This window comes from Callithrix jacchus, chromosome X, assembly GCF_049354715.1.
Source record: "Callithrix jacchus isolate 240 chromosome X, calJac240_pri, whole genome shotgun sequence".
Lineage (NCBI taxonomy): Eukaryota > Metazoa > Chordata > Mammalia > Primates > Cebidae > Callithrix > Callithrix jacchus.
Genome location: NC_133524.1, coordinates 49,441,051 through 49,568,372, shown reverse-complemented (window position 1 = coordinate 49,568,372; position 127,322 = coordinate 49,441,051). Strand labels below are relative to the sequence as shown.

The window sequence follows — 127,322 nt, the reverse complement described above, 5'->3', positions numbered from 1 at the left end:
GTCACCACGTCCAGCCAAGGGTTCTCTTTTAAAAGGTAGGGGGAGGCCAGGCATAGTGACTCAGACCTGTAATCTCAGCACTTTGGGAGGCTGAGGCAGGTGGATCACCTGAGGTCAGGAGTTTGAGACCAGTCTAGCCAACATGGCGAAAGCTTGTCTCCCTAAAAATACAAAAACTAGCCAGGCATGGTGGTGTGCACCTGTAATCTGACCTGTTCGGGAGGCTAAGGCAGGAGAATTGTTTTAACCCAGGAAGTGGAGGTTGCAGTGAGCAGAGATATTGCCACCGCACTCCAGCCTGTACGACAGAGTGAGACTCCATCTCAAAATAGACAAATACACAAAATTTGAAAAAAAAAAAAAAAGGTGGGGGGGAATGTCAGAGGCATGTAAACCAGAGCAACTCCATCTTGAATAGGGGCTGGGTAAAATGAGGCTGAGACCTACTCGGCTACATTCCCAGACAGTTAAGGCATTCTAAGTCACAGGATGAGATAGAATTCAGCACAAGATACAGGTCATAAAAACCTTGCTGATGAAACAGGTTGCAGTAAGGAAGCCAGCTAAAACCCACTAAAACCAAGATGGCCACGAGAGTAACCTCTGGTAGTCCACACTGCTACACTCCCACCAGCAGCTTGACAATTTACAAATGCCATGACAATGTCAGGAAGTTACCCTATATGGTCTAACAAGCGGAGGCATGACTAATCCACGCGTTATTTAGTATATCATCAAGAAATAACCAGAACAATACAAAATACATAATTACAGGCATGAGCCACCGGCCAAGCCATTTTATTTTATTACAGCAGCTTATGCCTGTAATCCCAGCACTTTGGGAAGCCGAGGTGGACAGATTACCTGAGATCGGGAGTTCAAGACCAGCCTGGCCAACATAGTGAAACCCTGTCTCTACTAAAAATACAAAAATTATCCGAGCATGGTGGCACATGCCATTAGTCCCAGCTACTGGGGAGGCTGAGGCAGGAAAATCACTTGAACCCAGGAGGCGGAGGTTGTGGTGAGCCGAGATTGTGCCACTCCACTCCAGCCTGAGTGACAAGAGTGAAACTCTGTCTCTAAACAAATAAACAAACAACAACAAAAATACTTGATAAATAGTTCACTGTTATTACTTTATTTTTATTTTTTAATTAAAAAAATTAAGACAGGGTTTCACCATGTTAGTCAGGCTGGTCTTGAACTCCCGACTTCAGGTGATCTGCCTGCCTTGGCATCCAAAGTGCTTGGATTACAGGTGTGAGCCACCACGCCCGGCTTACTTCCTTTTTATTAAAAAAAACTATTTTGTGGCCAGGAGCTGTGGTTCACACCTGTAATCCCAGCACTTTGGGAGGCCGAGGAGGGTGGAACACCTGGGGTCAGGAAGTCAGGAGACTAACCTGACCCATATGGAGAAACCCTGTCTCTACTAAAAATACAAAATTAGCCGGGCGTGGTGGCATATGCCTGTAATCCCAGCTACTCGGGAGGCTGAGGCAGGAGAATCGCTTGAACCTGGGAGCCGGAGGTTGCAGTGAGCAGAGATCCAGCCATTGCATTCAAGCCTGGGTGACTAGATCAAAACTTCGTCTCAAAAAAAAAAAACAACCCTATTTTGTACTACTTATCTTTCCCCAAATTTGTCTGGAAACCTGGCACATAATTGTCTACTGTTTATAATTATTGATTTTCATATATATTTTTTTGAGACAGAGTCTCACTCTCTTGCCCAGGCTGGAGTGCAATGGTGTAATCTTGGCTCACTGAAACCTCTACCTCCCGGGTTCAAGCGATTCTCCTGCCTTAGCCTCCCAAATAGCTGGGATTACAGGCACCCACCATCATGTCTGGCTAATTTTTTGTATTTTTGTAGAGATGGGTTTCACCATGTTGGTCAGGCTGGTCTCGAACTCCTGACCCCAGATGACTCACCTGTCTCAGTCTCCCAAAGTGCTGGGATTACAGGCATGAGCCACCTTGCCTGGCCTAGTTTTTGTATTTTTAGCAGAGACGGGGTTTCTCCATGTTGGCCAGCCTGGTCTGAAACTCCTGACTTCAAGTGATCCACTCACCTCTGCCTCCCAAAGTGCTGGGATTACAGGTGTGAGCCACTGCACCCAGCCTGTAATTATTGATTTTCAAATTTTTGATTGTGTAAATTGTTATGCACACCTATTTTCTTGTTACATGTCAAAATGCATATGGATCTACTCTTCTATTTACTGTAATTAAATACTGTATTAATGAAAAATAAATATTTAAAATTTATACTAAAAAACTGTTTAGGGCTGGGTGCGGTGGCTCATGCCTGTAATCTTAGCACTTTGGGAGGCTGGGGCTGGTGGATCATGAAGTCAGGAGTTTGAGACCAGCCTGGCCAACATGGTGAAACCCCATCTGTACTAAAGATACGTAAAGATACGAAAAATTAGCTGGGCGTGGTGGTGGACGCCTGTAATCCTAGCTACTTGGGAGGCTGAGGCAGAAGAATTGCTTGAATCCGGAGGCAGAAGTTGCAATGAGCCGAGATCACACCATTGCACTCCAGCCTGGGCGACAGGGCAAGACTCCATCTCAAATAAAACAAAAAAACTTTAGACAAAGTATGACATATGACACATGCACATGTAGTCCCAGCACTCCGGAGGCTGAGGTGGGAGGATCACCTGAATCCAGGAGGTTGAAGCTTTAGCGAGCCATGTTTGTGCCACTGCACTCCAGCCTGGGCAATGGAGAAACAAAGCAAGATACTATCTCTAAAAACAAAAAGCTGGAATGGCTATACTCGGACAAAATAGACTTTAAAAATGGTGATGTTACCAAACATAAAGGGACGTGTCATAACAATAAAAAGATGAATTCATCAGGAAGGCATAACATCATAAATGTGTAAGATGTCTAATAACAGGATTTCACAATACATGACACAACCCCCAACAGAAACATAGGGAGAAATAGACAAGTCCACAATCATGACTGGAGATTTTAACATCCTGTGTCCAGTAGTTGATGGAACTATTAGATAAACAAAGCATTCTGGAGATTTCTACTTTCTTTTCTTTCTTTTTTCTTTTTTTCTTGAGATGGAGTCTTGCTCTGTCAACCCAGGCTGGAGTGCAATGGCGCAATCTCCACTCACCACAATCTCTGCCTCCTGGCTTCAAACTATTCTCCAGCCTCAGCCTCCCAAGTAGCTGGGATTACAGGTGTACCCCACCACGCCCAGCTAATTTTTTTTTTTTTTTTTGTATTTTTAGTAGAAACGGGCTTTCACCATGTTGGCGTGTCTGGTCTCGAACTCCTGACCTCGTGATCTGCCCACCTTGGCCTCCCAAAGTGCTGGGATTACAGGTGTGAGCCACCATGCCCAGCCTAACTTTCAACCAAGAAGGAAAAATGGGGATGGAATTTAACCTCCCGCCCTGAACAAATAAAAATCCAGACGAATAAAATGGAACAAATCTCAAGATATTAGACATCAGGTTAGCCAGGTGTGGTGGATAATTTGGAAGCCTCAGCTATTTGGAAGGCTGAGACGGGAGGATCGCTTGAGCCCAGGAGGTCAAGACTGCAGCGATCCATGATTGCACCACTCCACTCCAGCCTGGGTGAGAACGAGATCCTGTCTCAAAAAATATATATATATATTGGACATCAGACAATGAAGGACAGTGATCCCTGAGAGATGGGAAACAAACAAGGTAAGCATGATGGTTGCCCAGTTTACTGCCTGGAGATGGAGAGGGCCAACTCAGGATGAACCCTGAAAATACACTAAGTGAAATATGCCAGACACAGGACAAATATTGAATGATTCTACTTATATGTGGTATTTAGAGCAGGCAAATTACTAGAGACGGAAAGTGGAATAGAGGTTACCAGGGTCTTGGGGGTTGGGGAGAGTGGGGAGTTATTGCTTAACGGGTACAGAGTTTCTGCCTGGGGTGATGAAAAAGTTCTGGAAATAGACAGTGGTGCTTGTTATACAACATTGTGAATGTACTGAATGCTCCTGAGCTGTACATTTGCAGATCGCAAAAATGATAAATTTTATGTCATGCCAATTTTACCACAATTTTAACCAAGGATAAAGGATAATAACATAAACAAATTTATGCCAATAATTCTCACAACAAATTCCTTGCAAAACACAAATACCAATGTCCACTCACAAAGAAATAGATAACTTGAATAGCCCTATATATATATTAAATAAATTGAATTTGTAGTAAAACATATTCCCATGAAGGAAATTCCAGGCCCAGATAGCTTTCTTGGGGAATTCTACCACAAATATATATACATATGAAATAAATAATATCAATTCTACACAAACTCTTCCAGAAAAGAGGAGGGGATACTTTCCCCTCTTTTATAAAGCTAGCGATAACTCTGATACAAAACCAGAGAAAGTCATTTAAAAAAGAAAACTATATGTAACTATCCTTCATGAACACAGGTGCAAAAGTTAACATTTTAGTAAATCTTATTGTTGCAAGCAGTTAATTCAAGGACATGCAAGGAAGAAAAAAAGTTTTGTTGTTGCTTTTCTTTTCTTTTCTTTTTTTTTTTTTTTTGAGGAGTCTCACTCTATCGCCAGGCTGGAGTGCAGTGGCTTGATCTTGGCTCACTGCAACCTCTGCCTCCCAGGTTCAAGCCATTCTCCTGCCTCAGCCTCCCGAGTAGCTGGGACTACAGGCTCATGCCAACACACCCAGTTTATTTCTGTATTTTTAGTAGAGACGGGGTTTCGCCTTGTTGGCTAGGATGGTCTCGATCTCTTGACCTCATGATCTGCCCGCCTTGGCCTCCCAAAGTGCTGGGATTACAGGTGTGAGCCACCTTGCCCAGCTCATTTTAGTAAATAAAATCCAACAATATATACAAAAGAAAATACAGGCCAGGCGCGGTGGTGTCCAACATGGTGAAACCCTGTCTCTACTAAAAATACAAAAATTAGCTGGGTTTGGTGGCAGGCGCCTGTAATCCGAGCTACTTGGGTGACTGAGGCAGGACTATCTCTTGAACCTGGGAGGCAGAGTTTGCAGTGAGCTGAGATCACTTCACTGCACTCTAGCCTGGGCGACAGATGGAGACTCTATCTAAAAAATAAATTAAATTAAATCTAAAAGTAAATTAAGAACATATATTAAAATGATTCTTGGGCCCAGTGCAGGGGCTCATGCCTGTAATCCCAGCACTTTGGGAAGCTGAGGCGGGCAAATCACCTGAGATCAGGAGTTTGAGACCAGCCTGACCTACATGGAGAAACCCTGTCTCTACTAAAAATACAAAAATAGCCAGGCGTGGTGGTGCATAACTGTAATCCCAGCTACTCGGGAGGCAGAGGCAGAGGCAGAGGCAGGAGAATCGCTTGAATGTGGGAGGTGGAGGTTGCAGTGAGCCGAGATTGCACTATTGCACTCCAGCCTAGGCAACAAGAGTGAAACTCCGTCTCAAAAAAAAAGAAAAGAGAATGGATAAACAAATTGTGGTCTATTCATACGTTGGATTTGTTTTGTTTTGGTTTGTTTTCCAAACAGAGTTTTCCCTCTGTCACTCAGGCTGGAGTGCAGTGGGGAGATCTCGGCTCACTACAACCTCCACAGTTAGAGTTCAAGCGATTCTCCTGCCTCAGACTCCCGAGTAGCTGGGATTACAGGCGTGTACCACCATTGCTGGCTAATTTTTGTATTTTTAGCAGAGATGTGGTTTCACTATGCTGGCCAGGCTGGTCTTGAACTCCTGACCTCAGGTGATCCACCGGTCTCGGCCTCCTAAAGTGCTGGGATTATAGGCGTGAGCCACTGAGCCTGCTCGGCTCATACTATGGAATTTTACTCATCGATAAAAATTTAAAAAAATATTTATACACAAAACAACTTGGATGAATCTCAAAAGCATTATGCTGAGTGGAAAAAAATCCAGACAGAAAATAATACATCCTCTCCCGTTCTATTTGCATGAAGCTGAAAGACAAATACAATCCAGGTAACAGGAAGCCAATCACTGGTTACCTGAGGTAGGGGGTGGGGTTTGGGATAGGGTACAAAGGAACCAATGCTCCCTATCTTGTTTGTGTTGGTGGTTACGAGGTTGTATACGTTAGCCAAAGCTCACTAAATTGTACCCTTAAAAATTCGTGCATTTATACATATAGACAGATTGATAGTGTTATCTTTTAATAAAGTTAATTAAATCAAGAAAGGAAAAAAGGAGTCCTGGCTGCTTCTTTGTGTGCGCGTGCGTGTGTGTGTGTAGACAGTGTCTCGCTCTACCCCCTGGCTGGAGTGTCGTGGCGCGATCTCACCTCACTGCAACCTCCGCCTGGCAGGTTCAAGCAATTCTCCTGTCTCAGCCTTCGGAGTAGCTGGGATTACAGGCCCCCGCCACCACGCCAGGCTAATTTTTGCATTTTTAGTGGAGACATGGTTTCGCCTTGTTGGCCAGGCTGATCTAGAACTCCTAGACCTCAAGTGATCCGCCTGCCTCGGACTCCAAAAGGCTAGGATTACAGGCGTGAGCCACTGCGCCCGGCCTTGGCTAGCTACACTGAGATACCATTTCTTACTCTCAGATCGGTGAGGATTATAGTGGATTCTAATACTTAATTGAATGATCCTGATGTTTCACCACCCTGGTTTGTTTTTGTTTTGTTTTTATGAAGCTTTTTCGTTTGATTCACTGTCATTCTTTCCACTCCGCTGTTTTTAACTTATTGGTGGCTAAGTCCTTTACCTAATGTGACCAACAGCATCACGATAACAAAATCAGTGTCGAATCTTAAAAAAAAAAAAAAAAGCCAAAGGCTTTACAAGAGGTGGGATTCCCCTTTGGGGTCGCCCGGAGGAGGGCGGGAACAAGACCTGAGCGAATCTTCCGCTTTCATTTCTATGGTTATTAAGTTACCCATTCTCATTAAAGGAATAACGCGGAAGGGTTATTTTCTGTCGGCAAAGACTTCCCTAGCGACGAGTCCACTCATGAGACGGGGATGTCATAATGTCATACCACAATGGATGGCCTAGAAGAGTCCAAAAGCAAATCAGATGACTTACATTCTAGTATAACGTTATATTACAATTCACCTGACCCGTCGGTTTCGTTCTTTTCTCTGCGTCTCCAAAATGCTGTCCTTCAGAATTACGTTCTACCCCCTCCATTCCTGGCCAGTGGTTTGGTCCGACCTTAATACTGACAGGCGGCACGAGCTGCGTCTGCGCAGAAAGCTGGCGGGGGGGGTGGGGGGAGGAACATGGCGCAAGCTCTGTCTGAGGAGGAGTTTCAGCGGATGCAGGTGCCGCTCGCGGTGGGAAAGACCACCCGGCTAGGCGACCGGGGGCGGGGTAGAGAGAGGTCGTGTCACCAGCTCTGAGAAGGGGTTGGTTGGGATGGACTCTGAGTTTAGGGGGTGGGTCTGGAGAAGGTAAACTGAGGCTCGGAGTTGTGAGACTATTGGATTCCGAGATATTCTGGGGCTTTGAAGGTTGGACTCTGTTAGCATTGTGGGTGGGGGAGAGCGCCCTTGAGTAGGCGATACCTTACTCAGACCTGGAGGGGACGAGACTTTTGGGCTTGTGCAGGGGACACCGTCCGTCGGCGTGTGATGATAATGGGCTTTGAGGGAAGGAGATCCTGAGAAGGCGAAACCATTTTGTCTGGAGAGGAAGGAAGCGGGTGTTGGGTCGTTTACGTCACAGACGGGGGAGCCCTTGAGAGGGCAGAACCATTAGTGGGTGGGAGGTGGTAAGTTTTTGGGAGATACCACTGTGCCCGGGGGTTGAGGAAAGACCCCAGTTGTTGCCATTGTTCCTGGGAGGTGGAGATCCTATGCCATTGGTGGTTGGTAGTGCATCCTAAGAGGGGGCGGCACCATTGGATGATTAAGGGTGATCCCATTAGGCCTGGGGTGAAGAAGTCCATGAATGGGTAATACCATTATTAGGCCTGGGGTGAAGAAGTCCATGAATGGGTAATACCATTAATCCCATTAATTGGGGGAAGGACTAGAGGAGGTAAAAGAGTGATAGCTTGTACTACAAGGAGGGGAGATAACTGGGCTTTGGGGACGTACCTCCATTTGATTCTTTTGAGGTGACTCTGAGATGTGATGAAAGGCCATAGCATTGCACTATGAATGGGCCCTTGTCAAGAGGGTTCCTCACTGGGGGACTCTGAACAGGGTCCTGCATGAAGAGGGGAGGAACTCTGAGGGAGGACAAGTAATCCCATTGGTCCTTGAATGAGGGAAACCAGCTGTCCCTGTGTGAGGGACACTGAGAGTGGAAGGCTGAGTTGATTGGCCCATGAATAGGGAAGACCACTGTCATCTGAAGGGGATTCTAAGTCATTCTAAGAGTCATCCAACTGGCCCACCCAAGGCCTTGTAGAGGTGTACTCTGAAGGGTGTAGGGCCATTCATGTTGGATGATGACTGGGGAGCTCTTGAGGGGAGTCGGGGTACCCTTGAATGAGGAACATTGATCGCACTGGGCCATGTATTGGGGAGAACTACTAGGCTTTGTTGGGAAAGGAGTCTTAAGGGATACAAAGGATATTCCAACTGGACCAGGACTTGGAGAGACAGATCACTGGGTCCTCAGGAGGACAGGAGCAGAAAAGATTCTATGAAGGCCAACCCCTCTGACCTTGAGCAGACTACCACAGGATAGGGAGTGGAGGCTGGTGCCGTGGCAGGGAGGGAAAAATCCTGGTAGGGGAAGGAATGGTGAGTTCCTTACTGGGAAGGAACCAGCCTCAGGGCCCTGTAGGGGTGATAGGGAGGAGGATGCTGTTTGGAATGGCCCATACTTCACTTAATTCTTTTTTTTTTTTTTTTTTGAGATGGAGTCTCACTTTGTCACCCAGGCTGGAGTGCAGTGACACAGTCTCAGCTCACTGCAACTTCCACCTCCCAGATTCAAGCAATTCTCCTATCTCAGCCTCCCAAGTAGCTGGGATTACAGGCGCGTGTAACATGCCCAGCTAATTTATTTGTATTTTTTTAGTAGAGACAGGGTTTCACCATGTTGACCAGGATGGTGTTGAACTCCTGACCTCAAGTGGTCTGCCCACTTCGGCCTCCGAAAGTGCTGAGATCACAGGTGTGAACCACTGTGCCCAGCACTTTACCTTAATTCTTTTTTTTTTTTTTTTTTTTGATACGGAGTCTCACTCTGTTACTCAGGCTGGAGTGCAGCGGTGCAATCTCAGCTCACTGCAACCTCTGCCTCCCGGGTTCAGGCTATTCTCCTGCCTCAGCCTCCCAAGTAGCTGGAACTACAGGTGCATGCTACCACACTTAGCTAATTTTTTTATATTTTTAGTAGAGACAGGGTTTCACCATATTGGCTAATCTGGTCTTGAACTCCTGACCTTGTGATCCACACACCTCGGCCTCCCAAAGTGCTGGGATTACAGGCGTGAGCCACCGCGCCCAGCTCTCCCTTAATTCTTGAAAGGGGCCTGGATGTATTTTGAGAGACTTGGAGGTCGGGGGGGGGGACCCTGGAAAGTCCCCTGAGTCAATGAAAGTTGGACAGGAGAATACTAGACCCTCTTCTCTTGGGAAAGAGGGAAGAAGACAGGCCTCTACCCGCTGCCTTCAGGGGCTTCCAAGTCTGGCCAGGAAGACGGACAACTCCCCTGATAGTGTGTGTTCAGTGTGTGGAGAGGTCAGCCAGGATGAGGAGGAGGAACTTTATCCTGTGGGCATGGAGAGCCAGGGAACTCACACAAGCAAGAACCTAACTGGGGCAGTGCTCTAGGATTGCCTGAGTGCAGTATGGATTGTAGTGTGAGATGGAGGTGGGAGCCTGGCTGGGGTTATAAGTAGAGCTGGAAAAGGTGGGCCAGGGTCTGAGGGCCTGGAAGCTCACTTTGGGTACAGCTCATACAGGTCTTAAGGAGTAGCTAAAGAGACATATGGAGGGCATAAGGTCTGTGGGGCTTAGGAGCTTGGTTCCCTCATGGTGGGGGTAGGGGTGCTTTCCTGACCAAGTCTTTTCCCTTCCTGCTTCCCGCAAAGGCTCAGCTCCTAGAACTCCGGACAAACAACTACCAGCTTTCAGATGAACTACGCAAGAATGGTGTTGGTGAGCCAAGAGGGCCTTATTAGATGGGGGTGGCTTTGGGGCATGGAGTCTGAGGTTTTCCCTCAAAGACCTGGCAGGAAGCCCTTTCAGTTCCTTGCCACTGGCTGAGGCTGAGATTCCCTGCTTTCCCGACACCAGAACTTGCCAGTCTTCGACAGAAGGTCGCCTACTTGGATAAGGAGTTCAGCAAAGCTCAGAAGGTACCTCCCTCCACCCACCCATCCACCCTTGCTTCTACCTATCTGACTCATTCATCCCTCCAGTGAGCAGCTGCAGTGAACCAGACCTAATGTTGCATGCTGTTTTCATGTAGTCATTTAAAGAATTCTCATGGAATTCTCTTTAGTTTGCTAATTTCATCTAATCCTGCATAGTTTATTGATTAATTTTAATTTACTTTTAATTCATTTCTAATTTCAGTTACTCATTCTCATTCACTGACTTTTAATTAAATATTCAAATCTATCAGTAAATCTGCCTCGAATCTGCCTACTGTCCTCCACTCACACTCCTGGCTTGTGCTTCTACTTCCCATCCCTGTCCTGGTCCAGTTGGGAAAGTGACAGCAAACTCACCTCTCAGATCCTCTAAAGATGAGAGATGAGATAGAATATAACCTATTGTGGCCCCTCAAGACATTCAAGGTTCTCCTTTGTCACTGCTCTGTCCCCATACCTAGCACAATGTTAATATATAATATGTGCTCAATAAATATTTGTTAAATGAACGAATACAGAATGCAGAAAATCTGGCAGTCAGGAAGCTGTGCTTCTCTTTGGTAGAATGCTGATTCCCCTAAGCTGGCAATGCTCTTGGCTGCCTAGCAGGGGAGTGACAGTTTCCACACTGTATGGGAGAGACCCACAGAGACAAGTATGGACAAATGTAGCAATGAAGCCACAGTTTCTGAGCCTGGAGATCCAGCCCACAAATGGTTAAATACCATCTCCCCCATCCCCCTACCAGCCTCAAGAGCTTCCAAGAAAGGATGATTTCTGTGTGCTGGGGCCCCAGGGCAGGACTTGCATTCATTCGCTCACTCGGGCACTCATTCCGTCATTCCTTTGGGCTCCAAATTGTCACATATGTTCTGTGGTTGAAGATGCTCCCATCCTGCAACCTCTATCATCATTGTCCTCCCAAAACGCTTGGCATGATTGTCTCCATACCCTAGTAAGGCCGTCCATCTCTGTTCACTTTAGCTCTCTTCTACCCACCCCCACTTTAGGCACTGAGCAAGAGCAAGAAAGCTCAGGTAAGGGGATCCCTGGTGGGTGAGTGTGAAGGGAGACTGTGTCTTGGTGGGCTATCTGTGTATGCTGAGCTTTTCTTGTACTGGCCTTTCTTTCTCTGTGTGCCCTTATGTCTGCTACTATCTCACTGCCATGTGTTGCTGTATCTGTCCTTGTTTCCCTGTATTTGTCTCTAACTCTGTGTCTCTTTCCTTCTCTCTTTCTCTCTCTATCCTTTTCTCTGCATCTCTTTCTGTCTCTGTCTCTGTCTTCTTGTTCCTGTCTCTCTGACTCGTTTCTCTTCCCAATCTTCTCTTTGTCTCTCCCCCACCTGTCTCTGTGGTTTCTCTTTTTTCTGCTTTCTCTCTCTGACTCTTTGTTTCTCCCCCACCATTCCTCTCTCTTCCTAACTCATTTATTTTCCTGACCCCTCCTCTTCTCCCTGCTCTGTTCTTTCCCTGTTGATTTCTGTTTGTTCCTCTCTCCATCTTTTTCACTCTCTCCCTCCCAATCCCTCTCCCCTTTTCTATCTCTCCCCCCCGTTTCCCCATCTCTACCTCCTTGCTCCCCCTATCATCTTCTCATTTTTTCCTCTGCTCTCTTCCTCCCTGTACTTCCTTTTCTCTACCTTCCCATGTCTTTTTCTCTCCATCCCTGTCTCTCACTTTTTTTTTTTTGAGACGGAGTTTCACTCTCATTACCCAGGCTGGAGTGCAATGGCGCGATCTCGGCTCACCGCAGCCTCCACCTCCTGGGTTCAGGCAATTCTCCTGCCTCAGCCTCCCGAGTAGCTGGGATTACAGGCACGCACCACCATGCCCAGCTAATTTTTTGTATTTTTAGTAGCGATGGGGTTTCGCCATGTTGACCAGGATGGTCTCGATCTCTTGACCTTGTGATCCACCCGCTTCGGCCTCCCAAAGTGCTGGGATTACAGGCATGAGCCACCGCGCCTGGCCCACCTGTCTCTCATTTTCTCTCTCCCTGTGTCTCTCTCTCCTATCTCACCTCATTCTCTGTACCCTATGTCCTCCCCTAACCATGTCATTTTCTCCCTCTCTCTGTTTCTTTGCCCTGCCTCCCCATCCTTCCTGCCCTTGCTGGAGTCCTGGCCCTTGTCTGCCACTGCAGGAAGTTGAGGTACTGCTGAGTGAAAATGAGATGCTGCAGGCAAAGCTGCACAGCCAGGAGGAGGACTTCCGTTTGCAGAACAGCACGCTAATGGCCGAGTTCAGCAAGGTGCTGGTGTCTGGGATAGTCAAAGGGGAAATGAGGGGTAGGGTCCATCTGGGCTGAAACATAACATCTGCAGAGTGATTGGACAGGGTCTGGCCCTGGAGCACTGTCCGTGGTGCTGAAACAGGTCCTGGATTGCTGCTGGGGGGCAGTAATTTGACAGATGGAGCCACTCACTGTGCTGGGATTAGAAGGCTTTGAGCCCTGAGGTCAGCTGGTTCCTGGCTAAGTCACTCCTTTTATTTGAGCCTCAAGTCTCCATGTGCATAACGTGGGGTTGATGCTATGGAGCTCCAAGGTACTGGCGGCGGGGGGGGTTAGGTAAAGTTCTTATGCTTAATATAGAATGGAAAAGTGTTCAAGCTTCTTCCCTTTTCTCTTCCTTTTCTTCATCTGACATAAGACTGACGTTCTACCTCTTCCAGATAATTCATCCTGGATCTACTAATTATGTCTCTCCACTGATTTTAGTGTCCTGGCTGTTTCTAAATCTACAGGGCAGTTGGAGGCATTGTCTTTTGCTCCCTCATCTATCTTCTGTAAACAGTTAATAATTGTTTATGTTGGCTGGCGTGGTGGCTCATGCCTGTAATCCCAGTACTTTGGGAGGCTGAGGCGGGCGAATCACAAGGTCAGGAGTTCAAGACCAGCCTGGCTAACATAGTGAAACCCCATCTCTACTAAAAAATAAAAAAGTAAAAATTCTCCAGGCATGGTGGCATGTGCCTGTAATCCCAGCTACTCAGAAGGCTAAAGCAGAAGAATCGCATGAACCTGGAGGTGGAGGTTACAGTGAGCTGAGATAGCACCACTGTACTCCAGCTTGGGGAACAGAGTGAGACTTCATCTCAAAAAAAAAAATGTCTATGTTTTTAGTATGTTTTAAGGAAAAAAGTCTCATGGCAGCAAAAATGGTATTTCTAAGGCTCCATCTGAGAATATAGTGCCTATGACCTTAAAAATACAAAACCGAGGCTGGGCGTAGTAGCTCATGCCTGTATTAATCCCAGCAGTCTGGGAGGCTGAGGTGGGCAGATCATAAGGTCAAGAGATCAAGACCATCCTGGCCAACATGGTGAAACCCTATCTCTTAAAAAATAAAAAAATTAGCTGGGCATGGTGGCACACGCCTGTAGTCCCAACAACTACTCAGGAGGCTGAGGCAGGAGAATCACTCGAACCCAGGAGGCAGAGGTTGCCGTGAGCCGAGATCATGCCACTACACTCCAGCCTGGTGACAGAGCAAGACTCTGTCTCAAAAAAAACACAAAACCTGAAAATAACCTTTAAGCAGGTACAATACCAGGAAAGGCACTTGAGCAAGTAGTGGTTACCAGCAGGACTCTGGAACCAGAAGGCCTAGATTAAAATCTTGGCTCTATGTTTTACTAACTGTAATCTTGAGCAAGACACTTAACTTGCCTGGTTCTTGGTTCCCAAATGTCAAATAGAAGTCATGATAATAACAGTACCTGCTTCATCACAGGGATTTTGTGAGGATTAAATGAATAAATGTATGTAAATCACTTAGAACAGAGCCTTGCACATAGTATCAGTTATGGAAGCATTAGCTATAATATTATCCTTCTATTAACTCATTTTCCCTCTAAAATATTTGACTTTTTAAAAGTTTATTTTTCTGCAACATTTATTTTTTAAAGGAATGGATTTTGAGAGAAAACAACATAGTACAGAAGTATGGAATAGAAAGTAAATACAAATGTAGGTTATTTTGCTAATTGTTTTATAACCGCAACAAGCTAGTTCAGAGAATCCCCTGTACAAAACACAGAGGTTCAAACATCAAGGTGTTCCCTTAGCAAGGCTGAAAATTTCAGTCTCTGGTATTTGAAATTTAGGCTGCAGTCCTTGTTTTTGGATGGATCACTGGGTGTGTGGCACAGTCCATGCTTTTTTTTTTTTTTTAACAATATCCCTTCTTATATGTATCAAAACTCATACTGAACAATGAGTTCTGGGTTACAAAAGAGGATTTATTTTTTGCACCTATCCATGCTTTTTTCTTTTTTTTAATGAGACAGAGTCTCACTCTGTTACCCAGGCTGGAGTACAATGGCCTGATCTCAGCTCACTGCAACCTCTGCCTCCCAGGTTCAAGTGATTCTCCTGCCTCAGCCTCCTGAGTACCTGGGATTACAGGTGCATACCACCATGCCCAGCTAATTTTTATAATTTTAGTAGAGACAAGGTTTCACCATGTTGGCCAGTCTGGTCTCAAACTCCTGACCTCAGGTGACCTGCCCGCCTTGGCCTCCCAAAGTGCTGGGATTACAGGCATGAACCACCATGCCTGGCATACTTTTTAAAAGTTTTATATCCACCCTGTGGCCCTCCTCTGCCTTAGCCTCTACCACCTCTTATTTGCTGTTTCTACAGCTGCCTCCCTGGTCTCTTCACTTGTAGTTTCTTCTACTTAGTTCACACCACAGAGGCTATTCTGACCAGCAGATCTTATGACATCACTCCTTTACATAATATATTCCAGTGCCCCCTGTCCTGCTCCTAGTTCAGAGCCCCTGGTATTCACATAACTGCTGGTCTCACCAACTGACTCCTCACTACTTCCTGCCTCCAGCCTCCATGGTATCATGATTCTTGCAGAGTGAGGCAGGGGCAGACATTCTTCCATATATCCGGCTTGTTTCCCTGCACCTGTCCTGGGCTGGCACTGGAGCAGTTGTAGGGACTTCCTACATACTCCCTTTCCTCCTCCCACTCCTCCCAGGAACTGGAAGTGCTTGCAGAGAGACCTGTGTTAAACCTGCCACCATCCCTTATTCACCACGACATTTCAGCTCAATTGTTCCTTCAACAAATAGTTACTGAGTACCCACCACATGCTTTATGTTCTGGAAATCCAGTTGTAAGCAGCGCAGAATGATCTCCACTCTTGGGTAGCTTACATTCTGGGGGTGGGATGGGAGAAAGATAACAGTAAACAAATAATACTAGTAGTGATAGCTGACATTTATATGGTGTTCTGCGTGCCAAGTCCTGTTTGAAGTACTCTACATGATTCACTCATTTAATCTTTGAAACAAGCCTATGAGATATTATTGGTGTCCCTATTTGACAGATGAGGAAAACTGAGTTCCATGGAGATTAAGTAACTTGTCACACAGCTAGTAAATGACAGAGTAGAGATTCACATTCAAGCAGTTTGGTTTCAGAATCTGTGCTTATAACCCTACGTTACAAAAGAAAATTGTGATTAGTACTAGGTAAAAAAGAAATGAACAGAGTGCTGTGACAGAGAGTACTGGAATTTTCTGTGTTGAGGGATACTACTTAAAAGGCAACATCTGAGCAGAGCATTGAAGGATGCAAAGAACCCAGTTACGTGAATAACTGGATAAAAGAATTGGTGTTCTGGGTAGAAAATATTGCAGGCAGACCGGGCGTGGTGGCTCACACCTGTAATCCCAGCACTTTGGGAGGCCAAGGCAGGTGGATCACCTGAGGTCAGGAGTTCGAGACCAGCTTGGCCAACATGGTGAAACCTCATCTCTACTAAGAATACAAAAATTAGCCAGGCATGGTAGCGCATGCCTCTAGTCCCAGCTACTCAGGAGGCTGAGGCAGGAGAATCGCTTGAACCCAGGAGGCGGAGGTTGCAGTGAGCGGAAATTACACCACTGTACTCCAGCCTGGGTGACGGAGCGAGACTCCATCTCAAAAAAAGAAAATATTGCAGACAATAAAATAAACATTCTCTGTAGGCCTCGATATTCTCATCTGAAAGGGGGACAAGGGATTTTTTTCAGGACTGCTTTGAGAAGTATACTTTAGCAGGAGTTGGGCAGGGGGTTGGCTTAGTTTTATTGGCAGGGGGTTGGCTTAGTTTTATTGGCATTGTATGCCTCTCCAAGGCTAACGGCTGGAAGTGCAGGAGCTGTCATCAGTTGTTGGCCCTGGAAATGCCCTGCAAGCTCTTTGTGGTCCCTAGGATGAGAGGGAGCTGTCTCCAGGCCTAGGATCCAGGACACAGAGCCCTCCACAGAAGAAGGGTGGCAGTAAAGCTGTCTGTAGCACTGACAACTTCCAGAGGAGCCTGAGGTCTTGGATTGCATCTCTGAGGTTGGAAGTAGGAAGGGGAAAATTGTTCTTGGTGTCCTTATGCTTGGTATGCTCTTGGTATCCTCTGACTCTGCCACTTAAAAGGGGTGTAGACCAGGCATGTTGGCTCACACCTGTAGTCCCAGGACTTTGGGAGGCTGAGGCGGGCAGATTATGAGGTCAGGAGATTGAAACTGTCCTGGCTAACACGGTGAAACCCTGTATCTACTAAAAAAAAAATACAAAAAATTAACCGAGTGTGGTGGCAAGGGTCTGTAGTCCCAGCTACTAGGGAGGCTGAGGCAGGAGATTCGCTTGAACCCAGGAGGCAAAGGTTGCAGCGAGCCAAGATGGCACCACTGCACTCCAGCCTGGGTGACAGAGCAAGACTCTGTCTCAAAAACAAAAAAAAGATGTGTGAATTTGAAATTGTTTAACATCTCTGTGCCCCAATGTCCTTATTTGTAAAGTGGGAGGGCACCTACATCATAGGGTCATGATGGGAATTAAGTTAATTGTAAAGTGCATGGACAAATGCTATGTAGGTTTCAGCAAATACTGTTCTGATTCTCTGCTTTTTTGCCCCTTTTCTTCCTCTGTTCAGCTCTGCAGCCAGATGGAACAGCTGGAGCGAGAGAACCAGCAACTGAAGGAGGGGGCTGCAGGAGCAGGGGTTGCCCAAGCTGGGCCCATCGTGGACGGGGAGCTGCTGAGGCTACAGGCTGAAAACACAGCCTTGCAGAAGAATGTGGCAGGTACATAGAGGCCCTCCTGGGGATGTGGAGACCCTGGGGCTTGAGTAGGGCAAGGAAGGCTGTCATCCTCTCAGTGTAGGGAGAAGAGCTTCAGAGTTAGGGTTGGCCCATGCACTTTGTGACTTTGGACAAGCCATTTTGCCTCTCTGAGCCAAAGTCTTGTCATCTACACAGTGCATGTAGTGATGTCTTGCCAGCCAGAAGATTGTAGTAGTGATAAAAGTGGTATCATTCCGCATTAGTTCGGTGTCTGCTACCTAGCAAATGTTACAGATTAGCAGCTTGAATGTCAAAAAGGAGATATTTGCTAAGTGGAGAAAGTGAATGGAGTGTTGGGAAAATTCTGAGCCCAGATTGTAAGTGGGGTTTGGGATGAAAGCTGAAAGAAAGCTTGATAGAGTGTGGGAGCATGTGGTGTGTGGACCTTTCGAGAGCAGCTGGGACTTCGGTGGTGGTAGGAGCTGGTTCCATGACCAGGAGGGAGACTTAATAGAATGTGGGTGGGAATTGGGAGGCTCTAGGAGGGATTCAGCTGTAAGTCAAGGGTGGCACATGGTGGACATGGTCTTAAAAGATTATGGGTGGGACTTGAAGGATTGAGAATGGGGGTTTGTGAATCCAGCTTGGGCTAATTTAATAGTAAACAGGATCTTAGTGGTTGGTAGGGCTTAAAAGATTTGTAAGAGGCTGGGCACAGTGGCTTATACCTGTAATCCCAGCACTCTGTGAGGCTGAGGCAGAAGGATCTCGAGGCTAGGAGTTTAAGACCAGTCTGGGCAATATAGCAGGACCTTATCTGTACTAAAAATAAAAAAATTGACTGGGCCCAGTGGCTCACACCTGTAATCCCAGCACTTTGGGAGGCTGAGGTGGTAGGATCACCTGAGGTTGGTGGTTTGAGACCAGCCTAACCAACGTGGAGAAACCCTGTCTCTACTAAAAATACAAAAGTACCCGGGCATGGTGGCACATGCCCATAATCCCAACTACTTTAGAGGCTAAGGCAGGAGAATCGCTTAAACCTGGGTGGCAGAGGTTGCAGTGAGCCGAGATCATGCCATTGCACTCCAGTCTGGGCAACAAGAGTAAAACTCCGTCTCAAAAAAATAATAAAAATTTAAAAATTAGGCCAGGCGTGGTGGCTAATACCTGTAATCCTAGCACTTTGAGAGGCTGAGGTAGGCAGCTCACCTGAGGTCAGGAGTTCAAGACCAGCCCAGCCAACATGGTGAAACCCTGTTTCTATTAAAAATAGAATAATTAGCCAGGCATGGTGGCACATGCCTGTGATTCCAGCTACTTGGGAAGCTGAGGCAGGAGACTGCTTGAACCAAGGAGGCAGAGGTTGCAGTGAGCAGAGTTTGCACCACTATACTGCAGCCTAGGTGACAGAGGGAGACTCTGTCTCATAAATAAATAAATAAATAAACAATAAGAATTTTTTTTATTTATTTATTTTGAGGTGGAGTTTTGCTCTTGTTACCCAGGCTGGAGTGCAATGGCGCGATCTCGGCTCACCAGAACCTCCATCTCCTGGGTTCAAGCAATTCTCCTGCCTCAGCCTCCCAAGTAGCTGGGACTACAGGCGTGCGCCACCATGCCCAGCTAATTTTTGTATTTTTAGTAGAGACGGGGTTTCACCATGTTGACCAGGATGGTCTCGATCTTTTGACCTCATGATCCACCTGTCTCAGCCTCCCAAAGCGCTGGGATTATAGGTGTGAGCCACTGTGCCCGGCCTTCATAAATAATAAAATTTAAAAATCAGCCAGGCATGGTGGTGTGCACTTGTAGTCCCAGCTACTTGGGAGGCTGAGATGGGAGGATTGCTTGAGCCCAGGAGTTGGAGGCTGCAGTGAGCTATGATTGCACCAGTGCACACCAGCCTGGGCAACAGAGCAAGACTATCTAGGGAAAAAGATTTTTTGGGGGAGGCTGAGGCGGGAGGATTGCTTGAGCTCAGGAGTTCAAGACCAGCCTCAGCAGTGTAGTGAGACCTCGTCTCTGCAAAACAATAAAAAAATTAGCCCAGCGTGGTGGCACATACCTGTGGTCCCAGCTACTTGGGAGGCTGAGGTGGGAGAATCACTTGAACCCAGGAGGTCAAGGCTACAGTGAACCATGATCACTCTACTGCACTCCAGCCTGGGTGACAGAACAAGTCCCTGTCAAAAAAAAAAAAATTGTAAGAGGTGTGGCTAGGGCTGAACCTTTATCTTTTAGGCATGTGGTCACTTGGCACAGGGTCTCTGCCACCTGAGGGGTTTAATGCCAGTTCTCCCTCTATTCGAGGTATGGCAAGAGACTTCAGAGACCACCTCATCCATCATGTATTCCTATTTTACTTACCAGCCCTGCAGGAACGCTATGGGAAAGAAGCCGGGAAGTCCTCAGCTGTCAGTGAGGGCCAGGGGGACTCCCCAGGGGGCCCTGCCCCCACCATCCTGGCCCCCATGCCACTGGCAGAGGTGGAGCTGAAATGGGAAATGGAGAAAGAGGAGAAGAGATTGCTCTGGGAGCAGCTGCAAGGCTTAGAGGTGAATCTGGGTCCGCTGGAGCTGGGATGCCAGAGGCAAAGCAGATGTTCTACCTCTGCCTATGGTCCCACAGAGATGTCTGTGACATTGCCATCTTGTGGGCTGATGGGGTAAGGGAAGCAGAAGAGCAGGGGAAGACCTCTCCCCTGTCCTTGCTGACAACAACCCTCCCATTCCTCATCCGTCCCTGCAGAGCTCAAAGCAGGCCGAAACATCCAGGCTGCAGGAAGAACTTGCTAAGGTGGGGCTGCTTGGCTCTTTCCTATTCTACTCCCAATCTGCTGGCTCTTTCCCATTCCACTGTCAATCTGACAGGGCAGAAGGGGCATTATACCCCATCAAAGCCTCAGTTTCATCATTTGTGAAATGGAGAGACTCACACCTATGTCTCAAAGTTACTTTCAATATGGAATGGGCTAATGTGGTCCCACTGTATCTTGTGCATGACAGGTTTCATCCCATCCATCTCCTCTCAACTTTGCCCATTCACTCACTCATTCATTCATGCAAGCATTTACAGACTCTTGGCTCTTATCTTAGGACCTGACGACCCAGTGATGAGGCAGCCAGTCATGACCCCACTTTCCAAGCCTCTCAGCCTAGCCATTCTATAACATGGCCATTGGCCACTATTTTGGGAGCATAAACACTAGGCTTTGGAGCCTGAAGGATCTGGCTGGAGGTAATTGTTGTTGCTGACCAGCTAGGCAATCAAATTACTTAATCTTTCTGAGACTCAGTTTCCTCATTTGTAAAACTGGTACTACTCACTTCTCACGGCTACTTTGAGGATTCCACAAGATAACATAAGTAAATCCTGGCTTCCAAAAAGGACTTAATAAGAAGTGTCTGTATTTATTAAGTTTATATTTGTCTTTATATTGTTCTCAGTGTTATCTCTTGTCTGTACTCCTCTCCCCAGCTCTCGGAGAAACTGAAAAAGAAACAAGAAAGGTGAATTACTTTTTTCCCAGGGGGTATTGAGGGCCAAGGGAGGAATTGACTTATGGAACTGACCCATCTATATCTGTTTTTCTGTGCCTAGTTTTTGCCGTCTGCAGACAGAAAAGGAGACGCTATTTAATGACAGCAGGTAACTGCCAGATTCGTGGGCATTGGTGGACAATGGGGACAGTGCCCAATGAAGACTACAGGGGAAGAGCTAGGAGACTGGACCTCAAGCCATGCTCACCGCATCCCCTCCCCATCATCCCTAGGAACAAGATTGAGGAATTACAACAACGGAAAGAAGCTGATCTCAAAGCTCAGTTGGCTCGAACTCAGAAGCTGCAGCAGGAACTTGAAGCTGCCAATCAGGTGATAGGGGCTGAGTTCTGAGATCAGAACTACCCCCTGGGGTAGGGGCCAGGACTGGGAGCCTAGAGAGGTCTGAGGTCCATGGAGGCTGGTTGGGGAGTCTGAGATTTCCTGTGTTGGAAATCAGTGCTAGGCACCCCCGCCCAGGAGCTATGAAAATGTGAACTGGAGAGACCTAGGAATTGTTATAGGAGTATTCATGAATGTAAGATCTCAGGGGGCTAAGGACTTAGGGGGCTGTGTGCTATAAGTCTGTATAAATCTGAAACTCCTGGAGGTTCGAGACCACAGTCTGGATAAATCTGTGGTCACTGGGGCCTAGGACCAGGCATTGTGGTAAGTCAGAACTCCCTAGGCACTGGGTGACTTTGAGACCTTTAGGGGCTGGGATATCAGTAAATTTGGGACTCCCAAGGGGTGAGGACATGGCTGGGTAGATATATGACTTTCAAGGCTGAGACAGTTGGGGCTGAAGGCTGAGTGTATTTGAGACCCTCAGGATTTGGGCACTGGCTTGGGCCTAAGACCACCTAGGAAGTAGGATTATATGGGCTAGGTGGTCCTGAGATCCTTGGGGGCTGTGAACAAAAAGCTGGTCAGTCTGAGACCTCCACGGGCTGGAGCAAAAGTCTAGGTGGGTCTGAGGCTCCTGAGGACTGGGGACTGGATGACTAAAGCCTCTGGATTTCCTTCTAGAAGAGGTGAGTCTGAAGTTCCTTAGAATGGAGGATATGGTGGCTTGTGGTTCTGAAGACCATAGAAATTGGGAACATGGGATCTGAGACAGGAGTCTGGATAAAGCTGAGACCCCCCTGGTTAGCTGGGTCTGAAGATCCCAAGAGACTAGGGAGCAGAGTGACAGGTGGAAGGGTCAGTCTGAGAGTTCACCAGGACCTGGAAACTAGGAGGTTGTGAGTTTGAGACCTCTAGGATCTGGGACTGTGAGTTTGGGTGGATCTCATTTGGGAGGTAGGGATGTGGGAGATGAGTGTGTCTGAAACCCCTGGTGGTTGGGATTGGGAGACTGGATGAAGCTGTCATCCTTGTGTGCTGACTACATCTGAGATCCATGGGGCTGACTGTGTCAGAATCCCGGGGCTCCCAAGCTTGAATCTGGGCGAGTATGAGATCTCTTATGGATGGGAGCTGAGTGAGTTTGAACGGTGCAGGAGCTAGGGCTAGGAGCCTAGGTGCGTCTGAGATCTTGGAGGCTGGGATAGAGGGATTGACTCTTTCTGAGGCCCTGAGGGTAGTGACCTGGAGTCTGGGTGAACTTGAGATCCCTGCTGGCTGGGTAGTCTGAGACCCACAGGTGCTGGGAACATGATTTTGGGTGGTCAAAGAGGGAGTCTGTATGGTTATTTGTACACCAGGGGAGGCTGATGTGTAAAATGGGCTCCCCTGGTCTCCACAGAGCTTGGCAGAGCTGAGAGATCAGCGGCAGGGGGAGCGCCTGGAACATGCGGCAGCTTTGCGGGCCTTACAAGATCAGGTATGCTGTACTGGGTGGGCTCAGGGAGGTGGGGTTCAGGATGGGGCAGCCTGAGTGGGTACTACCTAGGCAGGCAAGGTCCCAGGGGTCTTGCTTCCCCCAAACCTTCGTGTGTGTGTGTGTGTGTGTGTGTGTGTGTGTGTGTGTGTCCGTGTCCTTACTTAGCTGTGGGTAGGTCCTGTCCCCCTGTTTTGGACCCGCTCTCACCTGCTGTGGGCGTGGGACCAGGTATCCATCCAGAGTGCAGATGCACAGGAACAAGTGGAAGGGCTTTTGGCCGAGAACAATGCCTTGAGGACTAGCCTGGCTGCCCTGGAGCAGGTAAAGGATGCCTGGGGGCCCTTGCGGATCCCTCTCTGGTTCCCCCATCTCCATCTGCTTCTGGTCCACATCAGGGTAGGGTGGTCTGGCCCCATGCTGTTCTGTCTTTGTTTCTGTTGCTCCTTTTTGTTGGCGTCTAGCCCTTTTCTCTCTGGCCATCCATCCCTACTTTTTTGTTTTAACTTTAAAAAATTTTATTGGCCAAGCATGGTGGCTCATGCCTATAATCCCAGCACTTTGGGAGGTGGAGGTGGGCAGATCACCTGAGGTCAGGAGTTCAAGACCAGCATGGCCAACATGGCGAAACCCTGTCTCTACTAAAAATACAAAAGTTAGGCCAGGTGCAGTGGCTCACGCATGTAATCCCAGCACTTTGCGAGGCCAAGGCGGGCAAATCACAAGGTCAGGAGTTCGAGACCAGCCTGGCCAAAATGGTAAAACCCCATCTCTACTAAAAATACAAAAAAATTAGCTGGGCATGGTGGCACATGCCTGTAATCCCAGCTACTCGGGAGGCTGAGGCAGGAGAATTGCTTAAACCTGGGAGGTGGAGGTTGCAGTAAGCCGAGATTGAGCCACTGTACTCCAGCCTGGGTAACAGAGCAAGAGTCCGTCTCAAAAAAAATACAAAAATTAGCCGAGTGTGGTGGTGCCTGTAATCTAAGCTACTTGGGAGGCTGAGGTAGGAGAATCGCTTGAACCTGGGAGGCGGAGGCTGCAGTGAGCCGAGATGGCACCACTGCATTCCAGCCTGGGCGACAGAGCAAAACTCTGTCTCAAAAAAAAGAAAAAAAAATTTATTTTGTAGAGGCAGGGTCTCACTATGTTGCTCAGACTGGCTCAAACTTCTAAACTCAAGCTATCTTCCCACCTTGGCCTCCCAAAGTGCTAGGATTACAGGCATGAGCCACGGTGCCCAGCCTATCTGCCTTTCTTGCATTCTAGCTTCTCTCTAGTAAAGTGCATAAAGTGCATTAATCGTAAGTGTACACCCAGTGAATCCTCTCTTCCTTTCTCCCTCTCTCTCCCTCCCCCTGTCGCTGTCACTCTTTACTCTCTCTCTCTCTCTCTTTCTCACCCCACTGCTGCCATAGCCAACACCCAGATCAAGGAATAAAGCACTTTTAGTACCCCAGAAGGTCCCCTTTACCCTTTCACAGTCAGTGCTTCCCCAGAAGTAACTATTATTCTGATCTCTAGCAACAAAGATTCATTTTGCTTGTTCTTTAACCATATAAATGGAATCAGCTGCTCTTTGTCTCTGACTTCTTTCTGGCAGCATTATGTAAGTTTATCCATATGCAGCACAGGTCTGTTCTCTTATTGTTGTGTGATATTCCATTGGATGGAATACCACATTTACCCGTTCTCTTCATTGTTTTTCTGTTTGAGATTTCCTCTCTCTTCCTGGTTCTCTTCCCACCTCCCTCCCTGTTTCCCTGGATCTGGGAGGCTCATACCCTGTGCCTGGCCCCTGGGGTCCCTTTCACTCTACTTCTCATCACCACTGCTTTCTCCAGATCCAAACAGCAAAGACCCAAGAACTGAATATGCTCCGGGAACAGACCACTGGGATGGCAGCTGAGTTGCAGCAGCGGCAGGCTGAGTACGAGGACCTTATGGGACAGAAAGATGACCTTAACTCCCAGCTCCAGGTAACACCTTTGGCTCTGGCCTGTCTCCTCCTGGTTCCCTAAGTAATGGCCCAGTGAAGTCCTCAATAAGGTGGAATAGGAAGACTAGAATTAGAAGGACCTAGGTTCCAGTCTGGCTCCTTATTAGTACCTGTGTGTCCTGGGACAAGTCATTTCACTTCTCTGAAACTGAGCCTCTTCCGTTAGTTAGGATATCCATTCTTTTTTTTTTTTTAAGACATAGTCTTGCTCTGTCGCCCAGGCTGGAGTGCAGTGGTGTGATCTCAGTTCACTGCAATCTCCGCCTCCTGGGTTCGAGTGATTTTCCTGGCTCAGCTTCCCAAGTAGCTGGGATTACAGGCACCTGCCACCATGCCCTGCTAAGTTTGTATTTTTAGTAGAGATGGAGTTTCACCATGTTGGTCAGGCTGATCTCCAACTCCTGACCTCAGGTGATCCACCTGCCTCAGCCTCCCAAAGGATATCCATTCTGATTCCATAATAGAAACCAAAATAATAGTGGATTAAATAAGATAGAAATTTAGTTCTCTCTTGTTAAAAATCCAGGTAGGTTGTTCAGGGATGGAGTGATGGCTTTCCAGTTATCAGTGACCCAGGTCCTTTCTCCATTGCTGTTCCTCTACCTTCAACACAAGACTTTTATCTTAGCATCCAAGATGGTTGCTGAAGCTCCCCAACCATCATGTTTGCAATTTATTGGGAAGGAAGGAGGAAAGGAGGCAGGGAAGAGCGTGCCCCTTTCCTTTAAGAGTATAACCTAAATTACATTCACCGTATACAGGAATAAATCACATGGCCACACCTAACTGTGAGGGAGGAGGGGAAATATCTGCTAGACAACTGTATGCCCAACTATAAATTTTATTGCTAAGGAAGTAAGGGAAAATGAATACTGGGGAACAAGTAGCAGTCTCTGCTATATTTCGGATCCAGAAATTGAGATCACAATACCAACTTTACCAGGGAGAAGGGAGATGGTCTATTAGATGGTCCTGGGTGACTAGCACCTGCTAGGTGCTCTTTATCAAACTCATCCCCTTCGTGTCTGCATTAGGAGTCATTACGGGCCAATAGTCGGCTGCTGGAACAACTTCAAGAAATAGGGCAGGAGAAGGAGCAGTTGACCCAAGAACTACAGGAGGCTCGGAAGGTAGGGTAACATGAAGGTTTAGCAGGGAGGATGAGGGGTAGGAATTGGCTCAGTCGATGAGCCATGGGAGGATGGGGGTAGGTGATATAGCCAAAATATGTGGGGATATGAGGGAAAGGAAAATTGACTGGTTTGTGGTTGACCAGTTTCTTGGCCAAATCCATGAGAGTGGGAGGGGAAAGAAAGAAGTGACAAGTTCCATAAGGATAGGTGAGTACCTTAGCCAGTTCAACAGGGATGGGAGGGAGTAGAGTTTGGCTAGTTCCTTGGTCATGGGAAGAAGATGGGAGGTCTTTTCTTGGTGTTATGGAAGGAAGTTGACTGCCATCCTCCTGGCCCCCAGAGTGCTGAGAAGCGGAAGGCCATGCTGGATGAGCTGGCAATGGAGACGCTGCAAGAGAAGTCCCAGCACAAGGAAGAGCTGGGAGCAGTCCGTCTACGGCATGAGAAGGAGGTACTGGGAGTGCGTGCCCGCTATGAACGTGAGCTCCGAGAGCTGCATGAAGACAAGAAGCGTCAGGAGGAGGAACTCCGTGGGCAGATCCGGGAGGAGAAGGTGGGTGGGTAGATGACAATGCCTTTCCTCCTCTGAAACCACAGCATTGCTGATAGACCAGTGTGTAGTGTGTGTGAGGTGCCTACTCCTCTGCTTGCCTGGCCCATGACAGTCTGCCCCATCCCAGGCCCGGACACGGGAGCTAGAGACTCTCCAGCAGACAGTGGAAGAACTTCAAGCTCAGGTACACTCCATGGATGGAGCCAAGGGCTGGTTTGAACGGCGCCTGAAGGAAGCCGAGGTGAGTTGGTGATGCCTGGTCCTCACCATGACTGGAGCCCTCATGTCAAACCATAGAAGCAGGAGTAGTCAGGCCCTGGAACTTTCTGAGATGTTCTGAGCTTAGGGATATCCTCATAGTCCTCTGACTCAATAGCAGCCCTCTGGACTGGATCAGGGGATGGCCATCAGATAGGACATACTGTCACATGTTCAAGGCTGCCCTGCCTTTGTGCAAATTTCAAAAGGCACTTCTTTCTCCTGAAACAGTACTTCTGTCAGGAAATTAATGCAATACACTGATGTTATTTGAACAAGAACCTGCTGGGTGTGGTGGCTCATGCCCGTAATCCCAGCACTTTGGGAGGCCGAGGTGGGCAGATCACTTGAAGTCAGGAGTTGGAGACCAGCCTGGCGAACATGTTGAAACCCCGTCTCTACTAAAAATACAAAAATTAGCCAGGTGTTATGGCTGGCACCTGTAATCCCAGCTACTCAGGAGGCTGAGGCAGAAGAATCACTTGAACCCAGGAGGCAGAGGTTACATGAGCTGAGATTGTGCCACTGCACTCCAGCTTGGGTGACAGAGTGAGACTGTCTCAGAAAAAGAACTTTTGTTGCCATTTTCTGGAAATCTTTTTTTTTTTTTTTTGAGACGGAGTCTCGCTCTGTCATCCAGGCTGGAGTGCAGTGGTGCCGTGTCAGCTCACTGCAACTTCCGCCTCCCGGGTTCAAGTGATTCTCCTGCCTCAGCCTCCTGAGTAGCTGGGACTATAGGCACGTGTCACCATACCCAGCTAATTTTTTGTATTTTTAGTAGAGACGGGGTTTTACTGTGTTAGCCAGGTTGGTCTTGATCTGACCTTGTGATCCGTCTGCCTTGGCCTCCCAAAGTGCTGGGATTACAGGCATGAGCTACCTCGCCTGGTCCATTTTCTGGAAATCTTATAATACATTGAAAGGAATTGTCATGTAGCAGTGGAAAGCACAGGTGGGAGCCAGTTGTTTGTCTAGATTTAAATCCTGGCTGGGCTGCTTCCTAGCTGTGTGACCTTGGGCAAGTTATCTTACCTCTCTGTGGCCTGTTTTCATCAATGGTAGAAAGAGGATAACAATAATATCTACCATCTAGGTATTATGGGAGAATTATAGAAAATGAGTAGTAAGTGCTGTGTTATGTTTTGTTAAATAAGAGAAAATGGTAATGGAAATCTAGGTCAACCATGTGAATGGTGCAGACCTAGATGTGAACTTCTGCATACTGCCTAAGGGCGTGTGGGGTTCCCCACAGGAAGGGTCATTTCTGCATACCTCTGGACCCCCATTGCAGTCCCTCATACCCCTAACGGGGATGATGTCTTCTGGGAGGCTGTGGCGAGACCTGGGACTTGTCTTGTAGGAATCCCTGCAGCAGCAGCAGCAGGAACAAGAGGAAGCCCTCAAGCAGTGTCGGGAGCAGCATGCTGCCGAGCTGAAGGTGCCTCTCGCATGATGGTGTTCCTCTCTCCAGATAGTGACGGGCCCCTTGGGAGGACAGAGGCTTCTCTAGCCGAGACCTGAGCTGCTTTCTGCTTTGCAGGGCAAGGAGGAGGAACTACAGGATGTTCGGGATCAGCTCCAGCAGGCCCAGGAGGAGCGGGACTGCCACCTGAAGACCATTAGCAGCCTGAAGCAGGTCAGCAAACCCTGTACAGCCCCAGACACACCCCTGATCCTCTGTGTGCATCAGGGCAGGGGGGGAGCATGCTGCAGGCAACTCTTCCAGCACCCACCAGCCATGCTTGCTTTCTCCCACAGGAGGTGAAGGACACAGTGGATGGGCAGAGGATCCTGGAGAAGAAGGGCAGTGCTGCGGTAAGACAGAGGGATGCCCAAGCATGGCTCCCTCCTACCAGTAGCCTCCTCCTATAGGCCCACTGGGCCTCAGTCCTAATCTTACCCCCTACCCCAAAGCTCAAGGACCTCAAGCGGCAGCTGCATCTGGAGCGGAAACGGGCAGACAAGCTGCAGGAGCGGCTGCAGGACATCCTCACTAACAGCAAGAGCCGCTCAGGTGAGGGACCAGGACAGGAAGAGGAGGCTGAGGCAGAGGGGAGGCAGGGCCTGGGCCTGCAGGCTGCAGGTCAGTCCTGCATCTTCCTCGGTTGTGCTTTCCTGCTTCTGTCGCTCTAGAACTTCATCTGTCTTTTACCTTTTCTTTGTCTCTCCTCTGATTCTTTCTCTGCATTCTCTGTTTATTTCTTTCTGTCTCTTTTTTGCTGTATCTTCTCTGTTTCTGTCTCTGCCTCTTTCTCATTTTGTTCTTTCTCTTTCCTCTATATTTGCCTTTATCTCCTTACCTACTTTCTCCAGTTTTCTCCTTTTTTCCTCCCCTCTTTCTTTTCTCTGTTCCTTTATCTCTTCGTACTGTTCTATCTCTGTCTCATTTTTCTTTCTTCTGTTTGTCTGTTTATATCCCTGTCTCCTCACTGTATGTACTATACACACTCCCACACCTCACTTGGTGTTTCTAAATCTGTTGTATGTAATCTCTCATTCTATAAATCTCCAAACTCAAGTCCAGGGTCCCTGATATCAAACTCCCTGAGTCCCTGCCCTCCAGAAGCCCCCAGTTGAGCTAGGGAGACAGACTTACAGTCAGCAACACTGTGGTGTTTTCATTATACAGCTAATCCAATCTGTTATTTCTGCCACTTCAAGCAGAAGACACACACACACAACTTGAGTTGCTTCAGCCTTTTTTTAGACAGGGATGGCCTATAAATACATTTAAGTAAGTAAAATGCAATCATGGCTCTGGTGTATCTCTGAGATCACAGATTCAGAGAAAACTTGGTCCCTTGTTCCCCCAGTCGGGATGATCCCCAACTCAGCCACCCCACCCTTGCTGGATATCCTTGAGGGCGTGTTGTCATCCCCCTCCCTGACACCCAGAAACAGCTACATGAGCAGCTGCACAAGCTCTGTGCCTGTGCTTTAAGTGATGTGGCAAAACAGATGTATCTCTCACCAAATCAATTTTTCTCTGAGGCACTCAGTCTCCTGAAGTAACCTTTCTTTATAAAGGAGGAGTTCTGTTTCTGTTTTATTACAGATGAATGTAAAAATCTTGGGAAAGGGTTCAATTGTATACCATACATTGACCTTGTCCATTAGATGAGGTGCATGGTTAACGAGATTTAGGTGCATGGTTACGAGAGCCTGCCTGCATCTTTTGTCTCTCTGTCGCTGTCTCTGCTCTGGCTCGTTTCTTTCTCCAGGTTCTCTCTCTCTGTTAGTTTCTGTCATTTGCTCTGGCGTTTTCTCTCTGCAAGTGGCTGTGCCCTGTGCTTTCTCTAGTTGTCTTCCTTTCTCTGAGCCCTATGTCTGAGTGTGTCTGTTTGCCACTTGAGGCCCACGTGTACCCACATTGCTATGTTTCTCCTTGCTCTTCCATTTTCTCTCTCTTTTTGTATGTGTTTCTCCAGAAAGGCAGCCCTTTTTTTCTTTTCTTTTCTTTTTTTTTTTTTGAGACAGTGCAATGGTGTCATCTCAGCTCACTGCAACCTCTGCCTCCCGGGTTCAAGTGATTCTCCTGCCTCAGCCTCCCAAGTAGCTGGGATTACAGGTGTGCACCACCACACCCAGCTAATTTTTGTATTTTTAGTAGAGATGGGTTTTTACCATGTTGGCCAGGCTGTTCTCGAACTCCTGACCTCCAGTGATCCACCCGTCTTGACCTCCCAAAGTGCTGGGATTACCCTGCGCCTGGCCTCAGCTCTTTTTTCTGTCTCTGTCTCTCCCTGTCCTGCCATCCGCTTCTGCCTTTCCCCATGCCTAGGTGTCTCTCCATCTCTGTCAAATCTATTTCTGCTGCTTCCTACTGGTTGCTACCCTGGGACTCAGGGGGATTGGGACTCAAGTTTCTCTTCCCTCCACCACCCAGGCCTTGAGGAGCTGGTTCTCTCAGAGATGAACTCACCAAGCCGGACTCAGACAGGGGACAGCAGTAGCATCTCCTCCTTCAGCTACCGGGAGATCTTGCGAGAAAAGGAGAGCTCAGCTGTTCCAGCCAGGGTAAGGGGCAAGGAAGAACCTACAGCCCCAGCTTCTCCCAACCTAAAAATCTGAGAACCCCTCTCCTTTTCTCCTTACCTAAAACCATCTCCTACTTTGGGGCGCAGCACACATATTTTCTTGTCAACTTCTCCTCAAGCCCACCAAATTGGATTCAGATTGTTAAATGGGGGACAGGCCAATCATTCATATTCATTCTCTCTCTCTCTCTCTCTCTCTCTCTCTCTTTCTCTGTTTCGTCATCTGTGGGCTAATTTCCCCTTCACTATAGTATAATTTTTTTAAAACCACAAATGATGAAATGATGCGGGGTGTGGTAGCTCACACCTGTAATCCCAGCACTTAGGGAGGCCAAGGTGAGTATATCATGAGGTCAGGAGTTCGGGACCAGTCTGACCAACATGGTGAAACCCCATCTCTACTAAAAATAAAAAAAAAAAACTAGCCAGTTGTGGTGGGGGCCTGTAATCCGAACTACTTAGGAGGCTGAGACAGGAGAATCACTTGAACCTGGGAGGTAGAGGTTGCAGTAAGCCAGGATCGCACTACCGCGCTCCAGCCTGGGCATAGAGTGAAACTCCATCTTAAAACACACACACAAATGAGCAAGTTTTTTTTTTTTTTAAGAGACGTGGTCTCGTTATGTTGCACAGGCTGGAGTGCAGTATTCACAGGCGTGATCCCACTACTGATCAGCACAGGAGTTTTGACCTGCCCTGTTTCCAACCTGGGCTGGTTCACCCCTCCTTAGGCAACCTGATGTTCCCCGCTCCCGGGAGGTCACTGTATTGATGCCAAACTTAGTGGGGACACCTTATTGGCATAGTGCACTACAGCCCAGAAGTTCTGGGCTCAAGAGATTCTCCCACCTCATCCTCCTGAGTAGCTGGGACTACAGGCATGTGCCACTGCGCCCAGCCAGCAAAGATTTTTTAAAACCTTAAATGTCTGACTGGGTGTGGTGGCTCATGCCTATAATCTTAGCACTTTGGGAGGCCAAGGTGGGTGGATCACTTGAGCTCAGGAATTCAAGACCAGCCTGAGAAACATGGTCAAAACCCAACTCTTAAAAAAACAAAAACCGCCGGGCATGGTGGCTCACGCCTGTAATCCAAGCACTTTGGAGGACAAGGCGGGCAGATCACCTGAAGTCGGGAGTTCAAGACCAGCCTGACCAACATGGTGAAACCCCCATCTTAAAAAATAAATAAATAATAAAAACAAAAACCAAAAAACCTTAATGTAAAAAAAAAAATATTTTCAACATCCAGAAGTCACCATTGTAAATTCTTAGTTCAGGACCAGGCTCACGCCTGTAATCCCAGCACTTTGGGAGGCTGAGGCGGGCAGATCACTTTAGGTCACGAGTTTGAGAACAGCCTGGCCAATATAGGGAAACCTTGTCTCTATTAAAACGCAAAAATTAGCTGGGCATGGTGGTGCATGCCTGTAATCCCAGCTACTCGGGAGGCTGAGACAAGGGAATCACTCGAACCTGGGAGTTGGAGGTTGCAGTGAGCCAAGATCACACCACTGCACTCCAGCTTGGGTGACAGAGTGTGACTCCATCTCTAAATAAATAAATAAAATAAATTCTTGCTGGGTGCTGTGGCTCACGCCTGTAATCCCAGCACTTTGGGAGGCCGAGGTGGGTGGATCACAAGGTCAGGAGATCAAGACCATCCTGGCTAACATGGTAAAACCCCGTCTCTACTAAAAATACAAAAAAAAAAATTAGCCGGGCGCGGTGGCATACACATGTAGTCCCAGCTACTCGGGAGGCTGAGGCAGGAGAATCACTTGAACCTGGGAGGCAGGGGTTGCAGTGAGCTGAAATCGTGCCACTGCACTCCAGCCTGGGTGACAGAGCGAGACTTCGTCTCAAAAAAGGAAATAAATAAATAAATTCTTAGTTTATACTCTTCCAGAATTCTCTCTCTTTTTAAAACCTAGATATGATTAACCTGTTTTTATTCAACTGTTGTCTCTACCTTCCCAATTAGATAAATTTTCAAGTCATCAGCTGGGTACGGTGGCTCACGCCTGTAATCCCAGCACTTCTGGGAGGTGGAGGTGGGCAGATCACTTGAGGTCAGGAGTTCAAGACTAGCCTAGCTAACATGGTGAAACACCGTCTCTACTAAAAATACAAAAATTAGCTGGGCATGGTGGCACATGCCTGTAATTCCAGCTACTCGGGAGGCTGAGGCAGGAGAATCACTTGAACCTGGGAAGTGGAGGTTGCAGTAAGCCAAGATTGCACCACTGCACCGCAGTCTGGGCATCAAGAGCAAAACTCTGTCTCCAAAAAACAAAAAAAATTCATGTCATCTAATACTTCGATTTAATCAGATTTCTCTAGTTTGCCCCAGAATGCCCTTTCTTGCTGGTTTTGTGAAAACTAGCATTCAGATTCAGAGCACATGTTACATCTGGTTGTTTTATGGCCCTTAAATCTCTTCAGTGTGATCCCTTTTTTCCTGAGACCAACTTGTTGAAGAGGCCAGCCCAGTCACCGCACAGGAAGTATGCTACCTTTTGGGTTTTTCTGCTGGCTTCCTGATAGTATGATTTAGCATGACCCTTTCTCTTCCAGTTTTCCTGTCAGCTGGAAGTTAGATCTCATGTGCTTTGCGATCTTCCTTTAATCCTCTCCATAAGGCTCTGATGTTGTTACTCTCTACCTCTGTTTAGGCAGAGGGGAAAACAGTCTGAGGGTACTAAGATGGACCTACAGTCCCAGTTTCAGGGTCTATGTTCTCTCACCTACCTCTGGCCTGGTTCTCCTCCCCAGTACCTGACACTTGTCTGGGGTGGGTGGTGCTAAGCCTGGGGCTAGCCTCTCCCCTTCTCTTTCCTGCAGTCCTTATCCAGCAGCCCTCAGGCCCAGCCCCCTCGGCCAGCAGAGCTGTCAGATGAGGAAGTGGCTGAGCTCTTTCAGCGGCTGGCAGAGACACAGCAGGAGAAATGGATGCTGGAAGAGAAGGTGCTGCCTGCCCGCCCGCCTGCCCATCCTCACTTGAAGTGCCCTTGGGGGTGTGGGATAGGGCTGGGGCCGCCTCATGTGTGAACATGTACAGTAGAGAGGTCTCAAGCGGACTGGGCCATCCTGCAGGTGAAGCACCTAGAGGTGAGCAGTGCCTCCATGGCAGAGGACCTCTGCCGGAAGAGTGCCATCATCGAGACCTACGTCATGGACAGCCGGATCGGTCAGTGCCCCCTCCCCACCCTTAGCCCTGGTCCAGCCTTCACCTGGCCTTCCCTCTCCCTTCTGTGCCTTGGCTTCTCTTCTCTCCTCTTGGAACTCAGAGAAGCTACTGACAAGACCATGACCTCTGGAGGAAAGAACAGGAAAGCGCTGTCTCTTGCTCTCGCCTCCTCCCTCTTCTGTCTGTCATCTCTCCACTCTCATTCTCCAGTGTGTCTCTCTGTCTGCTTTCTCCTTTCCTCTCCCTATGCCTCATCTTCCTCTCCCCTTCTCTCCCTTCTCTCTTCCTGTTTCTTTTTCACCCACCTCCTTCATCTTGTCTTGCTGTCTATATTGTTCTATCTCCATACATTTTCTTTCTCTGTATCTTCATTGCTTGTGCTTCTTTCTTTCAAACCTTCTCCTTCACAGATTTTTCTTTATTAATCAGAATCATACCAACCAATATGTGCCGAGGGCTTTCTGTGTGCTCTGTGCTTCACATGCAGTCATGTGCATCTTTCCAGTCCATGAGTTATCCTCATCTCTCAGGGCCGCACAGCTAGTGAGTGACAGAGCTAGGTTTCCTATGTCAAAGCCTCTGCCCTACATGGCGTGGCTTTTCCTGCTCCCTTCTCCCCTAGTATTTGTCTCGCTCTTTTCTCCTCTGGCTCCGCCTGGCTCTCCTCTGGCTCGGCCGAGGGGGTGGTTTTCAGCCTGGGCCCTTGCAGATGTGTCTGTGGCAGCAGGCCACACAGACCGAAGCGGGCTGGGCAGCGTCCTGAGAGACCTTGTGAAGCCAGGCGACGAGAACCTTCGGGAGATGAACAAGAAGCTGCAGAACATGCTGGAGGAACAGCTCACCAAGAATATGCACTTGCACAAGGCGAGTGTGGCCTGCCAGCCTACCCATCTGTTCACCTAGCCGCCTGCCTACCCAGCCACACAGCCCCTGGGTCATCACCCACCCACCCAGCCTGTCCTCCCAGCTATCCTCCTACCCACTCAACTACCCCATCATGCTCTCATCTTCCACCCTCTCATCAACTTACCCATTTGTTCCTTCCATGTACCCGCTCATCCATTTATCTACACATTCACCCAGCCATTTGCCCATCTGTCCATCTACCCAACCTACAACTAATTCATCTCATTGTCTACCTCATGTCCTGCCACCCATTTCCTGACAGATCATTCTCTTATCTACTCATCAGTTGCCCCTTATGTTACCTTTCACCCACCCAGTGGCCTCCCTGCCTACCTGTTGATCTCCATCTGTCCTCTGGACAATTCATTTGTTCGCCTATTTGCCTACGATAGATCCCCCATGGGTCCACGTACCCATCTTTTTGCCCAACCTGTCACCCAAAGACTTACCCCATCTCTGAGAGTCAGAAAGGAGTCAGATCCAGCTCCTGCCTTTGAGAAGTAAGTGCACACTTAGTAGAAGAGCAGGTGGCCAGAGTGGTGGTGTATCCTGCAGCAGCACCATGCCGCAAGAGGTGCCACACTCCCATATCTGTAGCTCCCCACCCATCTTCATGACTTTTGAGCCCAGCCCACTGCTGGTGGCACTGTGAGCTTCTCCAAGTACCTTCCTATCTCAGGCCAGACACAGCTGAGCATTGATTAATGAAGGGGTATGAAGGAAATCACAGATGATACCCTAGGTTTGGCAAGGGAGCAGCCTGTCCCGTTCTCTGACCCCTGATGGTTCATTTGTTTCTTAGGACATGGAAGTTCTGTCCCAGGAAATTGTGCGGCTCAGCAAGGAGTGCGTGGGGTCTCCTGACCCAGACCTAGAGCCAGGAGAAACCAGCTAAAGACCTGCAGGCTGTACCCACACCCTCCCCTTCCTACCCGCTAGGATGCCATTCCCTTGGGCTGTGGTGGGAAAATGAGGGCTGGAGCCAAAATCATATAGGTTAGGAGACTGGACATTAAAGGGGCTAGAGGCCTGACGGTTAGTGTTAATTACCCTGTCTTAGGGCAGAAGCCACTGGGAAGTGGAGATCCTGAGAGAAGAGGCAGGGATTTCTCCTCCTTGGTCCTGGCTCCCAAGGGCTTCTGCCTTCATCTCTGCATGAGCTCTCCTTCCCAGAGACCAACTCTTTTTTTATTTTATTTTATTTTTTAATTTATGTCTGGAGCCTGGCTACTCTGCATTTGGGATTGGGGATGTTGGGTGGGTGTGTGGTCCATGTTCAGCGTTCTTGCAACACGTGCGTGTGTGTATGTAAAGGCTGTGCAGCTAAAATACCATCTGGCCAGACGGGCCCACCCACTTACTGTCTGGTCTCGTTCTTTTCAACCAGGAGGGATGTGCTGGGATTGGGGAGGTTCACACCATTGGAATAGGGAGGGAGGTCTCTGGCTGCAACATTACTCTCTTTTCCCTACCCTTATCCAGCCTGTCTCCATTTACTGCTGACCAACCCCTCAAACTGAGTGGAGCTGAAATACCTGCAGATATGTACATGGGTAGACATGTATGGGATTGTGGGTGTAGATGAGTAGACAGATGGGAGGATGGATAAGTGATTAGATGGACTGATGGATGAATATGTGGACGGTTGCATGGACTGATGATGGATAGGTTGAAAAATAAATGATAGACGTATGTATGTATGGATGGATGGATGGGTGGTTGGATGAATAAATGGATAGATAGATTGGTAGGTGGATAAAGGATGGATAGTGGAGATGTAAATGCACAGGTAGATAATAGGTCTGTGGACAAATGGATGGTGGATGAATTAGGTAGATAGGTGAATGGATGGGTTTACGGACAGGTTGGGAGTAAATGGACCAATGGATAGGGGAATGGATGGATGGGTAGATGAGCTAATGAATGGAAAAGGTAAAGAGTAGGAGAAGAAATGATGAGTGGAGCTATGTATGAACAGAGGTGGGCAGAGGATGTCACCCTGCATGTGTTCTGGGTGGACAGAGATGGGTGGAGGATGGATACATACAGATAGGTTGGTGAATAGTTAGGTGGATGGGGTGAACTTACAAATGGATGAATGAGTGGGTGGGTGGATTAACAACTAAGTGGACAGATGGGTGGGTGGAGAGATGGATAGAGTAATTGGTTGTGTGGGTGGGAGAATGGGTGGATAGGTGGGTGGAGGGATGGATGTAGAGACGGACAAATCAGGAGTGTGCCAAGTGAGCAAATGGAAGATTACATGAGTGGGTAAATTGGATGGAAGGCTAGGCCTGGCCCTGTGATACGATGCCCCCATCATCACACGCCTTTAAGGTTAAGCATCCCTGGTGCTGTGTCCTGTGCCATCACCTTTCACATTGTGTAATGCTCCAAATGACGCTATCAAGTTAGGATAACACTCTCCATCTTACAACTGAGGAAACAATACAAGTCACTTGCTCAAGGATGCAGCAAGTCAGTGGCAAAGCTGGAGTTCGAACCCACTGATAGCCAGCCAGAGGCACTCCATAATCAGTGCTCCTGCCATCCAGAAGCAGAGCCCTCTAGTGGAGGAGGTGTGATTTGAGGCCACTGGATGTGGACAGATAAGGGAGACCCCCCCCTCGGAGTGGGGCCTGCCTGGGAGATGACTTGGTAGGGGCATGGGACCTGGATTGCCCCCTCTACATTCCCTTTACCCTCATTGCATATCTAAAAACAGGAAGTTGCGTGCTCCAGTCCCACAGCCGAAATCTTAGAGCAGGGGCTCTAACCAATGCTGCGTCCCTCAAGGGGCAGCTTTGGAGACTTGGCCATCTGGAGAAACACTCCCCAGCAATTACCCCCGGTTCTCCTGCCCTTCCACAGTCTGGGGGGCAGGGAGGGGACAGCGCTGCATCATTCCCTGTGGCACTCCGCTCTGGGGCCATTAACAGACGCCTCCCCATCGATCGGATCTGCTAAGTGCTGCTGATTCAGGCGAGTGGGGGTGGGGGCCCCTGGGGGCAGAGGGGGTAGGAGCTGGGCAGGAAGAAAGGGGAGTCCAGGAAGGAGGTGGGGAGAATTGGCAAAGTTCCCTGCCACCCCCATTTTCCAGATGACGCGACTGAGGCCCAACCAGCTTTGTAGGAGGCGGAGTCTCCCCAGGGTCCCTCTCTGGCTGTCCTAGGGGAGGGGGCTCGGGGAGCCACGAGGCCCCTCCCTGCCTCTCTCTTCATCTCCCGGCAAGCTTGGAGGGGCGGGGAGAGAGAGCCAGAGGAGGAGGAGAACTCAGGCAGCTCTGCAGAGGGTGCCAGGAGCTCGGGTGTTTGGTACCCCCAGCCCCACCGCTGTTGCTACTGCTGCAGCAGGGACACAGGTGAGGACAGCCCGAGAAGGGGGGGGAGGGGGACCACCACTAGCGCTGTCCTCATCCTTTCCTGGTCCAGCCCCCACACCCTAGCTCATCCTGGGATAGCCCCCAGGGGTCCCACTGGACCTTGTCCTTCCCAGGCCTCCTTCCGGGGACCCCGAGCCCTCCCCCTGCCTATGCCACCACCTTCTCTCCTACGCCTGGCTGTGGTTGCTTCTCTTCCTTCTGCTGCCGCTGCTGCTACTGCCACTGCCCGGCACGCACCGCCAGCCCCTCGGGGTGTGGTTTCCCCAGACCTGCCCCCAACAGTGGTTCCCAGCCTTCTCCCAGCCTCCCCTGCCAGTTTCCTGCAAAGCCCAGGAGCACCCCCTCACTGGAGACACACCCAACTACCTTACAACATCCCACCCCCTCTTACTCCCATTTTGGGGTACCCCCCTTCCTCTTACTTAGTCTTTATAGATCCCCTGGATGCTCTGGGACTGTGCCCAACTTCCTAACATTTGAGTCCTAGTCCCTTGGAATTCCCCAGGCCCCTTTTTCCTCCCTGTAGAACTCCTGAGAGTGTCGACCAGGCTTTCTTGGCCCCTCTAGATACCCACCTCCCCCAGATAACTCTCAGCCTCCCAAAAAATAACCCAGCCCCCGTCTAACTCTTCAGATAATGCCTTCCCCTCTCCAGCCCTACTAGGAGGCCCTGGCCTCTCCTTTGTTCCCCAGAACTCCTGTAGAGTACAGACACCCTCCCCGGGTTATTCTTGGCAGCTCTAGGCACTCCCAAGACACCTTTCAGCCTCTTTACAACCTCCTGGCTCCACACCCACCCCTCGAGATGTACCAGCTCCCTTTCCAGATCCATGAGGGGGCTCCAGCTGTCTTATGCTTCCCCTAGAAGTCTTGAGGGTGCGGACAACCCTCATCACCTGTCTCAGCCCCTCTAGAACCCCCACTTCCAGGCACTCTCAGCCTCTTTCAAGCACCTCAGGTCCCATTTCTATCCCTCTGGATGCCCCAGTCTCTTCTCCAGCCTTGCAAAGGAGTTCCAGGCCCTTCTGCCTTCCCTGAGACTCTTGAGAGTGTAGACAACTCCCCACGTGTGTCTTGGCCCCTCTAGACGCCCCTAGATACCTCCTAGGCACAGGCTGACTCCCTTAGAATCATCTCAGTGTCTCTAAACCGTTCCTCAGCTCCTTCTTGGCCCCATCCCCACACCCTTTTACTGCTCTTCTCCACATCCTCAAGTCCCTTCTCAGTCCCTCAGGACATTGCCCAGGCCCTTCCTAGGCCCTGTAAATGTCCCCCAAGCTCCTGCCCATCTCTCTAGTTCTTCCTTCTGGTTACTCTTGGCCTCTCTAGACACCCCCAGTTTCCTTGTTCAGGTGGCTCAAGGCATCTCCAAGCCCCCACCATCCTGGAGACAGCCACATTCTCCTAAACACCACCCCCGCTAAGTCTCCCTGGGCTTGGGGAGTGGCACGATGGCGGCAGGCCTGGCCACGTGGCTGCCTTTTGCTCGGGCGGCGGCGGTGGGCTGGCTGCCCCTGGCCCAGCAGCCCCTGCCCCCAGCCCCGGGGGTAAAGGCATCTCGAGGAGATGAGGTTCTGGTGGTGAATGTGAGTGGACGGCGCTTTGAGACTTGGAAGAATACGCTGGACCGCTACCCAGATACCTTGCTGGGCAGCTCAGAGAAGGAATTCTTCTATGATGCTGACTCAGGCGAGTACTTCTTTGATCGCGACCCGGACATGTTCCGCCACGTGCTGAACTTTTACCGAACAGGACGGCTCCACTGCCCACGACAGGAGTGCATCCAGGCCTTCGATGAAGAACTGGCCTTCTATGGCCTGGTCCCCGAGTTAGTCGGTGACTGCTGCCTTGAAGAGTATCGGGACCGAAAGAAGGAGAACGCTGAGCGCCTGGCAGAGGACGAGGAGGCTGAGCAGACCGGGGATGGCCCAGCCCTGCCAGCAGGCAGCTCCCTGCGACAGCGACTGTGGCGGGCCTTTGAGAATCCACACACGAGCACTGCAGCCCTCGTTTTCTACTATGTGACCGGCTTCTTCATCGCCGTGTCGGTCATCGCCAATGTGGTAGAGACCATCCCATGCCGCAGCTCTGCACGCAGGTCCTCGAGGGAACAGCCCTGTGGTGAACGCTTCCCGCAGGCCTTTTTCTGCATGGACACAGCCTGTGTACTCATATTCACAGGTGAATACCTCCTGCGGCTGTTTGCCGCCCCCAGCCGTTGCCGCTTCCTGCGGAGTGTCATGAGCCTCATCGACGTGGTGGCCATCCTGCCCTACTACATTGGGCTTTTGGTGCCCAAGAACGACGACGTGTCAGGCGCCTTTGTCACCCTGCGTGTGTTCCGAGTGTTCCGCATCTTCAAGTTCTCCAGGCACTCACAGGGCTTGAGGATTCTGGGCTATACACTTAAGAGCTGTGCCTCTGAGCTGGGCTTTCTCCTCTTTTCCCTAACCATGGCCATCATCATCTTTGCCACTGTTATGTTTTATGCCGAGAAGGGCACAAATAAGACCAACTTTACAAGCATACCTGCAGCCTTCTGGTATACCATTGTCACCATGACCACACTTGGGTGAGTGCAAACTCTGTGTTGGGGGCTGCCCAATCAATTACACTCACCCTTTCTGCAAAATTAGGAAGTTTAAAGGAATGATCTCTTTCTTTTCTTTTCTTTTCTTTTTTTTTTTTTTTTTTGAGACAGAGGTTTATTCTGTCACCCAGGCCAGAGTGCAGTGGCAAGATCTCAGCTCACTGCAACCTGTGCCTCCCAGGTTCAAGTGATTCTCCTGCCTCAGACTCCCAAGTAGCTCGGATTACAGATACATGCCACCACGCCCAGAAAATTTTTGTATTTTTGGTAGAGATGGGGTTTCACCATGTTGGCCAGGCTGGTCTGCAACTCCTGACCTCAGGTGATCCACCCACCTTGGCCTCTCAAAAGTGCTGGGATTACAGGCGTGAGCCACAGTGCCCAGCCTCTTTCTCATTTTGGGCTTCAGTTTGCTCATCTGTATAAACTGAGGGAGCTTGACTTATTCTTCAGATCCCTCCCAGCTCTGACAATGCCTTAATTTTCTAGGTCAGGAGACTTGGGTTCAAGGATTATCTTAGCCGCTGTCTTTCTGTTGATGTCGTTTTCTCGTGGCCTCAGTTTTCTCCTCTGTAAAATGGGAAATGCTGATCCCTTTATCATCTAGAGAGGATTCAATGGCATCACAGTTGTGAAAGTTCTCTGAATGTTTCTGGTGCAGGATACATAGGTGTTGGCTTTCTGGCACCTCTTTTTCTGTTTTGGGGACCCATGTCTCCCAACCTTCTAGAATTGTCTGCTGTGTGGGACACTACTTCTGTGCCTTTGTGATTCCCAGATGTTTCCCAGAACAAGATGTTTTCAGCATTTTTTTTTTGTTGATCCCTGCAGAAGAAACGGTTGGGATAAAAAGTATCAAATGGAATCATCAAACTCATGAGCTTTCTAAAGATATTGTCTAGGGCAGATGCTGTGATCCTTCTCTAAGTTTCCATCACTGGGATTGAGTATACAGTTGGTACTCAGTATTCATTGAAGGAATGACTGAATGAATTGGGTTTGCTCAGTGCCTTCATAGAAGTACAAAAAAAATTGATTTGGGGTTTCTAAAGAGTAGACTTTAATTCTGGTTGGAGGCCCAGGATCAGACCGACAGACAAATACTGAGTCCTTACAGTGGGCTGGAACTGAGTATTTTGATGGCTTTTACTCTATTCAAGTCCTCACAACAACTCTGTGAGGGTGGATGGCTCCTTATGTCTCATAGTTGAGGACACGGTCTGAGATGACACATCACAGAGCGAGCATGGCCAAGTTGGAGAGACTTTTGAGCAGAGTCCTGCATGCTTGAAATGAGTCAAAATACAGAAATAAGGAACAGCCATCCTAGGGCACAGCCCAAGAAAGGGCTTAGAGGCTGAAGACTGCAGAGGCTGTGTTTCTGTGGAGGAGTTCTGATTGGTTCTGCAATCAGAACAAAAGTATGCAGTGTGATCTTTGGCGAGTCAGTTACAGAACGTCCCTGATCTTCAGGGGAGCTCTCTGTGAACAAATTAGTAAGGCTGACTCTGCTCTATCTCTATGGGAGGTGGGTGACATGGAGAAAGGCAGGGGGGTTTCAAGGCTCCTCCCTGTTTTGTCATATGTGGACAGTTATCAAGGATTCCCCTATAGGGGAATGAGAAGGGGTCCTACCGAGACCAGGTAAGACAGAAGCAGCCAAAACCAACAGAACATTCCTCCCAGGACTTGAAGCCCTTCGGCTCGCCTGTGGTGCTGGGACTGTCTCTCCAGGAGGCTGTGTTTACTGCCTGTGAATTCTTCATGCTCCCCTCTGCTTGGTTTTCATAGATTTCCAGCTGACTCAGGTGCTTGGTATATAGCTTGGACAGGGGCAGCAGATGGTAGGGGCTGAGGGCCAGGCCCATTTCTCATTTGGCCCCTCAACATTTTACAGAGCAAGAAACCAAAGCACTCAGAAGGTTTGAGTGCCTGACCAGGGTCACAGAGCTAGTCTGGGTTAGATGGGGTGGAGTGGGGGACTGAGAAGTAGGTGGGCACTTTTCCTGACCTTGACCTACCTCCCCTCACTCCAGCTATGGAGACATGGTGCCCAGCACCATTGCTGGCAAGATTTTCGGGTCCATCTGCTCACTCAGTGGCGTCTTGGTCATTGCCCTGCCTGTGCCAGTCATTGTGTCCAACTTTAGCCGCATCTACCACCAGAACCAGCGGGCTGACAAGCGCAGAGCACAGCAGGTAACCACATTTCCCATCTGAGCACCTCCTACTGTCCGCACCCCAAGCCAGTCTACTTTGGGGCTTACCTCCTGACCCTTTATCTCCTCTCTCTGCAGAAGGTGCGCTTGGCAAGGATCCGATTGGCAAAGAGTGGTACCACTAATGCCTTCCTGCAGTACAAGCAGAATGGGGGCCTTGAGGTGGGTTGGGGTCTAGACTGGGGTTAGGGTGAGCCATGACAGCGGGAGAAGGATGCTGCCCTTACCACTCTGCTCCATCCACTCCAGGACAGTGGCAGTGGTGAGGAACAGGCTGTGTGTGTCAGGAACCGTTCTGCTTTCGAACAGCAACATCACCACCTGCTGCACTGTCTGGAGAAGACAACGGTAAGGCCTAATGTGAGGTGGTATAGCAGAATATAGGGGGGTCCCTCCATGGCCATGCCAGCTCTCTCCCTTGGATGGGAGGCTCACTACAAATTGTGGAAATCACACAGAGCTTCCTGGAAGAGGCTACAGGAGAGCCAAGCCTTGAAGGATGGGCAAGGGAAGGGAAAAGAGCAATTTCCAGAAAGGAGAAAACAGTCTGAGCAAAGGCTTGAGGGTGAGATCAGCTCCCATGGGATGCCCCATGACTCTGCCTCCCTTCTGCCCACAGTGCTATGAGTTCACAGACGAGCTTACCTTCAGTGAAGCCCTGGGAGCTGTCTCACTGGGTGGCCGCACCAGCCGCAGCACCTCTGTGTCTTCCCAGCCAACGGGGCCCGGCAGCCTGCTGTCTTCTTGCTGCCCTCGCAGGGCCAAACGCCGTGCCATCCGCCTTGCCAACTCCACTGCCTCAGTCAGCCGTGGCAGCATGCAGGAGCTGGACATGCTGGCAGGGCTGCACAGGAGCCCTGCCCCTCAGAGGTAAGCAGCCCTCCTACCTGCTAGCCATACCTGGGGAAGCTCAGAGCTTGCACCAGTGGTTTTGAGATTTCATGATTCCAGGCCTAGCAAGTTATACTCGAACCCAAACCCCTCCATGCTGGGAGCTTGGGTTTATCTTGTCTGGAACTCATTCTTCATCTATTTTTTTGTTTTGTTTTGAGACGGAGTCTCAGTCACCCAGACTGGAGTGCAATGGTGTGATCTCAGCTCACTGCAGCTTCCACCTCCTGGGTTCAAGTGATTCTCTCACCTTAGTCTCCCAAGTAGCTAGGATTACAGGCATGTGCCACCATGCCTGGCTAATTTTTTGTATTTAGTAGAGACGGGGTTTTGCCATGTTGGTCAGGCTGAAGACCAACTCCTGATCTCAGGTGATCCACCTGCCTTGGCCTCCCAAAGTGCTGGGTTTACAGGCGTAAGCCATCGTGCCCAGCCTAAAATAACTTTTTAAGAGACTTCCATCTTCTCCACCCTTGTCCACAGCCGCTCAAGCCTCAATGCCAAGCCCCATGACAGCCTTGACCTGAACTGTGACAGCCGGGACTTCGTGGCTGCCATTATCAGTATCCCTACCCCTCCTGCCAACACCCCAGATGAGAGCCAACCTTCCTCCCCTGGCGGTGGCGGCAGGGCCAGCAGCACCCTCAGGAACTCCAGCCTGGGTACCCCTTGCCTCTTCCCCGAAACTGTCAAGATCTCATCCCTGTGAGGGGTAGGCCTGCCCATTCAGAGGGCCCTCTTCATTTCTGGGGACTCCTTTCCAAAGCCATATTTTTGGGAGGCAGAGAGGGGCAGGCTTGGGGACCCCTTCTGCCCCCCACTGAGAACTATGCAATGGAGTTTTGTGAAATGGTCCACATGGTGGGGAAGTAGCCAGGGAATGGGAAACTTCCCCCCATCCCAGACATTTTTCCTGGTGGGAGCTGAAGCACTGGGCTTCCACAGGCTCCTGGCCTCCTAGCCCCAGCACTCTGGGAATGGCCCCTCTCTCCCAGCTGGACTCCTGCATGCTCCTCCCCTCAGGCTCTCAAATGAAGGTAAAGCTTTGATCCAACATCTGAGCTCTGGCCTAAGAAGGAGAGTTGAGATTTCCTTCTCCCTCCAGCTGGGATATGGAGCTTTGGAGGTTCAGAGAAGAGAACCCTCACCTTTGATCTTGCCTCTAAGCGAGGTCCTCACCCTCCATCTAGCCCAACAATTCCAAGATTCCGAAGCTTGGAATGCAAACACAGGCTTCATGGGCTATGGCCTCTGCAGTGACCTGCCATCCCCAGGCCTTGCCTGAGGGGTCAGGCTTCCTCTCCCAACACACATTCAGATAGCACAAACTTCACCATCCCCTTCCCTGGCTGCTGGAAATGGGACCCTGCAACACTATCCTCTGCTGGGCCCACAGCAAACTCTAGCAATAGCAGCTGCTGCCGTGTCATTATGCAAAGCCTCTGACCAGTTTGCTGCAGCATTTACATCTGCCCTGATCAGGGGGCCACCTCTAACTACTCTTCCTCCTCTCTTCTCTGGTTTGCTTCCTTCCTGGGGTGGGCTGGAGTCTGGACTGGCTGAGATAAGAGCCTGGCAGCCAGCAAGAGCTGGGCGGTGTTTGGAGATCATGGGCTGATTCCATGTTCTTGGGCAAGAGTCCAGAAGCATTGGGGGCTCAGGCCTGGGATGTTCCTGAACTTGGGAGTTACAGGAGACAGGAGGAACTTCTTGATCTCCTCCTCCTCTCTTACAATTCCTTTTCACATACTCCTTTCTTCTCTCTCAAGTCACCTTCCAGAACTCTGCTCTCAGGCTGAAATCTGGTATCATCTCAGGTTCCCTGTCCCCAGCACTGTCCCCATGGAGCTGGCGGCTGACAAAGATGTAGTTTCCATCAGTCAATAAAACCTGAGAGGAGAGATGAGGACTGAGTATCTCCTGGCTCTGTGGGTTTGGGGGCTGGGTTGGGCTGGAGGGGTTGAAAACACTCTGATTTTGATCCCTTTTAGCTAGGAGAAGGGTTGGTATGGGTCAAGGTATGGGAGATGGATGGTTGGTGATATATTCTGGAAGATGGGAATCCAGGAGTAATGGAAGAACGTGGTTTGAAGAGTCCATCTACAGTCAGTGAGGAAGGCCAGGGAGTCCTGAGACATTCCTCCTTGTATATCATCTGCTCCAGTCTCCTCATTCACAGATGGGGAAACTGAGGCCCAGAGAAACACATAAGTTGGTTAGAGGAGACTTAAACCCAGGCTTCCTGACAGCAAACAACTCTGAATGTAACCCTAATAAAAGCATCTCTTGGTTTGGTAAATTTCCCTTCCTTGTGGGCACCCCCTACATTCTCTCTTCTGGGCTACTGGCTATACCAGGTTAGTGTGTGGCTGAGTTCTGTAGAGCACTGAGCAGACAGACCATGGATTCAGGTTGACCTGGGTTTCAATCCCTGGGTGAGAGAATCATTTACCTTCTCTTGCATAGGTTGCTAATCTGTGAAACAGGGATAATTTATTTAGTCACCAAATATTTATTAACTTCCATCATGTGCCAGCCCTAGGGATACAAAGATGGGCAAAGTAGACATTGTCTCTGATGTAGAGTTGAGCATGGAAGGCAGACAATTAAGTCATTACAACATGGTGTGGCAGAACTAAGATCCCTGTGTTATGGAAGCATGCAGATGGCAGGAGAACCTAACCTGGCCAACACACAAGGAATGAGTTGGAGTTAGCCAGGCAGCAAATGAAAGGATGCAATGTTCTAGACAGAGAGAACAGCATGTGCAATGACCTGGAGGTTAGAGAGTGAGCTCAGGCCTTCAGGGAACTGAAAGTAGTTCAGTCCAGCTAGGGAGGAGAGTGCGAGGCTGTGAGGAGAGGAAGGATGGAGAGGTAGGCCAGATAACAAAAGGCTTTGGAAGCTATGACGCAAATTTTGAACTTCATCCTAAGGACAGTGGGGACCTCTAAAGGCTCTTAAACAGAAAAGTCATAATGAAGTTTGTTTCAGAAGGATCATTCTGTTTGTGAAGAGTGGATATAAACAGTCCTGGAAGGAAGAAAAGTAGGGAGGAGGCTTTCATAGTAGTCCAGGTGGTAGGTGACAGTGGCTTGGACCAGAGTAGTGGCAGTAGAATTGGAGAATCTAGAGATTTGGGAGGTAGAATTGGCAGGATTTGGGATTAACAGGCATGTGGGAATTGAGGAAGAGGGAGCAGTCAAGGTTGACCCCCAGGTTATGGCTTGAGCAGTGGCTGGATGGGAGTACTATTCCCTGGTAAAGGGAACATCAAAGCTTTTAGCACTCAGTGCTAGGTACATAGTAAGTACTTGGTGAAAGGTAGCCATGATTACTATCATGAGTTCAGTTTTAGATGTGTAATGAGTAGAATATATGGGGCTGGAGTGAGATGATCATGAGAAGATTCAATATGATAATGTGCATAGGTATTTGGCACAGAGCCCTGAACACAACAGGCTCGGTAAACATGAAAGTCCCCTCCTCCCATTAAGTCTCATGAGCAGAAAACACTACTAGAGCCCATTTATTACTTAATGCCTTTCAGGGAAGAACTTCAACTAGGGTTAATATCTGAAGGGAATCAAAGCCCTATTCAAAACAGCTTTCCCATGGTCTCTTTCAGTCGACCTGTTGTATGGTTTGTCTCCTAAGACTGGAAGTGAACTCTTAATACCTTCTTGGTTCATCAGCTCATCTGAACCCCATAACCATTCCCTGAGATAGTATGGGCAGGCATTATCATTCCCGTTTTAAATATGGGTAATCCCAAAAGCAACACAATGAGTTCCTCAAGGTCTTAGTTGGTGATGGTCCATCTGTGCCCGGAACTGAGATCTTTCTGGCTCCAAAGCCTGGGGTCCTTCCACTGTACCACCATGCAGACTACTTTATTAAACACGTTCTATGTGGTGGGCACAGCACCAGGCCCTTTACAAGCATTAATCTCTGATCCTCAGATTGGAATTATCATTGCCAATTTATTATAGAGTGGAAATTGAGGATGGGTGCTCGCTTCCCAGCACATATACTAAAATTAGAACGATAGAGAAGATTAGCATGGCACCATTTGAAAGGATGACACGCGAATTTGTGAAGCGTTCCATTAAAAAAGTAAACAACAGGCCGGTGCGGTGGCTCACGCCTGTAATCCCAGCACTTTGGGAGGCCAAGGCAGGCGGATCAGGAGGTCAGGAGATCGAGACCATTCTGGCCAACATGGTGAAACTCCGTCTCTACTAAAATACAAAAAATTAGTCAGGTGTGGTGGTGTGCACCTGTAGTCTAAGCTACTCGGGAGGCTGAGGCAGGGGGATCCCTTGAACCCGGGAGGCGGAGGTTGCAGTGAGCGGAGATCGCACCACTGCACTCCAGCCTGGCGACAGAGAAAGACTCCGACTCAAAAAAAAAAAAAAGTAAACAACAACAATTGAGGACGGAGTGGATGCTAAATGACTTGCCAAAGATCACTCAGACAAGAAGGGCAGAGCTAGGATTAGTGTGTAGCTCTCCAGCCACTCAATAGCAGGGATTTTTGCCAACCCCATTGCGAGACGCTGACTGGTGACAGAGGTGGTTCATAAACCTCGATCGACCCAGGCAAACTTAGTTTTAGAAAAAGGCTAGGCTTGGCCAGGCACGGTGACTCATGCCTGTAATCCCAGCACTCTGGGAAGCTGAGGCGGGAGGATCCTTTGAGCCCAGGAGCTGTAGATCAGCCTGGCAACGTAGCGAGACTTTGTCCCTACAAAAAAAGTGAAAAAATAAATTAGCCGGGCGTGGTGGTGTGCACCTGTGGTCCCAGCTATTCGGGAGGCTGAGGCGGGAGAATCGCTTGAACCTGGGAGTTGGAGTCTACAGTGAGCTATGATCGCGCCACTGCATTCCAGCCTGGGCGACAGAGTGAGACCCTCGTCTCAATTAGGAAACAATTAAAAATAAAAAGGCTGGGCCGCTCCTGCGCACTAGCCATAGGGGCGGGGAGGTCACCGCGAGGGCGAGAGTGCTGTGTCGCCAGAGAAGGCGTGTCTGTTTCCCAAACAACCACTGTCCCCACGGTGCCTGTCGGTCCCAAGGTTGGTCGGTATGACGGGAGTGACGGCGTCTCTTAACCAATCACCGCAGAACTTAAGCTGTTGCTGGGGTGAAGCGGTGTCCACCTCCCCCGGAAGGGTATTTGCAGGGGGGTAATATCGGAAGTGACGCTCGAGAGGAATGCTGTGCTCTGGACTGTTGATGTTTTCCTGTCAGTCCGGCTGACAGCGTTCAAGTTGGAAGCCTGGAGGGGAGGCGTTTTTCCTTTCGTAGGTGAAACAGGCCACGCTGTCCGTCCACAGTTACGACGCCTGCAAGTGAGAGCTTCGGGGAGAAAAGTAAAGAGCAAGACGGGACCGACAGCAAGAAAGGCTGGGAACGAGGGTGTCGACTTTGACTGAAATTTGAGACGGAGGGCACCGGAGGGCAAGCACTCGCCTCTGATTGGCCCGTGGGCGTCGTCGGGGACCCACGCAGCTGCTCAATTGGTTGGTGTTAGCAATTGTTGTGGCAGCGGCGACGATTTTGCCCACGTACTTCGAGCGAGGGGCGGGGCTGTGCCCTGGCACGCGTGCGCAGCGCCCCGGGGCCCCACCCGGTAGTGCAAGAACCTGCGAGGGGGCGGAGTGAAGAGGTGCTTGTTTTGGTTCTGTCTCCTTTGAAGCAGAAGGCCAGAACGAGCGTAGCAATAAACTTGCTGGACTTGGAGAGAAGGCTACGACAAATTCGCCGCACTGCCTTCATCTTGGACTTCACATCCGGGTTCTCCCGGCGTGACCCGCGCGCCGTCGCCGCCACTGTCGCCGCCGCCACTGCCACCGCCGCCGCCGCCGCCGCCGCGGGTTCTCGGACCGGTGCCGCGATCTCTTTATCCGGGTCTCGCCGTTCCCGTCGTGCTTCGCGCACTACACTAGCCCCCTCATCCGGGTTCTCTCCCGGCGTGCTCTGCGCCGGGTTTGCTGGGGGGCACTCGGCGGTGAAGCCATGACTATACTCCCCAAAAAGAAGCCGCCGCCTCCCGACGCCGACCCTGCCAACGAGCCGCCGCCGCCCGGGCCGCTGCCCCCGGCGCCGCGGCGCGGCGGGGGTGTGGGCGTGGGCGGCGGCGGCACGGGCGTGGGCGGCGGCGATCGCGACCGTGACTCCGGCGTGGTGGGGGCCCGTCCTCGAGCTTCGCCACCGCCTCAAGGCCCGCTACCAGGACCACCGGGCGCTCTTCACCGCTGGGCACTGGCCGTGCCGCCTGGTGCAGTGGCGGGCCCTCGGCCACAACAGGCTTCTCCACCTCCTTGCGGGGGCCCAGGTGGGCCCGGCGGCGGGCCCGGTGACGCGCTGGGCGCAGCGGCGGCGGGTGTGGGTGCCGCGGGCGTGGTGGTGGGTGTGGGTGGTGCCGTAGGCGTGGGCGGCTGCTGCTCTGGGCCTGGCCACAGCAAGCGGCGACGTCAAGCTCCCGGGGTTGGCGCAGTTGGCGGGGGTAGTCCCGAGCGTGAGGAGGTCGGCGCAGGCTACAACAGTGAGGACGAGTATGAGGCTGCTGCAGCACGCATCGAGGCTATGGATCCTGCCACTGTCGAGCAGGTAAGAGCTGTGGGGTGATGGGTGGGCGGCTACGGTAGATGGGACCCCCACACTGTGAAGGTACCCGAAGGCTGTTTGAGATCTCCCCAAGGGATCTAGGCCTTTTCACTGGGCCTGACAGTCTTCTCTCGTGGTAGAGGTGTGAGACACCTTCTTTCCCCCCGTCTAGGGATTTGGGGCTAGAGGCCTACGGTGAAGTGGCAGACTTCCAAAGAGGACCTCGTAGAGATCCGAGGCCTCTTTTAGGGTCTGTAGTCGTCATTCCAGTTCCTGGGACCTCATCTTGTAGGGCCAATAGGTGGGAATTCTCCAAGAGACACAGGTAGGATCGAGCCCCTCTTGAACAGGAGTCTCAGGTTTCCCAAGAGACCTAGGTCTGTGTTCAGTGGCTTAAGAGCTCTTTTTCTCTGGGATAGAAGTTTGAGATTAGCCCTCTAGGGAAATCAAATAAAGTAGAGACCCCAGAGATGGGGTATGAACATCCCCAAGGAACCTAAGCCCCTTCAAGAGTCTGAGACACTCTGCATATAGGACAACCGTCTCCGCTTTGCTGGGTAATAGAACACAGGACCACTGAATAGCCAGACCTGAGACCTCAAGGGTCCTAACTCTGTCTTCAGGGGCCTGAGAATTCCTCTTCTAGAATCAAGGTCCTGATAAACACATAACGCCCTCTTTAAGGAGAGGGGTCTTCTAAGCTTTTTCCAGAGATATAAAACTTTTTGCAGGAAGATGATTCCCTTGCCCTTGGGGTCAGGGGCCAAAACCAACACCCAAGGACCGGCAGCTTTACTTGAGTACATGAGACTCATCCTCTTTCTGAGTGACAAAGGTCTTCATTTTCTATCAGTGGCCTGCAACCTACCTCTTTGGAGACAAGGGCCAGAACCTCTCTTCAGAATATTAAGCTCCCTGTAAGAAGAGATGGGCCCTCAAAGCCCCCACCTCCCACCAAGGGCCTGAAGCTTCTTCAGGAGAATGAGACTCAGAGGGTTGGATCCTAGGGCCTAAGATCTACCTTCTTACAGACTGAGGTGTTTTTTTTTTTTTTTTTTTTGAGACAGGGTTTCACCATATTGGTCAGGCTGGTCACGAATTCCTGACCTCAGGTGATCCACCCGCCTCAGCCTCCCAAAGTGCTGGGATTACAGGCGTGAGCCACTGCATCTGGCCCTGGACTGAGGTTTTTAGGGACTGAGTCTGAGGCCTCTTCAGGGGCCTGGTGCCCCGCTGCAGAGGTGAAGTCTTTAGGAGACCCTTCTTGAGACTGGTATCTGAGTGGTTTTGGGGGTCTCAGACTCCCCACTCCACAAGGATATGTGACCCTTTTACCTCAGTTATAAGGGACTGAAACATACCTTGGGGATACAATATCCCATCTTCTCTCTGTGACAGTAGTTTGAGGCCCTTCCCCCTTGGGCCTAAGCTTCTTGTCAGAGACACACGACCCATGTCTTGAGAACTTGAGCCTGAGACGACTACTCAGGGGACATGGGCAACATAGAATCCCAGAGATGATGTCTGGGGCCTCCCTATGGATCTCTGCCTACCTTTAAGGGCCTGAGAGCCACTCTACCAAGGACTCTTGAGTTTTCCTTCAGGGACAGGAGATTCGTACATACCCTGGTGACTTCTGTTTCTAGAGGTAAGGTCTGAGCTTCCTTCTCAAGAAACTTGAGATGTACCCCTGAGAAACAGGAGGACTCCTCCCCCAGACCTGACCCCTGAGACCCTTTCCTTGGGGCATGGATAAAGGATCCCTGTGGAACAGGGTCCTGAGTCTACCCCCAGGGTTTGAATCCTACCTCAGGTGTGCGAAGGCCTGTTCCTCTCCTTAGGAGCTGATTTCTAAAACTGCCCTGAGGGTACTGTCACCTCACCTCAGACAACGTACAGACACCCCAGTCATAGGGGTCATTTAGGGACATAAGATTTCCTCCCTCGGGGACTTTGGGCCTCAGATTCCAACTCCCCTTGGGGATATGAATAGGGTAGGATTCTGAGGAAAAGAGTCTGGGGCCGAGCTTTTGCTCTGGGACAAGAGATCCTTTGCCTTAGGGACAGGGGCCTGGCTCCCACTTGGGCATGAGGCTCTCCTCCTACCACACTAGGCAATCCTTTCTGTCCAGGGAGAGAAATGTAAGGTCATCCTCTCCCATTGGACAGATGGACCTGGATGCTCTTCAGGGTCATATGAACCCCATATTCTGAACCCCCTTGTGGCCAGGGCCAAGAGGGTCCTCCTACTTTCTGTGAGAAGATTGTCCCGTCCTCAAGACATGGAGTGTGGAGCCTCCCCTCTGAAACCAGAAGTGATTCTGAGTCTCTCCCTGACCCAGTTATGCTTGCTTCTCACCTCTAGGTCATGTAATAAGTTCTGAACTGCTTTTGACAAGCTTTTTTCTTTCCAGAGACAGGAAAGGGGTTTGGGACATTGCCACTCAAGAAACTCTCCTCCCACATTCCTTTTCCCTTTGGCTCAGGTAAATCTGTAATTCACAGGGGCCCCAAGCCTTGTCTGGAGCCCCTTGTTCTTGTTCCCTTCCTCCCATCATTCTAGCACTATAAGCCATCTGTACTCAAGGGTCAGGACCAGTTATTTCTTCTCTCTCTGGTCAGATAGTTTCTCTCCTCCCACAGAAGCAGGGAGTGATACATCACTGGTCTCAGGGACAGAGGAAGAACATCCTGTGCTGGCATGATAACTCAAAAACACCTCCTTACTCCCCCTCCCTTGAGATATATCCCTGGTTCCAGGTACAAAGAAAAAACATCTTGTGCTGCCATTGTAACTCAGAAACACCACCTTATGCCCCTTGCAGTCCCTCCCTTATACTTGTCTTCACAAGAACATAGGAGTAAGCTGGGCATAGTGCTGTGTGCCTGTAGTCCCAGCTAGTTGAGAGGCTGAAGCAAGAGGATCACTTGAGCCCTGGAGTTCAAGACCTGCTTGGGCAACATAGCGAGACTTCATCTTTATTTAAAAAAACAAACAAAAAAAGGCTGGGCGTGGTGGCTCATGCTTGTAATCCCAGCACTTTGAGTGGCAAGTGGATCATTTGAGGTCAGGAGTTCAAGACTAGCCTGGCCATCATAGTGAAACCCTGTCTCTACTAAAAATACAAAAATTTGCTGGGTGTGGTGGCATGCACCTGTAGTTCCAGCTACTTGGGAGGCTGAGGCAGGACAGTCGCTTGAACCTGGGAGGTGGAGGTTGCAGTGAACCAGGATCATGCCACTGCGCTCCAGCCTGAGTGACAGAGTGAGAATCTGTCTCAAAAAAAGAAAAAAAAAATCACATTCTATGGGCTCATGAAACCTGCCCTTCCCAATGACAGAGAAGAGGCTTTCTGTCCCTGTGCTTCTTGGGACAAAGATGATCTTCTCCCTTTCTCACCTGGTCCAACTGGAGAACTTTTGGGGATGAGAAGAGGGAACATTCCTCCTACCACTGCAGTATTGGTCCTAAGGGCTGTTTGTAGCCTGGAGATGAGTTGGATCCCTTGGAAAGAGAGGGAGTTGTTGAGAGGGAGTCTGGATGGTGATCCTGGTCCTGGTTCTGACTACTTGGGCTTCCTCATTGTCCTGATTTCTCTGAATGTATCTCTACTCCCTTTAGGAGTCTTTTTGGTACCCTGGGGTCCAGGTGCTGGGTGGGTGGTGGTGATAAGGGTTACCAGGCATGGTTGCCTTGCTGAGAGCCTGCTCTATGAAAAGGTCAGCCTGTAAGCATCCTGAGTTTGGAGATCCCACAAAGAGCTCTTTGAGAAGGGGCATATGAACTGAGGTGGTAGAAGAAGCTGAGCGTGGTACCATAGTTGTTGCCTGGGTTCCAACTCTGGGTCTTTCAGGGCTTTGCTGGGTGCACCAGGGTAGGTTCTACCTATGCTCTCTGGGCCTCAGTTTCCTTACTGGTCAAGCAGGATGCTGGTGAGGTGTTGTTTAGCTTTGGGATTTTAGGGAACTCAGTCCAAAGCTCTCTGGACCTGGAGGTGATAAAGAATGATGGATGTCTCTTGAGGAGGAACTGGGTTTCTCCCCTCTCTTCCTGGCTCCTCTGTTCCCTATCAGCCATCCAAGCTTGGTGGGCAGGACAAGCAGCCTGTTTCGTATGAGGCTCAGGGTTGAAGAATAGCCATTTTTTGTGGGCAGCCGTGTTGTAGTGAACAAGCTCGGTGGGATTTCCTGTCCGGAGGCCTGTTGGATAATGGTGTAGAAAGGTAGAGTTGTGTGTGGAGTTTGGGCTTTCGGAGCAAGGCAAGCTTTGAGCCATCATCCCTCAATTCTTTCATCACCTTCCAGACCTCAGTGTCTCCTCCTTACCTACTTTATAGCTTTAGGCAAACTACTTCCCCCCTTAGCTGCCTTTTTTGCAGAAGTTCATTCATGTCCAGGTGTGAGTATGTGACCTTGCTCACCTTGGACCTTGGTGGGTTCTTCGTCTTGGCCAGAATGGACAGTTTGCCCCAGGGTCATCTTGATTCTTCCTAGACGACTTTGTCCACTCCTAGTAACCTATCTTTGGTAGCAGAAGCCCTTCATTTGGCATCTAGGAACCTGCTGATTTCTTGGGCTCTTCTTACCCCACCTGGAATTGGGTAGCTAGCTGGTAGGGAAGCAGGAAAGGGTCGCTGCCCAGGCAACGTGGATGTAAGTCCTGATTCTGCAGTAAGTTTTTTTGTGGTCTTCAGGCAGTTCCCTTTTCTGGGTCTTGGTTTCTCCCTCCATGAAATGGGTAGTGGTGATGAGGGAGGTTAGACTCACTGCTCTGAAGTAAGTTGTAGTCTTTTCTTTAATTCCCTGCTGCCACTCCCCTCACCTTACCTGCAAGTTTTAAGTGGGACCTCTTGACCTTTGGGGGTTGTGCTAGAACATTTCAAGCAGTGTTCAGCATCCTCCTTGGCTGATGCTGAGCCCTTGGATGTGTTTCTTTTAACAACTTTAATGAGATGTAATTCAATTACCATACCATTTACCTATTTAAAGTGTACGATTTAGTGGCTTTTAGTATATTCACAGATCTGTGACTACAGTCAATTTTACATTTTCATCACCTTAAAGAGAAATCCTGCACTCCTTAGCTATCATCCTCCAATTTCCTTATCCCCTTCTTGCCTCTGGCAACCACTAATTTACTTTATGGCTTGATTGATTTGTCTATTCTGGATGTTTTATGTAAATGGAATAATATGCAGTTATTTGTTACTTGTTTTTTTTCAGTTAGCATAGTATGTTCGAGGCTTATCCACGTTGTAGCATGTATCAGTACTTCATTCCTTTCTACTGCTGAATAGCAGGATAACAGGATCTTGGTTTTTGTTTTGCCTTTTTTTTTTTTTTTTTTGAGACAGAGTCTCGGTTTGCCACCCAGGCTGGAGTGCAGCAGCTTGATCTCGGCTCACTACAACCTCTGCCTCCCGGGTTCAAGTGATTCTCCTGCCTGAGCCTCCCAAGTAGCTGGGATTACAGGCCTCTGACACCACGCCCGGCTAATTTTTGTATATTTAGTAGAGATGGGGTTTCACCATGTTGACAAAGCTGGTCTTGAACTCCTGACCTCAGGTGATCCATCCTCCTCGACCTCCCAAAGTTCTGGGATTACAGGTGTGAGCCACCATGCCTGGGCAATCTTGGGGTTTTTTAATTCCCCTCCCCTCAGTGGCCTAGCCAAAGGTTGGGGCCTTGCTCTTCTTCCCTTCTGCCCTGGAGGGGTTGTGTTGGTCCTTAGAGCTCAGTGTGTCTGTGTTTCTCTTTGGATGGGTTGCCTGTGTTTTGTCCATGGAGCCAGGCTAGTGTTCCTGGGTGCTTTGCTGGAGGGGGTGGTCTTGGCACCAGGGCTGCTGAGACAGAACTGTGAATCCCAGAATACTAAATACCTCTTGGCCATGGGCTCTGGGAAGACATCTGTCCATGAGCTGCCACTGCTGCTGCCATCTTTTTTCCCCTCCCCACTTCAGTAGCAGCTCATCCATCCATAGGCAGAGTCAGTAGTTTCCCAGGCTGAGCGGGGAGATTCCAGGGCCCTGCTGCCTTAATTCTAACCTCTCACCCTGGAGGATACTAGGTAGGTGGATCCTGAAGAGTGGGATCCATGCCATGTTGTCTCACAGCCGTGAGGCCCTAGGGCTCAGACACCAAGGAGTGCTACCAATGGGGGTGTGTTTCCTGTGGCTGCTGTGATATTACCACAGACTGGGCGGTTTAAAACAACAGAAGTTGGCTGGGTACGGTGGCTTACCCCTGTAATCCCAGCAGTTTGGGAGGCCAAGGCGGGTGGATCATGAAGTCAGGTGTTCAAGACCAACCTGGCCAAGATGGTGAAACCCCCATCTCTACTAAAAACACAAAAATTAGCCAGACATGGTGACAGCGCCTATAATCCCAGCTGCTTGGGAGGCTGAGGCAGAGAATTGCTTGAATCCGGGAGGCGGAGTTTGCAGTGAGCCAAGATCCTGCCACTGTACTCCAGCCTGGGCAACAGAGTGAGACTCCATCTCAAAAACAGACAAACAAAAAATACAAAAGAATTTTATTCTCTCACAGTTCTTGAGGCCATAAGTCCAAAATTAGTTACACTATATCCAAATCAAAATGTTGCCAGGACCATACTCCTGGAAGCTCTCAAGGAGAATTCAGACCTTTTCTAGCCTCTCACGGCTGCCAGCATTCCTTGGTTTATGTTATGGCTGCATCATTCTAATCTCTGCCTCCATCTTCAGCATCGCCTTCTCTGTATATGTGGTTTCCTCTTCTGTTCTTATTAAATTTCTCTCTGTCTCTCTTTTATAAGGATACTTGTAATTGCATTTACTTCCTACCTGATACTCCAAGATAACCCCCCATCTCCAGATTTAATAATGTAAGTTAATTACATCTGCAAACACCTCCCCTTCCCCTTTCCCTTCCCCTTCTTCTCCTTCTTCCCTTTCCTTCCCCTCTTCTGACAGGGTCTTACTCTGTCACCTAGGCTGGAGTGCAATGGCGCAGGCTTGGTTCACTGCAACCTCCACTTCCTGGAATCAAGTGATCCTCTAGCCTCAGCCTCCCAAGTAGCTGGGACCACAGGTGCGAGCCACCACGCCCGGCTAATTTTTTATTTTTGTTTGTTTTTGAGACGGGGTCTCGCTCTGTCGCCCAGGCTGGAGTGCCATGGTGTGACCTTGGCTCACTGCAACTTCCACCTCCCAGGTTACAGCAATTCTCCTGCCTCAACCTCCTGAGTAGCTGGAATTACAGGCGCCTACTACCACGCCTGGCTAATTTTTGTGTTATTAGTACATATGGGGTTTCACCATGTTGGCCAGGCTGGTCTCGAACTCCTGACCACAAATGATCCACCTGCCTCAGCCTCCCAAAGTGCTGGGATTACAGGCGTGAGCCACTGCGCCTGGCCTGTATTTTTTGTAGAGATGAGATTTAGCCATGTTGCCCAAGCTGATCTTGAACTCCTAAGCTCAAAGCAATCTGTCTGCCTTGGCCTCCCAAAGTGCTGGGATTACAGGCATGAGCCACCACACCTGGCCCTACGTTTTCATTATAAGGTAGCATTTACATGTTCCAGGGGTGTTAGGGTTTGATATCTTTGCGTGGCTATTAATCAGCCTACTACAGAGGCTTTTTTCCCATCCAAGGAAGGGAAAGGAACTCATTAAATGGTCTCTTCCCTTCAAATATTAGAGGGGAAGCCCTTAATATTTGAGTCTGCCCAGCATCCCTATTATTGGGAGGCTTGGTGTCCCCATTCACAGATTGGAAAACTGTGGCTCAAAGCAGTTCATCACATGGCTAATAATTGGTGGAGCTAGATTGGAACCCAAGTCAGTTGAGTTCCACAGCCTGCTCCAACTTTACTTGGGCCTTTAGACCACTAGGTGACAGAATCTTGCCTCAGCTCCTGGGATCCTCTGGTGTTAGAGAGCTTTACTCAGCCTTTTTGTGGAGGCTCAGAGATAGGGAGGGACTTTCCCACAGGCTTTGCAATGGGTTTACAAGGTTCACAGCCTGGACTTGACCTCCTCAGGCAAGGGCACTGTTGGAGCTTAAACTTATCTATGGCTGAGCTACCTCCTACCCCTAACTCCTACCAGCCCTTCCTAAGCAACGTTTTACCCCCAAAGGGAGAAAGAGAAAGGCCAGAGCCCAAACTCTTCAGGCTGCTGATGCCAAAGCCAGTGGGTGGCTAGCAGTCCAGCCTCTAGATCCAGGCCTGGATGCCAATTTGACTGGCCCAGGACCCAAACCCTGCTGTACAAGGGGCCTACTTGGGTCTCTTTAATTTTTAGAGACAAACAAGGATATTTCATGAGTGGACTGCAAGATATGTCCTTCATGCTGTGGCTTGTGGGAGCCTTCCCTGTTGTCTCTACACTAGACTTTGCTGGTATCCAAACTCCAGCTCCTTTCTCTTTCTGCCTTTATTTTTGTTTTTTATTTTTTTGAGACAGTCTTGCTCTGTTGCTTAGCCTGGCTGGAGTGCAATGGCACAATCTCAGCTCACTGCAACCTCCACCTCCCAGGTTCAAGTGATTCTCCTGCCTCAGCCTCCCGAAGAACTGGGATTACAGGCACACGTCACCACGCCCAGCTGATTTTTTGTATTTTTAGTAGAGATGGGGTTTCGCCGTGTTGGCCAGGCTGGTCTCAAACTCCTGACCTCAGGTGATCCACCCACCTTAGCCTCCCAAAGTGCTGGGATTACAGGCATGAGCCATCACGCCCAGCCTCCTTTCTGCCTTTGTAAAGTGTGGGTAATGTTTCCTGCCACCTGGGCTGTGGTCAGGACAATTAAATGAGATCACTGTTGGCATCTGGCATGGGGTAGGTATTCAGCTAATATGAGTTCATCTTCCTGGCCCTCCCTGCTTACCTACCTAGTACTACCCAGAACTTTAGCTCTACTGAATTCATAGCTGGGCTCCGGGCATCCCTGGTGCTTTGTGGCAGAAGCGACTTCATTTCTCATCCAGTTAACAAGCATTTTTGGAGGTCTTGGTGTTTTAATGCTTTGCTCAGGTTGCACCTCCTCTCAGGTGCTCACCTAAATGTCTGGGTCAGGTCTCTGTTTCTTTTCTTTTCTTTCTTTCTTTCTTTTTTTGAGACAGCCTCACTCTCACCCACCCTGACTAGAGTGCAGTGGCATGATCCTGGCTCACTGCAACCTCTGCCTTCCAGGTTCAAGCGATTCTTCTGTCTCAGCCTCCTTAATAGCTGGGATTACAGGTGTTCACCACCACACCCAGCTAATTTTTTATTGTATTTTTTAGTAGAAACAGGATTTCACCATGTTGGCCAGGCTGGTCTTGAACTCCTGACCTCAAGTGATCCACCTGCCTCAACCTCCCAAACAGCTGGGATTACAGGCATGAGCCACCACACCAGGCCCCTCTTTCTGTTTCACAACACCTGGTATTCACCTTTTTCACAGCCCTATTCATACCTTGTGGTTACCAGATTCCCTGCCTCTCTGCTAAGTAGTTTGTGAACTTATCAAGAGTAGAGACTAAATCTGATTCATTTCACTGTCCTCACTGCCCAGCCCAGGATTGATCATAGTAGCCACCTGGTAAGTCTTTCTTGGCTGGATAATAGGAACCCCTCTCCTGTTTGATCTCCTTTTCTCTTTTTTCCGCCCCCTCTCCACAGGCAGGAATTTGTTATGTTCCCTTATTTTTTAAGAACCTTTTGTTCTGTCAGGTTTGGGACTATAGTTATGGTTGCAGCATCCCTGCTGGAGACCCCTGGCTGGGGCAGGCCCATGACTCTGGGAGATGACTAACCCTGTGGGGCCAGGATGGACTTAGGGATAACTGGCTGGAGTGTGTTAATCCACAGGCTTGGGGGCAAGGAGGGGCACTTGGACCACTGGAATGTTGTGTACAAACAGGAGTCTTTGTGCTGCCCATAGAAGCTCATTAAGGGCTTGCAGGTGCCTCTGTCATCTTTAGAAATCTAGCCACATCTTCCTGGGGTATGGGCCCTGATGATAGGGCTGACTGGATATTCCCTTGTCACCTCTTCATCCCTCCAGTCCAGCTACTCAGAAGGACTTTCTGAGGGTTTCTCAGTTGTACATAATCTCCGTGCTGATCTCCTCCCCTTCTGTGATTGGCAACAACCTTCCCCAGTATATGGTACGTTATTTAAAAATAATCTTGGCCTGGCGCGGTGGCTGACGCCTGTAATCCCAGCACTTTGGGAGGCTGAGGCGGGTGGATCACGAGGTCAAGAGATCGAGACCATCCTGGTTAACATGGTGAAACCCCGTCTCTACTAAAAATACAAAAATTAGCTGGGTATGGTGGCGCGTGCCTGTAATCCCAGCTACTTGGGAGGGTGAGGCAGAAGAATTGCTTGACCCAGAAGGCGGAGGTTGCGGTGAGCCGAGATCGTTCCATTGCACTCCAGTCTGGGTAACAACAGCGAAACTCCGTCTCAAAAAATAATAATAATCTTTAGGTCCTGAAACTCGTCTGAACCTGTTGACAGCTCTGTCCAGTAGATCAACATATCCCCCATTCCATAGGAAACAGACTGATAGCGGGCAGCAATTTGACAAAGCTGGGGTTGGAACCCAAAGCTCTTTGCTTCCGAACCTTGTGCTTACAACTTTGCCAGAGATGCCTCTCCTCTGGCTTTCCTAGGGGATGGGTTCCACCCCTTGCCTGAGCTGGGGAAAAATAGCCTTATGGATAGGTGGGCCCCTATAACTGGTTTCTGTTAGCCTGGATTGTATAAATCCCTGGGTAGTGCTGTGTCCCCAGGGAGCAGGCTTGGGATCCTGTAGTTTGCAGCCCTGTTGCTGGGTCAGGCTGGCTGCTTCTGGTAGCCAGCAGAGGGCGTGAGGGACCCAGAAAAGGTTGGTCTGTTGCTTCTGGTTTGGTTTGTTTTGAAATGAAAATTATGTTTTAAGAGGTTATGTGGTCTTTTTTTTTTTAATTCAAAAAATATATATTTATACAGGTTTATTTAACTTGAACCTTTGCGGTGCCAGATGTGCTTTGGAATTTAGGAAAGATTCAGAATCTCTAACACTCACTTAGTGTATATACTTTGCATTATATACACCTCCAGCAGGGTCTGAGGCAGTACCTCATAATCAAACACCTGAATATTTTCTGCATTGAAATATTTGAATATTCACCCCAAGTGGGATAGATTCTTGTCAGTTCTAGTCGGGTTATGATGCCAAATGAGTTAGATAAAGACTTTTGATTTTCAAAGCTTTTTGGGTTTAGTATACCTTTTTAAAAGGGAAATGGGCCAGGTGCAGTGGCTCATGCCTATAATCCCAGCATTTTGGAAGGCCGTGGTGGGTGGATCATGAGGTCAGTAGATCAAGACCATCTTGGCTAACATGGTGAAACCCCATCTCTACTAAAAATACAAAAAATTAGCTGGGCATGGTGGCACGCACCTGTAGTCCCCGCTACTCAGGAGGCTGAGGCAGGAGAATCGCTTGAACTTGGGAGGTGGAGGTTGCAGTGAGCCAAGATCACGCCACTCTACTCAGGCCTGGGCGACAGAGGGAGACTCCGTCTCAAAAAAAGGGAAAGTGAGATAAAATTGCTGATAACACCAGCACTTAGGGATAATATTTTGCTGTCTAGTCTTCCCAATTTTGTGTACGTGTGTTTGTATACATACATAAGTATATATGTGTATAAATGTGTGTGTATATATATCTGTTAAATGTGTTTAGTTACAGATGAGAGCATTATTTGCAGACTTGTGACTTATACAGTATATCTTGGAATCCTCTAACTCTTTGTCAGATTCAGGATCTAGGCTCTTGCCAGTCACTTCCTCTTCAACATCTTTCCTAGATGAAACTCCTTGAGGTAGAGCCACATTCTCCACCCAGACACTTGCTGGATCTGAGTATCTGGCTGTCTGGTGGAATGTGGCTCCCTGGGCCAGGCCCTTCAGGATCAGCAGAAGTGAGAAGGCAGATGGGGCCACTGTTCTCAGATTACTTGGGACCCTTTTGGAAGCAAGTCTTAGGTTCACCCAGCAACTGATTCCCTAAAAGAGTCTCCTACTTCACATTCATGGAGTGGTCAAACAGGGCTGAGAACTTTACTTTGCCCAGCATCCTCTCTGTCAATGATCTGGTCCTCTCAGGAGCTTAAGGTTGGGGCTGTGGGGAGGGAGTACAGGTCTTCCCTGTTGCTGACTCCCACCTCTTCCCTCCAGCAGGAGCACTGGTTTGAAAAGGCCCTACGGGACAAGAAGGGCTTCATCATCAAGCAGATGAAGGAGGATGGCGCCTGTCTCTTCCGGGCTGTAGGTGAGTCTCTGCCTTAGTCCTTAAGGGCCTAGGGCTGCCCCTAAGCAGTGTCCCAGTTATCAGGAATAGCCCCTGAGACAGGGTTGAGGCAGTTAGCTAATCTTTTAGGGACTCTAGACTCCACCCTCAAGTTGATATGTGACCTCTAGCTGTGGGTCTTGAGACATTGTAGTGGTGGAGGATTAATACTAATAGTAGCAAGAATAGTGATAAAGAAAATAACATCCTTTGGGACACATTGGTCTGTCAGGTGCTACAGGAAACCTCTTTGATTCCCCACTAAACTAGGTGAGTGTAGGGACTATTGTTGCTTCCATTTGTCAGAAGAGAAAAGTGGCTCAGAGATGCGGGGGTGACTTTTCTGGAGTAAAATAAGTAGTAGAGTTGGGATTCAGTGTCTGGGTTACATTAGTCTGAGGCCCATGCTCTTAACCATAGCACACTGCTGTTACCCTGGGCTGTAGGACCGCTAGGTTTATACCCAGATCCCATCTCTGGTGTGTTGTGAGTCTCTGTTCCTCAATCTGTGTGTATGGGGGCTATGAAACTAGATCTCCACAAATTTCTTATATAAATTTTTTTCAACTTATACGAAAGAAAAAGGATGAACCCTCATCCTTCTTCAAAATAGTCAACACATGGCCAGCCTTATTTCATCACTATCCCACCCACTCTTTCTCACTACCCTAAAACAAGAGTATTTTAAAGCAAAACCCTGACATTGGATCATTTCATTCATAAATATTTCTGTATGTTTCTCTGACAGATACAGACTTTTTTCTTTTTAACATAATCAAAATGCCATTACTGCACCTAACAGAATTAATAATGCCTTAATACTGTCTGTTATCCAGTCTGAGCTGGATCTTTGAGGCCATTTTGGCTCTGAATCTGTGACCCAATAGGTAGTTGTGAGGTCATGTGCTAGGGTGAAGGGGAAGCTGGGAGTATGACCTTATCCTGCCTTTGATGCTCTGATATCTACCAAGGACAAGTACCCTCTGATAGGAGCTTTGAGCTAGGAGTCAGAAGACCTACCTTCTAGTTCTGGCCCTGACTCATAACTGCTGTGACACTTGGCCTTGGTTTTCCCATCTGTGAAATGGTGTTGATTCTCAGTGCCTCTTTGAGTTCCTTCTTGGTCTGCTGTTCTCTCTGTCTGTGGGTACCTCCATGTCTACTGGTTGGCGGGACTGTTTCAGGCTCCATCTCTGGCTGCGCCACTGATTCTCAGTATGACCTTAGGCAAGCAGCTCTTCTTTCTGAGCTTGTTTCCTCATCTATAAAATGGGGCTAAAAGACCCTCATGCTGTAACGATTTAATGAAGTTGCTTTGGTAAATCCCTTTAGTGCCTGACACATATAGCAGACCCTCAAGGAACAGTAGCATTTGTAAAACCCAGATGCCATTTTCAGTGGTGCCTCAGAGTCACATGTGTTTGTTGAAAGGGTGGAGTGGGTGATCTCCTCTCTATTCTGCCAAGCAGAAGAGGCCCAGGCAATGGGCTCTGTTGGACTGGGAAAAAACTCACCCATCCTACACCTCTGGCTCAAGTCGCTATTCTCCCTGGGATGTTTCCCAGAGGAAGAGCTGGGTTTGGGGGCATCTTAGACAAAAGGAAGGCAAACGAAAAATAGATGGGGGCCTGTTAGGTGCTAGGCCCTGTGTCGAGACCTCAGGCTGGATGTGGAGTAAGCGGGGCTGCTGGTGCAGTTAGGATCAGAGAATGCAGCAGGCATCTGAGTCTTGGGCAGTCATTGAGGGTAGGCCTTGGGGCTGGCTAGTGAGGACCTGGCTTGTGTAGTAACTCATATCAAGAGCAGTGTGTGTGTGTGTGTGTGTTTGTGTATCTAACTGTTCTCCCCAAATACCCCCGACCCTTCCTCCCACTGGGGCCTTCAGTAAGGGGCCTCCACTTACAGGAAGAGCTGACCACGGCAGGTTGAAGGTCTTTCCTTATCGGCACTATGACTACACATTTCCCCTGACTGGGCTGCCTTTGGCTTTTCTCTGTAAAACCTCAGAAGTCTGTGGCCTCTCCCCAGAAGTACATGGCCCCTGGTCTCTAGACCTTATCTGGAGGTTTCCCTGGTGCAGAGTGCATAGTACATGTGCCTGGGAAGGGGACTTTGTCCCCGGGCTTTTCGCTGCCCCCCGTTTCCAGCCTAGCCTGGATGGAGACAGATGGCAGTCAGCTTAGGCTGTAGTGTGAAGCCCTACAGGCTGACTTCCTGCCCTGTGTTGAATAGTAGAAGGAACATGTAGCAGAGTTGGAGTTGGGGGGGGTGTTGCAAATGTAGAAGGCACTGTTTCCTTGACCCCTGCTGTGTGCCAGGCATTCAGCTGGGTGCTTCAGGCTCACTTGCAAAACTTGGATATTTATCCCATGAGACAGGTGAAAAGATTGAAGCATAGAAAGGGAAATGACATGCTCAGAGCCATTAGCCAGAGCTGGCCTGGGAACCCAGAGGTGTCCAAAGGACACATTTGTTGTTGTTGTTGGTTGTTGTTTTGAGACAGAGTTTCACTCTTTTTGCCCAGGCTGGGGTGCAGTGGTATAATCTCGGCGCACTGCAGCCTCTGCCTCCTGAGTTCAAGTGATTCTTCTGCCTCACTCCTGAGTAGTTGGGATTACAGTCTTGTGCTACCATACCGGGCTAATTTTTGTATTTTAGTAGAGATGGGGGTTTCACCATGTTGGTCAGGCTGGTCTCAAACTCCTGACCCTCATGACCTACCCGCCTTGGCTTCCCCAAGTGCTGGGATTACAGGCATGAGCCACTGTGCCCTGCCAGGACACATTCTTTTCATGATCCTAGGATCCTTAGCTTCTTAGCTTGGTTGTCAACTGGCAGATGACCTTGGCTGTGTTCCTTGACTTCTCCGGGCCTTACCTCCTCCAAGTAGGAGCATGTGGCCCTCTATGGTTGGGAGTCTTGAGGCAGGTGGCTTTCTGCTTTCTGTTCCCCTGGATTATCTTCCTTTTTTTTGAGACAGAGTCTTGCTCTGTCACCTAGGCTGGTGCAGTGGCACGATCTCAGCTCACTGCAGCCTCCACCTGCCAGGTTCAAGCAATTCTGTCTCAGCCTCCCGAGTAGCTGAGATTACAGGTGTGTGCCACCATGCCTGGCTAGTTTTTTTGTATTTTTAGTAGAGAGTAGAGATGGGGTTTTATCATATTGGCTAGGTTGGTCTCAAACTCCTGACTCATGATCCTCCTGCCTCGGCCTCCCAAAGTGCTGGGATTACAGGCGTGAACTACCACACCCAGCCCATCCCCTGGATTATCTTCCTGTAGGGTCCTACCATTTGCTTTAGAGACATCTGAGAACTGCCTACTCCCCAGGTAGCTGCCTGTCTGCCATTGGTTCCCCTGAGGGAACCAATATGCATTGGCTGCACTCAGTTCTCTCCCACCTCCTCTTATTGGGGATTCATGAGCATAGGAACCTGAGCCTCAGAGGTAGCCTCAGTGGAGTGGCCCACCCTGTCCCTGCTATGCTCAGATAACCTCCTCTTGGAAACATGACTCTGCATCTCTCCCTTGCTCCCTCCCTCCATGTGGCTTTGACTCAGCAAAAACCTCTAACCCTGACAGGGTCCTGGTGCTAGCTTCTGTGGGCAAAGTGGAGGCCACATGGTTGTTTCTACATGGGCCATGGGGGAGCAGCAAGGTCTGTGCATGTTACCAGGATGAGGCCCAGAAACATTAGCTAGGCCCACTCCTCTGGGCCTTTTGGTCTTGGAACATGGACCGTTAGCACTAGGAGGGATGGATCTGAGATTAGTTTTGACTGTTTTATAAATGGGGAAACAGGCCTTAAGAAAGCCAAGACCCTACCCTATCTAGGTTATACAACCAGTGTCAGAACATTGGTATTTGAGGTTGAACCAGGCCACAGAAGGAAGAAGATTCCCATGGGCCATTTCCTGTACACCAGTTTCTTTCAGCCTCTCTCCCCGCTGTATCCTTCAGTTTTTCTCATCCTTGCAGTGAGAATTCTTAAGCAGAGGAGCACACATATCAGGGACCAGGCTATCCAGGGGGATGAGTTCTCCTGTCTCTCCCACTGAGGGTATGCCAGTTGTGGTAGTTGGGACCACAGACCAGGTCACACCACAGCTGCTTGACAAGCAGGTGAGACCTTTGTCCTGGCTCATATCCTCAGGAGATTTGTTCTCAGTGGGACCAGGGTTCTCACTGGACTAGGAGGGTGGTGTGGAGCAGACCACGTCCCTGTCTCCCTCTGTGGCTGTATGTACATGTTTGTGTGGTTTGTTTTTAGGTTCCCTGTAGGTACCAAGGTTCCTTTTTTGCCCTTAGTGGAACTTGCTATGACTCTTCTGGCAGGTAAGCAGCTATTTGGGGAGTAGGCAGTTCTCAGCTGTCTCTAAAGCAAATGGTAGGACCCTATAGAAAGAAAATTCAGGCTCCCATGTCTTGCTTCTTCACATAAATCTGGGTATATACTGGTTACATTACATTGGTTACATAAGGACTTCTCCCAGACAGCAGAGGAGAGAGGTTGAGGCTAGTCTGTTAGAGCTCTTAGGGTTATTTCCCCTGCCCTTCACCTACCCTGCCAGAGGCTAGGAAAGAGGTTGGTGGGATAGGGGATTCCTCAGTTTTTAGAGCCTCACATCTTCAGTCTTTCCTGGTTAGAGGCAAGGGCATCTGCTCATTGAATGTGATAGTTCTCTGTTGTGGGATTTGTTGGGTGAGCATTTAGCTTCAGCGAGCATCTTTGGCAGGCTCTGCTGGGTATATATACACATGTGCATTTCTACATCGTCTATGTGTCCAGAAAAAGGAAAGAAGTGGGGTGCATATGGGGAGGGTAAGGTTGGCCTCTGTGGCCCTAGGGAGAGTTACAGCCCCTGATATCTATAATCTCTGCCCATTCCCATGCCTTTCCTGGGTTCTAGCTGATTCCTGCTTGTACTGGTGTGGAAACTGAGGTACACAGGATCAGGTTCTGCCCCAGGGAGTAAGGTGACTAAGATGGTAGCTAGACTGGGGTAAGGGTGGTAATATCACCTGGGGCCAGCAGCTACCTTTGAGAGTGTGGCCTCACCTTCACCCGCCCTAGATGTGTGATTCCAGGTCAGCTTTGCCACATTTCTGTGTCCCCTGTGTAAAGTCAGAGTGTTTTGGTAAGAATAGAATGAGTTTGAGTGTGAAAAGTCTTTGATAGAACCAATTGTAGTATTGTACTGAGGATTTCTGAGCCCTGTTGGAGATGGGAACAGAGGTAGAATGGTGGGGGACCCCTTTCCAGCTGGCCTCTGGGAGGGGAGAACAGGTGCAGATTGCCCGCAAGTGCAGCGTCAGCAAGAGGAGGAGTTTCAGTTTCTATCAAAACAAGTTCTCTGAATTCCCCTTCCTCTGCAGGTCATCCCCCCAACTTCAGACCCCTCCAAAGGGAAGTCTAGCCTGCCCCCAGCCCTGTGTGCCAGCCTTCTGGGAAGAGGAGGGCTTTCTGGAGGACAGAGGTGGAACTAGGAAAGTCAGAGAAACGAATTCTTTTTTTTTTTTTTTTGAGACAGAGTTTCGCTGTTGTAGCCCAGGCTGGAGTGCAGTGGCACCATCTTGGCTCACTGCAACCTCTTCCTCCTGGGTTCAAGTGATTCTCCTGCCTCAGCCTCCCAAATAGCTGGGATTATAGGTGTCTGCCACCATGCCTGGCTAAGTTTTTATATTTTTAGTAGAGATTGGATTTTACCATGTTGGCTAATCTGGTCTCGAACTCCTGACCTCAGGTTATCCACCTGCCTTGGCCTCCCAAAGTGCTGGGATTACAGGCATGAGCCACCACACCTGGCCAAAAAGGAATACTTGTTGAGTAGAGAAATCCTTCTATTCTCCTTGTTGTGGGGAGTACTATTGCTGTTTTCCTTGGTTTGGAGATGCATATTTTTCTTCTACATTAACGATTCCAAACTTAGGGTGTACCTTATAATCAGTGTGGTGTGTTTTCCCCCCTCAAAAGCTGTGATTAAATACATGTTATACCATATCACCTAACAGTGACATCATAGGTTTGAGGAGAAAAGGTGGTATTTTACATTTTACAGATAAGTCGAGAAGTGTCATAACTTGTCCATACTTTAAGACCCTGTTTTATGAAGCCTGTATTGTTAATTTGATATTAATTTGACTGCTGAAGTTTAAACTAAAGGCTCAGAGGTAGACTTGTGGACCTTTGGTTTCAGTAAAGATAGAGAGCCGGGAGAGGACATGCAGCCTAAGCTCTGCATTTGAGGCTTTCCTCTGGCTGAGGAATTGCAACAGAAATGAGGAGAAGGGCTTTATAAGTGGTTCTGGCAAGATTCTGGCTGACTTGTGAGTAACTAGCAATATGAAGGAATCTTTGTCCTCCTGATAAATGGTGCTCCTGTTTCTTGACCACCTACTGTGCCTTAGGTGCTTCGCAGACCTCCTGTGTAGTTTTGACAATACCCAGCAAATGGAAGGGGAGTTACTGTCTCTACCTTATGCCTGAGGACATTTCAGCTCAGAGAGGTTAAAGGCCTTATCCATTGCCACACAGCTAGGAGGCAGCAGAGCCTTTCTACCAGGCAAAGGGGTCAGTGGTAGAGAAATGGGACCCTCAGGGTTTTCCCCAGCTCTCTTCCCTGTTCCACGGTGTCCTCTCTTTCCCCCATTTTCCTGCATCTGTCATCTAGCTCTTGAAGATAGAACTCCCAGGCCTGGAAATGACAATTGACCTTTCCATAGAGATAGGTTTTCTCCAACACCTCAGCCTATCTCTCTGAGCCTGGCCAGTCAACCCCTATTTAACCCCTTCACTCTCATCTTTATTCCTGTTTACTGCAGCTGCTGACAGCACTGCCTCCCAGCACCCCAAGCCCAGCCTACAGAAATAGCTCCTCAAGCAGCTCACTGTGCGGGCTCTGTGGTTCTGGCTTCTAAGAAAGGCAGCAGCAGGGGGCCCCCAGCCTGTGCACAGGACATGTGACTTGCTGGAAATGCCGCTGAGGGGGCAGGGAAGAGTGTGGCCGCAGAACCCACATCCTTGTTTACATTGGTGAAGGGGCTACCCCTTCCCGCCTTCACAACCTCCACACCCCCTTACTCTTCAGGTCTCTTTGCCTCCAAGAGGACTGGAGGACCAGAGACAACTGGGCCCTATTTTCTGTCTCAGAATAGCCTTTCTCACAGAGCCCTCCAGAGTAGGAAGGGGAAGGCAGGGAAGGCATTCTTCTGACAGTTCTTCACAAAGGTAGACTGACAGGGAAGAACTCAGGAGTGTTCCCATATGACCTGATCCTAGCCCAGTGCCCTAAGGGAGATCCCATCAGAGCAGTGGTCCTCTGGGGAAACAAAGGGAAATTCCCTAAACCAGTGGAAATCAGACTCGCATGATCTTCAGACCCACTTTAATTTCACAGGGAGAAGAGCTCCCTGGCTTACCCAGCCTATCCATTTGCTCAATAAACTTTTCCTGATTTCCTTTACTGTATCGGGCCCTGAGCTGGGGGTGGACTTTGGTGTGAACTGCCCTTTGCCTTCAGTGGGAGCCCAGTGTGGTCGGACAGAAGTCTATGCACGCCTTTGATAAATCTAGTGATAGAGGTGTCCTGGGTAGTGGGAAACTGTATTAAAGAACATGTTGGGCCAGGCGCGGTGGCTCACACCTATAATCCAGGCACTTTGGGAATCTGAGACGAGAGGATCGCTTGAGCCCAGGCGATCGAGGCTGCAGTGAACTATGATCATGCCACTGCACTCCAGCCTGGGCAACAGAGCGAGACCTTGTCTCAAATAAATAAATAAATAAAGAACACATTGGTGTTTGAGAAGTAGGCAGCTGACGAGGATGGAAGGAGCGTCCTGAAGAGAAGGAACGGCATGTGTGAAGATCCTCAAGCGAAGCAGAGGGAGTGTGTTTCCTTCTCGCCTTAGTTTGACCAAATCTCACGACGCCTGGACTATTCGGGCCACAGGCTGCCCATCCTGAGTTAAGCTAAAGTTAGTTGCATGTGTGTCTTATCTCTTTTACTAGACTGTGTGCTCCCCGAAGGTAGGGGCAGGATTTTACTCACCTCTGTCACCTTCACAGTATCCCATATTCAGGCCTCCCTATGAAGAAAGGAATTCTGATTTACTGTGTGCCTACTCTGTCCCAAGCCCAGTGGTAGTCATTTTATACCCATTATCTCAATTAAGCCTCACAAAAGGCCTACCATGTTGTTATCCCTCTTTTTGTGTGTGTGTGTGTGAGACAGTCTCACTCACTCTGTCGCCCACGCTAGAGTGCAGTGGCACGGTCTCAGCTCACTGCAACCTCTGCATCCTGGGTTCAAGCGATTCTTCTGCCTTAGCTTCCCAAGTAGCTGGGATTACAGGTGCCTAACCCCACACCCAGCTAATTTTTGTATTTTTAATAGAGACGGGATTTCACCATGTTGGCCAGGCTGGTCTCGGACTCCTGACCTCAAGTGATCTGCCTGCCTCGGCCTCCCAAAGTGCTGGGATTAAGGTGTGCGCCACTGCACCCAGCCTATTAACCCTCTTGTTCCCATTTTACAGATGAGGCATATGAGGCTCAGAACACTTGGGTCATTTGCCTCTGGTCACTCAGCTCTCTAGTATCTGGCAGAACTGGGCTTAGAGCCCATTTTGTTTTTTCCTTTCCTTTTTTTTTCAACCTATGAAGGCTGTGCTGACTCGTGGGAGTCAGGAAAACTGAATTCCAGAGTTGATTCTGTCACAAACTGAGTCTTTGTGACCTTGGACAAACTACAAACTCCCCCTGAACCTCAGTTTCCTCATGTGGAAAGTGAAAGAGGGGGTGTGGGAATCAATAGCGTTTGAGGCCAACCTATGGAACTTAAAATGTTCTTGATTTCTCTGAGTGGCCACGTGTATCCTAGACAAAGTCATGTGCCCAAGAGGCCTGTGGCCGTGTTACTCTCACCTGCACTCTCTTGTTCTTCAAGTCTGGCCCTGCCTGCCTAATTTTTCCGTGACCCCGTTCTAGCCTACAAGGGCAAGAACGCTCCAGGCCTTGGGGTAGAAAAGGGAGTTTCCCTGGTTCCCCAGCTCCTTCTCCCCAAAGGATGTTCTGTGATTCAGAACTCTTCTCTGGCATCTCTGACCCCAAAGTGCTGCTTTCTTCTGTCCCCACAGCTGACCAGGTGTATGGAGACCAGGACATGCATGAGGTTGTGCGAAAGCATTGCATGGACTATTTGGTGAGAACTTAGGGAGGCCTTGGGGCAAGGGCAGGGTGGGAGGATTTCTTCTCCACATTGACCTTGACCTTCCAATCTATTCTGCAGATGAAGAATGCCGACTACTTCTCCAACTATGTCACAGAGGACTTTACCACCTACATTAACCGGAAGCGGAAAAACAATTGCCATGGCAACCACATTGAGATGCAGGCCATGGCAGAGATGTACAACCGTCCTGTGGAAGTGTACCAGTACAGCACAGGTACTTCTGCAGTGGGTAGGTGAGGGACTAATAGTGCCTCGTTCGAGCCTGCCCAACCTGGCCTGCTGTGGATGCTCCCTCCTTCTCTTTCTCTGCAGACCCTATCAACACATTCCATGGGATACATCAAAATGAGGATGAACCTATCCGTGTCAGCTACCATCGGAATATCCACTATAATTCGGTGGTGAATCCTAACAAGGCCACCATTGGTGTGGGGCTGGGCCTGCCATCATTCAAACCAGGGGTGAGTGAGTCCCTTGCCTAGAATGGCTGCTGGATATAGAGGTCAGAAACCTCTCTTGGAGTCTCTTTTGCCCCAACTCACAAAAATAATCTGTCTCCTCTCTGGGTCTCCCTGAGGTCTCACCCTTATAAAAAAGTAGGGAGTTACTCAAGGAGATCTCTCAGGGCTTATTCTTTGGTCTTGGTTTACCTGTCTGAGCTGGCTTACCTATCTTTTGTGCCTGTTGAGGGCTGGCATTTTAGGATATGGAGTCCTATTTGGGAGCAGTGAGCCAGGGTTTGGTCGGGGCATCTTGGCATGGATCTTCCTCCTGGGATCATGGTGGTTACAGATAGCTGTGGTCACAGAGACAAGGGGTACAGGCCTGGCCCCACCACTGACTCGCTGTGTGACCTAGGCAGATTCTACAGGTATTCCAGGCTGACAGCTTGGCTGATACAGAAAGCGCCTCCCACTGGGCCTGGGACCTACTAGGTGTTCAGAAGGTGGCAGTGCATTTTCCCAACACACACTGATAGATACTCATTCATTTCTCTGTCTCTCTCTTTCTCTCTCATAGTCGTCAGCTGGGGATTTTGATATCTTCTATTCAGGTTTCACTTCTACAAACACAAAGTACTCCTTCATTTTCGGAAACACATACCCTAACACCAACACACCCTCCAGCATAGGATTCTTTTTTGTTTTGTTTTTAAATAAACTTAATTTTAGAGCAGCTTTAGATTTATAGAATTATTGCAAAGAGGCCAGGTACGGTGGCTCACGTCTGTTTGTAATCACAGCACTTTGTGAGGGTGAGGCAGGCAGATCACCTGAGGTCAGAAGTTCAAGATCAGCCTGGCTAACATGGTGAAACCCTGTCTCTACTAAAAATACAAAAATTGGCTGGGTGTGGCAGCAGGTGCCTGTAATCCCAGCTACTGGAGAGGCTGAGGCAGGAGAATCGCTTGAACTTGGGAGGCGGAGGTTGCAGTGAGCCGAGATTGTGCCACCGCACTCCAGACTGGGCAACAGAACGAGACTCTGTCTCGAAAAAAAAAAAAAAAATTATTGCAAACATATTCCAGAATTCCGATATGCCCCACTTAAGATTAATGTATTAGCATAGTACCTTTGTCATAGTTGATGAACCAATATTGACATATTATTAACTAAAGACCATACCTGACTCAGATTACCTCAGTTTTTCCCTAATGACTTATCTGTTCCAGGATCCCATCCAGGATGCCATTTTATGTTTTGTAGTTGTTTCTCCGTTATCTCCTCTTGGCTGTGACAGTTTCTCAGAATTTTCTTATTTTTGTTTTCAATCTGTTTACTGATTCTAGTTTTGCCTTTTCTGGAATGTCATATAATTGGAAATGTACAGTATGTAGCTTTTTCAGACTGGCTGTTTTCATTTAACACTATATATTTAAAATTCATCTGTGATTTGTCCTGGTTTAAAGGCTCCTTTTCTTTTTTGGTGGGCAGGTGGGGAGACAAGGTCTCACTCTGTCAACCAGGCTGGAGTGTAGTGGGGCAATCTAGGCTCACTGTAGCTAGGCTGTGCTTCCCAGGTTTAAGCAAGCCTCTCACTTCAGCCTCCCGAGTAGCTGGGAGACTGCAGGCACTCGCCACCATGCCCAGCTGGTGTTTTTAAAAAATTTTTTTGTAGAGACAAGGTCTCACTTATAATGGCGAGGCTGGCCTTGAACTCTTGGGCTCAAGTGATCCTCCTGCCTTGGCCTCTCAAAGTTCTGGAATTACAGGCATGAGCCACTGCACCCCGTTTCCTCTTTTTCTTTCTTCCAAAATGTGAATATTTTGGCTGGGCATGGGGGCTCACGCCAGTAATCTCAACACTTTGGGAGGCCAAGGTGGGAGGATCACCTAAGGTCAGGAGTTTGAGACCAGCCTGGCCAACATGGTGAAGCCCTGTCTCTACTAAAAATACAAAAAAAGTAGCCGGGCATGGTAGCACATGCTTGTAATCCCAGCTACTTGGGAGGCTAAGGCAGGAAAATCACTTGAACCTAGGAGGCGGAGGTAGTAAGCTGAGATTGCATCCCTGCACTCCAACCTGGGCGACAGAGCAAGACTCTGTCTCAGAAAAAAAAAAATGTTTTACGTTTTTTATTTAATAGACTTAATTGTTTAGAGCAGTTTTAGATTTACGAAACAATTGAGGAGATAGTATAGAATTCACACATATCCTCCTCCTCCCAAACACAGTTCTGCTGTTATTAACACCTCAGATGATTATGGTACATGTGTTACAATGTGCAAACCAAATATGAATATATTATTAACTGAAGTATGCATGCCTCCTTAGGCCTCCTTATCTGTGACAGTTTCTCAGTTTTGTTTTAATGACCTTGACAGTTTTAAGGAGTACTGATCAAATATTGTGTAGGAAACGTCTCTTTTGGACTTTTTCTCATGATTAAACTAGGGTTGTGGGTTTTAGAGGGGAAGAGCACAGAGATTAAGTGCCATTCTCATTACATCACTTCAAGGGTGTATACTATCAGTGTCATTTATGCCCATTGGTGTTATCCTTGATCACCTGGCAGAAGGAGTGTTTGTTAGGTTTCTCCACTTAAGGTTACTCTTTCCCACCTTTTCCAAACTGTACTGCCTGGAAGGAAGTCACTGTGTGCAGCCCACACCCAAGAAATGGTCATGCCCATCCCCTTGAAGTTTTTACAAAGATTATTTGAAATTCCTCTTCAAGGGAGCTGTCTCTCGTCTTTAATTCATCCTTAATTTATGAATTTTTCCAGTCATTTATTCATATCAATATGGTCTTTGTTTTTTTTGAGATGGAGTTTTGCTCTTGTTGCCCAGGCTGGAGTGCAATGGCAAGATCTCGGCTCACCGAAACCTCCACCTCCCTGGTTCAAGTGATTCTCCTGCTTCACCCTCCAAAGTAGCTGAGAATTACAGGCATGTACCACCACACCCAGCTATTTTTTTGTATTTTTAGTAGAGATGGGGTTTCACCATGTTGGTCAGGCTGGTCTCGAACTCCTGACCTTAGGTGATCCAGTCGCCTCGGCCTACTTGGGAGGCTGAGGGAGGAGAATCACTTGAACCAGGAGGTGGAGGTTGCAGTGAGCTGAGATCGCGCCATTGGACTCTCCAGCCTGGGCAACAAGAGTAAGACTCCATCTCAAAAAACAAAAAAGAAAAGACATTCTTGGTTCCTTCCAGTTTTTGATGATTATGAATAAAGCTTCTGTAACGTGTTTGCAGGTTTTTTCATGGACATAAGTTTTTAGACCAGTTGTTTACATACCTGGGAGCAAGATTGCTGGATTGTGTTGTAAGATTATGTTTTGATTTGTGAGGAACTTCGAAACTGTCTTCCAAAGTGGCTGTATTATTTGCATGCGCACAGTAATGATTTGGAAGTTCCTGTTGCTCAGCATTATTACCAGCAATTAATACTGTCATTGTGTTGGATTTTAGCCATTCCCTTAGGTGTGTGGTGGTATCTCATTATTTTAATTTGCAATTGCCTAATGGCGAATGCTGTTGAGCATCTTTTCATATGCTTATTTGCCATCTGTATATCTTCTTTGGTGAATTGTGTTCATGACTTCCTGACATACAGTTCCTAAAATCCTTAGAAACTCCCAAGTGATGCCTTTTTGTATGCTAATGAGTTGACTGATGGCTAGCAGCCCATAGGTAGCTTCAGGATGGGGGCTGGTGACCAGAAAAACCAAGGCAGGATTTGGGGTTTGAGACTTTAAGCCCATCCCCCAGCCTTTGGGGACGGGGGAGGGCTGAAGATTAGGTTGATCACCAATGTCCAGTGGCTTAATCAATAATGCCTACATAATGAAGCTTCCATGAAATCCTGAAAAGATTGGGTTCTGGGAGCTTCTGGCTAGCTGAATACGTGGAAGTTTCTAGAGGTTGGCACCCCAGGGAGGGCATGGAAGCTCCACATCCCTTCCCCCATACCTCACCCTGTGCATCTTTTCATCTGTATCCTTTGTAATTTCCTCTATGTAAACTGGCAAACGTGTTTCCTGGGTTTTGTGAGCTGCTCTAGCAAGTTAATTGAACCCCTCCAAAAAAATACTGTGGGAATCCCAATTTATAGCTGGTCAGTCAGAAATTCTTCAGGCCCAGACTTTCGACTGGTGTCCAAAGGGGAGTTGGGGGGAGTCTTGTGGGACTGAGCCCTCAACCTGTGGGATCTTAGGCTGTCTCTAGGTATTGAATTGCATCGGAGGACACCAGGTGTCCGCTGCTTGCTGTGTGGGAAAACAGCCTCCCCCCAGCCCACACCTTTGGTTACAGAAGTCTCCTGTGTTGATTGTTGTTGATGGAGCAAGTAGAAAAAACACTTGGAATGTGTTTAATACTGCCAGAATGTGTTTAGATTTTTTGACTGTTTTTTAATTGGCTTGTTCTAACGTAGTTTTATGTATTTTTTTACTGTTATCCATAGTAAAAAATTACATTTTATCTAAATGCAAGGTCTGCAGGAAAAATAAAAGAATACATTTTACATGACTACTTAGCACATATGTATTTGTGTGTAGCATATATATGTACATTAAAATAATGTTAACTATGACATTTTGGGCTGGATGATAGAAAAATTTAAAAAAATGAAAAAAATAATGTTAACTAAAGCTTCATGAAATAATATTTGCACTTATTCCCTGGGATATACTCTGATATTTTCCCTTTTTTTTTAAATACTGTTGAATCTCACAGCTTGAAAAACAGTACTCTCATGTAGTGTCATGTAACTTATGAGTACCCCACACCTTGTTGATACTGCCCTCTTATCCCCTCACACACCCACTGCTTCCCCGAACCCCTCACATGCTTGAATACTCCCTCCACCCTGTGCACACATAGCTGATTTTTCTATTTGTCTCATCTGCTCATGTGTGAGGAAGGCCTCAGTATTGTGAAACAGTCATCTCTGGATGGGGCTTCTTTAAATTAAGGCCCAGGCCAGGCACAGTGGCTCATGCCTGTAATCCCAGCACTTTGGGAGGCCAAGGTGGGTGGATCACCTGAGGCCAGGAGTTCAAGAACAGCTTGGCTAACATGGTGAAACCCCGTCTCTACTAAAAATACAAAAAAATTAGCCAAGTGTGGTGGTGCCTGCCTGTAATCCCAGCTACTCAAGATGCTAAGGCAGGAGAATCGCTTGAACCTGGGAGACAGAAGTTTCAGGGAGCTGAGATCGTGCCACTGCACTCTAGCCTGGGCAACAGAGCGAGACTCCATCTCAAAAGAAAAAAAAATTAAGGCCCAGGCTGGAGGGCACCTGACTGCCTCAGTCTCAGTGCCTCAGTTGAAGTGGTTGGGGATTGGAGTCAGGTTTTCCAAGCAAAGGAGGTTGGAATGACAGGTCTCACACCCTAAGCCTGCTTTCCCCCAGTCCTGGATCAAGAGGCGGTCTGCAGAGGGTTGCTCTGTGGGAACATCTGCTCTCCTGTCTTCTTTTTTTCTGGGCCTGTGGACCTACCCCACTGAGCCTGTTCTGGCTCTTGGGTAGATTCAGAGGGTTATTGCACATCCCTGCTCCTCTCCCTCCTTGCAGTTTGCAGAGCAGTCTCTGATGAAGAATGCCATAAAAACATCGGAGGAGTCGTGGATTGAACAGCAGATGCTAGAAGACAAGAAACGGGCCACAGACTGGGAGGCCACAAATGAGGCCATCGAGGAGCAGGTGGCTCGGGAATCCTACCTGCAGTGGTTGCGGGATCAGGAGAAACAGGCTCGCCAGGTCCGCGGCCCCAGCCAGGTGGGTCATGGACTCTGTCACAGGCTTGGCCAAGAACCCATTACTTCTCATGCTTTGCCCTCAAACGAGCAGGAAAAAATTAAGCAGTTTTGACATCTGGGAGGGAAGGAAGCATCCAACACCTGTAACTCATCTTGTGTCTTAGTTTTGGCATTATACCTTGGAACTTTAAATACTTGTGCAGAACAGGCACTTAAAGAGTGAGAGGAGGGCAGCCACTGCTGCTGGTGACACAAGAGAATGATGGATAGCTTCAGAGACACAAGCTTTTGTTGACTGCCCGTGTGTGCCAGGTTTCTACTGAGGATGTAACATCAGATCTGGACTGCTCTGCCCTCAACGATCTCATCTGCTGAGGGAAGACAACTCATTGGTGGGGTCCTTGACCCTGGCTGGGAGATCAGTGGAGGTGGGGGATCTAGTTAGTCTTCACAGAGGAAGGTTGAATTTTTAGGGAAGGGAGAGGCAGAGCAGACAAGCATCTGAGGATTTATAAAATCACAAGGAGTTTGGAGTGATTGTAGATATTGGCTGGCAAGAGCTGAGTCTTATTCCACAAATACTTATTGCCAGTCTGTGCCAGGCATTGTTTTCAGTGTATGGGGATACATAGGTGAGCCCAGCAGGCCAAGATCCCTGTCCTTGTGATGCTCACATGTTTGCAGATTGATACAAAGTAAACAATAAACATAATGAATAAATTAGTTGGGAAGTACTATGAATGGGAAAGTGTAGAGCCAGGATAAAGGGGCTGGGCAGGAATGTGAATTCACAGTATTAAATAGCGCAGTCAGGGTAGGCCTCAGAGCAGGTTAGATTTGAGCCTTGCAGAAGGTGAGAGTTAGCTGCGTGCACATGCAGGGGAGGGCAGCAGGCCCACACACCTGGTGCGACTCAGGCACAGCTTAGAGGGAGGCCAGTGTGCCCGAACAGAATGTAGTAGTAGTAGATGAAGTCAGAGAGGTGGTGAGTCCAATTGGGTAGGGGCTTGTGGGCTGTGGCCAGGACTTTGGCTTTTACTCTGAGTGAGGCAGAAGCTATGGGAGGATTGTGAGCAGAGGAATGACAGGATGTGGTTGGGGATTTAACAAGATCCCCTTGCCTGCTAGTCATCCAGTGGAGTCTGGCAGGTGAGGGCAGAAGCAGGGGCCAGCGAGGAGGAAGCTGCTGCAGTAGGCCAGGTGACCGGTTCCAGTGCTGGCAGTGGACATGGTGAGAAGGGGTTGGATTTGGGTCTATTTTGAAGATAGAGGTAACAGGGTTTCCTGTCAGATTGGCTGTAGGGATGTGAGAGAGAGGGTAAGGAGCTCCACCTCTGTCCTGCGAGGAGCCTTGTGGTCCACCGTGTGAGAGGGGATGATGATGACCTATGTAGAAGCTATATCATAGCCAAGGTCCTGGGAAGGGAGCCAGCATTCAGGGATGGGTCACAGGAGGGTCATGACTGTTGGTCATCCTTACTGCATTTTCCTTCCCCACTGCAGCCCCGGAAAGCCAGTGCCACATGCAGTTCGGCCACAGCAGCAGCCTCCAGTGGCCTGGAGGAGTGGACTAGCCGGTCCCCACGGCAGCGGAGTTCAGCCTCATCACCTGAGCATCCTGAGCTGCATGCTGAGCTGGGCATCAAGCCCCCTTCCCCAGGCACTGTCTTAGCTCTTGCCAAACCTCCTTCACCCTGTGCGCCAGGTCAGTGACTTGCTCACAGGGAATGTGCTGGGGGTTAGGAGGCACTGCCTGGGTCCTGGGTCCTGGGTCCTGGGTCCTGGATCCTGGGTCCTGGGTCCTGGGTCCTGGATCCTGGATCCTGGGTCCTGGGTCCTGGGTCCTGGGTCCCTACCTTTGACTGTCCGTCTGCTTCAGGTACAAGCAGTCAGTTCTCGGCAGGGGCCGACCGGGCAACTTCCCCCCTTGTGTCCCTCTACCCTGCTTTGGAGTGCCGGGCCCTCATTCAGCAGATGTCCCCCTCTGCCTTTGGTAAGCCTCCTTTGTATGGGGGGATGGAGGCTACTAGGAGCTCGGAGACACTAGAAAAAGCGGCAAGTCCTGAGAGGGGGTTTCTGGAGCCTCTGGACATCTCACCAAGAAAAGAAGAGAGAGGTGCTGGAGGGGATTTTTCAGGCCCAAGGAATTTTCCACAGAAGGGGCCTGGGATCTAAGTGGGATTTCACAGGCCTAGCGGATCCTTCTGTTTTAAGAAAGGAGTGAGAAGGGCCTTATGGGATTTCTCCAGAGCCCTGGATTCTGGCACAGGGTGAGGAGAAGGCAGGCTGAGAGCACTCCATCATCCTTTTTCTCTTCCTCTCGCCCAGCAGGTCTGAATGACTGGGATGATGATGACATCCTAGCATCGGTGCTGGCAGTGTCCCAACAGGAATACCTAGACAGTATGAAGAAAAACAAAGTGCACAGAGACCCGCCCCCAGATAAGAGTTGATGGAGACCCAGGGATTGGACACCATCTCTCAACCCTAGCACTCCTGCCCTCTGGTGCCGCCTCAACCTTCTTTGGCTTCTCCCCTCTTGCCTCCTTCTGTTCTTCTGCTCTCCCCTCTTTTCCCTCCTCCTCACTTCCCTCTGGCTAGCCCACCCCTGTGTTCCCTCTCATTGCTGCTGCCACTATCACCTGTCTCTCTGCCAGCTGACGTGCCCTGTTGCCCCCCACCCTGCATAGCACCATCCCTGCATTCCACAGGGGACTCGGGCAAGGGTGCCGAAGATAGACAAGAGGTACACAGAGACAGACCAACTGGCAGCCAGGCAGCCCCAGAGGAGAGAGACATTCAGACAGGGGAAAGTCTCCCTGCCCCTCATTCCTTCCAAGATGAGAAAAACTTGCTGCCCCCCCCCACACTGATGCCAGGGATGTGGGAGGAAGAAGTGGGAAATTTCCCTTTCCAGTACCCCAAGAATGTCTGAGCCTTTGATCTTGAATTTTTTTCTTTATGAAAATGTACTTTTATCTTATGAAATTAACTAATCAAAAATGATATAGATGACAGCACTGGGTCTGTGAAGGTGGCATCTTTCTGGCCAGGCAGGTCATGGGGCATGGAGGGGGGTGAAAAGATGTGGGTTGCTGTCTTCTAGCCTCCAGCTGCATGGAGGCAGGCCCAGGGCCAAGGTTGTGCACTGGGCAGGGCAGCAGGTGTCAGGCCAGCTTGGACAATGAAACCCTGACCTTGCTGCATTCCTTTTGCTTCCACCACCACTAGTCTCTTTGGAATCTTGGGGTGGGGGGGCATCTTTGGGGATCATGGCTGCCACCCGGGATTTGAGTGTAGCAAGTGTGGGAGCAGCCTTGGCAGATGGGGCACCCGTGCCCTGCAGGTGTTGACAAGATCCACCATCTGTAATGTCCTTGGCACAATAAAACCAAATGTCAGTTTCCCTGAGCGGCTCTGTTCTGTGTGGGGCAGGGGTTGGGCGGACTTCTGGGCAGAGGAGGGAATGGCATGGACCTTGGCTTGACCTCAGAGGTGTGAATCTTCTCCAGCAGGGTCTGTCTGGGGGCCTGGAGTTTGTATTTGATTTGCTGCTTATTAAACCTCCTTCTATTACCACTGGAAAAGCTGCATCTTTGCCTGCTGACCCCACCCCTGCCTATCCTATTTCCTGGGGTGTGATGGTAGCAGAGGACTATGAGCTTGAACTTCCTGCCTGAATTCCAGCTTCTCCGCCTGCCTCTAGCCATGAATGTTGCTCTTTCCTTCCCATGATCTGTTGAAGAAAAGCCCTGGAAAAGCACAACTGATCATTTGTGGCAACACGAGTTTAGTGGAAGTAACCAGAGGGGCCTCCCCCAGTGGGTTCTAGAAGGTGAAGGATGGCTAAATCCTTCTTTGTTCCTGTCCCCTAGTCCTCTGACACCTCTTTCCCTGCCCTCCCTAGGGGTAGATCCAAGGTAGAGAAGGCTGGCTGACCTCTAGGTTTTCTCAAGCATCTTTTATGGAGACCCTCTGGCAGGATGTATGTCTGGTTCTGCAGTCGAGGGCATGGCCAGCTGAGTGGCTGGCCGCAGAGTATCTCTGGAACCCAATGGCCAAGCATCCATTTGTTGTAGAGTTGCTTTGAAACCTTTCCTGGCATTTTCTAGCTGTGTGGCCTTGGTCAGTTCATAGTTTCTCTGAGTTTCAAGTGTCTCATCTGTACAAGAGGGGTGATTAGGCCGGGCACAATGACTCACGCCTAAAATCCCAGCACTTTGGGAGGCTGAGGTGAGTGAATCACCTGAGATCAAGAGTTTCAGACTAGCCTGGCCAACATGGAAAAACCCATCTCTATTAAAAATACAAAAATTAGCAAGGCGTGGTTGTGCCCACATGTAATCCCAGCCACATGGGAGGCTGAGGCATGAGAATCACTTGAGCTTGTGGCAAGGAGGTTGCAGTGAGCTGACACTGCACCATTGCACTCCAGCCTGGGTGACAGAGACACTGTCTCAAAAAAAAAAAAGATGACTACTCCCTCATGCTGTCTGCTTGTGATCATCGAGAGGGAATAGGCATGGTCAAAGAAAGTAACGTACTACTGGGCACAGTGCCTGGCACATTTGGAGGGTGCAAATGTGTTATTTTTGTAGAAGTTTCTGTACCATTTGGCCCCTACCAATTTCTTGCCACTTTATCCAGTTTTCTTGGCCTTTGCCTGCAATTTGCCCTCTCCTGTCCTGAGCCACCAACCTTTGTCTTTCAAGATAGGTAGCAGCGCACCTGCTGAGAAGCCCATTCACATTCTTTTTTTTTTTTTTTAGTGTCTGTTGCCATCCTGGAGTGCAGTGGTGTGGATCTCGGCTCACTGCAACTTCCGCCTCCCAGGTTCAAGCTATTTTTTTTTGTATTTTTAGTAGAGATGGGGTTTCACCATGTTGGCCAGGCTAGTCTCGAACTCCTGGTCTCAGGTGTTTCACCCACCTCAGCCTCCCAAAGTGCTGGGATTACAGGCATGAGCCACCACACCCGGCAGGACATTCTCACTTCTATCTAAAAATTTCCTCAGTAACTACTACAGATAAACTGCATGACACAGGTTTGATGCCTGACTTATTTGTGCATCTGTAATATCAACATCCCCACCAAGGCTTGCAAGGCTTTTAGTAAACCCCTAATAATGTTGGGTGAACAAAGGAGAGTACATGTATGCTTTTTTGGTGTTGTCTGTGTGACTGGCGAGTCCAAGTCTTCATGTACAGTTCACCGAGTGTCTCCAGTTGTGTGTGTGATGAGGGCTTGTTTCCAGGTGTGTCAGATGGTGACTGAGTGTGGGACTCTGAGAGTTTGTGTCTAAATCCAAGATGCGTGCATGCCTGTGTGGGTCTGTCTGTGACAGGGCATCTGTTGTTTCTGTCTGATGGGGTAGATGTCCGTTTGTGTTCCTGCAACAGATTCTGGATAGCTATTTTTGGACAGTTTGTTCCATTGATAAGCTGCATGTATGATGGTGTATGTGTGTCTGTGCCTGAACAGGTCTATCCATGCCTGTTTTTGTAACACTGTCACGAAATGCGGCTCTGTCACATCAGTACATGTCTGCCTTCAGAGCAGTGCACGTGTGTCTCGGGAGCATCTGTGTATCTTCCTGTGACAGACTCTGTGTCTCATTTCTGGGACAGTACAAGTCTTGCTGTGATAGTGCATGTCTGATGGTGCCAGCGTTTGTGACAAGTTCTGTCAGTGTGTTTGAGGGGACATTTCTGTGTCATCACATGGCCAGTGTAGGTCTGCATGAATGCCTTTCTGTAACTGTGTCTCTGGGTGTCATTCTGGGACGTAACTATTTTTCTAACAGTGTGCCTGCCTGAAAGTGTATGGTCAATCTATGTATCATAGCGCATGGCTGCATGTGTATCTAGGTCGTTTCCGTGAATATGACAGTATGTTTGTGTATATCTTGGCGTTCATGTGTCTTGGGAGTGCATTTTTCTTCCTGAGGTGTGGCACCTTCTCTGGCTGTTTTTCACAAATTTGTGTACTAGAGTTGCCACTTCTCTAGCAGCCTCTATCATGTCTCTCAGCCCTTGCCTCTCTCAACTCCAAGTGCAGCCCAATGCCACCACCACCCTGGGCTCACCCCCATCCCCCAAGAACCACCCCCTGCTGTTCTAGATTCTAGACCTGCTGACTGGGCTCAGGGCTCCGGGTTAAAAACTCCAATAAACACTCCGCAGCAGTCTTAAGCCATGGGAAATGTTGCCTGTGACCAATGCACACCCGTGTTGGTGATGGCGGGGTTTCCCCCTCCCTGGCTACCAGATTTTTCTAGGGCCCTGGTTTCAGCTTTCCAGTGAAGGCCACCAGTCTCCTGGAGGACTTCGGTGAAGGATGGCAAGCGCCTTTCGAGACGGGGTCCTGGATAGCCACAGGCTCGAATTCTTAAAAGCCCGGCTGGCGCTATCTCTGTGCTAATTTCGAGGCAGCGGCGGCAAACCAACTTCCCGGGAAAGGATACTGCGCAGTTATTTTTTAAGTGTAAATACACACACCACCACCACTACCAGCAACAACCAAAACAAGCGCGGTTGCTGCAAAAGGATTCCCAGAACCGGTTTCCTCTTGGTGTGAGTCCCACCTCGAGCCCCTTCATTTACGTGCAGGCCCCGCCTCCTCGGAAGAACGAGCGTGTATTTGCATAAGGGGGCATTTGAAATGAAGAGGGTGGTATGCAAATAAGAACTGGCTCCGATTGGCTGTGGTACAGCAGGTGCCGCGTCCGGATTGATCAAAGCCAGGTGGGCGGGGCTGTCGCCCAGGGTGACTCTCCCGGGAGGCGCGTGCCCCGGCTCAGTAGCTTTGGGGCTGGCGCGCGCGGCGAATCTTAAGGCTGCGCCGTCTGCGGGCGCTTCCGGGCCACCAGTTTCTCTGTCTTCCACCCTGGCGCCCCCCAGCCCTGGCTCCCCAGCTGCGCTGCCCCGGGCGTCCACGCCCTGCGGGCTTAGCGGGTTCAGCGGGCTCAATCTGCGCGGTGCATCCTCCATGTTGACCAAGCCTCTGCAGGGGCCTCCCGCGCCCCCGGTGACCCCCACGCCGCCGCCAGGTGAGCGCATTCTCCCCTACTGCAACCAGACTGGGTTGGCTGGAATGATGGATTGCAGGGCGGTGGGGAGGCAGTCGTGGCTGGGCTCAGCACGCCGCCACCCTGACTTCCTTGCCTCCGCCTGCGTAGGAGGCAAGGATCGGGAAGCGTTCGAGGCCGAGTACCGACTCGGCCCCCTCCTGGGTAAGGGGGGCTTTGGCACCGTCTTCGCAGGACACCGCGTCACAGATCGACTCCAGGTATCCATCACGAGGGTCTTTGGGAGGGTCAGGTGCGTGTGTCGGGGTCGGGGGTCCTGGGCATGGAATGCTGGTTGATGGACTAAGCCTGCAGAGTGTGTAGAGGACCAAGTGTGTGTGTGTGTGTGTGTGTGTGTGTGTCCGAAGAGTGAGCCTGCAGTGTGTTGAGGACCAGGGGTGTGTGTGTTTGTGTGTCGGTCTAGGGGGTTGTGTGTGGAGGGTAGGGGGCTTCAAGGCAAGGATTTCTGGAAGTCCTCGACTCCCAGGGTCCAGGCTGTGTATGTGGGAAAGCGGGGGGACCTAGATGTGAGATTTATGGGATTTTTGGAGGTAGGTGTCCAGTGTGGAGTCATGCGGACCAGGACTCTGGTACAGAGTTGGGGTATCGTAGAGCTAAATAGGAAGATTGTGGGCCTGGGGTATTAGGAAATCTAGAACTCAGGACTTGGAGTGATGAGGAGTGATGAGTACTGATGCCTGAGAACGGAGAGCCCAGGGCTGAGGAGGGTGGGAGAGATGAACTTGGTTCCGGAGACTTCGAGGGCAGAGGAGACGCCCTGGTACGGGTTGTGTGGGATGGTGTGGTTGGGGACCAGAAAGATTAGAGTGCTGGTGGATGGAAGAGCACTGGAGGTGGGCAGAAGGTCTAGACTGGGAGGGGTCTGGGGATCACCTGCTGGCCTCCTTATCACGGCCCTCTTCTCCAGGTGGCCATCAAAGTGATTCCCCGGAATCGTGTGCTGGCCTGGTCCCCCTTGGTGAGTACTTTTGGAGCCCTTCCAGACCTATCCATCACTGATAATGAATTGACCCCCTTGGTTTTCCAGGGGATGTATGACTCCCTGGGCCCTGTAACAGTAAGAACACTCCTTCCAGCCCATGTTTACTCCCTTGGGGTGACATACAGTTCTGATTCACCCCAATTCCCCTAGAGCCCTGGAGTCTCCCTTTGAACAATCCTTTTCCATCCTCCAAACACTGCTGGAGGACTGCCCGCAGAGCATGCTGGTGGGGAACGCGGGGCAGAGGTCACTGGTTGCCATGGTGATGGTGGCTGCTTCTCTCCGGCCATTGTAGCGCTAACGGACATCAGGGCGGGTCTGGGCGAGTTGTAGAGCTGGGAGCGCCCCCTGGCGGACTCTAGGGGAAACTACGCCTGCGCAGTCCGTGGGACCCAGGAGACGATGCGCCTGCGCTATACCAGAATTTTTGCATCTCTGTGAGAAAGTCTGTTGCTGTGCAAGTCAGCAGCCTGGCCAGGAGAGGGCTCTACCTCAGCCTAGAAGGTTGCCGCTCGAAGTGTGCCTGCTCAGGGCTTGTGGAGCGGATTTTGTAGCCAGTAGCATTTATACCTTCTTTTTTTTTCTTTTTGAGACAGAGTCTCCCTCTGTCTTAACAGGCCTGAGTGCGGTGGTGCGATCCCGGCTCACTGCAACCTCCATCTCCCGGGTTCAAGCGATTCTCCTCCCTAAGCCTCCCGAGTAGCTGGGACTATAGGAGCGCAAAACCACGCCCGGCTGTTTGTATTTTTTTTTTTTTTTTTAAGACGAGTTTCGCTCTTGTTACCCAGGCTGGAGTGCAATGGCGCAATCTCGGCTCACCGCAACCTCCGCCTCCTGGGTTCAGGCAGTTCTCCTGCCTCAGCTTCCCAAGCAGCTGGGATTACAGGCACGCGCCACCATGCCCAGCTATTTTTTTGTATTTTTAGTAGAGACTGGGTTTCACCATGTTGACCAGGATGGTCTCCATCTCTCGACCTCGTGATCCACTCGTCTCGGCCTCCCAAAGTGCTGGGATTACAGGCTTGAGCCACCGCGCCCCGCTGCATTTATGCTTTTTATTGACTGGTTCTAGGTGCTTGGTGCTGCTGACAAAAAAACACTAAGTACTTTTGTGCTAAGTCCTTTGCAATTAATCACTCAGCTTTTTAACAAAGGTATATGGACCACCTACTATATGACAGACATAATTCTAGACACTCAGCAAATTACTACGTAATAGTTACTGAGAGCTCATTTTGTGCTAGGTCCTTTTTTACTAATTGTTTTTACCTGTTTAACAAAATATTTATTCAGCCCTACTTCGTTAGCAGGCACTGTTGTGCTTCAGATACGTCTGTCTGTGAACAAAACAAACCATTACACAATAACTGTTTATTGAGTGCTAACTGCTTGTCAGAGTCTATGCTATCAAGTACTTTCATCTGTTTAACAAACATTTATTGAGCACCTACTGTGTAAGGTACTATTCTAATCTGGGATATGTCAGGGAACAAAACATAAAACGCTACATAATGGTGCTGCTTCTGCTGAAGACCTTTTGTTAATAACCAGTTTGTTGTTGTTGTTGTTTTGGTTCGTTTTGAGACAGTCTCTGTTACCCAGACTGGAGTATAGTGGTGCGATCTTGGCTTACTGCAACCTTTGCTTTCTGGGCTCAAGTGATCCTCCTACCTCAGTCTCCCAAGTAGCTGGGACAGGTGCATGCCACCAAGCCTGGCAAATTTTTGTGTAGAGATGGGGTCTTGCCCTTTTGCCCTGGCTGATCTTGAACTTGTGGGCTCAAGCGATCCACCTGCATCAGCCTCCCAAAGTGCTGGGATTATAGGCATGAACCACTGTGCCTGGCTGAATTACTTTTTTTTTTTTGAGACGGAGTCTTGCTCTGTCACCAGGCTGGAGTGCAGTGGCGCAATCTCAGCTCACTGCAACCTCCGCCTCCTGGGTTCAAGTGATTCTTCTGCCTCAGCCTCCCGAGTAGTTGGGACCACAGGCGCGGGCCAGCATGCCCGGCTAACTTTTGTATTTTTAGTAGAGACGGGGTTTCACCATGTTGGCCAGGACGGTCTCGATCTCTTGACCTTGTGATCTGCCCGCCTCAGCCTCCCAAAGTGCTGGGATTATAGGCATGAGCCCCACCACGCCTGGCTACTTTCATTTATTCAAATGTGTTGATCTACTACATGCAAGATGTGTGCAGGCTCTTTGCTGGATTCACCCTCCCAATCCCTGTGTGAGTTTGTGTCTTTAGGGAAAGTGAAGCCCACAAAGGGAAGTGAATTGCTCAAGGACACACTGTCAGGAGAACAAGAGGCCATGATTTGACCTTAGGAAAAAGTCAGCCTCAGAGCTGTTGGCCTGACATCTGTCTTTTTTCTCTCCCTGCTTCCCACCCCACCTGTGCCCCCAGTCAGACTCAGTCACATGCCCACTCGAAGTGGCACTGCTATGGAAAGTGGGTGCAGGTGGTGGGCACCCTGGCGTGATCCGCCTGCTTGACTGGTTTGAGACACAAGAGGGCTTCATGCTGGTCCTCGAGCGGCCTTTGCCCGCCCAGGATCTCTTTGACTATATCACAGAGAAGGGCCCGCTGGGTGAAGGCCCAAGCCGCTGCTTCTTTGGCCAAGTAGTGGCAGCCATCCAGCACTGCCATGCCCGTGGAGTTGTCCATCGTGACATCAAGGATGAGAACATCCTGATAGACCTACGCCGTGGCTGTGCCAAACTCATTGATTTTGGTTCTGGTGCCCTGCTTCATGATGAACCCTACACTGACTTTGATGGTAAGGCTTCTCTAAATCTCACTGGAGGGATTGTTTTTACTTGATGGCCTTGTGACTTCTGGCCTCCAGTGGTGGGGTGTCCTATAATCCTTGACCTATACTGTATCTATATAAGATAGATGATCAGTTCTAATACTGGGGATTCTTAGCCTTGCCCTCCGATAAAGTCCATCTTCTAATGGTGCCCTAACTTTGTTCTGGACTCTTATTCTGGTGAGGGGATCCTTTTACTATCCTGAGTATTCTTTTCTCTGGTAAGGGGATCCTGTTACTTTTCATTGCTTTTATTCTGTTGAGGGGACTCTGCTATTTTAGCTGCTCTTTATGTAGTGAGGGGACTCTGCTTTTGTATTGAGTGCTCTTAATTGTGGTAATGGGGCCATCTGTCCTGGGAAGTTTGGGATTGCAGAAAGGCATCATGAGAGAGAGTGGTCTAACCCCTGGCTTGTGTGCAGGGACAAGGGTGTACAGCCCCCCAGAGTGGATCTCTCGACACCAGTACCATGCACTCCCAGCCACTGTCTGGTCACTTGGTATCCTCCTCTATGACATGGTGTGTGGGGACATTCCCTTCGAGAGGGACCAGGAAATTCTGGAAGCTGAGCTTCACTTCCCTGCCCATGTCTCCCCAGGTGAGGCCTCACTAATCCCGGCCCAGAAGACCATCCCTCTCAGGGACCGGTACCTGCTACTGAGTGCTAATCTTCCCTGTGCTTCTTGGCCCACAGACTGCTGTGCCCTAATCCGCCGGTGCCTGGCCCCCAAACCTTCTTCCCGACCCTCACTGGAGGAGATCCTGCTGGACCCCTGGATGCAAATGCCAGCCGAGGATGCACCCCTCAACCCCCCAAAAGGAGGGCCCACCCCTTTGGCCTGGTCTTTGCTACCCTAAGCCTGGCCTGGCCCCCAATGGTGGGAAGAGCCATCCCATGGCCATGTCACAGGGATAGATGGACATTTGTTGACTTGGTTTTACAGGTCATTACCGGTCATTAAAGTCCAGTATTACTGAGGTAAGGGATTGAGGATCAGGGGTTAGAAGACATAAGCCAAGTCTGCCCAGTTCCCTTCCCAATCCTACAAAGAAGCTTTCTTCCAGAACCTGTGGTCCCTGATTCTGGAGGGGGAACTTCTTGTTTCTAATTTTGCTAACGATGTTTTATTTCGGGTGAAGTCCCCATTCTGAGCCCCGGGACTCATTCTGATGACATGTCACCCCTACATTGGCACCTCCTCCTACCATCACACAAACTTCCTTCATATGCTCTTACTTGGGCAAGGGTGCTTTCCTTCCAATACCCCAGTAGCTTTTATTTTAGCAAAGGGACCCTTTCCCCTGGCCTAGGGTCCCATATTGGGTCAAGCTGCTTACCCTGCCTCAGCCCGGGATTCCTTATTCTGGGGGAGGTAATCCACTGTTTTTACTCCAAGGCTTTTTTTTTTTTTTTTTTTTTTTTTGGTGAGGTGATCCTATTCTGTTATCCGAAGTGCTCTTATTCTGGTGAGAAGAACCTTACTTCCGAATTTGGGAAAGAATGGGAGATGGACACCACCGGACCCCACCAGACACTAGGATGGGATGGATGGTTTTTTGGGGGATGGGCTAGGGGAAATAAGGCTTGCTGTTTGTTCTCCTGGGGCGCCCCCTCCAACTTTAGCAGATTTCTTGCAACCTTCTCCTGAGCCGGGATTGTCCAATTGCTAAAATGTAAATAATCACGTATTGTGGGGAGGGGAGTCCCAAGTGTGCTCTCCTCTCTTCTCCCCCTGCCTGGATTATTTAAAAAGCCATGTGTGGAAACCCACTATTTAATAAAAGTAATAGAATTAGAAGCGGCTGGCCATTTGTAGGTGCGAGACTTTTATGGAGCATCTACTGTGCGCTGAGACAGACTTGTCAGCTTTGTCCTCATGGAACCAGTCTTGTCTTGCCATCCTAAAGAGCTTTAAGGGTTCTGGAAGCTGCACCACACAAAAAAAACTTGATTTTCCCTGTCCATTATTTTATGCCATGTCCAGTACATGCAGAAGGGCTCTCTGTTGGAGATACTGTGCATATTGAAGGTGTTTAGGGCACATCCCCAATCAAGATGGCCATCTCAGTAGCAGAAAAAACTACCCCTCCGGCTGGTATGGTGGATCACGAGGTCAGAATATCGAGGCCCTTCTGGCCAACATGGTGAAACCCCGTCTCTACTAAAAATACAAAAAACTGAGCATGGTGGTACACCCCTGTAGTCCCAGCTACTTAGGAGGTGGAGGCTGCAATAAGCCAGTATCTTACCACACCACTCCAGCCTGGGCGAATACCTTCCCTGACACTCATGGGGAGGAAAGAAGCCCTTTCCCTGTTGGAGAAGAAAAGCCTATCAGGGTACTGGTGAAGGCAGGGCTGGAGTTGGGTGTTGACTGTAATCTTGTAGCTCTTGTCTACTGATGTGCAGGGTGCAGTCACCGGTTTTACTCTTATCTTTAACCTCTTCCCCCATCTTTACCCTTACATACTACTCATCCTTCCCGTTTCTCCTTAACACTTGACTACCTGGCCTGCCCTATCCCATCTTGATTTCACTTGTTCTACCCTCAGCTGTCCCCTCTTGCTCTGCTTTCATTTTTAAAATTTGAGATGGGATTCAAGCGATTCTCCTGCCTCAGCCTCCCAAGTAGCTGGGTACAGGTGCACACCACTACACCTGGCTAATTATTTTTAGTAGAGATGGGGTTTCACCATAGGCTGGAACTCCCGAACTCAGGCGATCTGCCAGATGGCCTCCCAAAGTGCTGGGATTATAGACGTAAGCCATCGCCCCCGGCCCGGTCTCCTGCCCTGCTTCCAAATGCTAGCTAACCTGTGAGCCTTTCATCTGTCTCCTTTGCCATCCTCAATGGTGACTCACTTGTCACCTGCTCTGCTTTTATCTGCTAGTTCACATGCCTGACTCTCACCTGATGCTTCAGCCTGTATGCCCTCACCCGCTCCGGCCAGGTCAAAGAGTCTTCGTCCCTAGATTCCCGTGTGCTCTCCAGGGCGGGACCTTCCTGGGGAACGGGAAAGCGGAACTTCAGTCCAACCAGGAAGCACCTGGGAGTTTTTGATGCGGAAAGGGCGGTGTCTTCTAGAGAATCTGCCAATAAAAGGCCGAGATGAAAAGGGTGATTGAGCCAATGAGACTAGGAGACAGGATTGCGGGGTGATCTGTAAAGTGCAACGAGCGGACCGGACGCGAACGCCAAGACAAGGCGGATCTAATGACGGGAAAGGGCCAGTGAAGCTGAGTAGGGACGGTGGGTAGGCCGAGCGGGCCATGTACCCTGCATCCCGATCCGACAGAATTTGGAAGTCCTGGGGCTACTCTTACGTTCAGCTTTTAGGAGCGGACAAGGAAAGCCACTACCACCCTGAATATCCTGGCTCTTACCCCACCTTCACTCAGGTGGTCCGGAAGCGGAAGTGACGAACACGGAAGTAGCCTACTGTTGCCGAGGGGACGGGCCGGGCAGATGCCAACATGGCAGCAGTTGGGGCTGGTGGTTCCACCGCAGCGGCCGGGCCAGGGGTGGTTTCCGCGGGTGTATTGGAGCCGGGGACCGCGAGTGCCGGTGAGACAGTCTGCGGCCGAGCAGTGGCGTGGAGGCAGAGGTCACGATTGTTAGGAGTTGGGAATGGTCCTTACTAAAGTGAGAAGGAGCATCCCGTGTGGTCCGACGTGTGTGTGCGCGCGCGCGCGCACCTTGTGAGTGTGTTGGGGGCGGGGAAGAGAACATTGTGAGGTTGATTGTGGGATCCCTCCGCATATGGAGAGTAGAGACCATTGTCAGTGTGGAGGGTATTTCTTTTTGGGGAGGCTAAGGCCACCGAAACCATTCTGAATGTGTGGGGTCCTTCCGTGTGGAAGAGACCATTCTGCGGGTGTGGGAGTTCTTCGTTGAAGGGAGAGACTATTCTGAGGGTGGTGGTTCCTTCCTTATAAAGGGACAGAGACTATTCTGAGGGTAGGTCGACTCCTTCCTTATATGACTAGAGAGGGTCCATTTTGAGGATGGGGATGTCCTTCATTATGTGCAGAGAAGATCGTGCTGGGGGCTCCCTTCCTAATGGAGGTAGAGATCGTTGTACATTCGGGTGGAGGGCTCATCGTTATATGGTGGAGAAAGAACATTCTGAGGGTGCCGGGTCCTTCCTTACAGCAGAGAGAGCTAATTGTGAGTGTGGGTAGAGCAAGGAAAAGTTCATTAGCTAGAGGGTCGGTGTGCGGTGGTGGGAGGATGGTCCCTTTGGAGTGCAGGGAAATATGTCCTCATCTGTTTGAGGGAGCCAGACCATTCTTAGTGGGATAACCATTTCTGATGCAGGATTCAGTCCCTGGGAGCATGGGGAAATCAATTCTTATATTTAGTAGATTATTCCGGGTCAGGAGGAACCAGTTGTCACAGGAGGGAGGGGTTGGAGAGACCATTCTGAGTATGAGGAGGATCATTCCATATGTGATATAGGCCATTCTGAGTGTGAGGGAATCAAATAATTTCTTAGATGGGAGAATGACCAGTCCTTAGGGGGTGAACATACCTCATACAGTGGCGTCATTCCCTGCACTGATTTATTCTTTACATGGGCCAGTCCCTCGTTAAATAGGAGCATCATTTCATATAAATCCTCAGTTTGCTCATCCATAAAATGGGAATCCTTGCAGTTATTTTAGAGATGAGAAAGATATGAGAGTCTCTTGAAGTAATCCATAGAAATCCCTTAACCCAGTGATAGGTACACATGAACAATAAACATGGAGAATGTAATTGTCAGTATTCTGCCTGGGGAAGAGTTGCTTCTCACTTGGGAGGGAGCCAAGGCACACGGCCAGGGTTTACCTCAGCCATTCCTGACACCTCGGTAAGGGTTCCAGGTATAGACTGGACAGGGTGGGGCCCATTTCTCCCTTCTGGCTCTTCCTGCTCATGGCTGAGGTAGTAAGCTGTTAGGAATCAGACTTTCATTGGGTGAGGGCATGCAGGCTAAGGGAGCAAGTAGCGGTGGCTAGGAGGGTCCTGGGTGACAAAGTAGAGGGGGTGGGTGGTGGTGTGGCTGTGCCCCAGTGGCTTCTGACCCCTCCCTTACCCCTTGCTCCTTCCATTCCCCACAGCTCATAGGCGCCTGAAGTACATATCCCTAGCCGTGCTGGTGGTCCAGAATGCCTCCCTCATCCTCAGCATCCGCTACGCCCGCACATTGCCTGGGGACCGCTTCTTTGCCACCACTGCTGTGGTCATGGCAGAAGTGCTCAAAGGTCTCACCTGCCTGCTGCTGCTCTTCGCACAGAAGAGGGGTACGAGCCAGGGAGGGGTACGATCCAGGGAGGGGGCTGCACTGGGGTCAGTGGGTGGGACTCCTTATGTATGTGTGTGTGTTCACACAGAGCGTTTGCTTCAGTTGTCTCCAAATCTGAACCTGCCTGGGGAACCCTTCCAGCTGTGCGTAGCTGCATCTTACACTTTTCTAGCCCTAAAGGTGGGGAGCCGGCCTGTGTGGACTGTAGGAGTGATTGTCTATACTTATAAAGTAGCAGGGGGATGGCACATGTGATTTAGTCATCTTTAGCTTCATATTATGGAGAATTCCAAATGCAAACTTAGAGAGAATAATCAAATAGTAAATATCCATGTACCCATCCCCCAGAGTCAGCAAGCAACTCCTGGCTGCTCATTAATCATCATCAGTGATTGTCCACTCACTGCCAATCTATATGTCTACCTATGTCCTTATCCCATTCTATTTTGAAGTTAATCCCACACAGAGTAATATTGTATGGAAGAAATTCCCCCATATTATCTTGAATAAATGTTTTGGTGCGTTTTTTTTTTTTTTTTTTTTTAAATAAATAATCCCAGCACTTTGGGAGGCCCAGGTGGGCAGATCACCTGAGGTCAAGAGTTCAAGACCAGACTGACCAAAATGGTGAAACCCGTTCTCTACTAAAATTACAAAATGAGCTGGGTGTTGTAGTGCATGCCTGTAATCCCAGCTACCTGGGAGGCTGAGGCAGGAGGATCACTTGAACTCAGGAGGCAGAGGTTGCAGGGAGCCAAAATCTCGACATTTCACTCCAGCCTGGGTGACAGAGCGAGACTCTGTATCAAAAAAATAAATAGCCAGGCACGGTGGCTCATGCCTGTAATCCCAGCACTTTGGGAAGCTGAGGCCGGCAGATCACCTGAGGTCAGGAGTTTGAGACCAGCCTGGCCAACATGATGAAACCCCGTCTCTACTAAAATTACAAAATGAGCTGGGTGTTGTCGTGCATGCCTGTAATCCCAGCTACCTGGGAGGCTGAGGCAGGAGAATCGCTGGAACCCAGGAGGCAGAGGTTGCATTGAGCCGAGATCTCGCCATTGCACTCCAGCCTGGGCAACAAGAGCGAAACTCCGTATCAAAAAATATATATAAATAGCCAGGCACTGTGGCTTATGCCTGTAATCCCACTACTTTGGGAGGCCAAGGTGGGTGGATCACCTGAGGTCAGGAGTTCAAGATCAGCCTGGCCAACATGATGAAACTCCGTCTCTACTAAAAATACTAAAAAATTAGCTGGGTGTGGTGGTGGGTGCCTGTAATCCCAGCTACTCGGGAGGTTGAGGCAGGAGAATCACTTGAACCTAGGAGGTAGAGGTCACAGTGAGCCAAGATCCCACCATTGCACTCCAGCCCAGGCAATACGAGTGAAACTCTGTCTTTAAAGAAAAAATACATACATACGGTACTGGCCTGGCACGGTGGCTCACACCTGTAATCCCAGCACTTTGGAAGGCTGAGGTGGGTGGATCATTTGAGGTCAGGAGTTTAAGACCAGCCTGGCCAACTACTAAAAATATAAAAATTAGCTGTATGTGGTGGTGGATACCTGTAATCCCCGCTACTCAGGAGACTGAGGCACAAGAATCACTCAAACCCAGGAAATGGAGGTTGTGGTGAGTGGAGATCACACCACTACACTCCAGCCTGGGTGTCAGAGTGAGACTCCATCTCTAAAATAAAATAAAATAAAAATAAATACAATGCCTAGGAATCGTACTTGAAAAAATTAACACTAATTTAAAAAATAGGGCAGGCCAAGTGTGGTGGCTCACGCCTGTGATCCCAGCACTTTGGGAGGCTGAGGTGGGCAGATCACCTGAGGTCAGGAGTTCAAGAACAGCGTGACCAACATGGAGAAACCCTGTCTCTTCTAAAAATACAAAATGAGCCGGGCTGGGTGGCGCATGCCTGTAATCCCAGCTACTTGGGAGGCTGAGGCAGGAGAATCGCTTGAACCTGGGAGACAGAGGTTCTTGTGAGCCTAGATTGTGCCATTGCACCACTCCAGCCTGGGCAACGAGAGCGAAACTCTGTCTCAAAAAAAAAAAAAAAAAAAAGCTGGGCATAGTGGCTAACGCCTTTAGTCCCAGCACTTTGGGAGGCGGAGGTGGGTGGATCACTTGAGGTCGGGAGTTTGAGACCAGCCTCGGCAACATGGCAAAACCCCGTCTCTACTACAAATACAAAAATTAGCTGGGCAAGGTGATGCATGCCTGTTAATTCCAGCTACTTGGGAAGCTGAGGCAGGAGAACTGCTTGAACCCGGGCGGTGAGGGTTGCAGTAAGCTCAGAGCACGCCAGTGCACTCCAGCTTGGGCGACAGTGAGACTCCACCTCAAAAAATAATAATTCAAAAAATGACATGGGCATAGTGGAATAATTGGCCTTGGAGACATGAAAAGGTGGTAGGCAAGTGAAGAGAGAGAAATTTTCTAATGGGTACAGTGTATAGTGTTCAGGTGATGGGTACACTAAAAACAGAGTTCACCAGTGTGCAGTATATCCATGTAACAAAACTGCAGTTATACCCCCTAAATGTATGGGGTTTGTTTGTTTTGTGTGTTTTTTGAGACAGGGTCTTACTTTGTTGCCCAGGCTGGAGTGCAGTGGTGTGATCTTGACTCACTGCAGCCTTGACCTCCTGGGTTCAAGCAGTCTTCCCACTTCATCCTTCTGACTAGTTGGGACCACAGGCATCGCTAATTTTTGTACTTTTTGGAGAGACAAGGGTTTTGCCATGTTGCCCAGGCTTACATCTTTTTCTGATTTTTTTTTTTTTTTTGACAAGTCCTGCTCTGTCACCAAGGCTGGAGTGCAGTGGTGCGAGCAATTTTCGGCTCACTGCAACCTCCCCCTCCCGGGTTAAAGTAATTCTCCTGCCTCAGCCTCCCCAGTAGCGGGATTACAGGCACCCAGCACCATACCTGGCTAAATTTTTGTAATTTTTTATTAGACGCAGGGTTTCACCATGTTGGTCAGGCTGGTCTCAAACTCCTGACCTCAGGTGATTCACCTGCCTCGGCCTCCCAAAGTGCTGGGATTACAGGCGTGAGCCACCGCGCCTGGGTCCTTTTTTCAATTTAAATAAAAAATAGTCAAATAATTGTGACACTGCACTCCAGCTTGGATGAGAGTGAGACTGTCTAAAAAAAAAAAAATTAAACTCAAATAATCAAGTAATCCAGTCAGTGTCCAAATTTATAATGCTTTCTTAAATGTTATAAAAGTTTTTTAAAAATTCACTGGTATTTAGTCAATGTTTTGTAATTAGTAACTTTTTTTTTTTTTTTTTGAGATGGCTCACTGCAACCTTCATCTCCCAGGTTCAAGTGATTCTCCTGCCTCAGCCTCCCGAGTAGCTGGGATTACAGGTGGGCGCCACCATGCCTGACTAATTTTTGTATTTTCAGTAGAGACAAGGTTTCACTATGTTGGTTAGGCTGGTCTCAAACTCCTGACCTCATGATCCACCTGCCTCAGCCTCCTAAAATCCTGGGATTACAGGTGTGAGCCACCAAACGGATGCCTGCTTGGTATCTTCTAAATCTGTTACTCTAGGGTTTGTTTTTTTTTTTTGGTCTTTGCAATTAATTTGTTGGAGAAAACAGGCCATTTGTCTTGTAGACTTTGGGTAGTCTGGATCTTACTGACTCCCTCCCTGAGGCAAATATTCTCAAAAATTTAACAAATATTCTTCTGTCTTCTACATCTCTTGTAAATTGGGAGTTCGGTTTATCTACTAATTTCAACATTTCCCTCAGTTTATCTACTAATTTCAACATCTCCCTGAAGGCCTTCTACTTTGAAGTGTTGCCCAATTGTTTCTCTAAAAAGGTCTTGCATAAGTAAAGGGATAAAGATGAATTATGCACCTTTGCCCATTGTTTACATTGAAGAGAACACTCACCCACTTGTTAACTCCAGGTTAACAAGATACCTGCTCTTACCTTTATTGACTCTGTGGACAATGTAGATCTGAACACTGCCTCAGGCCATGGGGTTGCATGGGTTAGCAATGCTGAGGAGCAGCTTGTCCTCACTGCTGATGGGAGATGGCAATAACAGATAGTCTTAATCACAGGCCTTCATCTCAGCCACAATTTCAGCTCCTCTCCCTCCCCCACCCCCTGAAATTTTTTCCCCCTGAATTAGAGTTTGAAGACCAGTAATTGCTCCTGGGATTAGTGACATGAAGGGCAAGGACAGGGTTTGGTGAATGAGCATCATTAGGAGTTCCTAGGACAACCTTGTTCAGTGGCTGTTGAAGTTTTGCCTGCTGGAGTGACACCCAGCTATGACTTAAAAGATAAACTGCCAAAAAGTGGGGCAAGCTTTGCAAAGGCCTTGTTACATAGCAAATGATTCTCATGTTTCCTTTCCTTTTTTTTTTTCGATACAGAGTTTCACTCTTGTTTCCCAAGCTGGAGTGCAGTGGTGTAATCTTAGCTCACTGCAACCTCCACCTCCTGGGTTCAAGAGATTCTCCTGCCTAAGCCTCCCGAGTAGCTGGGACTACAGGTACCCGCCACCACGCCCAGCTAATTTTTGTATTTTTAGAAGAGATGGGGTTTCACTGTGTTGGGCAGGCTGGTCTCAAACTCCTGACCTCAGGTGATCCACTCACCTTGGCCTCCCAAAGTGCTGGGATTACAGGTCTGAGCCACCCCACCTGGCCTAATGATGGTTATTTCATTGTACACACATGTATTGAGTATTGAGTACTTGCCTTGAATGTGGCTCTCTGCCAGGGAGGTAGGCTCTGAGATGAGTGACATGGTCTGTGATTAGCAGACACAGATGGTTGGTTCTGTTGCTGCTATTAAACTGAGTCTTAGAAAGGCTTGTTGGAAACACAGTTGCACTCTAGGGAAAACCGAGATCACAGACTTCATTCATTCCAGTCCCCAGAAAGTGGAGAGCAGGGTGGATAGGGGAGTCACGGGAGCCAGGCCTGGTGCCAGCCTTCAGGCGTTCCCGATGTATGGCTGTCAGTGCTAAAAAGGGTTCTCCTCCCACCTAGGTAACGTGAAGCACCTGATTCTCTTCCTCCACGAGGCTGTCCTGGTGCAGTATGTGGACACGCTCAAGCTTGCAGTGCCCTCTCTTATCTACACCTTGCAGAATAACCTCCAGTATGTTGCCATCTCTAACCTACCAGCTGCCACTTTCCAGGTGAGCCCCAAGCCCAGCATGGCCCCAGAGGAACTGGGTTGGGGACTGGAGTATGGGAATGGCGTGGTGGGGGGTATTGCAGAGGACAGGGGCTGTGTTACCTCCAGAATGTCCTCAGAATGCCCTCCACCTCCCTTTCCTTGTCTGTGAGAATTGGGGGTGGAAATAGTAATGCCTGTTCACTGAGATGCTGGGATACTTAAAAGAAGTATCTGTGAAGAGCCCTTAGCTGCCAATAGATAAGCTTTAGGCTATCTGTGGGCAGCTTTGTGAAATGGTTAAAGAGCCTGAGTTCTACGGCCAGGCTGCCTGTGTTCAAGTCTTAGCTCTGCTACTTTCCAGCTGTCTGATTTTGAGGCATGTCACCTAACCTCTCTGCGCCTTAGTTTTCTGATCTTTAAATCAGGGCTTACGGCCAGGCATAGTGGCTCATGCCTGTAATCCCAGCACTTTGGGAGGCCGAGGTGGGTGGATCACAAGGTCAAGAGTTTGAGACTAGTCTGGCAAACATAGTGAAACCCCATCTCAACTAAAAATACAAAAAATTAGCTGGGTGTGGTGGTGCACGCCTGTAATCCCAGCTACTCGGGAGGCTGAGGCAGGAGATTCGGGTGAACCCGGGAGGTGGAGGTTGCAGTGAGCTGAGATTGTGCCACTGCACTCTAGCCCAGGCAACAGTGTGAGACTCCATCTTAAAAACAGGCCTGGATGCAGTGGCTCATGCCTATAATCCCAGCACTTTGGAAGGCCAAAGAGGGTGGATCACGAGGTCAAGAGATCGAGACCATCCTGGTCAACAAGGTTAAACCCCGTCTCTACTAAAAAAATATAAAAAATTAGCTGGGCATGGTGGTGCGTGCCTGTAGTCCCAGCTACTCGGGAGGCTGAGGCAGAAGAATTGCTTGAACCCAGGACGCGGAGGTTGCAGTGAGCCAAGATCGCGCCATTGCACTCCAGCCTGGGTAACAAGAGCGAAACTCCGTCTCAAAAAAAAAAAAAAAAAAATCAGGGCTTATAGTGGTACTTACTTCAGAATGGTGTTGTGAGGACTAAATGAATGAATTCATGTACAGTACCTAGAACTGCACTGATACATAGTAAGCACTATGTAAGTATTTGCTAACATTGTTGCTATTGATTCATTTGTATCAAGTCCCTCATCACAAAGATTACCTACTTCTTTTTTTTTTTTTTTTTTTTTTAAAGAGATGGGGTTTCACCATGTTGGCCAGGCTGGTCTTGAACTCCTGACCTCTAGTGATCCGCCCACCTCAGCCTCCCAAAGTGCTGAGATTACAGGCGTGAGCCACCATGTACAGCTGAGATTACCTACTTCTATACCTCAGCCATATTTTATAGATGATGCCAGGGCTCAAACAGGGCAAGTGCTTTGTCCCTGGTCACACAGCCAGGAAATGGGATTGGGATGTGGACTTCCTGGCACAGCCATCCTTTTGTGCACTTTCTGGGAGGGACCTCAGAGCTGTTTTGCTACAGCTCAGTCAATGGCCAGTGGCTGGCTACTTTTGCTGTTTTTATTATCATCCACCCCACCCTGTCCCTCTGTTGTGACTGGGGCCCACAGTAGGTGCTGCCCCCCACGTGCACCTGTTGGGGGCTGGGGTCAGCCCTCAGTGCCTTCCATGTGCCACTCACAGGTGACGTACCAGCTGAAGATCCTGACCACAGCGCTGTTCTCTGTGCTTATGCTGAACCGCAGCCTTTCCCGGCTGCAGTGGGCCTCCCTGCTGCTCCTCTTTACTGGCGTCGCCATTGTCCAGGCACAGCAAGCCGGTGGGGGAGGCCCACGGCCACTGGATCAGAACCCTGGGGCAGGCCTGGCAGCTGTCGTGGCCTCCTGTCTCTCCTCCGGCTTCGCAGGTGTCTACTTTGAGAAGATCCTCAAAGGCAGCTCAGGCTCTGTGTGGCTACGCAACCTGCAACTGGGCCTCTTTGGTACAGCACTGGGCCTGGTGGGGCTCTGGTGGGCTGAGGGCACTGCCGTGGCCAGCCGCGGTTTCTTTTTTGGGTACACGCCTGCTGTCTGGGGCGTGGTACTCAACCAGGCCTTCGGCGGGTTATTGGTGGCTGTGGTTGTCAAGTACGCTGACAACATCCTCAAGGGCTTTGCCACCTCCTTGTCCATTGTGCTGTCCACTGTTGCCTCCATTCGCCTCTTTGGCTTCCATGTGGACCCATTGTTTGCCCTTGGCGCTGGGCTCGTCATTGGTGCTGTCTACCTCTACAGCCTTCCCCGAGGTGCAGCCAAAGCCATAGCCGCTGCCTCTGCCTCCGCCTCCGCCTCCGGGCCCTGCGTTCACCAGCAGCCTCCGGGGCAGCCACCACCACCACAGCTTTCTTCCCACCGTGGAGACCTCATCACGGAGCCCTTTCTGCCAAAGTCAGTGCTGGTGAAGTGAGGGCTGGCAGCAATGGGGGGACACAAGGGAGGGGGACTGGGTAGAGGGTGTTGGGCATCTGCAGGACCCAAGTCGCCGCCCTCCGGGGCCTGGCTCCTCTGGGTTTGGGAGATGGTCTTTTCTCCCACATCACTGAGACTTCTGGAGGGGCTTGAGACTAGGGCTGGGTGTCACGTGAACCCTTCCTGGTAGGCTGATCCTCTTCCCCTGGAGGGGTTTTAGAGCTGCCTCCTCTGCCCCCTCTAACCTCTTTGGAGGCAGGGTTGGGGGTTATTGTCATTCAAGGCCTTTTTTTTTGTCTGCCCCCTTCCCCACCCTGTGCCCTCTGCCGGAGGTGTCTTGTCTGGGAGAGTCCCTCCCGGCAGTCTCTCCACCTCCACAAGGACACACTGGACAAAAGTCCTGCAGCTCTTCAGGAATGACCGATGCCTACCTGTGGGGTTTGGTCGCCCATAGTTTGAGGCCTTCTCTCCTCCCTTACCACCACTCTGGATCATGTTAGCAGTTCGGTCTTTTGTGTGGCCTTGGGGCAGCTTCCCTGACACCTTGAGGATGGGCTTCTTGCGAGTCCTGGACAAGAGCTGAGATTTTTGCATCAGCCCTTATGGTGGGCGGTAGGGGCTATTTTTTTTTTTTTTCCAGTGGACTTGGGATTTGTGGTGTAATCAGATCATTAATGATCCAGGGCGTGGGAAAAGTGGAGGTCCTTGAAGTGGCTGAATCTCATTGTATTTAAGACACTGTCAGTTGCCAGATGCAGGGTTATTTATGGAGACATCTAGAGAGGAAAAATAAAGCTGCCAATCACATTCTTGATACCCCATTGGCTGTGTCAGGCACCCCTACCTCATGGGGGTGTCTTGGGATTGATGAACTATGGAACCTGCCTCCTGCACTCCCCAAAGCTTATTAACCCCTTAACTGTATCGGGGCACGGGGTGTGTGTGTGCATGGAAGATGCCTGGGCTGTCTTTGCTATATGTAAATAGAGCCATTGGATCTTTATTTTTGATTAATTTGTTCTGATTTTTTTGGTTTGTTTTTTAAGGAACTGTAATGAACAAATGTCAGGATACCCAATGCCAAATAAAGATGTTGTATTTATTTAGTCCATGTGTAGCTTTCTGACCCAAGTGGGCATCGTTACTAACCCCCAGGACTACCAGCCTCACCACTGCCACCCTCGCTTGCTCAGGAAACCCACCTGCCAGCCTAGCCCAGCTTTGTGTTTTTCTTTCCTCCCCATTCCCACCGCAGGTTGCTCACCAAGGTGAAGGGTTCCTAGCCGCTGGGATTGAAGACGTTGGCCTGGCCTCGTTCTCTCTTCTTGCTCTGGCCCAGCTGGGACCAAACTGATCAGTATTAGGGGTAGGGTGAGGTAGACACCGGACTCCCTGTACCCTCCACCCCTGCCCTGTGCAGGGCCGACATGACTAAGCTGTCTCGTAATGACCCACCTTAGCTCAGCCCCCAGCTCCTGCCAGCCCCACACGATCTCTTAGCTGAGTTTTTGCAAATAAAATGTGTTGTACATCTTGCCGACTTGGGTTGGGCAGCCTCGAAGGAACCACTCAGGCATGGTGGGCAGCATCACCGGAAAACTTTTATTTTAACCCAGGGCTGGGAAGGCTGAAGCCTCAATCCTGCTGCTTGGTTCGGGAGGCCTCCGCATTGGCTCGGAGCACAGCCCCTGGGGATGGATACGGCCGCTGCTGGAAGAGGGGACCAGCTGCTGTTGTGTCAGCGCCGGTCTTGGCCTCATTCCGCTTGGGGAGTCCCGTTGACCACGTGCCCCTGCCGATGAAAGAGTCAGGGGGTGGGGATGGGAGATGTGGCAGACACAGCCCACCTGGTCACAATGAGGAATGGAGGAAGGAGGCAGGTGGATGGTGTCCACATATTGAGTCATGAGGGGCTGTCACTTACCGGGGGGCATCTGAGTATGAGCTAGGGTCCATGGGGTCTAACTCTTCATCCTTTCGGCTTACTGCTGTGGAAGTGGCAGGGCAGGATCTTCAATAGAGGTACCACGAGCCCCCTGATCACTGGGCCCAACCCCCCAAGAAGAAATGGAGCCCCTGGCTGCCATGGACCACAGCACCCTCCTCCAGGCCCCAGGTCCAGGCACCTTTCTGAGAGAAGGCTTCCTCGGTGTGCCCTGTGCCTTTCTGGTTTCACCAGCCCCATTCTGCCCAGCTTACCCTTCTTGCTCTTGGGGTAGGGAGCCAGCTCCTCCCGGCGATGGTGGCGCCGTTCTTTGCCCTCTTCCCGGTCAGCCTTGTCATATCCGCGGTCCCGATCCCGTTCCCTGTCTCGCTCTCTCTCTCTGTCTACCTTGTCGTAGCCACGCTCTCGATCCCTGTCAGACTTGTCGTGGCCCCGGTCTGACTTGTCATGGCCCCTGTCTGGTTTCTCATGGCCGCGGTCTGATTTATCATGGCCCCTGTCCGACTTGTCATGGCTCCGGTCCAACTTCTCTTCAGCATCTGAGGACATGAGTCTTGAAGTGACCTTCTCTTCTACCCCAGGACCCAGCAGCCTCTGCCTTCAACAACCTCCCTTGCCTGAGGCTGGGCCCACCTGGTCTCACCTGCCCCTCTGATCCACTATCATTCTACTTGGCCTCTCAGTGAAAACTGCTAAGATCACTCAAGGCCCCCTTGTACCTGCCAACTCACCTGCATTACTGTTTCTGACCTTCTTGGCAGATTTAGTGACCACAGAGTTGGGGTCATGTGGGGAGAGCCAGGATACGAGGTCTGTGTCCGCATTCCAGTAGTAAGGGAGCCCACTGTGGGGCCACAGGAGGAGAGGAGTTTCAGCACAGAAGTCCTCGCCTTAGATCCTCAACTCTTGTCTCCCCAGTCTCTGACTATACTTGCCCCATGTCAGGACCCCACAGGGAGGATCCCCAGAATCTCATCTCCTCTTCCAATCCCAGAGGAGCCAGGCCCCAGCATGCAGCAACTTGGGTCCTGCAGATACCCAACAACCCCCACCCAAGGGCCCCTCCCTTGTGTGCCCCTGTACTTCACAATCAAGGCCAGCACAGGAAGGGTGAAGTCAGAAGTCACCTCCCCCTCATCCAGGCTCACCAGGAAGGGTCGAACACTTTATACCAGCTTGGAGGTAGGCCCTCCAACCTGGTGGCCTCGTAGTCCACAGGATCATCGTCATAGTCCTCAGCAATGATCTCTTCCTCTGGTTCTGGCAGATCAAGGTGGGGAGGAGGAGAGCAGTTAGGGACCAGGGGAGTCCTCATCCTACAGAGCCTAGAGATACACACACACATTCCACACAAGCCACATGTAAAAGACACGTGTGTGTGTGTATGCCAGGAAGGATATGAAGTATCCCTCACATTCCAAATCCAACTCTCTGTATTAAGAGGGTTACAAAAAAAAAGTTTACCTAACTGTTCTGTTTCTGGGTTCAGATGATGAGTTCTATTGTTGGCCAAAGCTATCTTGTTTCAGAGTTGACAGGGATTCACCAAAAAATTTACCCTTCTCTTTTTTTTTCTTTTCTTTTTTTTTTTAAGATGGGGTTTCACCATGATGGCTAGGCTGGTCTTGAACTCCTGACCTCAGGTGATCCACCCACCTCGGCCTCCCAAAGTGCTAGGATTACAGGCGTGAGCCACCGGGCCTGGCCAAAATTTACCCTTCTCTATTCAGTTCGAGTTCAGATATGTAAAACTGTGTAATCCAAATCTATTTAGATAAAATGGGTTTCAACGGTAAAGGATTAATCTGACAATATGTTCAATCTGTTTAGCATGCGAGCTTCATGATTACAGGGTAAGTCCCGTATATTGGGTATCAGGAGTTTGGATGGCAGTGGATTTATCCAAACATTACTCTGAATCCGTTCAGTTCCTGAGGCCTGACACACACAGTAAGCCTGCAGCAGGTATCAGTCAATATCATAGAATAAAAAGATGTCCCTTAGCTCAGTGCCTGGCCCTTAGTAGGCCTATAACAGATTTCAGCTGTGGATATAATAAATAATGAAATGCATATGCCAGCAACAGCACAGTGGCTGTCACACAGCAGAACCAAAACAGATGTCAGCTATATAATCACCACTACTGTTAATAAGAGGCTGGGTGTGGTAGTTCATACCTGTGATCCCAGCACTTTGGACTAAGGTGGAGGATCACTTGAGGCCAGAAGTTCAACATGAGACCAGCCTGGTCAACACAGCGAGACCCCTGTCTCCACAAAACAAATTACCTGGGCACAATGGTACGTATATATAATCCCAACTACTCAGGAGGCTAAGGCAGGAGGATCATTTGAACCCCAGAGTTTGAGCTTGCAGTGAGCTATTACCGTGCCACTGCACTCCAGCCTGGGCAAAAGAGTGAGACCGTGTCTCAAATAAATAAATAAATAAGATACATACCATAAGGACAGGTCATTCAGTAGGCTTAAAAGAAAATCCAGCCTGGCCAACATGGTGAAACCCTGTCTCTACTAAAAAATACAAACACTAGCCAGGCACCATGGTGCGTGCCTATAGTCCCAGCTACTCAGGAGGCTGAGGCAGGAGAATTGCTTCGACCCAGGAGGCAGAGGTAGCAGTGAGCCGAGATTGGGCTACTGCACTCCAGCCTGGGTGACAGAGCGACACTCTCAAAAAAAAAAAAAAAAGGAAAATAAAATCAATGATCATTGTCAATATTATTAACCACAAGGAGGTCTATGCCTTGCATACAGTAGGCTTGTAATAGATGTCAGTTATCAATAAGGATAAGATGTATTTTTCAGTGCCACACCATAGCCTCAAATAGATGCCAGTTTTTAGTATTACTGACAATAGGGTGTGATTTGCAGCCAGAGCTCAATAAGCCTAAATGATAGATCCTCACTGAAACTGTACTTGGCACACAGGAGACAGCAGTAGAAGTTTAGCAATCCTTCCTATTAGATACTGTGTCATCACTCCCAGAGTAATCCATGGGTTTAACCTGGCATACGATAGGCCCAACATAGGCATTAGGTGGTCAGTATTGTTTTCTGGTTTTTTTGGATTTTTTTGAGACAGGGTCTCCATGTGTCACCAAGGCTGAAGTGCAGTGGCACAATCTCGGCTCACTGCAGCCTCGACATCATCCCAGGCTCAAGCAATCCTCTCACCTCAGCCTCCCAAATAGCTGAGACTACAGGCACGCACCACAACACACAGCTAATTTGTGCATTTTTTGTAGAGATGGGGTTTCGCCTTGTTGCTCAGGCTGGTCTTGAACCCCTAAACTCAAGTGAGCCACCACGCCCAGCCAGTCAGTTTTGTTAAGAATGAAATATCCGTGGGATGTGGTGGCTCACGCCTGTAATCCCAGCACTCTGGGAGATCGATGGGGGGTGGATCACCTGAGGTCAAGAGTTTGAGACCAGGTTGGCCAACATGGTGAAATCCTGTCTCTACTGTAAATACAAAAATCAGCCGGGTGTGGCTGGGCGCCGTGGCTCATGCCTGTAATCCTAGCACTTTGGGAGGCTGAGGCAGGTGGATTACTTGAGCTCAGGAGTTTGAGACCAGCCTGGGCAACACAGTGAAACCCCGCCTCTACTAGAAATATAAAGAATTAGCCAGGCATGGCAGCGTATGCCTGTAGTCCCAGCTACTAGAGAGGCTGAGACAGGAGAATTGCTTGAACTGGTGAGGCAGAGGTTGCAGTAAGCCAAGATAGCACCACTGCATTCCAGCCTCTGCAACAGAGCAAGACTCTGCCCGAAAAAAAAAAAAAAAAAAAAAAATCAGCCAGGTGTGATGCCACATGCCTATAATGCCAGCTACTTGGGAAGCTGAGGCAGGAAAATCATGAACCTGGGAGGCAGAGGTTGCAGTGAGCCTAGATCGTGCCACTGCACTCCAGCCTGGGCAACAGAGCGAGACTCTGTCTCAAAAAAAAAAAAATCGCTGGGTATGGTGGTATGCCTGCAGTCCCAGCTACTTGAGAGGCTAAGGCATGAGAATCACGCTTGAACCCGGAAGGGGAGGTTGCAGTGAGCCAAGATGGTGCCACTGTATTCCAGCCTGGGCGCAGAGCGAGACTCCGTCTCCAAAAAACAAAATCAGCTGGGTGTAGTGGCACACGCCTATAATGGCAGCTACTCAGGAAGCTGAGGTAGGAGAATCACTTAAACCTGGGAGGCAGAAGTTGCAGTGAGCCTAGATTGCGCCACTGCACTCCAACCTGGGCGACAGAGCCAGACTCCGTCTCAAAAAAAAAAAAAAATTGCCAGGTGTGGTGGGGCGTGCCTATAGATTCAAGGAGAATCGCTTGAACCTGGAAGGCAGAGGTTGCAGTGATCAGAGATCATGCCACTGCACTCCAGCCTGGGCACAGAGCGAGACTCGATCTTTAAAAAAAAAAAAAAACCTATTCCCCCAACCCCCTCTACTTGAGATATGGTAGGGATGGACGTGAGGAATCCACATCGTTAACAACGAAAAATGCCTGCCACCCCATTGCTTAGTGCACAGTTGGTCCACTCTAGGTATCAAGCATCAATATCAACAACAAAAGTGCCGGTGGAGGCTGGAACGTGTAGGACCATCTGCTTTTAGCTGTCTCACCAGGCTCCAGATGTTTGAGGATGCCTCTCTTGGCCAAACGGGTCTGCAGCGCAACAGGCAGCGGCATACCTGGTAGCAGACAGACCTAAGAACAGGACAAACTGACAAGCAGCTCAGATAAAGATTCATATCTGGATCCCGTAAACAAGCGCCTCCCCTCAACATGTACACATCTGACTCCCATCTATTCAACTGAAACAGTAGTTGGGTGGACAGAACATACACACTACAAGATGTAAGAGATAGGTGGCAATATCACCAAAACTCTCACCAACTCTGTCCCGAAACAGGGTGCTCCAGGACCCAGTTCCTCTCCCAGGCCCAGGCTCCGCCCACCGCCTAAGAAGCGCGGCTACCCCGCACCCCAGAAATGGGCTCATCCAGCGTCCCCCAAAGATCGCCGGGTGGGAGAAACCAAAGCGCTGGGATGGGGGAGCAGAGGGCAGCACTTCCTCCAGCTCCAAAAGAATGCACCCACCCCAACGTTACCAATACAGTCGTGCAGGTAGTGGAAGGCTGTCACACCGGCCGTCTCTCTCGTGTCGCCGCTACGCTACCTGGGACCACACGACTCTCTTCCCAAAGCACAGAATGAGGTCTTCTCTCCCCGAGCTTGAAGGTAACTGGACTACGCTAAAGAGGCAGTGAGCAAATGGCGCAAATTCGATTGGCCAATGAGAGTGTGTCCTTGGTGTGACGTCTGCGTAGCAACCCAATCGCTGTCCGGTAATAGGCGGAAAGCTCGGACGCCAAGGTGCGTCAACACTGGGGGCATGGCCTGACTGCGCGGCCAGACGCCAGCGCCATGGAGGAGTACGCTCGGGAGCCTTGGTACGGCGATGGGCACTGGCATCGGGACTGTTGCTGCGACGCCAAGGCCAGCCGTGGGGGTCGGGCGGGGGAGGCGTCGGCCGCACAGAACCATGTACCAGACTCGGGGTACTCTTAACGTATCTCCCACTCCCCCAACTTGGTTCCTGTCACTCGGGCTCCGTTATGAGGGGCCACAACCGTCTCCGCTCAGAAGGTGCGGCGGAGGCCGAACCACGCCACGTTTTCTTGACTTCGTAATCTACTACCTGTTTGTTAACGAAAAACACGTTGGTCGAATCCATCCCCGCTGGGGGTGGTACGGGGTTGAACGGAAATCCCCAGAGTTGCCGCGGGTGGTTTTTCCCAGGTCGCCTTTGTTAGTGGGGGCGGGGCACGGATGAGCCTATTGAAGGCCAGTGGGGGCGGTGGATCCTCCCCGCGTTCGCTCTTGGTTTTTCCCAGTTGTACTGGATTGAAAAGGGGCGGGGCTTGATTGGACGGTCTCACCGTCGGAGAAGGGGTGTGAGGCGGTCCTGCTTTGCTGATGATCTGTCTTGGTTCGTTAACACGCCTATTTCGCTTATTGAAACGTCAGCTCTTTGCGTGTGCCAATTCATTTAATCTTTGAGCACAGTAAAGCAGTTGGCCGATTCCTTGGTTGGTAGACAGGGCGAAGACTAATATTTCTCCCCCTTTGCCCTATTTCTCGCTTTAATGCAGGGGGAACTGACAGGACTAGCTCCTTATTATCTGAAGTGTTTGTTCCTACTTAGGCACTTCCCATTCTGGTGACTAGGTTTCTCCCAGTTAGAAAAGAATCCTTGTGACAGGGCCTAGGGGAGGGCTCACAATAACCCCGTCCTTCCCTTCCTGCTTGCAGCCCATGGCGAATTGTGGATGATTGCGGAGGAGCCTTCACTATGGGTGTCATCGGTGGTGGAGTCTTCCAGGCCATCAAGGGTTTCCGCAATGCCCCTGTTGTGAGTCCAGACCTTCCTTGCGTTGGTGTGGGATCAGCTGTCTTGCCCACAAGGGATGTTGCTCTGAAAACTGCTTGGAGCTGTCAGTCACATGTACTTTTTCATTCTGGTGCCCACTCACCTACTGTGTGCCAAGCCTGACTCCTATATCTGGGATTTTGTAGGGATTGCAAACATGACCTCTGTCCTCCACCCTCCACCCCATCCAACTGAAGCTCCTCTGTGGAAATGCTGTGTTGTTCAAAGAGTCATTACCAAATCTTAAATGTGCGTGCAAAGCTAAACAGATTTTTTTTTTTGAGACAGTCTCTCCCTATAACTCGATCAAGACAGTTAAAGGTGAGCCAAAAAAAAGAAAAGAAAGGAGACGGAATCTCGCTGTGTCACCTAGGCTAGAGTGCAGAGGCACGATTTTGGCTCACTGCAACCTCCGCCTCCCAGGTTCAAGTGATTCTCCTGTTTCAGCCTCCCGAGTAGCTGGGATTACAGGCAGGTGCCACCACACCTGGCAAATTTTTGTATGTTTAGTAGAGACAGGGTTTCACTATGTTGTCCAGGCTCGTCTCGAACTCCAGACCTCAGGTGATTCACCTGCCTCGGCCTCCCCAAGTGCTGGGATTACAGGAGTGAGCCACTGCACCCAGCCAAGTTTTTTTTTTTTTTTTTTGAGGTGAGGTCTTGTTCTGTTGCCCAGGCTGGAGTGCAGTGGCACTACAGCCTCTGCCTCCTGGGTTCAAGCAATTCTCCTGCCTCAGCCTCTTGAGTAGCTGGGATTACAGGCACCTGCCACCATGCCTGCCTAATTTTTGTGTTTTTAGTAGAGACCGGGTTTTTACCATATTGATGAGGCTGGTCTCGAACTCCTGACCTCATGATCCACCTGCCTAGTGGGCCTCCCAAAGTGCTGAGATTATAGTGCTGTGATCACACCACTGCACCCAGCCTTTTTTTTTTTTTTTTTAATTTGAGACAGCATCTTGCCCTTTCTCCCAGGCTGGAGTATAGTGGTGCGATCACAGTTACTACAACCTCCATCTCCCAGGCTCAAGTGATCCTCCCACTTCAGCCTCCCAAGTAGCTGGGACCACTGGACTGTGCCACCACACCCAGCTAATTTTTTTTTTTTTAGAGATGGGGTTTCAAGATGTTGCTTAGGATGCTCTCTAACTCCTGAGCTCAAGTGATCCACCCACCTCAGCCTCCCGGAGTGCTGGGATTACAGGCAGTACTAGAGGCAGATTCTGGCTCAGAAACCTGGATAGAGGAAAATGACAGGAATTAATTGCCAGAGGGAAGACAGCCTTAAAGTTGAGATAATTTTTTTAACGTATTTCTTTTTCTCTGATGTCGGGGTCCGGCACGTCTGCCTGGGGACTACCGACCCGCAGGAGTCCCCAAGACCGCCAACGTAGATGTCTCGTTCAACCTGAGGGAGAGAGTGCGGGAAAGTGAAAGAAAATAGAAAAGTGGAGTCTGGAGGGCTGGCTTAGGCTATGTCCAAGCAGCAATTTTATTTTTGCAATACATTTCATGATATACTTTTCTGAAGCCAAAGTTGTTTACACCAGATCAACGTACTTAAGTTACAGTAAGCAAGTTACGCCCACTAAGTTACGCCCAGTAAGTAAGTTAATCCCATTAAGTAGGTTACGCCCAGTAAGTAGGTTACTTTCAGTAATTAGGTTACGCCCAATAGATCAATGTAAGTAAGTTACAGTCATGCCCAGTAAGCTATGGGAAGTAAGTTACAGTTACACCCAGTAAGTTATGGTAAGTAAGTTACCAAGTGTAAATACTTAAGTTAATATTTTACAATGAAGGTAACAAGGGTCCAAAATGAACACAATCAAGCAATAAACCATAAGGAGCCGAAAGTGGACACATTGACTCCCAAGTCCTCATATCCATAAAGTAATGTCTGTTAACTATTTAGAATAACATAGTCCCTCTCTCAGTTCCTGCTTTCCCTCAGCTCGACTCCCCCAACCGGGGATCTGTGTCCGGGCTCAAGCTTACCGTATGGCGAGGCCCGTTTCCCAGGGGCCTCACACGGGAGCGATCCCCACAGATTCCCTCACTCTGACCACCTCCCTTCCCAGAAGATTGAAAATGCTGTGGCTTTAATGCCATCTATTTGCCAAGTTCTCTGCAATTTACATATGTAGCCCCATCCCTCCCCTAGATTCCTGGAACTCTCCTTCCTGGATCTTTGGCCAAGTTTCTCATCATCAAGGTCTCAGCATGAATTCCCCCCCTTCAAGAGGCCTTTCCTGACACCTCAGCCCCAATCCTATTTCTTCATGGTGTTTTTGCTAAAGTGCAGATTGCTGTTTGAAGCTCCCTTGTTTATCTACCCTTGCCTCAGGATCTGTGTCTCCCACTGTTAATGTGACCTCTGAGAGGGCAGGGAGCAGATCTACCTTGTTCGTGGCTGTATCCCTGTATATGGCATGGTGCCTGGCACATGGCACATATAGTTAGGTACTTGTTTTTTTTGTTTTTTGTTTTTTGTTTTTTTTTTTAGAGACGAGGTTTCACCATGTTGGCCAGGATGGTCTCAATCTCCTGACCTCGTGATCTGCCTGCCTCAGCCTCCCAAATTGCTGGGATTACAGTCGTGAGCCACTGTGCCCAGCGGCGGTACTTGTTAATCATTTACTGAATGAATGAACAAATATATGAATGAATTAGTACTTGTCAACTCAGCTCTGAGAACATCCATTTTGGGGCACTCTCCACACCCCTAGTTCTTGGCCACTTCTCCACATCTCTATGGCTGATACCTCTAACAGATCTCCCATCTTCTTCCCTCTTTTAAAAGCTGGAAACCCATCTGCCAGTGGCTTCAGCCCTGCTCTGACTCCCTTTCTTCCTTTCCCCAGGGAATTCGGCACCGGTTGAGAGGTAGTGCCAACGCTGTGAGGATCCGAGCCCCCCAGATTGGAGGTGAGGGGCTTGGGGATATAGATATAGGAGATGTCTTGGCAAAGATGAGAGTGGTTGATCCTTCAGGTCTAGGCTTCAAGTTGGGGGTTCAGATTCTAGCCCCTGCCAGAGACTTTCCAGGGTTGTGTTGTTTTCTAACAATTGAATATGGAGGGGAAGAAAGTGGGTTCTGGAGTTTAAATTTAGGTCCTGACTCTTCCCTGCCATGTGACCTTGGGCTAGTGGCTTAACCTCTCTGAACCTCACCTGTTCTATGGGGGTGGTGATAACAGTAACCACCTTATCAGTAGTTTTGTAGTTTATGTAATTTACATACTACTAAGTGCTTGTTGCTATGCTAAACATTTTAATAACATTAACTAATTTAAAATTGCAGAAGTCAACACAGTACCTCAAACAGGTCCTGGCACACAGTAAGCCCTCAGTAAACATTTTAACTGATTAATTTTAACATCAATTAACTGGCTTTTCTAACCTATTTTCTTCTCACTGAAACCCAAATCAGAATTCCAACTCTGTGTGGTGATTATGAAGATCAAAATTGCTCTGTTAAAGGCTATATGAAGATATATCTGCTTGTAAACATTTGTCAGCTCCCCATAAAGGTGAAGGGAATGTCGATGGTGATTATAGATGACTTGAAGTGGGAGCTCCCCACAGGATGGGGACAGATAGGAAATACTCTCTGGGGATTTGCTATCTGCCTTTGTGTCTGGGTTTTTTTTCCCTGTTCTTGGCCGAAGCATTCAGGCCTTGGAAGCCCCCTGAGATGTGAATTCTTGGGATTTCCCAGGAACTAATTAGGCCTTGTTCCCACTACAGGTAGCTTTGCAGTGTGGGGGGGACTGTTCTCCACCATCGACTGTGGCCTGGTGCGGCTTCGGGGCAAGGAGGATCCCTGGAACTCTATCACCAGTGGAGCATTGACCGGGGCTGTGCTGGCTGCCCGCAGTGAGTGCCCCCTGGCCCTGGCCCTGACCCCAGCCTCTTCCACCCTGTTCTGCCTGCCCTCACCTCTGTTTCTCTGCCCCCAACTCCCCCAGGTGGTCCATTGGCCATGATGGGCTCAGCAATGATGGGGGGCATCCTGTTGGCCCTCATCGAGGGTGTTGGCATCCTCCTCACTCGCTACACGGCCCAGCAGTTCCGAAATGGTGAGTACCTGGTAGATGGTGGTGAGGGGAGTGGGAAATGCTCCACTTGGCCTCTTCCACTCATCCTTACCGGATTCTCCCCTCTCCAGCACCCCCATTCCTGGAGGACCCCAGCCAGCTGCCCCCTAAGGATGGCACCCCACCCCCAGGCTATCCCAGCTATCAGCAGTACCACTGAGGAAGCCACTGCCACCATGGGAGCTGCTTCTCAGTTCCCTCCCCGATGATCTACCTCGAAGGGAGGGCTGGCTCCCAGTTAGCCCTGGGACCCTCCAGAGAGGGCTTCTACTCTGCTCCCTAGTCCCAGGGTGGGGATGGGGCACCCCAGCTGCCCTGACAGATGGGTCCCCCTTTTTCTCTCTCAGGGCACCCCAGCCCCACACTCACTGTACCAAGTTCTCACCCCAGCTCCTTTGTGTGGCACCCCAATAAGTATTTAAAGCCCGTTTTGAAAAAAAAATAATAAAGTCCGTTTTGAAATGCCTATGTGTGGACTCCTTGAGCTGCCTATGGGGCCCCTCCATAGGACAAGGAGCAGAGCTTGCTTAAGGGACTCAGAAGCCCCAGACTTGGAGACCCACAGCAAGTGGGCTCTAGTAAATGTCTATGGGATGAATGAACAGGAAGGGAGATTGAAGATGTGAATTAGGGACATGAATAAGGTTGTCTGGGGCCAGGTGATGGGTCTGTCAGAGGAACAAGCCTGGGAAAGAAGGGAGTGAACACCAGGATTGCTGGGGGTGGGGGTGGTTCTGGATGTTGTGCCCCTGACCCCATCCACACACACACACCCCAGTACCCCTGACCCCTGCTCCACAAGCCCCCATCTCCGAGGCTGGGAAATGTGGCCTCACCAGAGTCCTTTCTTTCTGGATGCTCAGCACAGCATTTGTAAAGGTGATTCCCCTCCCTCTGTGTGGCCTCAGGGTGGATCTGGGATGGAAGGAGGGGCCGGGAGACTAGCTCCCTCAAGGTGGCCTGGTCTTTGTTTTGTTGTTGCTGTTTTGAGATGTTCTCTGTTGCCCAGGATGTAGTAGTAGTGGCATGAGCTCGGCTCACTGCAACTTCCACCTCCTGGGTTCAAGTGATTCTCCTTTCTCAGCATCCCAAGTAGCTGGGATTACAGGCGTACACCACCAAGCCCAGCTAAGTTTTTGCATTTTTAGTAGAGATGGGGTTTCACCATGTAGGCCAGGCTGGTCTCAAACTCCTGACCTCAGGTGATCTGCCCGCTCAGCCTCCCAAAGTGTTGGGATTACAGGTGTTGGGGGGGGTGCAGGAGACCAGTTTGACCAGGTCAAGTGTTTTTAAAGGGTAACCACAAAATAACCAGAAATCAGTTTTCATTTTGGGATGAGGGAGCTAGGACATTTTTTTGAGTGGACATGGGTTCTCCCGCCAAAACTGACTTCTGCACAAACCTCTACATGGGTGGGGCAAACACTGCCTTCACTGGGATGCAGATGCCACGGGGAGGCGCAAAAACTTCCTGAGGAGTCACTGGTTTCCTCTGCACAAACTGCTCTAGTTGGGAATGACCTCAAGAGACATGAAAACCGTCCCTTTCTTGCAAGTCATTGCAAGGTGGTGGAAACACCCTTTCTTCATTACAAAACTGGTCCGTGGGGATGCAGAGTCTTCAGCGGTGACAGCTGAGACTCCTGTTTGAGCGACTCAGTGCCGGGCAGTGCGCAGTCCCGCAGCCCTGAGGTGGCAGCACCAGGCGTGCATCTTTGAGACCGAAGCGTCTATCAGACCCAGGGTGTTCCTTGTGTCTCAGGGCCAATACCTCCTTTAGTCCCGCCCGTTCTGGATCCTTGGGCCGGCCTTGCCCCCTGCAGGCCTCCACCTGCGTCGATTTAGCGTCGCCCCAGTAACTCCTGGAGGCCCTTCCCTTCCGCGAGTCCTGGGGCCACTGGGGACTCCACGCGCCCGGGGTCACCGGACCTTCCCCTCGGCCCAGTCCGGGTCCTATCGCTCAGCACCGCCCCCTGAGGCCGCAGCGGGCTCCACCTCCGTACTACATCCACGCGGCTCCTCCGACGCCCCGACCCTGTGGTCTCCCCAGGGTCCCTCCAAGGCTGCGCCCCTCCGTGCTCCCCAAGACCCGCTGTCTCCAGGGCGGGGGCCACCGGTCCCACCCGCGGGGCCTAGGAGTGGTCCTGCGCGCCTCGGCCCGGGGTAGCTTGACAGCCTGCGGCGAGGTTCGGAGCCTTGCGTGAGAGTCGTAGGATGGCTGGGGACGGTGCCGGTGGAGGCGGGACTCCGTGGAGGCCAGGCGTCAACGGCAGTCGCCTGGTCTCACCGGCCTCGAGCTGGAGCTAGGTCGCCCTGAGTCGTCCTGGGCTCGAGAGCTGGGGCGAGCCCTGAGGCCCCGCCCTCTGAGCGACCTGGGCCCTGGGGCGGCGGCTTCTGTACCTAAAAGAAGGGAATGCAGCGTGAGACCCTCGTTGTTTCCAAGAGAAGAGACTACAGAGACCAAGGGAAGGCAGGAGATGGAAAGATTAAGAGAGAAATAGAAACAGACATGCATGTAGGGAGATAGAGACAGACAGGTGGAAAGAGATGGAGGCAGACAGAGACATGCAAGAGGTCAATGAGACAGACACAACTAGGAGGGGAGAGACTAAGGAATAAAAGAAGCTGCAGGAGGGTCAGAAACGCAGGCAGGTAGAGTGGAATACCGCCTCAGATGCAGGCAAACGCGGGAGACAAAGCAAGGAGCCAGTAGAGCTGTGAGTTGGCTTCAGGCCAGGCCTCCTCCGGCTGCCGTCCACCTGCACCCTAGCTGCGGGGCCTCAGGGAGGCCGACAGATGCCTCACCTGCATCCTCTTTGTGTCTCTCTCTGGCACTCTCCCAGTCTTGTCTCTAATTTAATCCCATCTGCTTCCAGCAAGGACTTCAGCGGCTCTGTCTCAGGTTCCTCCTCCTGTTTCTTCCCGTGTCCTCCATGCCTTAGCCCTTAGTCTCTACTTCTATCTTGCTTGATCTCTCAGCTCCCCTCCCCAATTTTTCTGCTTTGGTCTCCCTGGCTGATGTTTTCACAGTGTGACCCCGGTGGCCCTTGAGTTTGCCACCTACCTGTCTGCACCGGGAGAAGGGAAATAGTTGGTGAGCTAGAGGGTTAAGGAGGTGGGCGGGATCAGGGAAGAGCAAGGGGGTCCAGCCCTGACAGGTGTGGGATCACTTTACTCACTTCCTCAGGGAGGGACCCTGACAGATCAGGGAGAAAGAGATGGACATGGGGGAATCAGAAAGAAGAATAGGGAGAAACACATAGATAGAGAACCCAGAGTTTGAGAGATCAAAGGAGAGACAGAGATGCAGAGAAAGATACCAAAAGTCTGGGCACAGTGGCTCACGCCAGTAATCCCACCATTTTGGGAGGCGGAGGCAGGTGGATCACCAGAGGTCAGGAATTCCAGACCAGCCTGGCCAACAAGGTGAAACCCCATCTCTACTAAAAATACAAAAATTAGCCAGGCATGGTGGTGGGCACCTGTAGTCCCAGCTACTAGGGAGGCTGAGACAGGAGAATTCCTTGAACCTGGGAGGTAGAGGTTGCAGTAAACCGAGATTATGCCACTGCACTCCAGGCTGAAAGCCAGAGCGAGACTCCATCAAAAAAAAAAAAAAAAAAGTGAGAAGGAGAAAGACACACTGAGAAAGACACAGATAACAGGGAAAAAAGAAAAACGGGAACAGAGAGAACAAGATTGAGATGGTGAGATGGATACAGAGGAGCAAGAGATGGAGTCAATGCAGAGGGAGGAAGAGCAAGAGGGAGACAGAAGAGAGGTGCACGCACTTCACCTTGAGTCTGGGGCTACTGGTCTCAGTGTTCCTATCTATTTCCAACATTCTCTTAGTGGCAGCTGGAGAACAGGGCCTGACAGGCAAGGCAGCTCTGACACCCCCCACCCTAACCTAGGGGCAGACCTTTAGAGATCGATGCTCTGATGTTAAAAAATGGGAACCATCCCAATGGGCCTATTTAGGACCTTGTCTGAGGTGACACAAAACTGCCTTTTGTTATCCTCGTTTGCACTTGAGGAAACTGAAACACAAAAAGGCAAAGCAACTTCCTGTGATTACACTGCCTCAGAGGGGCAAGGTTGGGACTGAAATCCACGGCCGGCATGGTGGTCATGCCTGTAATCCCAGCACTTTGGGAGGCCAAAACGGGAGGATCGCTTGAGGCCAATAGTTCAAAATCCTTATTTACAGCACTTAGAGTTTCAGAGATGTAATTTACAACATAATTTCTGGGACAACATATTCTCAGTTATAATTACAGGTGTCATTTGAAGGTTTTATAAGCCTTCTTTGCTAACGTAGTAATTTCAAGGACAAACATTTATCTTTTTGGACAGGTTGTCTCTGTGTCACCCAGGCCGGAATGCAGTTGTGCAATCTCTGCTCGCTGCAACCTCTGCCTCCTGGGTACAAGTGATTCTTGTGCCTCAGCCGCACGTGTAGCTGAGATTACAGGCACATCCCATCACACCCAGCTAATTTTTGGATTTTTCGTAGAGATAGGGTTTCACCATGTTGACCAGGCTGGTCTCAAACTCATGACCTCAAGTGATCCACCCGCCTTGGCCTCCCAAAGTGCTGGGATTACAGGTATGAGCCACCACGCCCGGCCTATTATTATTATTATTTTTCAAGATGGAGTCTCTGTCAGCCCAGGCTGGAGTGCAGTGGTGCAATCTCAGCTCACTGCAACCTCTGCCTCCTGAGTCAAGCAATTCTTCGGCCTTAGTCTCCTGAGTAGCTGGAATTACAGGCACACACCACCATGCCTAGTTAATTTTTAGTATTTTTTTTAGTAGAGATAGGGTTTCACCATGTTGGCCAGGCTGGTCTCAAACTCCTGACCTCAGGTGATCCAAAGTGCTGAGATTACAGGTGTGAGCTACTGCACCAGGCCACAGCCTATTATTTTTAATAGACAGATAATAATTCTAAGTATTTATGGGGTACAGTGTGATTTTTTTCTTTTCGAGGCAGGATCTCACTCTGTCACTTGAGCTGGAGTGCAGTGGCACCATCATAGGTGACTGTACCCTCGACCTCCTGGGTTCAAGTGATCCTCCTGCCTCAGCCTCCCAAGTAGCTGGTAATACAGGCGTGCACCACCATGCCTGGGTAATTTTTTTATTTTTTATTTTTATTTTTATTTTTTTGAGACTGAGTCTTGCTCTGTCGCCCAGGCTGGAGTGCAGTGGCACAGTCTTGGCTCACTGCTACCTCTGCCTCCTGGGTTCAAGCGATTTTCTCTGCCCCAGTCTCCCGAGGAGCTGGGATTACAGGCACCCACCACCACGCCCGGCTAATTTTTGTGATTTTAGTAGAGAGGAGGTTCCATCATGTTGGCCAGGGTGGTCTTGAACTCCTGACCTCAGGTGATCTGCCCTTCTCAGCCTCCCAAAGTTCTGAGATTACAGGGGTAAACGACCATGCCCGGCCTAGTTTATATTAAAGACAAGATCTCACCATGTTGCACAGGCTGCTCTTGAATTCCTGGGCTCAAGTGATTCTCCCAAAGTGCTGGGATTATAGGTGGGAGCAGCTGCACCTGGCTGATATCTGTACTTTAGTATTTGTTAACCTTTTGCTCTTCCTAGCATGGACAGTCTTGACTTAATGAAGATGGTGTTGGAAATGATCCTGGGCATTTCACAGGGTTCTGTAGTTGTACGGGGGCTCAAGACAGACATTCTTGTCAAAGTTTCTCAATTAAACACCTCACCAAATCAGATGATGTAAACTAACTTTATGATGGAGATTGGACTCTCTCCCCGCAACTGCCAAAAGGAACCTGAGATTCCTTTAGTTAATTATAAAGACAATCATTATTAAGGCTAGTGTCTGGATCTGAAATTTAATTAGAAAGAAACATTAAAAAGAAAGTACATTTAGGCCTATGGAGCTAACTTTTTATTGCAAAATACAAAGGATAATGGCAAAGAGGATTTACAAAAAATTTCAGTGAAATAATGAGCATGTTGCCAGGCGCGGTGACTCACGCCTGTAATCCCAGCACTTTGGGAGGCCGAGGCGGGTGGATCACGAGGTCAAGAAATCGAGAACATCCTGGCCAACATGGTGAAACCCCGTCTCTACTAAAATACAAAAAAAATTAGCCGGGCATGGTGGCACATGCCTGTAATCCCAGCTACTTGGGAGGCTGAGACAGGAGAATCGTTTGAACCCAGGAGGCGGAGGTTGCGGTGAGCCGAGAATGCGCCATTGCATTCCAGCCTGGGTAACAAGAGCGAAACTCCGTCTCAAAAAAAAAAAAAAAAAAAGAAAGAAAGAAAGAAAGAAATGAACATGTTATATTTTCCTTCTACAAAATCAAAATAAAAGGATTCCTTTAGGATCTGCCCCCAACTTATCCCCCTTTCAGCTCACACAGTTTCTTTCTTTCGTTCTTTTTGAGGCAAAGTCTCATTCTGTCACCCAGGCTGAAGTGTAGAGGTGTGATCTTGGCTCATTACAGCCTCAACCTCCTGGGCTCAAGTGATTTTCCTGCCTCAGCCTCCCAAGTAGCTGGGACTACAGGTGTGCACCACCACATCCAGCTAATTTTTGTATTTTTTTGTAGAGATAGGGGTTTGCCATGTTGCCCAGGCTGGTCTTGAACTCTGGGGCTCAAATGATCTTCCTGCTTCAGCCTCCCAAAGTGCTGGGATTACAGGTGTGAGCCACTGTGCCCGGCCAACGCAGGCATCTTCTGAGATGTGCCAGGTGCTATGTAGGTCCTTGGATGTTGACCCATGTATGATGCTCGTGCTTTATCCCTCAGACTGACTATTGAGTACTTCCAGGTTGAACTCGGTTAAATCTGTATCCCCTAGAGCCATAGGAAATATATGCTTACTCCTCCTAGGCATAACAGGAGCTCAGTGGTTTTGTGGGGCCCATCTGCCTAGACCAGCATACACATATGTCTACCCAAAAAGACATAGCTTCAAACATATATGGTTGACAAAGGATGAATAGCCACAATACAAGGGGACTTCAAAAAGTGTGGAAAAATGAGATGACAATTGCCCTTGTTTGACGAGAGGAATGGGCAGGAGCATTGTTGTGGTGGAGGAAGACTCCCTGGTGAAGCTTTCCCAGGTGTTTTTCTGCTAAAGCCTTGGTTTTCTTAAAACACTCATAATACATACATATATATGTATATAGACATGGAGTTTTGCTTTTGACACCCAGGCTGGAGTGCAGTGGCACAATCTCAGCTCACTGCAACCTCTTCCTCCCAGGTTCAAGCGATTCTCGTTCCTCAGCCTTCTGAGTAGCTGGGATTAGAGACACCTGCCACCATGCCCGGCTAATTTTTGTATTTTTAGTAGAGACGGGGTTTCACCATGTTGGTTAGGCTGATCTCGAACTCCTGACCTCAAATGATCCGCCAGCCTCGGTCTCCCAAAGTGCTGGAATTACAGGCATGAGCCACCTCGCAGTGCCAGAATACATAATTGATTAATCCCCTACCTGCTCCTTTGCTCTTGCAACCTGTGAATGACCACACCCTCCCTCTTTCCCCTCCAGCCTGATTTTTCCCTTTAAATATTGAAGCCCTCAAAATCATGTTTGGAGAAAGGCACAGGCACAGATGTGTCTCCAGGGCATTGTCCTTAACCTTGGCAAAGTAAATTTTGTTTTTTTGAGATGGAGACTCACTCTGTCACCCAGGCTGGAGTGCAGTGGTGAGATCTCGGCTCACTGCAACCTCTGCCTCCCGCATATAGGCAATCCTCATGCCTCAGCTTTTCAAGTAGCTGGGATTACAGGCATGTGCCACCACGCCCGGCTATTTTTTGTAGTTTTAGTAGAGCAGCTACTCAGGAGGCTGAGGTAGGAGAATCGCTTGAACCCGGGAGGCAGAGGTTGCAGTGAGCCGAGATCGTGCCATTGCACCCCAGCCTGGAGAACTGAGCGGGACTCTGTCTCAAAAAAACAAAAAACAAAAACCCACAATGAGATATCACCTCACACCAGTTAGAATGGCTATTACCTGTTGTGAACTGAACGCCAGCCCGGGAATCTCGTCCAGCGAGAGGGTCCCAAACCTGGAAGAGAGCGCGCGCCGGAAAAAAAGGAGATAGAAAAGGCGAGGTCTGGAGGGCTACATGCGCTATGCTCATGCAGCAATTTTATTTTTGCAATGTGTTTCATTATATACTTTTCTGAAGTTAAAGTTGTTTACTCCAGATTAACGTACTTAAGTTACAGTAAGCAAGTTACACCCAGTAAGTAAGTTAAGCCCAGTAAGTAGGCTACGCCCTGTAAGTAGGTTACGCCCAATAGGTCAAGGTAAGTAGACTACAGTCACGCCCTGTAAGCTATGGTAAGTAAGTTACAGTTACGCCCTGTAAGTTACGGTAAGTAAGTAACACAGGTCCAAAATGAACACAAGCAATAAATCATAAGAAGCCGAAAGTAGACACATTGCCTCCCAAGTCCTCGTATCCATAAAGTAATGTCTGTTGATTATTTTGAATAACATATAGTTCCTCTCTCGGTTCCTGCTTTCCCTCAGCTCGACTCCCCCAACCAGGGATCTGTGTCCCGGCTCAAGCTCACCGTATGTCGAGGCCCATTTCCTAGGGGCCTCACATGGGAGCGATCCCCACAGGTCTCCTTTAATTACCAAAAAGACGAAGAGGCTGGGCAAGGTGGCTCAAATGCCTGTAATCCCATCACTTTGGGAGGCCAAGGCAGGCAGATCACTTGAGATCAGGAGTTTGCGAGCAGCCAAACATGGCAAAAATCCCGTCTCAACTGAAAATACAAAAACGTAGCCAGGCATGGTGGCATGCACCTGTAGTCCCAGCTACTTGGGAGGCTGAGGCAGGAGAATTGCTTGAATCCAGTAGGTGGAGGCTGCAGTGAGCCAAGATCTTGCCACTATGCTCCAGCTTGGGCAACAGAGCAAGACCTTCTCTCAAAAATAAAATAAAATAAAGAAAATAAAACAAAAAAAAAAAAGTTGGGCACAGCAGTGAATGCCTTTAGTATCAGCTAGTAGGAGGCTGAGTTGGAGGATCACTTGAGCCCAAGAGTTTTAGGCCCGCCTGGGCAACATAGTCAGACACCTATCTCTAAAATAAAAATAAAATACAACTTTTAAAAAGATGAAAGATAACAAATGTTGTTGAGGATATGGAGAACAGGGAACCCTTACACACTGTTGGGGAGAATGTAAACTAGTACAACCATTAAGGAAAACTGTATGAAGGTTCTTTTAAAATTAAAAATGGGCCAGGTGTGGTGGCTCATGCCTGTAATCCCAGCACTTTGGGAGGCCAAGGAGGGAGGATTACTTGAGGTCAGGAGTTTAAGACCAGCCTGGCCAACATGGTGAAACCCTGTCTCTACGAAAAATACAAAAATTAGCCAGGTGTGGTGGCAAGTGCCTGTAATCCCAGCTACTCAGGAGGCTGAGGCAGGAGAATCGGCCGGGCATGGTGGCTCACATCTGTAATCCCAGCAGTTTGGGAGGGTGAGGCAGGCAGATCACAAGGTCAGGAATTCAAGTCTAGCCTGGCCAACGTAGTGAAACCCGGTCTCTACTAAAAATACAAAAAATTAGCCGTGCGTGATGGCAGGTGACTGTAATCCCAGCTATTCGGGAGGTTGAGGTAGGAGAATCGCTTGAACCTGGGAGGTGGAGGTTGCAGTGAACAGAGATTGCACCACTGCCCTCCAGCCTGGGCGACAGTGCGAGACTTCATCTCAAAAAAAAAAAAAAAATCCACCAAAAAGATATAGCAATCATAAATGTGCATGCCCTAAACAAGATTATTTCAAATTACACGAAGAAAAAATGAACAGGCTGAAAGGAGAAGTGGACAAACTCACAATTATAATTGAGGATATCAACATCCACCCCACCAACAAGTGGAATTACTAGAGAGAAATTCAAGCAATGATAAAGAAGAACTAAACAACACTATCAACCAATAGTATCAAGGCTAGGGTCTGTGGCTCACACCTATAATCCCAGCACTTTAAGAGGCCAAGGCAGGTGGATCACCTGAGGTCAGGAGTTCCAGATCAGTCTGGCCAACATGGTAAAACCCTGTCTCTGCTAAAAATACAAAAATTAGCCAGGCATGGTGGCACATGCCTGTAGTCCCAGCTACTTGGGAGACTGAGGCAGGAGAATCGCTTGAAACCAGGAGGTAGAGGTTGCAGTGAGCCAAGATCATACCACTGCACTCCAGCCTGGTGACAGAGCAAGACTCCGTCTCAAAAAAAAAAAAAAAAAAAAAAAAAACAACACAAAACCAGTATTGAAATGACATTTATAGAACATTTGACCCAACAACAGAATACACGTTGTTTTTGAGTGCCTGTGGAACATTCACCAAGATAGAACATTACCTGGGCCATAAAACAAACCTCAACAAATTTAGAAAAACTGAAATTAGAGAGCGTATGTCTTCTGATTATATGGAATCAAATTAGAAATCATAACAGAAAGACAACAAGAAAATCTCTAAACACTTACTTAAAAACATGATTCTCAATAAACCATGGGTCACAAAGGGAGTCAAAAGGAAATTTTATAAATACATAGAACTGGGAAAAATGAAAATACACCTGTCAAAATTGTGCAATGCATGAGTTTAGTGTTGAGAGGGAAATTTATAGAACTAGGTACTTACATTAGAAAAGAGGAAAGGTCTCAAATCAATAATCTGTGTTCCTACTTCAAGAAACTAGAAAAAGAAGAGCAAACTAGGAAGCAGAGACAGGAAATAATGAAGATAACAACAGAAATCAACACAATTGAAAACAGAAAACCAGCAGAGAAAAAAAATCAATGAAACAAAAACTTGGATCTTTGAAAAGATCAGTACAATTGAAAAACTTGTAGCAAGACTGGCAAAGATAAAAAGAAAAAAGGTACAAATCACCAATATTAGGAATGAAAGAGGGGATGTCACTACAGATTTTGCAGTCACTGAAAGGAAACTAAGAATTCTATGAAGAACTCTATGCTTATAAATTCAACAACTTAGAAGAAATGGACCAGTTACTCCGAAACCACAAATGACCAAACTCAAGCAATATAAAATAGATGATCTGAATATTTCTACAACCATTAAAAATTTAGATGTATTATTTAACCCTCAAAAAAAGAAATATTGAGGCCCAGATGTTTTCACTAGAGAATTCCACCTAACATTAAAGAGAAATTAGTACCAATTTTGTAGAATCTCTTCCAGATAATAGAAGCAAAGGGAACACCTGCCATCTCCTTGTATGAGACCAGGGTCACCTTGCTACCAAAACCAGAGAAAAAAGCATACATACAAAAGGAAAACTACAAACTGATATCTCTTGTGAATTTAGGCACAAAAATCCTCAACAAAATATTAGGAAATCAAATCCAGCAATGTTTCAAAGGAATTATACACCATGACCAAGTAGGATTTGTTCCAGGTATGAGAGGCTCGTTCAGTTTTTGATACTCGTCAATGTCATCCACCACAACAGGTTAAAGAAAAAAAATCATATGATCAATTGATGCGAAACAAAAGCATCTCAGTTTTTTTTTTTTTTTTTTTTTTTTGAGACAGAGTTCTGCTCTGAGGCCCAGGCTGGACTGCAGTGGCATGATCTGGGCTCACTGCAACTTCTGCTTCCTGGGTTCAGGCGATTCTCCTGCCTCAGCCTCCCAAGTAGCTGGGATTACAGGCACCTGCCACTACACCCGGCTAATTTTTGTAGAGATGGGGTTTCACCATTTGGTCATGCTGGTCTCAAACTCTTGACTTCAAGTGATCCACCCGCCTTGACCTCCCCAAGTGCTGGGATTATAAGCATGAGCCACTGCACCCGGCTCATCCCAGTATTTGATAAACACCAATACCCAGACTTCTGGTTCTGTTCCCAGATAGATCTGCTTATTCTTGTGGTCCAATAATAAGATGCAGACAGACTTGAAAAGAGGAGAATTTTTTTCTGCAACCGGCTACAAGAAAGTGGGAGGAACTCACCAGACCCACTCAAAGTTAGGTGTTTTGTTAGTTTATGTATACAATTCAAACTCTATTCCTACGTGCAGGAGTGTTTCTTAATTAATCTAATTTTTTTTTTTGAAACAGGGTCTTGCTCTGTTGCCTAGGCTAGAGGGAAGTGGTTCGATCTCAGCTCACTGCAGTCTAGACCTCCCCAGCTCAAGCAGTCCCCCCACCTCAGCCTCCTGAGTAGCTGGGACTGCAGGCCGATGCCACCATGCCCATCTGATTTTTAAATTTTTTGTAGAGATGTGGTCTCCCAGTGTTGCCCAGGGTGGTCACAAACTCCTGGGCTCAAGTGATCCACCCACCTTGACCTCCCAGTTGGGATTACAGCTGTGAGCCACCGCACCTGCCATGTAATCCTCTTAACTAGGGGTCTGCAGGTAGGAAAGTTATTTTTTTAAGAGACAGAGTCTCCTTCTGTCGCCCAGACTGGAGTGCAGTGGCACGATCTCAACCCACTGCAACCTCCACCTCCTGGGTTCAAGTGATTATCCTGCCTCAGCCTCTGGAGTAGTTGGGACTACAGGCATGCGACACCACGCCCACCTAATTTTTGTATTTTTAGTAGAGACGGGTTTCACCATGTTTCAGGCTGGTCTTGAACTCCTGACCTCATGATCTGCCCACCTCAGCCTGCTCTCTGCTTCTAAGATGATGCCTTGAATGCTGTATCCTCTGGAGTCAGGGAATGCTGTGTCCTCACACGGCAGAAAAGGGGAAAGGGCAAAAAGGGAGGGATTCCCTC

General features: G+C 49.4%; 7 protein-coding genes, 1 non-coding gene and 1 pseudogene across 49 annotated transcripts; 7 read left to right on the top strand and 2 right to left on the bottom strand.

The window, feature by feature from the left end:
* The first annotated feature begins 7,227 nt into the window (after positions 1-7,227).
* On the top strand, positions 7,228-36,174 carry GRIPAP1 (GRIP1 associated protein 1). 9 transcript variants are annotated; one of them, XM_035289684.3, is made up of 26 exons: positions 7,228-7,303; positions 10,034-10,100; positions 10,239-10,300; positions 11,329-11,355; positions 12,464-12,571; positions 17,250-17,400; positions 19,753-19,937; positions 20,131-20,178; positions 20,860-20,891; positions 20,983-21,030; positions 21,155-21,254; positions 22,669-22,746; positions 22,975-23,067; positions 24,588-24,722; positions 25,777-25,872; positions 26,216-26,428; positions 26,556-26,669; positions 28,047-28,124; positions 28,227-28,322; positions 28,445-28,501; positions 28,601-28,700; positions 30,573-30,703; positions 33,567-33,689; positions 33,819-33,912; positions 34,640-34,776; positions 35,621-36,174. In XM_035289684.3, the coding sequence occupies exons 1-26, from the start codon at positions 7,262-7,264 to the stop codon at positions 35,711-35,713; spliced, it is 2,508 nt and encodes an 835-aa protein (XP_035145575.1). In that variant the 5' UTR covers positions 7,228-7,261; the 3' UTR covers positions 35,714-36,174. The 9 variants fall into 9 exon arrangements, with proteins under 9 accessions (XP_035145575.1, XP_035145574.1, XP_078219334.1 ...); XM_035289683.3 differs by having other exon boundaries at positions 34,622-34,776; XM_078363208.1 differs by having other exon boundaries at positions 10,191-10,300.
* LOC118150829 (small nucleolar RNA SNORA40) lies at positions 14,498-14,586 on the bottom strand (annotated as a pseudogene).
* A 1,889-nt stretch (positions 36,175-38,063) lies between the features above and the next one.
* KCND1 (potassium voltage-gated channel subfamily D member 1) lies at positions 38,064-45,806 on the top strand. 2 transcript variants are annotated; one of them, XM_035288673.3, is made up of 7 exons: positions 38,064-38,179; positions 39,553-40,772; positions 42,827-42,989; positions 43,088-43,171; positions 43,259-43,357; positions 43,629-43,879; positions 44,384-45,806. In XM_035288673.3, the coding sequence occupies exons 2-7, from the start codon at positions 39,652-39,654 to the stop codon at positions 44,607-44,609; spliced, it is 1,944 nt and encodes a 647-aa protein (XP_035144564.1). In that variant the 5' UTR covers positions 38,064-38,179; positions 39,553-39,651; the 3' UTR covers positions 44,610-45,806. The 2 variants fall into 2 exon arrangements, with proteins under 2 accessions (XP_035144564.1, XP_035144563.1); XM_035288672.3 differs by having other exon boundaries at positions 38,064-40,772.
* Positions 45,807-47,910: 2,104 nt separating this feature from the next.
* On the top strand, positions 47,911-48,015 carry LOC118150766 (U6 spliceosomal RNA). The gene has a single exon (XR_004738911.1). It is a non-coding gene; the product is annotated as a U6 spliceosomal RNA (small nuclear RNA).
* Positions 48,016-49,106: 1,091 nt separating this feature from the next.
* OTUD5 (OTU deubiquitinase 5) lies at positions 49,107-81,668 on the top strand. Of its 7 annotated transcripts, none has more exons than XM_078363193.1 (9): positions 49,107-50,515; positions 62,711-62,801; positions 71,957-72,021; positions 72,109-72,265; positions 72,364-72,512; positions 78,073-78,276; positions 79,761-79,962; positions 80,137-80,250; positions 80,589-81,668. In XM_078363193.1, the coding sequence occupies exons 1-9, from the start codon at positions 49,922-49,924 to the stop codon at positions 80,708-80,710; spliced, it is 1,698 nt and encodes a 565-aa protein (XP_078219319.1). In that variant the 5' UTR covers positions 49,107-49,921; the 3' UTR covers positions 80,711-81,668. The 7 variants fall into 7 exon arrangements, with proteins under 7 accessions (XP_078219319.1, XP_035143628.1, XP_035143625.1 ...); XM_035287737.3 differs by having other exon boundaries at positions 80,586-81,668; XM_035287734.3 differs by having other exon boundaries at positions 72,109-72,280; positions 80,586-81,668.
* A 3,386-nt stretch (positions 81,669-85,054) lies between these two features.
* PIM2 (Pim-2 proto-oncogene, serine/threonine kinase) lies at positions 85,055-90,936 on the top strand. The gene is made up of 6 exons (XM_008989258.5): positions 85,055-85,305; positions 85,435-85,544; positions 86,252-86,302; positions 88,734-89,106; positions 89,562-89,738; positions 89,835-90,936. Exons 1-6 carry the CDS (start codon positions 85,245-85,247, stop codon positions 89,996-89,998), a joined length of 936 nt encoding a protein of 311 aa, XP_008987506.1. The 5' UTR covers positions 85,055-85,244; the 3' UTR covers positions 89,999-90,936.
* Positions 90,937-92,299: 1,363 nt separating this feature from the next.
* Positions 92,300-103,581, top strand: SLC35A2 (solute carrier family 35 member A2). 6 transcript variants are annotated; one of them, XM_008989248.6, is made up of 5 exons: positions 92,300-92,391; positions 94,245-94,427; positions 99,474-99,625; positions 101,284-102,026; positions 103,303-103,581. In XM_008989248.6, exons 2-5 carry the CDS (start codon positions 94,370-94,372, stop codon positions 103,328-103,330), a joined length of 981 nt encoding a protein of 326 aa, XP_008987496.1. In that variant the 5' UTR covers positions 92,300-92,391; positions 94,245-94,369; the 3' UTR covers positions 103,331-103,581. The 6 variants fall into 6 exon arrangements, with proteins under 6 accessions (XP_008987496.1, XP_078219322.1, XP_008987497.1 ...); XM_008989249.6 differs by lacking the exon at positions 92,300-92,391 and adding an exon at positions 92,606-92,706 and having other exon boundaries at positions 101,874-102,026; XM_002762846.7 differs by lacking the exon at positions 92,300-92,391 and adding an exon at positions 92,606-92,706.
* A 42-nt stretch (positions 103,582-103,623) lies between these two features.
* Positions 103,624-109,260, bottom strand: PQBP1 (polyglutamine binding protein 1). Of its 20 annotated transcripts, none has more exons than XM_054251140.1 (7): positions 109,109-109,260; positions 108,631-108,731; positions 105,141-105,252; positions 104,724-104,836; positions 104,247-104,531; positions 103,972-104,035; positions 103,624-103,839 (listed from the first exon to the last, which is right to left on the bottom strand). In XM_054251140.1, exons 2-7 carry the CDS (start codon positions 108,695-108,697, stop codon positions 103,683-103,685), a joined length of 798 nt encoding a protein of 265 aa, XP_054107115.1. In that variant the 5' UTR covers positions 108,698-108,731; positions 109,109-109,260; the 3' UTR covers positions 103,624-103,682. The 20 variants fall into 20 exon arrangements, with proteins under 20 accessions (XP_054107115.1, XP_008987499.1, XP_078219330.1 ...); XM_008989251.4 differs by having other exon boundaries at positions 108,631-108,715; XM_078363204.1 differs by having other exon boundaries at positions 103,972-104,032; positions 108,631-108,715.
* A 158-nt stretch (positions 109,261-109,418) lies between these two features.
* TIMM17B (translocase of inner mitochondrial membrane 17B) lies at positions 109,419-115,007 on the top strand. 3 transcript variants are annotated; one of them, XM_008989257.5, is made up of 6 exons: positions 109,419-109,461; positions 110,324-110,423; positions 113,306-113,369; positions 114,192-114,320; positions 114,413-114,523; positions 114,613-115,007. In XM_008989257.5, the coding sequence occupies exons 1-6, from the start codon at positions 109,436-109,438 to the stop codon at positions 114,699-114,701; spliced, it is 519 nt and encodes a 172-aa protein (XP_008987505.1). In that variant the 5' UTR covers positions 109,419-109,435; the 3' UTR covers positions 114,702-115,007. The 3 variants fall into 3 exon arrangements, with proteins under 3 accessions (XP_008987505.1, XP_078219332.1, XP_008987504.1); XM_078363206.1 differs by having other exon boundaries at positions 109,419-109,569; XM_008989256.5 differs by having other exon boundaries at positions 109,419-109,657.
* Positions 115,008-127,322: the final 12,315 nt, after the last annotated feature.

Excerpts from the sequence above, each read along its gene's own strand:
- SLC35A2 (XM_002762846.7), top strand. The coding sequence starts at position 92,616 with ATGGCAGCAGTTGGGGCTGGTGGTTCCACCGCAGCGGCCGGGCCAGGG. Across the intron at positions 99,626-101,283 it reads TACCAGCTGCCACTTTCCAG|GTGACGTACCAGCTGAAGAT; the intron begins GTGAGCCCCAAG and ends TGCCACTCACAG. Across the intron at positions 102,027-103,302 it reads ACGGAGCCCTTTCTGCCAAA|GTTGCTCACCAAGGTGAAGG; the intron begins GTCAGTGCTGGT and ends TTCCCACCGCAG.
- OTUD5 (XM_078363192.1), top strand. The coding sequence starts at position 49,922 with ATGACTATACTCCCCAAAAAGAAGCCGCCGCCTCCCGACGCCGACCCT. Across the intron at positions 72,513-78,072 it reads TGCCATCATTCAAACCAGGG|TTTGCAGAGCAGTCTCTGAT; the intron begins GTGAGTGAGTCC and ends CCCTCCTTGCAG. Across the intron at positions 78,277-79,760 it reads AGGTCCGCGGCCCCAGCCAG|CCCCGGAAAGCCAGTGCCAC; the intron begins GTGGGTCATGGA and ends TCCCCACTGCAG.
- GRIPAP1 (XM_078363207.1), top strand. The coding sequence starts at position 7,262 with ATGGCGCAAGCTCTGTCTGAGGAGGAGTTTCAGCGGATGCAG. Across the intron at positions 19,938-20,130 it reads AGCAGCTGCAAGGCTTAGAG|AGCTCAAAGCAGGCCGAAAC; the intron begins GTGAATCTGGGT and ends CCGTCCCTGCAG. Across the intron at positions 21,255-22,668 it reads AACTTGAAGCTGCCAATCAG|AGCTTGGCAGAGCTGAGAGA; the intron begins GTGATAGGGGCT and ends TGGTCTCCACAG.
- KCND1 (XM_035288673.3), top strand. The coding sequence starts at position 39,652 with ATGGCGGCAGGCCTGGCCACGTGGCTGCCTTTTGCTCGGGCGGCGGCG. Across the intron at positions 42,990-43,087 it reads ACAAGCGCAGAGCACAGCAG|AAGGTGCGCTTGGCAAGGAT; the intron begins GTAACCACATTT and ends CTCTCTCTGCAG. Across the intron at positions 43,880-44,383 it reads AGGAGCCCTGCCCCTCAGAG|CCGCTCAAGCCTCAATGCCA; the intron begins GTAAGCAGCCCT and ends CCTTGTCCACAG.
- TIMM17B (XM_008989256.5), top strand. The coding sequence starts at position 109,470 with ATGGGCACTGGCATCGGGACTGTTGCTGCGACGCCAAGGCCAGCCGTG. Across the intron at positions 113,370-114,191 it reads CCGAGCCCCCCAGATTGGAG|GTAGCTTTGCAGTGTGGGGG; the intron begins GTGAGGGGCTTG and ends TTCCCACTACAG. Across the intron at positions 114,524-114,612 it reads GGCCCAGCAGTTCCGAAATG|CACCCCCATTCCTGGAGGAC; the intron begins GTGAGTACCTGG and ends TCCCCTCTCCAG.
- PQBP1 (XM_035289396.2), bottom strand. The coding sequence starts at position 109,010 with ATGAGCCCATTTCTGGGGTGCGGGGTAGCCGCGCTTCTTAGGCGGTGG. Across the intron at positions 104,837-105,140 it reads AAAGTGTTCGACCCTTCCTG|TGGGCTCCCTTACTACTGGA; the intron begins GTGAGCCTGGAT and ends GTGGCCCCACAG. Across the intron at positions 104,036-104,246 it reads CTACCCCAAGAGCAAGAAGG|CAGTAAGCCGAAAGGATGAA; the intron begins GTAAGCTGGGCA and ends CCACTTCCACAG.
- PIM2 (XM_008989258.5), top strand. The coding sequence starts at position 85,245 with ATGTTGACCAAGCCTCTGCAGGGGCCTCCCGCGCCCCCGGTGACCCCC. Across the intron at positions 85,306-85,434 it reads GACCCCCACGCCGCCGCCAG|GAGGCAAGGATCGGGAAGCG; the intron begins GTGAGCGCATTC and ends CCGCCTGCGTAG. Across the intron at positions 89,739-89,834 it reads CCCTGCCCATGTCTCCCCAG|ACTGCTGTGCCCTAATCCGC; the intron begins GTGAGGCCTCAC and ends CTTGGCCCACAG.